Source organism: Podarcis filfolensis, assembly GCF_964270895.1.
Source record: "Podarcis filfolensis genome assembly, chromosome: W".
NCBI classification, from domain to species: Eukaryota; Metazoa; Chordata; class Lepidosauria; order Squamata; family Lacertidae; genus Podarcis; species Podarcis filfolensis.
In genome coordinates, this window is record NC_139619.1 from 24,591,937 (window position 1) to 24,736,115 (window position 144,179).

General features: G+C 46.0%; 1 protein-coding gene, 1 long non-coding RNA gene and 1 pseudogene across 3 annotated transcripts; 2 read left to right on the forward strand and 1 right to left on the reverse strand.

Annotated features, from left to right (window-relative positions):
• Positions 1–11,557: 11,557 nt before the first annotated feature.
• LOC310753874 lies at positions 11,558–66,468 on the reverse strand. The gene is made up of 3 exons (XR_014543478.1): positions 66,225–66,468; positions 12,479–12,626; positions 11,558–11,640 (listed from the first exon to the last, which is right to left on the reverse strand). It is a non-coding gene; the product is annotated as an uncharacterized lncRNA (long non-coding RNA).
• A 36-nt stretch (positions 66,469–66,504) lies between these two features.
• Positions 66,505–72,047, forward strand: LOC310753866 (surfeit locus protein 6-like; annotated as a pseudogene). Its single transcript, XR_014552319.1, has 5 exons — positions 66,505–66,599; positions 67,387–67,716; positions 68,244–68,515; positions 68,704–68,792; positions 71,316–72,047. The product of XR_014552319.1 is annotated as a surfeit locus protein 6-like (transcript).
• A 15,266-nt stretch (positions 72,048–87,313) lies between these two features.
• LOC310753770 (coiled-coil domain-containing protein 180-like) lies at positions 87,314–131,624 on the forward strand (the record flags this gene model as incomplete). The annotated part of the gene is made up of 13 exons (XM_083595112.1): positions 87,314–87,470; positions 88,142–88,268; positions 97,734–97,927; positions 98,138–98,226; positions 99,732–99,841; positions 112,323–112,486; positions 112,819–112,975; positions 113,450–113,548; positions 114,172–114,267; positions 115,018–115,172; positions 119,174–119,278; positions 121,308–121,388; positions 131,570–131,624. The coding sequence occupies exons 2-13, from the start codon at positions 88,200–88,202 to the stop codon at positions 131,622–131,624; spliced, it is 1,374 nt and encodes a 457-aa protein (XP_083451238.1). The 5' UTR covers positions 87,314–87,470; positions 88,142–88,199.
• Between the last annotated feature and the right edge of the window lie 12,555 nt (positions 131,625–144,179).

Sequence of the window (144,179 nt, forward strand, 5' to 3'; positions counted from 1 at the left end):
AACGGGCCCTGCAAGCGCCGCCGCATGGGGAGGGAGCATGAATGCATCCCCCCCAACTTGATGTTAGACTAAAGGCTACCTTGCCAAGGCCTAAAACCGCCACTCGAGGCCCCAAGGGGCCCCGCCGCCAAGTCCCACAACCGAGGACCAATTAAACCCCGCAATCTATCCGGTCCCCAAGGGCTTGTCGCAAGTCGTGGAGCCAGAAGTCATTGCCCAGTGGGGTCAGGTGCACCCCGTCCCCCCGGAATAGGTCAACTCCATCTGATGTGATGGTGGGATGTGGGATAGAGAACCCACCAATTTGGCGCATGGTGTTGCGCATGGCCCTGTTAATTTTACTCACCGCGTAATTGAGGCGAGAGGGATTGGAAGCCCCCCTCCAGTGAAGACGGGGTAGGAGATTGGACCAGCCGATGGTCATTGATGGGTACGAGGCATGCAGGCTTTTTAGATCTGCCCTTGCAGCAAGGATAAGGGCAATGCCTTTTTGCTCTAATAGATCGTTCTCCCCCGCATGTATAATCAAGACCCTTGGAGGGCCATTGGTCGCTGCGGCACTACGCAGCATGGGCATCAAGCTCTGCCAACGCATGCCCCGCTGGGCCAACCAATAAAAGCATACCTTGGGTGGATGTTAAGGTTATGGCCACAATTTTGAGACCGTGCATAATCCGCTGCCCAATGGACAATGCTGTGGCCTATCATCCAGGTCTTCATGGTGGGCAAACCTGTAAGACAATTAAATTGCAAGTGATAAGGAGGAGGAGCCGGGACGAATGTAACTTTTGTAGGCTGTCGAGTGCCAGCGCCCCAGTGTCTTGATGTGTGCGGGGTCCCAACCCTGTATCGCCGCTGAAGTAGCAGCCCCGATACAGAACGAGTGCCCGGAATATTCCTGGGGACTAACACCGCAAGCAGATAAGGCTTTGCGTAAAACCGCTGTGAATTGTGATCGCGTCAACGGGCGTGTGTTTGAGTGAATGAAGAAAGGGCCCTTGCACTGGGGCCAGACCCTGAAGAAGCGGCGTGCGTCGCGATATGGGCAGGGGCCCGCCTGTTCCGTTGGGGACAGCGCGAGCGTGACCCCTTTTCGCAACTGGTCAGTTTTTGATGACCGAATCTTAACATTCAACGTATGCCCAGAGAACTTGATGTCGTTGTCTGCCAACCCTGATTTGCAGGGGCCCAGCCAAACACTCCCCAATGCACATGGCACCAAAAAAGGCTAGGGAAAATGCTGCCCGAAAGAGACGCGTTTCGAAATTTGACCAGCAGATCTCTGGTAGTTTTTTCCAAATTAGATAAAGTATGTCTATGGCGATAGGCTTCCTGCCATCCTGACGTGGGGGAATGACACGCCGCCACCCAGCCAGTAACTTCTTGACATGGAAGCTGTCACAGGGGTCTGGCCAGTGACGGAATTTACAAAAGAAAGAAATAGCTGCCCTGTAAAGCATTAAAGTTTTTATGGCAAGGCCCTTGCGCTTTAGGAGCACAAAGAACTGAAGCACCTCCTCCTCGGATGCGCGCCGTGTTGCAGAGCCACGAAAGCGCCCAAAGGCATCCCAGGCCCTGGAATAAGAACGTCTAGTGGAGGGTGCTATTGCTGCCAATACTCCCTGGTTTACTTCTCGCTTCCAATCTCCCACAGATCGTCTGGGAAGGCGTCTGGGGACTGGGCTGCTCCTGGTGCCAGCTCGCAGAAACGCTCCATCTGGAAACGAGACAGGGCACCAGCGATGTTATTGTTAAGGCCAGGTATGAAGCGGGCAATGAAAGAAATATTGTGCTGCAGGCACTCCAGCACAAACAGGCGCAGGACCCTTATGACCCTCAGGGACTTTGCTGACTGCCTAGATATAACTCTTACCACCACTTGATTGTCAGACCAGAAACAGACCCTGGAATTCGAAAAGAGGGTTCCCCAGATGCAAATGGCGACTAGAATAGGAAAGAACTCCAGAAAGGTTAAATCCTGAGTAATGACTGCTGCGTGCCAAGAAGATGGCCACGGCTGGGCGCACCAATGTCCCCTGAAGAAGATGCCGAAGCCAAAGCGGCCAGAAGCATCAGAATGAACCTGGAACTCCACCCCGGGGTTAAGGCACTTCTGCCAAAAGAAACCCCATTATAATCCTGCAGGAATGCAAGCCAAACCCTCAGATCGTCCTTTATCTGCTTTGTCACCCTGATGTGATGGTGGGGGGCTACCCCCCCCGGCCGTGAGCCGTGCCAGACGGGCACAAAAGGCACGGCCTGGCGCCACTACTCTACATGCAAAATTAAGATGACCCAATAGGGATTGCACCTGGCGAAGGGTGGTCTTCAGGATGAACTGGGAGCAGCCGAAAGGCTGACTCGATGTCGCATTTTGCCAATAAGGCCCCAGTGCCCAATTCCCTAATCATTTTAATGGCCACATCCAAGGATACATACTTAACTGAACAAAGCTCCCGTGGTATGGCGTCGTTTACAGACCCACCCCTAGGATAAGAAAGGTTATGTATCATGCGGAACTCACCAGGAAGTTTTTTGGGAACTATGCCAAGAGGGGAAACTATAAACTTTTTGAAAGGGGGAGCCGGGAAAGGGCTGCTCCTGGTGCCAGCTCGCGGAAATGCTCCATCTGGAAACGAGACAGGGCATCAGCGATGTTATTGTTAAGGCCAGGTATGAAGCGGGCAGTGAAAGAAATATTGTGCTGCAGGCACTCCAGCACAAACAGGCCTAAACACCGCTCTTTTTCAATTTTGTTAAAAGCAACAAGGGGCATTTCCATTACCGACTTTTGATTAGGAGGGGTTCTGGATACCGGTGTATTGGAGACAGGGATGCGGAAGCCAAAACGAAACCCTGCCTCCAAGTAGTTGGCTGCAGTCCTGTTGGGATAAGCCTGTAACAAAGGTAACATCGCGGAGAGGCGGACAGGGGTTGGGTCTAGGGTGGAAAACCTCATTTTCGGGAGGCAGCCTTGACTTGCTGGGCTCCAGAGGTAGAGGCTCCTGAGTCTCCCTTGGCGTCCTTGGCTCCACTCCCCGATCCTGTTTTTCGAAAGCTGCGAAAAGGGGGCTTAGCCCGAAAACACTTAGTTCGTGAGTGAGGACCACCACAACGCTCACAAGCATGGTCAAAGCGGCATCGGTCCCTGCTGCACAACCCATTATTAAACTCCCAACATGTTGATATAGCAACCCTATGCACTTTGGAGGGGGGTTTACCTGACTTCTCCCCAAAAGCCCTTTCTTGGAAGTTTGGGGCCACTACTTTGGACCAAAGATCACTGTCTTTGATGTCCCAACGGGCCGTGGGTTCTTCAGCAGCCCTCTCACAGAACAGCTCATCGTAAGCCAAAGCCGCTGAGTCCCCTGCCATTTTTTTTTTGCTTTTAAGATAATGCCCAGATAGTTAGCCAAGTGCCACGCCCTATCGGGGTAAGCAGCGGCCACCAATCCCATGTAAGAGGCGAAAGCAGTTAGCCAATTGTCAAAAGTTCTATCAATATCCACTGCCTTGTCCTTCTTGCGACACGACTCAGGCTTAAACTTGGAACTACAAGAATAAGCCGGGGAGAGCAGGGCAAACAAGTCACAAATTCCCCATTTAGAATGCGATTGCGTATGTTCTTTTTAAGCCGGATGCCAGGAGGCTGATCCATGGTCTTGAAGTTAGACACCCGCACCTTCCCTTTCGCATCAAGCCCATCCTCCCCACATGGCTCCTTGGCTCCAAAGGCACGGCGATGGCGCCGGGTGCGACGTTCCCAAATCCAACTAGGCAGGCCAGGGGCCTTGAGGGTAGTAATCCAGTACCCTTTGCACCGTTCTTCCGACTCGCCACTGGAGGAATCACACGTACCTGAAAGATCTGAAGAATCTGAAGAGTCCCTCTTGCACTTACGCCCATGCTTCCTCGATCTGCAAGACGTGTTCTGCGCGAATCAGGGCTGGAGGAGCTGTCTGATGAACTCGAAACAGGTGACCTATGCCTATGCCTACCCTCGCGAGAGCGTCGACGAGGGGACTTAAGACTTATCTAAGCGCTCCTTAGCCCTAGCCAGACGACGCTGCAGGCTGCGGTTCTGACGCAGCAATTCCTGCACATCGTCGTCACTGGACTGAGAAGAATCGCTCTCAGCAGTGAACTCCTCTGTGTATGCCCTGTAGGGCCTGGCATCAGAGGTGGAGGGGCCATCATCCCTCACTTTTTTCTTAGAGATAATTAACTTCATAGGTGGGACCTTCCGGCTAGAAGACAAGGCCCTTTTTAAAATCCTGTTGGCTGCCTTTACGGCGTTGCTAGGGGTACCCCTCGATGCGGCTCTTGGGGTGTCCACCCCTACGGCACCAAGAGAGTGCGAGGGGGAGCCTTCTCTTTGATCAGCAGCCACGGCTAGAGACATAATGCACCTTGAAGCAAGTCACCACTACTAAGACCTGCAAATACCTATGTATGATGGCAGTTTGTTGTATTTGTTTGTTTTTGTTATATTAATTATATTTATTAGATTTATTTATATTTGCAATCGGAATGTTTTGGTGAAAGACAGAACCAGCCAACCTAACTGCGCACAAACGCTAAGACTGCAAAAATAGAAACAGTTAGCACACATCCTGAACACCAACTTGGGGGAACAGGGGGGTGCAAGCATGACCACCATGCGGCCTGACTTAGCTCCCCCCCCATATAAGGAAAAACTGAAGTGGGTTGCCCTGCAGCCCAGCAAGGCACCCCTCCCCAGTGTGATTCAGTGCAAAAAGGTCGCCTTGTGGCCCCCTTGTGCGGGTGGCAAAACAAGCAGGCCGGCCTAACAGCCCAGCTGAGGCCCGCGCCACCCATTTTGGCCAGCAACACCAGTGGCTGGCTGCAATGCCACCCCCCCCCCCAGCTGCAAAAACAAGCAGGCAGTGTCTGCTGCCTAGCTGGGGCCTGTGCATCCCGCTCAGGTCGGCAGCAGCAGCTTCAACCAAGCACAACAATAAGCCTCAACAGACAAATTAAATCTTAAATCTCAACAGAGCCTCCCGGGTCAGCAGGCACCTCCTGCGGGGGCAATGCCCCCCCCCCCCCGCCACTGAGAAAAGGGACTAGGCCGCGTTTTGAGGCCTAGTCAGGCCTGTGGCGCCCTTCTGGGCTGGCAGGCAGCGGCGGGGGGCAATGCCGCCCCCCCCCCCCGCCACTGAGAAAAGGGACTAGGCCGCGTTTTGAGGCCTAGTCAGGCCTGTGGCGCCCTTCTGGGCTGGCAGGCAGCGGCGGGGGGCAATGCCGCCCCCCCCCGCCACTGAGAAAAGGGACTAGGCCGCGTTCTGAGGCCTAGTCAGGCCTGTGGCGCCCTCCCAGTGCCCCCCCCCCCCGCCGTAAAAGCAAGCAGGCCCAGCCGCGGCCTTGCTGGAGCCCCACGCTGCCCGCCTGGGTCGGAAGGGGCACCGGGCAGGCGGTGGTGGGGAGCGATGCCCCCCCACCGCCCAAATGCAGGCAAAAGTAAAGAAGGCCGGTTACCTACCTCAGTCTGGCCGCCTGGATACACTCCTGATCCTGATCTTGATCCCAGAAGGAAGAGCAGCAAAAGAGGCTTGAGCCCAGGAGTCAGCCTCTTTTCCTTTGGCCTTAGGCCCACCCCCGGCCGGCTGTCCATTGTCCTCCTTGGCCGAGGGCGGGTCAAAGGCCAGCTCAGGCAGGTGGGTGGTACCCGCCCAGGTGAGCCTCGCTTGGTGCCGCAAACCCAGCCCACCTGTGGGGAAGGGAGGGCGGATATTATCACCTTCCTGTGAAACTATTTCCTGGCCCTAAGATCAACATCCTGAGATTAACATATTGGAAAGGCTACTTCAAAGAAGCTTGCCCACTATCTTTATGGCCCAGGACGCCTGCCTGTCGAAGCAACTGGCAGTGTACGTGACTGGTCAAGAAAGAGAAATGAAACAGGGATGCAGAGGTGTGGATTGATCAAGAATCATATCAAAATAGTTTAAACCCAGTCAACGCAATGCTTTCATTGCTGATACAGATGGTTTACTCTATATTTGTTATAATTCCTCATATCAATCCCACCTGATCACTACAAAGAGGGCCGGGGGGGGGGCAGGAAAATGTTGTCTTGATGCAACCACCGGAATGTTCAACTGTCAAAATGCAACAAAGCTGGGGAGAATTGCAGGCTCCCTTTTCAGGCCTGCTCCGCCGGGCCTGCTCCATGCCCGTTGATGTGAGGGTGAGAAGGAGTGGACCCCTGAGGGGCCGGAATGTTCTCTATCATGGCAGCCGCCAGAGGCATGGCTAGGCCTTCTCCAATATGCTTCACACAGCGGGAGGTCGTTGGTGTCACACAGACTGTAGCTTTCCCCGAATGAGATGCCCGTTAAGGAGAAAAGGACAGTGAAAAGCCACAAGAGGGAAAGATAGAGAGAGATACAGGAGGGAGAGAAAAGGAGAAAAGCAAGACAGAGGCAACAGTGTTAAGAAAACAGCAAAAAAGTGAAAAAAGCAACAACTAAGGTTAAGAACGCAAGAGCCCTCCAAGATCAGGCCAAAGGCTCATTTAGTCCAGCATCCAGTTCTCACAGTGGCCAACCAGATGCTAGTTATGGGAAGCCCCAAAGCAGGAAGCAAGTGCAACAGCACTCACCTTACTGGTAACAACAGCTAGTAATCAGGTTATACCGCATCCCCTCCAAGGTTTTGGGGAAAGGGAGTCTTTCCCAGCCCACACTGGAAATACAAGTGATTGAACCCAGAACCATCCTCATACAAAGGATGTGCTCTGCCACTGAGCTATTGTTCTTCACCTAAAAGTAAAGCAACACTTCAGTCCTCATGATACTGAAAGGCAACATAGGAAGCTACCTCATCCCAAGTCACAACACTGGTTCATTGATCCCAGTATTGTGTACTCTTACTTCCAGCATTTTAGATAGGGAGTCTCTGATAGCCCTGCCTAGAGATGTCGGGGACTGAACCTGGGGCCTTCTGCATGCAAAGAAGATGCTCCGCCACTGAGCCATACTCCCCCCCTTAAAAAAAAAAATGCTGCAAGTGTGTAACCATTTATCTTGGTCCTTCTTGCTTGTGGAAATCCTGCTCTGAAGCAAACAAGAGGTGCAAAAGAAAATAAAGCAGTGGAAGACTTTTGGAAGGAGAGGAACAAGCTTTGTGTAAGATAAGCGGTGGGAAGGTTTTCAAAAACAAGCTGTGGGTTTGCTTAAAAAAATAATGTAGTTATCAGCTGAAATGACAATTATATTTCCCCATACACACTGCTGTTTTATTTACAATAAAGCTTGCAGCAAATATTTTTAATGGGATATATGTGTGTGTATAATAATATAATAATAATAATACTATAATATAATATAATGGCATAACAAAAGACTCCTTAAAATATTGCTTTGTTTTGATGCATCTTAACGTTCCGAAACTGGAAACTCATGGTCCAGTCATTACAGACAGAAGAAAAAATGCTTATTATGTCCAATCCTATGTATCTTTACTCAGAAGCAAGCTGTCAGGTGTGCGTGCAGGAGCCAGGCCCTGTGACCAATAGGTCTCTGCAGGACTGGGGCCTTCCTAAGTTTGTTCTGAAGAGGCAAGGCATGGCCAGACAGGTGAGGCCAATTGGTAACTCACAGCACTCACAGCAATCATGCTGCAGCATTCTGCACTAACCGCAGCTTCTGGAATGAGCACAAGGGAAGCCCATATACAGCACATTTCAGTAATCCAATCTTGACATACAGCCCCAAATTACCCTGAATGTATAACAACAACAACAATTTATTGCCCACCCTTCACCAGCAGGTTCCGGGGCATATTAAAACATTCAGTTGTGTGGTTTTTGTTAAGTTTTTATTAGTTTTATCAGTTTTTTTCCAGCTTTTATCAGCCTCAGTGTTTTATCTACAACATTTGGCAGCTTTTCCTTAACTAATATATTCACAAAGCTTGAGTTAAAAGCTCAAGTTAAAAGTCTTCGAGAAAGTCTAGGAAAGTCTTGGAGAAAGCCTTAATTAGCTACAGCTCGACTCAGTCTACCAACTACTTATCAGCAGAAGTGGAGATTAATTGCTCTGTTTTGGGAGGACGCCAAGCTTTTTGATTTACAGCAGAAATTACCGAATTTTTTGCTCTATAAGACTCACTTTTCCCCTCCTAAAAAGTAGGGGGAAATGTGTGTGCGTCTTATGGAGCGAATGCAGGCTGCACAGCTATCCCAGAAGCCAGAACAGCAAGAGGGATTGCTGCTTTCACTCTGCAGCGATCCCTCTTGCTGTTCTGGCTTCTGAGATTTAGAATATTTTTTTTTCTTGTTTTCCTCCTCCAAAAACTAGGTGCGTCTTATGGTCTGGTGCGTCTTATAGAGCGAAAAATGTAGTAGCCCTGCATCTCCAGGAAAATGACTAGGTAGGAAAAAGAAGTGACCGGTCTCATCTCCACAAGTGAGCCCACAGCAGAAGTGCAAGCAGAGTAAACTGGATGATTTCATAAGAGCACAGAATTCAGAACCTACCACATCCAACAGAGCACATTCCCAGGTAGGTGGGGACGTTTTAATGGGTGGAGATCACCTAGGGGAGAATGCTGAGATGAGCGCCCATGAACTTGTTAGGATATTTCCGTTCCACCTTAAGAAGGGAGCAGGTTGTTGTGTCACAGCCTGCGTATTTCCTGTTCACAGGAAGTTTCTGTTTTGTCTATAGCTGTTGTTTTTTTCTCTCTCCGCGCCTGGACATCGAAGCAGGCAGTCATGTTTTCTTTGTTCTGACCAACGCTGAATAAAGTTGTAAATAATGCTCTCCTGAGTGCATCTTTCGTTGTGCGAACTCTGCTGAAAGAGCGTGCACAAGCCCTGGAATGTGGCAAGTTATTTCTGAGGCTCATGTCGCTAATTGACTGATACTGTATCTACGGGAGATCGATGGATCGTCCGGAGGCGACATGGAGTCATGATGGCCTTAGTCTCCCTGGCAGTATCCCAACAGAACTATCCCATGAACTACTATCAGAGGGGGCACCGCTCTATGCAGAAATACTCACGGACCACTCTGTCTGCTGACTGCAAGAACAGTGGAGGAAATTAACAGCAAATTAGAAAAGGTAACGTCTCTTTTGACTAAGTTGGTGCTTCTGGCGACCAGAAATAGCTCCCTCAATTCTAAAGAGGCTGGCCACAGCGTTGCCCTCCCCCATGACCATTGCGTACAGGGGTGTAACTGGTCTGGACTTGATAACTGAGTGACTACAAATAGTAAAAATAACAATAGTGAAAGTAGGGACCTAATCCTACAATGCACTGAAGTAGCTCTCGATATATATCCTTTCAACGGTAAGCTGCCTTACTGGAAATCAATTGACAGCGTGAAGAGAAACTTTAAGCTTTTACTAAACATCCAGTGCGACAATTTGATCATGATAAACTTGCTTTGCACGGACCCCCAGCACACTAGACTCATGCTGACATTTTCCGACTCGGCTACTCCTAAAAAGCTCCTGAAATATAGGGCCCTCTTACAGGACTATAATATTGATTTGAGGCACGTTTTTAAAGACACAGAACGAAAACAACTACTGCCAAATTTGCCGTATAGCCGGACCAACCCCAAGAAACCAACACCCTCTCTGCCAAAGGGCTTTTGTCATAGGTCTGCGATGCATTCGGAAGGGCCGTCAAAGATGGATACATGCGGTGAACCCAACCGTAATACTCCCTTGGAGAGGAAAACCTCAGAGCAAATAGGCCAAACACATAAAGAACGCCAGCCCAATGTAGAGAAGTCAAAGATAGAACAATCCATCAGACCTCTGGCAGATCCTGAATTTCACCATTCTTTACCCCGGCTGGAATCTATTCAGCCAACGACAAATGACGTTTCTTTACTAAAACAGGTGGATGTCCACAGCCCAAAACTCAACGCATCAAGCATTCCCATCCTTCTATACACAGATTATATGATTTTGCTTTCATGGACAAGAATTGGCGTAAAACGTTTGTTAAATTCCTGTATTGACTATCTGTCCAGAATGAAATTGTGCATGAACTTTAATAAAAGCAAAATAATGGTTTTTGGGAATTCACGCAAAAGCTATAGCTGGGTATTAGGTGGAAAACCCATCCAGCAGGTATTCAAATTCAACTATCTGGGAATCACATTCCATCATAGGCTTCTACGGTCCTCGCACCGTGCAACAGTGGTGAATGCCAGTAAGATGTCTATGCAGGCCATAATGTGTTTCTTTATAACAAGAGGTAATTTGCATATCCCCTTTGCCCTCAAGGTCTTCAAAGCCAAAGTTATAGTTCAATTGCTCTATGGTATTCCAGTCTGGCTGCCAGGTTTTACCCAGCTGGTAGAATGAGTGCAGGCAGCTTTTCTCTTCAAGATTTTTGCTGTCCCACGTTGTGTGCCCTATGCAGCCTTGTGTCTAGAGGGAGGTCAACACAAGGTAGAGACCATAGCCTGGGTGAGATTTCTTACATGCTGGTTGAACATCTGCCTCACAACAGATAAAGATCCTCTCCTTAGTGAAGTTTTGCTAGATCCCTTTCTTTCCTCAGGGCTACAACGGTTTAACATAAAGGTACAGCAACTTGGGCTGTCAGTGGAATTTTTGCAATTGATGTCCCCACCATCTGCCAAGGCTATAATAAAAAACTAGACTGCGGGACATTGAACGCCAGGAACTAACAGCAGCAGCAGAGAAAACATGTTCCCCTCTTAACTTTCAGCTTTCTTGGGCATATGAAATTAACCACAATTATCTTGAATTTTTGCTTAATCCTCAAGAAAGAAGGGCATTTTCGCTGGCCAGGTTTAATTCAAATCCTTCAAACCTCCTATGGGGAAGGTTCTCGAGAATGGTGGAAGGAGAAAGAATTTGCCCATGTGAAGACCATCAGGTGGAAACTCTTACACATATGATTCTTAAATGTAAACTATATGTTGATCTCCGCCAGCAGTTCCTAGATCAACTCTGTATCCCCAAATGGAAACCAGAGTTAGAGGTCATACATTTTCTATTATTGGAGAATAATCAGGAGCTCACCAAGTTAGTGGCTAAATATCTTTATCTGTTTTTTTGTCGTCGAAACACAGTGCAGACGTCTGATCTCCCTGGAGACCTAGAGATGTAATGTTAGACTGCTTTAACTCTTTCATTTGACAAATGTTTTGTGTCACTGGGAAGGCAGGAATTCTGTATTGATTTGCTATGCATGTTTGTATGTGATGCCAATAAAAGGTTTGATGATGATGATATTAAAACATTTTTTATATACTGAACAGTTAAAACAAATCACATTCAAAGGAATTGGGTGGATCCTAAAACACACACATCTCAACACTCTTCTGTGAGGGGGAATTCCATAATCGAAGAGCTGCCCCAGGGAATGAGCTGTCCTAAGCTATCAGCACCCAGAACTTCTGAGGGTGGCAGATCAACCAAAAAAGCCCCTCTGCTCTTCTCAACACCTGAGAGGGTCTGTAGGGAAGAAGGCAGCCTCTCAGGTATCTGAACATACCCTAGAACCCACTCAACATATGCTCCAATTGGATGGTTTTTACTCACAATATTTGCAGCTCTGACTTGCATCTCGTAGTTGTCCTGCTTGCCTTGGGTTGCCCAAGAAACTTGGGTTTCTTCCTCAATCTACAGCAAATGTTAGAAACAAAGATTTTACACTGGGTTCAACATTTTTCTTCCACTGTTCTGCAAAGAAGAACAGCCCTCTCACTATCATCCATGAGATTTTATTGCATTCCCTCTGCCAGAGGTTCCAAACACTTCAGGCAAAAGCAGGCATGGGGAACATGTGACCCTTTAGATGCTGCTGGACTACAACTCCCATCATCCCTGACTGCTGACCATGCTGGCTGGGGCTGATGGGAGATGGAGTCCAAAATCATCAGGAGGAGCCACTGGTTCCCCAACTCCGCCAAAGAAGAAGCAATAGAACACCCCCAACTAGTAAAATGGAGGTTTCTCATTCAATCCCTGTTATAGGAACATTTATTCATTTAGGCCTCCCTTCTATTCTATAAATTTGAAGCAGTATTATACCACTTTACACAGTCATGGCTTCCCCCAAAGGGTTTTGGGAATTGTAGTTTCTTAAGGGCACTGACAGCTTTTAGGAGACCCCCTATTCACCTCACTGAGCAACAATTCTCAGAGTGGTTCAACAATCAACCCCTCTTTACAGGGAGCTCTGGGAGGGGACTAAATATCTCCTAACAACTTTTGACACCCTTAACAAACTAAAGCTCCCAGAATTCTTTGGAGGAAGCTATGACTGTTTAAAGTCATATCATAGTGCTTTAAATTGAATGTGAGAATGTGGCTGCAGATTCCCCCCAGCTTTGACTTAAAGCAACAATGAGGTAATATTTTTATGTTCCAATTAGGTGAGCAAAAACTTGGAGTTTGGATGGAAGAAAGAATACCCATGACATGAGGTCCCACCACCCACCCACAAATAATCTCATACCTTTGCAGTTTTGACTATTTCTGTGAAGTTATCCATGATAGACTTGATGTCATCTTTCAGCCTCTTGTTGTAAGACTGAAGGAGGGTTTCCTTGCTCTGGGGGAGCACGCACTGCTGCGGCATTGTGGTGGCAAGAAGAGAATCTTAGCTGCTCACCAAGAAAGCTCAGAAAGAGTTACAACTAAACAACAATTGAGAGTCAAAGCTTTATTACATATATTTCAAGACAACAGTCTTGAATGAATAAGCCATTCATTACAAGCAGTGAGTTGCAACATAACCAGACACTGGAAAGAGCTTTCTAGCATAGTAGACAATTGGTACAAAACAGTTTGGGAATCAGCCCTCCTTGACAGAGTAATAAACTACGGTTGACATAATAATAATCTATTTTTTATTTGGATGCCACTCGTCTGACTGGGTTGCCCCAGCCACTCTAGGAGCCTCCCAACAGAATAGTAAAAACTTCCCTAAGCAGGACTGCCTTTAGATGTCTTCTAAAAGTCTGATAGTTGTTTATTTCCTCGACATCTGACAGGAGGGCATTCCACAAGGTGGGCACCACTGTTGAGAAGGCTCTCTGCCTGGTTCCCTGTAACTTCACTTCTCACAGTGAGGGAACCACCAAAAGGCCCTCAGTGCTTGATCTCAGTGTCTGGACTGAAAGATGGTAGTGCAGACACTCCTTCAGGTATACAGGGCCAAAGCTGTTTAGGGCTTTAAAGGTCAGCATCGACAATTTAAATTGTGCTTTGAAATGTACTGGGAGCCAATGTAGATTCTTTAAGACTGGTGTTATATGGTCCCGATGGCTGCTCCCAGTCACCTGTCTAGCAGCCACATTCTGGATTTGTTATAGTTTCCGAGTCATCGTCAAAGGTAGTCCCACGTAGAGAGCATTGCAGTTGTCCATGCGGGAAATAACCAGGGCATGCACCACTCTAGTGCATAGCTGTCAACATTTCCCTTTTTTTAAGGGAAATTCCCTTATTCCGAATAGGATTCCTCGCAAGCAAAGGGAAAAGTTGACAGCTATGCTCTAGTGAAACAATCTGCAAACAGGTAGGCTCTCAGCCGGCATACCAGATGGCAGTAGAAAAAAGACAGTCACAGAACCGAGAACTTACACAAAACAAATGAAATACCGTGAAAATCCCTGAAACGAGAAGTAATCGACTAGAAATATTATCTTATAGAATTTAACTACATAACAAAAATCAAAAAGTTTAAGGAAAAAATTAGAAAAACCTAGAAGTGAACAAAGCCTCAACGGGATGCCGGCTACAAACCTCGTTTCACTGAACTATTAAGTTTCCTCAGAAGGAAATAGAGAAATCATAAACCTTAAATGATTTTAAACAAACTCAAGAACAGGGCTGAAATGCTCCCCTGAGTTTACAAAAAAGGTTTGAAAACCTATATGGCAAGTTTTAGACACCGCCCTATTTAAAGAAAGCCAAGCAGTAGTAATAAGGAGTTGAGGACTCGGCTGTGAAAACTCTAGTATTGCCTTTACGAAAAGGTTTAAAAAACCTACATAGCACAAATTCAAAGAAAGGAATACAAGATAAGCTGTTTTAGATTTTAAACAAACTCAAGAATAGGGCTGAAACACTCCCATGGTCTAGATGTTACTGCTGATGTTAAAGACTGATACAGGGTGTTTCAAATCACAGGTTTATATACTATAGGGTGAAAAAAAAATTTAAGGGGCAGGCCATCTAGTTCAAACAATGGGCGGGATTGTTAAGGTTTGTAAAAAATAACGAGAATAATATTGAATAGAGTTGTAAAAAATTATTATAAGAATGAACTAAAGTCAATATAAGAATTGAGACCTGACGGAATTAAGGAACCAAATCTCTCCTCAGGAATTACAGTTGGTAAATGCTTCCAGTTTAATAATGTTGTTGGTTCCAGGTGGCAGCTAAACATAAGGCAACGGATTTCAGATGGTTTATCATTTATAAACATCAAACTCCTGAGATAAATATGGATATCTTAAGAAAGAAATTACTACAGAAAGAAATGTATTGGATTTTTAGATTTGGTTTGAACTAGATGGCCTGTTTATCAGTTTTAATATCCAGATATTCTAACACATTAATCACACATCTAATATTGGATTGCATAAATCGTCCGGGAAGAAATCCAGTTTGATCTTTATGAATTATCTCTTTCAGCACCATTTTTAATCTATTTGCAAGAATGTCTGCAAATATCTTGTAATCGTTATTTAGCAGTGCAATGGGTCTGTAATTGGCCATGTTTGAGGCATCTGTTGTTAGGATATTTCCGTTCCACCTTAAAAAGGGGACAGGCTGTTGTGAGTCACAGCCTACGTATTTCCTGCACACAGGAAGTTTCTGTTTTGTCAGACTTCCGGGTCAGCGCCATCGATTAATGGCGGATTCCCTCTGAGTCTCGGAGGGACTAGCTCCGTGGGATCGGGTCCTACCGCTGCGGCAAAGCGGGGACCCTTTAAAAATCACAGGCGGGGGAAGCCTGTGAACGTGGGGACTCGGCGGGCACCATTTGCGCCCCCCCAATCTGCAAAGGGACCCTTTTTTAAGGGCTCCGGAGCGGGACGGGGTGAGCAGCGCGGTGCTGAGAGTCGACTGCTTCTTCCACGGAGTGAAGCCGCACAGCTGTTATTGGAGAGCACTGACTTTTTCCTGGGACAATTGGACTTGAAAGTAACTACCCGTGAGTAGGATTAAATTGGATTTAAAAGAACAAGTTAATCTGATACCGAAGCGGGAAGGTATAAACAGGAAGTCTGCCTTCCCTTATTGTAAACAGATCAAAGCAAAGAGACTGTAAAGCGGAAACTTGAAAGGACGCTTGGAAAAAGACTTAAATCTTAACATCAGGAAAGTGGTCTCCCCTCCAGTTTGCAGGAGAGGAGGGGGGAAAGTTTGAGGTGTATTTACCTGCAAAAATAAGAGGAAAAGGAAGCTAAAATCTGCTGCCTAAAACCTGGGAACGGACTGCCCCTAGAAAAGGAAAGCCGCTCGGTGGAAAGCCTATCGGTAAGCAAAGGACTTTTGACTTGCTCTGCAAAAAAGAGATACAGTGTTTCTGGACTTCTCCTGGTTTTAAAGTAACTGTTTAAGTGGCCTGAAACTGTTGTTTTTCAGTGAATTGGGGGACTCATAAGGACTATATTCGTCTTTAAAAGTTGCAAGCTTTGGTTGTTACTGAGTCCCCCTAGAGGAGATTTGACATTGCTACAATAACAACTGGACTATAGGAAAATTCCTTTTCAAAACAATCTCTATTTTTTTTAAAAAAATTTTTATTGGTTTTTTAACACTTAATAATAGACAATACAAAACAATACAAAAACAAACAAACATATAAACACGTATAATTTCTTCACATTTTTTTTTCCTAAACCTTCTTTCATCGACTTCCTCATACCTCCCCTTTCTGCATCCCTGTTTTGAAGTTTTCCAGCAAGCCCCAATGTCAATTTATAACACTTTTTTCCCCCTTTGAATCCTTTTTCTCATATCCATTTATTTTTCCCCGCAATTCTGTTTTACCTGACCCAAAACATTTTAGCACTCATTAATTTTGCAACAGTTCTTGAGATAAACTTTAAATTTCTTCCAATCTTCTTCCACCGTCTCTCTCCCTTGGTCACGGATTCTGCCAGTCATCTCCGCCAATCCCATGTAGTCAATCACCTTGGTCTGCCATTCTTCCAGTGTGGGTAGTTCTTGTGTCTTCCAGTACTTTGCTAGAAGTACTCTTGCTGCTGTTGTAGCATACATAAAAAACATCCTATCTTTCCTTGATACCAATTGGCCCACCATGCCCAGGAGAAAGGCTTCTGGTTTCTTCACAAATGTGCATTTAAGCACCTTCTTCATTTCATTATAAATCATTTCCCAGAAGACCTTAATCCTTGGGCACGTCCACCAAGGGTGGTAAAAGGTGCCTTCAGTTTCCTTACATTTCCAACATTTATTATTGGGCGTGTGATAAATTTTTGCAAGCTTGACTGGGGTCATGTACCACCTATAGATCATTTTCATAATGTTTTCTCTTAAGGCATTACATGCCGTAAACTTTATACCGGTGGTCCATAACTGTTCCCAGTCAGCAAACATAATGTCATGACCGATATCTTGTGCCCATTTAATCATAGCTGATTTAACCGTCTCATCCTGTGTATTCCATTTCAACAGCAAGTTATACATTCTTGACAAATTTTTAGTACTGGATTCCAAAAGCTCTGTTTCTAATTTTGACCTCTCCACCTGGAAGCCAATTTTCCTGTCCTGTTTAAAAACTTCATTTATCTGATAGTAATGTAGCCAATCTCTTACTTTTGACTTCAATTTCTCATAACTCTGCAATTTCACTTTTCCCCCCTCATGTTCTATAATTTCCCAATATTTTGGCCATTTTGATTCCATATTAAGTTTTTTTACTTCCTTGGCTTCCATTGGTGACAACCACCTAGGGGTTTTGTTTTCTAACAAATCTTTATACCGGGTCCACACATTATATAATGCTTTCCTAACAATGTGGTTTTTAAAACCTTGATGAACTTTAACCTTGTCATACCATATATACGCATGCCAGCCGAATCTATTATTGAACCCTTCCAGATCTAAAATGTCTGTATTTTCAAGAAGCAGCCAGTTTTTCAGCCAGCAAAAAGCCGCTGATTCATAATAAAGCTTTAAGTCCGACAGGGCAAACCCCCCTCTTTCTTTTGCATCTGTTAGTATCTTAAATTTTATTCTGGGCTTTTTGCCCTGCCAGACAAATTTAGATATATCTTTCTGCCACCTCTTGAAACATTCCATTTTGTCCAAAATCTGCAATGTTTGAAACAAAAACAGCATTCTCGGCAAGACATTCATCTTGATAACTGCAATTCTGCCCAACAAGGAAAGTCTCAAATTTGACCATGTTTCTAGATCTTTCTTAACTTCTGACCAACATTTCTCATAATTGTCTTTAACTAAGTTCACATTCTTAGATGTCAAATTAATCCCTAGGTATTTCACCTTCTTTGCTACTGTCAGACCAGTTTCACTCTGAAACTTCTCCCTTTCAACAGCTGTTAAATTTTTATCCAGTACTTTCGTTTTCTGTTTGTTCAGCTTAAAACCTGCTACTTGACCAAATATTTGTATTAATTCTAAGACTCTTTTCGTACTAGTGTCTGGCTCTTGCAAGGTTAAAACTAGGTCATCTGCAAATGCTCTCAGTTTATACTGTTTAGCTCCGACCTGAATCCCTTTAACCAGCTGATCCTCTCTAATCATGTTTAATAAGACCTCCAGGACCGATATAAAAAGTAGTGGGGATATTGGGCATCCCTGTCGTGTCCCTTTCTCAATAGCAAGCTCTTCTGTAACCACATTATTTACAATCAATTTTGCTTTTTGTTCAGAATAAATTGCACTTATACCATTTTCAAAACCTTGGCCTACCCCCATCCCTTGAAGATTCTTTCTCATAAAATTCCAAGAAATGTTGTCAAAGGCCTTCTCCGCGTCCACAAATATTAAAACTACCTTAGTGTTAATATTAACTTCCAATAACTCCATAATGTCTATTATGTTTCTCACATTGTCTGACAAATGTCTTCCTGGAAGAAAGCCCGCTTGGTCCTTATGAATCTCCCCCACCAAAACTCTTTTCAGTCTTTTTGCCAAAATGTCTGCAAAAATTTTGTAATCCACATTAAGTAGTGATATAGGGCGGTAGTTCTTAACCTGGTTTTTTTCAGTCTCTGTCTTTGGTATAAGTGTAATGTAAGCTTCTTTCCACGATTCAGGTGCCTTCTTCCCCTCTAAAATTTCGTTGCAGACCTCCTTCAACGGTTGCATAAGCCATTCTTTCAAAGCTTTGTAGTATCTGGAGGTCAGTCCATCAGGTCCTGGAGATTTTCCCAATTGCATATTTTGAATGGCTCCCTCAATTTCTTGGTCAGTTATCTTCTGGTTCAAAATCACTCTACTTTGTTCAGAAATTTTTTGTAATCCATATTTTTTAAGAAATTCTTCTATTTCTTTTTCATTCACCGGCCCTTGTGCATAAAGTCTCTTGAAATAACTCTGAAAACAGTTTCTAATCTCATTTGGTTTATAAATGTTCTTTCCCTCCACTTCTAAATTGGTAACCGTATTCTGTTTTTGTCTCTTCTTCAATTGCCATGCCAGAAATTTCCCACATTTATCTGCCGATTCAAATGTCCTTTGTCTCATTTGTTTTATTTTCCATTCTATCTCTTGGTTCATCAATTCCATATATTGTCTCTGGTAAAACTTAATTTCTCTCAAAATTTCATGTGACTTTGGTTTAGATCTCAGTCTTTTTTCTCCTTCTTTTATCTTTTCCAAAATCTTATCCTTTTGCTCATTCTGTCTCTTCCTTTTTATGGCATTCTGTTGTATTAAAAAACCTCGCATGACGGCTTTACTTGCGTCCCAAATTACTCTTTTTTCCACTTCTGTTCTCAGGTTTATCTCAAAGTAATCCTTTATTGCTTTCTGGGCCTTTTTGTACACCTCTTCATCTCTAAACAGGGAGTCATTCATCCTCCATCTAAAGGAACCAGCTGTTGTTGGGTTCATCTCCATCTTTACGGCATTATGGTCGGAACAAGTCTTTGGGCAGATTTCCACTTTTTTAATCTTTGGTGCCATCCCACTAGATATCCATATTTGGTCGATTCTAGTCCAAGTCATTTTTGCCTCAGAGAAAAAAGTTCCCTCTCTCTCAAGAGGGTTTCTTGTTCTCCAAATGTCAATCAGGTTCATGTTGTCAGTCATTTCAAAAAAGGTCTTAGGTAGTCTCCCATCCTTGGAGACCACCTGTCTTTGTGCTTTATCCATATTTGTAGAGACCACTCCATTCATGTCTCCCATTAAAATTACATTATAGTCTAGATAGTCCATTAGTGTCTCGTGCAATTTCTTAAAGAATTCTGACTTCCCTTCATTCGGTGCATAAACTCCTATTACCAATAATTTTTCTCCTTGAACTTGAATTTCAATTGCCAAATATCTTCCTTGTTCATCTTTAAATTTTAGTTTAGGTGCCAACCTTTCCTTTGCATAAATTACCACTCCTCTTTTCTTCACTTTGTCAGATGAAATAAATTCTTGTCCTAATCTTTTATTAATAAGTAATTTTCGATGTATTCTGGTCACATGAGTTTCTTGTAAGCAAATCAAGTCCAATTGTTCTTTTTTCAAAATATGAAACACCTCCCTCCTTTTTCTAGGAAGGTTCAGTCCATTACAATTCCAGCTTAAAATTTGCAGAGACATCTTGTTTTTTTTTTACTTAGAAGCTCCTCCAACTGCTCCAAGTAAACCTTCTTCTGTTAATGTTTTAGCTCCAAAAGATAAGTTTGAAATATCCGGTATTTTTGCTGAGTCTGTAGTTTCCACCGTTTCCTTCTGAAGGTCCTCCTCGTTCCTTGCCAAAAATTGTTCTTTATCTAGCACTGTTTTTATCTTAATTTTCTTTCCTTTGTAATTGAAGGACAGGCCTTGCGGGAACTCCCATCTGAATGGTATGTTGTTCTTTCTCAGTAAAGTGACCAAATCCTTGTAGTAGGTCCTGACTTCCAAGATGTATTTAGGAATATCTTTAAAGATCTGAACACGAAAATCTCCAATCTCAAGAGCTCTTTGAAAATGTAAATTTAGTATCTTGTCCCTCTCCTCCTGAGATCTCAAAGTTATTAAACAATCTCTAGGGCTCTTTCTGTTTTGTTTCCTGCCCAGTCTGAAAGCAGTTGTTATCTTAAATTCCTCTTCTTTCAAGCTGTCCTGCCAAAATTCCAGAAATTCTTTTGTAAGATATTCTGTCAGATTGTCCTTTTCATTTTCTGGAATCAATCTTAATCTTAGATTTCTGTTTTTCCTCTGTAATTCCAGTAAGGACAGGGCAGCATCATGTTCTTCTAGCTTTTTACAGTCTGGCACCAACTTTTCCTGTGTATTTTCTGCAGAAACTTTCGCTTCTTCTGCAGAGGTTTTCGCTTCCTCTGCAATCTTTCTGGTTGCCTCACTTTCTTGAACTAATTTATTTATTGTCTCTGTATTTTTATCTATTTTTGTTGACAGTTCATTCAGCTGTTTAGAATTTTCAGTGCTCTGCTTCGTAAGCGCTTCCAGAGATTCGTTTATTCTAACTAATGCATTGGCCACAGCTGCAGCATCCATGGGAGAAGTCATAACAGGTGTAACTGGATTTGTTACTGAGGCCCTTCTCTTTTGTTCCACTTTTCCTTTAGCTCTCGTTACTCTTGCTTCTATTGGGCCACTCATGTCCCAAGGTCATTCCCACGGGAATAGCTTTCAAATGGGAAATTCCACAGGCCTGTTTCTCACAATAAAAATTGCAACAATTGTAACAATTTTTCTGCGGCCTCTAGAGGGAGCCGCTCAAAGTTCCAAGTGCCAAAAACAAAAAGTTCCCTTCAAAAGAAAAACAATAGTAACAGACTATTCCAATATTCTCCAAATATACTCAGATGTATCTTTCCAGAGTGCCCATTTGTATCCAATAAAGTGTTTACTTGTTGCAAAAGGTGTAAAAAGCCAACTTTGTTACCAGTCTCTAAATGACAGCTCTCCGTCCCGGTGACTCACTTTCCAGGCAGTCCTCCCCAAGGGTTCAGAACGGCAGAAATCTCCCCTTCTATGCTTCTTCCGTGCAGGTATAACAGTTCACAATTTCCCCCCCCCCTGCCCCTGCCTGCTGCGGGGGGGAATTAAGTCCAATGTCTGAGTCCGTTAAGTTTAAAGCTGCTTCCTGTCAAATTGCAGCTTCCTATTTCATTGCTTTGTTTACATGCAGTCCGAGGAAGGCAGACTTCCTTATTTTTTGCCTTCTCCGTTTTCAGCCAAATTCTTGAAATTTCTTTTAATATTATCTTTCCGTCTTACTCATGGGTAATCCAATTCAGTCCAAATGTCAGGAAGGAATCGGCGCTCTCCGCTAATGGCGACGCGGCTTCGCTCCACGGGCTGGGTAGCGACTCTCAGCTCCGCGCTCACCCGATGCCGCTCCGGAGCCTTTAAAAAGGCTCCTTTGCGGTAAAGGGGGGCGCTTAAGGTGCCCACCGAGTCTCCGTGTTCCCAGGCTTTTGCGCCTGTGATTTTAGGGGTCCCCGCTTCGCCGTAGCGGTCAGACCCGAACTCGTGGAGCAGTCTCCCTGAGCGGAGCTCAGCGGGAGACCGCCATTAAGCGCTGGCGCCAACCAGAAGTCCTCAAAACAATCTCTAACCGTGGGATCGACCTTGGATTTTCATGAGAGTGTTATGGCAGATGGGAGAGATAGATTAAAATTGCAGAGTTTTGAGAAACTAAAAAACAAAGTGCGAGATTGCCTTCATTATTATCAGATAATGGAGGCATATAATTTGGACAAGAAAATTGGCTTCCAGGTGGAAAAATCAAAATTAGAAACAGAACTGTTAGAACCCAAAACTAAGATTTTGTCAAGGATGTATAACTTGCTGTTGAAATGGAATACACAGGATGAAACGGTGAAATCTGCTATGATTAAATGGGCACAAGATGTTGGACATAACATTATGTTTGCTGACTGGGAACAGTTGTGGACCACAGGTATGAAATTTACGGCATGTAATGCCTTAAGAGAGAATATTATGAAAATGATATACAGGTGGTACATGACCCCAGTCAAGCTTGCAAAAATCTATCATTTGCCCGATAATAAATGTTGGAAATGTAAAGAAACTGAAGGTACATTCTTTCACCTTTGGTGGACGTGCCCAAGAATCAAGGCTTTTTGGGAGATGATATATAATGAATTGAAAAAGGTATTTAAATATACCTTCCTGAAGAAACCAGAGGCCTTCCTTCTGGGCATTGTTGGCCAATTGGTGCCAAAGAAGGATAGAACTTTTTTTATGTACGCTACAACAGCAGCAAGAATACTTATTGCAAAGTATTGGAAGACACAAGATTTACCCACCCTGGAATAATGGCAGATGAAGGTGATGGACTATATGGGATTAGCAGAAATGACTGGCAGAATCCGAGACCAGGGAGAAGAGTCGGTGGAAGAGGATTGGAAGAAATTTAAAGACTATCTACAGAAATACTGTAAAATTAATGAATGTTAGAATGATGTTGGATAGAAATTAAGTGGTTTCCAGCTGTAATGCTCTAAGAATATGGAAAAAGGGTATAAATAGGTAAAAACATAATTAAAATGATGTTGGATTGGAAATAAGTGGTATTAGCAACAAAGTTAATAAGAATATGCAAAAATGAATTGATAATGGATGAAAATACTGAGTTATAAAATGTTAAGTTATAGAGATAAGATAAATGAAAGAGGGTAAGGATTTGCTGATTTGATTATTTAAATGGGAATACAAGAAGGGGAGGTGTGAGGAAGTCAAAGAAACAAGCAAATGAGTTTTAAGTCATGAAAAAGAATTGTTTTTAATTCTTCTTATTTTTTCTGTGTGTTTATTCTTATTTTTTGTTTTTTTTATTATGTGTTTTTGTATATTTGTTCTTGTAAAATTTTAATAAATATTTCTCAAAAAAAAAAGAGGAAGTTTCTGTTTTGTCTATTGCTTTCGTTTCTCTCTCTGTGCCTGAGACATCGAAGCAGGCAGCCATGTCTTTACTTTGTTGTGACCAACGCTGAATAAAGTTATAAATAATGCTCTCCTGAGTGCGTCTTTCGCTGTACGAACTCTGCGATAGAGCGTGCACGAGCTCTGGAATGTGGAAAGCTATTTCCGAGGCCTCGTGTCACTAACTGACTGATACTGTATCTACAGGAGATCGATGGACGTCCGGAGTCGACGTGGAGGCAGTGATGGCCTTTGTCTCCCTGGCAGTATCCCAACAACAGGTTTCGGGCCCAGATTCACGGCACTTACAGGAGAGTAAGACTGCGACAGACTGCTGTGAGGTATGTGGACAAATTGTCGCGGCAGAGTGACTTTGATGTCCGGCTGGCTTAATTAGCCTGGGAGCCGTGCCAGAGGCTTCATGATTAATGAGCTGCCGAGATAAGAAGTTTTGGAAGGCATAAAGGCTCACGGCTCAAGTAAAAGCCCAAGCCAGGGAAGAACAAGGCTTTGTTTGCTGGCACTGCTTCTCCAAAAGCCGATGGCAAGTTTGATGGCCAGGAGCAGGGGGGCAAGCAGCAAAAGCCCACGCCGGTGGAAAACAAGGTTTTGCTTGCTGGAAAAGCTGCTCCAAAGGCCAAGGCCAGATTTGTTATTGATTCGGGATGCACCCGCCATCTGGCAAAAGATAAGCATCTGTTTATCTCCTTCACACCTCAAGACAGAGAGATCCACCTGGCTAATGGAAAGACGTTGCGAATCGCAGGAGAAGGGACTGTAAAACTGGCAAGTCTGCACACAACCATCAAAGATGTACTTTATGTTCCAGGTGCTGCAGAGAATTTGCTTCCTGCTGATCTGTTGTCTAAGGTTGTTAACAGAGAACAACTTAAGGTTTATGCACAGAGGTTGCAATTGGGTTGAACCACAGGTACTACAGGTTACACAGAAAGGGGGAGGATGTTAGGATATTTCCGTTCCACCTTAAAAAGGGGACAGGCTGTTGTGAGTCACAGCCTACGTATTTCCTGCACACAGGAAGTTTCTGTTTGTTCTATTGTTTTCGTTTCTCTCTCTGTGCCTGAGACATCGAAGCAGGCAGCCATGTCTTTTCTTTGTTCTGACCAACGCTGAATAAAGTTATAAATAATGCTCTCCTGAGTGCGTCTTTCGCTGTACGAACTCTGTGATAGAGCGTGCACGAGCTCTGGAATGTGGAAAGCTATTTCCGAGGCCTCGTGTCACTAATAGACTGATACTGTATCTACGGGAGATCGATGGACGTCCAGAGTCGACGTGGAGGCAGTGATGGCCTTTGTCTCCCTGGCAGTATCCCAACATCTGTTCCCTGTTTGTGGATAAGAGTACCGTAATAAAGCTGTCCTTCCAGGTTTTCGGTAACTTTCCATTTGTCAGAATATTATTCTTTAGGTCTTTCATGGGAAGAAATAATGATTGTTCTAACTTTTTATAGTAATTAGCTGGGAGGCCATCTGGGCTCGGTGTCTTTCTTAATTTTGATCTTTGTATAGCTTGTTGCACCTCCATAGCTGTTATTGGTGAGTTCAAAATTTCAGTTTTTTCCTTGGGTATTATTGTTAATTTATTTTTGCCCAAATAATCAATTATTTTTTCTAGATTCTCTGGACCTTCTTTATATAGATTTCTGAAAAAAACTAGTAAAGTTTTTACTAATTTCCTTTCGTTCTTGAATCCATTTGTCTTCAATTTTAATTTTATTGATAATTCTATCTTCCTTTTTCTTCTTTAATTGCCAGGCCAGATGTTTGCCTGGCTTATTTGCAAACTCAAAATTTCTATGTCTCAGCCATTTTATCTTCCATTCTATCTCTTAGTTTATTATCATGGAGTATTGCATCTGTAAAATTTTAATACTTTGCTTAATTAGTTCAACATCTGGTTTTTGGAAAAGGATCCTTTCCTTTTTTCTAATTTTTTCCCAGATCTCCATTTTCTTCTTCTCCTTTATTTTCCTTTGGAATGCGTTTTGTTGGATAAAGAAACCTTTTATAATGGCTTTACTCGCGTCCCAAACCATCTCTAGATCTACTCCTTGATTTAAATTAAACTTAAAATATTCTTCTAAGATTTGCTTGGACTTCTGTACAATTTTTTCATCATTTAGCATACTCTCATCGGCTGTGGTGAGGACTGCAGGGCCTGCTCCCTTCCAGGACCTTTTCCAACTAGCCCAGGGGGCGTGGCCCAGGCCCTCACTCTCCGAGCTACAAAGGGACTCCTGTGGCAGTGAGACCTTGGACCATCGGCTGTGGTGAGGACTGCAGGGCCTGCTCCCTCCCAGGGCCCTTTCCAACTGGCCCAGGGGGCGTGGCCCAGGCACTCATTTGGAACAAACTTGTGGGGAAGTGCGGGAAGTTGTTCTGCTATTGCTTCCCTGTTCCAAGTGGTTAATGTGTTTTAAAATGTCCTCAAGCTGTCGGTGGCATTTTAATTTTTGCTTTGTTGGGGGGGGGGATGGATATTTGGTTGGGATTAATTTTAGTATAATTGTTCTGTTTTTGTTTTTTGTTGTTTTATTGGTTGTATTGTTTGCTTTTTGTTTTTAAGAGGCGGGATCAGGGCTGCCTGGGAGTGGGGCCCCAGCGAACACAATGGCTGGGGCAAGTTCCACAGGGGGGGAAGCACTGGGACATCCAATCTCGGTGATTATGGGCAGGAGGAGGAGTTACGCTAAGACCAGACCATGTCATTACCGAGGAGGCAGGTTTAGTCGTTGTTTGAAGACTATCCCTGCCTCCGGGTCTGGTCTTGACCGGATGGATACTGGAATCAACAAGGGAAACCCACATGACCTGAAGGTGTTGCTGTGTAATGCCAGGTCAATGATGAATAAAACCACTGCCACCCATGACTTGATCGTGGATGGAGGACTTGACCTGGCATGTGTAACAGAGACTTGGTGGGGTGAAGCAGATGGGCCTGTCTTAGCTGCTGCTTGTCCACCAGGTTTCTCTTACGCACAGCAACCCAGGCCTTGTGGGTGGGGAGGGGGGGTTGCAGTGATTTTTAGGAAATCATTAGTTTGCACCAGGCGTCCTATTGAGAAGACCCAGTTCTCTGAGTGCATGTTCTGGAAGTTGGGCAATAGGGGCAATACAGGATTCCTTTTGGTGTACCAACCTCCCCGCTGCACCAAGGATTCCCTGCCCAAGCTGCTTCAGGTCGTGGTGGATGTTCTCCTGGAGACACCTAGTTTGGTTGTCCTAGGGGATATTAACATCCATGCCGACACGACCTTACAAGGGGCCGCTCTGGACTTCGTGGAAAGCATGGCCTCCATGGGGCTGTCCCTGAATAAGTTTGGCCCAACTCATAGTCATGGACATGCCTTAGACCTGGTGTTCACCTCTAGCGACGTGGGTGATCTGACACTAAGTAAAAGTGAAACAAAAGAAGTGCCATGGTCAGATCACTTCCTGGTGCAACTGGACTTCTCCGCGACCCTTCCCCTCTGCAGGGAGGTGGGACCAATTCAGATGGTCCGCCCCCGCCACTTAATGGATCCAAATGGTTTCCAGAGAGTGGTACGGGATGCTTTATCCCATGTTGACGGCCTTTCAGCTGATTCCCTGGTGGCCCGCTGGAATGCGGAGTTAACCAGGGCTATCGACTGTCTGGCTCCGAAGCGCCCTCTCCAATTGCATGGAGCCCAGACAGCCCCATGGTTTTCTTCGGACCTGAGGGCGATGAAACAATCGCTGAGATGGCTAGAGCATTGGTGGCAGAAAACTCATTCCGAATCTGACCGGACACGGGTTAGAGCTCAACGTCGAGCCTACCAAGTGGCGATAGCGATGGCGAAGAAGACTTTCTTCACCATCTCTATTGCATCTGCAGAAAATAGTAGCAGGAGACTCTTTCAGGTGGTCCGCAATTTAATGGAACCACCTTTACCACCGGGGCCTTGTAAAGACCCCAAGATCTCCCGCAACGATTTTGCAAAGTTTTTTGTAGATAAAGTCACTCATATTCGGAAGGAGGTAGACACCACCGTGGGAGCAGGGCTGGGGCGGGAGACTGCTAGAGCCCTGTCTGGTCAAGTTGCATGGAATCAATTTCAATCCGTTACCCCCCGAGGATGTGGACAGGCTGCTTGGATGCATGAAACCAACCACCTGTCTGCTTGATCCTTGCCCATCCTGGCTAATAAAAGCAAGCCGGGAAGGGCTGGGTGATGGGCTCTGTGGGGTGGTGAATGCTTCCCTCTGTGAGGGAACATTCCCAGATCCGCTGAAAGAGGCGGTCATTAAACCGCTTCTTAAAAAAACATCTTTAGACCCGGCCAGTATGGCCAACTATTGCCCAGTCTCAAATCTTCCATTCTTGGGCAAGGTGATTGAGTGGGTGGTTGCTGAACAACTCCAGGCACGCCTGGAGGATGCGGACCATTTGGATCCCTTCCAATCGGGATTCAGGCCTTATCATGGGACTGAAACTGCCTTGGTCGCACTGGTTGATGATCTCCGGCGGGCTAGGGACAAAGGTGAGAGCTGCTTCCTAGTTCTGCTGGATCTCTCAGCGGCCTTTGATACAATCGACCATAACATCTTTCTGGACCGTCTAGAGGGGCTGGGAGCTGGGGGCACTGTTATACAGTGGTTCCACTCCTTCCTCCTGGGCCGTGTTCAGAAAGTGGTGGTGGGGGATGAGTGTTCAGACCCCTGGGCCCTCACTTGTGGGGTGCCTCAGGGTTCTGTACTCTTCCCCATTCTTTTTAACATCTATATGAAGCCGCTGGGAGAGATCATCAGGGGGTTTGGACTGGGTGTCCATCAATATGCAGATGATACCCAGCTCTACCTCTCTTTCAAATCAGAACCAGTGAGGGCGGTGAAGGTCCTGTGTGAGTGCCTGGAGGCGGTTGGAGGATGGATGGCGGCTAATGGATTGAGGTTGAATCTTGACAAGACAGAAGTACTGTTTTTGGGGGACAGGGGGAGGGCTGGTGTGGAGGACTCCCTGGTCCTGAATGGGGTAACTGTGCCCCTGAAGGACCAGGTGAGCAGCCTGGGAGTCATTTTGGACTCACAGCTGTCCATGGAGGCGCAGGTCAATTCTGTGTCCGGGCAGCTGTCTACCAGCTCCATCTGGTACACAGGCTGAGACCCTACCTGCCCGCGGACTGTCTCGCCAGAGTGGTGCATGCTCTAGTTATCTCCCGCTTGGACTACTGCAATGCGCTCTACGTGGGGCTACCTTTGAAGGTGACACGGAAACTACAACTAATCCAGAATGCGGCAGCTAGACTGGTGACTCAGGGCGGCTGCCGAGACCACATTGTCTCCCAGCACAATTCAAAGTGTTGGTGTTGACCTTTAAAGCCCTAAACGGCCTCAGTCCAGTATACCTGAAGGAGCGTCTCCACCCCCATCATTCTGCCCGGACGCTGAGGTCCAGCGCCGAGGGCCTTCTGGCGGTTCCCTCATTGCGAGAAGCAAAGCTACAGGGAACCAGGCCTTCTCGGTAGTGGCGCCCGCCCTGTGGAACGCCCTCCCATCAGATGTAAAAGAGATAAACAACTACCTGACATTCAGAAGACATCTTAAGGCAGCCCTGTTCAGGGAAGTTTTTAATGTATGACATATTAGTGTATTTTTGGTCTTTGTGGAAGCCGCCCAGAGTGGCTAGGGAAACCCAGCCAGATGGGCGGGGTACAAATAATAAATTATTATTATTATTATTATTATTATTATTATTATTATTATTATTATTATCTCATTAAGTTGCCACCTTTTAACCTTTTCTTCTTTTCCTTTAAGGTTAACCCAGACCGCACTGTGATCTGAAATTGTCCTTGGATGGATTTCTGCTTTCGTAATATTATTTAATAAATCCTTTGTTGTCCAGATTGCATTGATTCGTCCCGCTGAGTTATGTGGGTCTGAATAATGTGTAAATTATTTCTCTGTTGGATTCTCCCCCCCCCCAATAATATTTATTATTTTCAGTAGATAAACATAGTAAAAAAAAAATTAACAATAATAAAAACAAAGAATAAAAGAAAAAGAGAAAAAAGATACATACAGCATATTACCACTTAATTAAAATTAAGTACCATCCATCTTCATAAACATAGTATTTGACTTCCTCGAATCTCTTCCATCCGAATTTCTTAGTAATTATATGTAGCGGTTTCCAATATCAGTGTTTCAAAAGACCATATCACAGTCCTAATCATATTACATAACTTTCCTTATTGTACATTTTCTTATTTATAAATTTAATTCCAGTTTAATCCTAGGCCTAATTGTTTCTTTCAAGTGGTTGCATATCTTTAATATTACAATATTTATTCGAATAGTCTTTAAATTTCTTCCAGTCTTCTTGATGTTCCTCTTCTTTCTGGTCGCGGATTCTCCCGGTGAGATCAGCCAGCTCCATAAACTCCATCATCTTCATCTGCCATTCTTCTACCGTTGGTAGTTCTTGTGTTTTCCATTTTTTGGCTAATAAAATCCGTGCAGCAGTTGTGGCATACAAAAATACTTTTACATCTTTTTTGGGCGGTTCAGAACCTGTTATTCCAAGGAGAAAGGCTTCTGGTTTCTTCATAAATGTATATTTCATCATTTTTTAAAATTCATTATAAATTTTTCCGCAGAAGTCTTTTACCTTGGAGCAAGTCCACCACATATGATAGAAAGTACCTTCCTTTTCTTTACATTTCCAGCATAAATTATCACAATTGTGGTAGATCTTCGCCAGTTTAACAGGGGTTAAGTACCATCTATACATCATTTTCATAATATTTTCCTTTAACATTGTACATGCAGTAAACTTAACCCCTTTCTTCCAAAGTCTCTCGCAATCCTCCATCATTATATTATGTCCCACATCTTGTGCCCAATCAATCATAACCGATTTTACTTGCTCATCTTTTGTATGCCACTCCAATAACAAACTATACATTTTAGACAAATTTTTAACATTAGTATCTAACAACTCCGTTTCCAGCTTGGTTTTCTCAATTGCAAAACTTTTTTTCTTATCAATCTTAAATAATTCATTCATTTGGTAATATTGAAGCCAATTTACTTTATCTTTGATTTGTTCAAATGATTTTAACTTAAATCCCTCCCCATCTTCAACCAATAAATCTGAGTATCTCAACCACTTATTTTCCATATTAAGCTTTTTTTTTTGTGCCTGCGCTTCCATTGGTGAAATCCATTTGGGTGTTTTTCTTACCAAAAGATCCTGATATCTAGACCAAACATTAAAAAGTGCCTTCCTAATTATATGATTCTTAAAGCCACTGTGGGCCTTTATTTTGTCATACCAAATATATGCATGCCAGCCAAACCTATTGTCCAATCCTTCTAGGTCCAAAATGTCCTCATTTTCTAAATTGATCCAATCTTTAATCCAGCAGAAGGCCGCAGCCTCAAAATATATCTTTAAATCAGGTAGGGAAAAGCCTCCTCTTTCTTTTGAATCTGTAAGTAATTTATACTTAATTCTCGTTTTTTTTCCTTGCCAGATAAATTTGGACAGGGCCTTCTGCCATTCTTTAAAACATTTGACATTATCAATAATAGGTAAAGTTTGAAATAAAAACAGCATTTTCGGCAATACTTTCATCTTAACTACCGATATTCGTCCCATAAGTGAAAATTTTAAGTTTGACCAAATCTCTAAATCTCTTTTTATTTCATTCCATACTTTCTCATAATTATCTTTATACAAATTCAAATTCTTGGCTGTTAAATTCACACCCAAGTATTTAACCTTCTTCGTAAATGCTAGGCCTGTTTTTTCTATAAGGGTTTTTCTTTCATCTTTATCTAAGGTTTTTATTGATTACTTTGGTTTTGCTCTTGTTTAATTTAAAACCAGCCAGCTGCCCGTACTCCTGTATCATCTCCAGTGCTTTTACTGCACTGGTCTCTGGATCCTGTAAAGTTAGAACCAAATCATCAGCAAAGGCTTTTAGTTTATATTATTTCGAACCCACTACAATGCCCTTGACTTTCTCTTCTTTTCTCAAACTGTTCAGCAAGACCTCCAGGACCACAATAAATAATAGAGGGAAGACCGGACAAATGTTAGAACATTAGCAGTGGCAAAGTTTTTATCGGTGGTTGCAAGATCAAATGAGCCCTATATTCTAAACAAAATGCTTGTTTAACCTGGAGGTAGGCTGTATGAATTGTGTATTGTTTTGTAATGATTTGTTGGGTCTCTGGACTGTAATAAAGATTGATGATGATAATAGAGGGGAAAGTGGGCACCCTTGCCTGGTTCATTTCTCAATTTTAATTTCTTCCGATACCACATTATTAATAATAATTTTAGCTTTTTGTTCAGAATAGATCGCTTTGATACTATTTAGAAATTGTTGACCAACTTCAATACTTTCCAATTTTTTTCCCATAAAAAACCAAGAGATATTGTCAAAGGCTTTCTCCGCATCAATAAACATTAATAATGCTTTGGTGTTTCTTTTAGCCTCTAATCTTTCCAGAATATCCACTATATTTCTAATATTATCTTTCATATGTCTTCCAGGCAGAAAACCTGCTTGGTCTTTATGTATATATTCTGATAAAACTTTTTTCAGTCTATTAGCCAGGATATTTGCAAATATTTTATAGTCTACGTTCAGTAGTGAGACTGGTCTGTAATTCTTTACATCTGACCTATCTTGCTCAGATTTCGGTATCAGAGTTATAAATGCCTCTCTCCAGGTTTCAGGTGGTCTCCCTCCTTTCAGTATCTCATTACAAACCTCTGCCAAAGGTTGAATTAACCAATCTTTAAAAGTTTTATAGTATTTGGCAGATAATCCATCCGGTCCTGGGGCCTTGCCCAGTTGCATCTGGTTTATTGCCATCTCAACCTCCTGTCTAGTAATCTTGTCATTGAGTAGTGGCTTTTTATCTGCGGGAATTTTCTGCAATTCATTTGTCCTAAGAAATTGCTCACTTTTATCTGTATCCTCTTTACCTTTTTTATACAGATGTTTACAATATTTCTGAAAGCATTTTCTAATATCTGTTTTCTACAGATTTTCCCTCCGATACAATATTTGTAATTGTGTTTTGTTTCTGTCTCTTTTTAATTGCCAAGCCAACAGTTTTCCACATTTGTTTGGAGATTCAAAATTCCTGTTTTATTAGTTTTATTTTCCATTCTATTTCTTGGTTTATAATTTGAGAAAATTGAGTCTGCAACACTTTAATTTCTTTTTGTATCTGTTGGCTTTTCGGCTTTGAACTTAAACTCTTTTCTTTCTCTTTAATTTGAGATAGAATTGTTTCCTTTTTTGATTTTGTATCTTTTTCTTTATAGCATTGTGTTTTATGAGGAATCCTCTCATCACCGCTTTACTAGCATCCCAAATGACTCTTGTTTCTACCTCTGTGTTTATATTGAGCTCAAAATAGTCTTTCAGAGTCTTTTGGGCCTTTCCCACCACCTGATCATTCCTGAACAACCCATCATTCATCCTCCATCTGAAGGAACCCTGCAGATACAATTTCATTTCCAATAACACTGCATTGTGGTCAGAGCAAGTTCTAGGACATATTTGGATTTTTATTACCCTTGGAGTTAAATCCCTGGTAATCCATTGGTAATCGATTCGTGAAAATGTCTGGAACGAATTTGAGAAAAAAGTATAGTCTTTGTATGATTTTGTGGTCTCCATATATCTGACAGATCATATTTGTCTACCATGTCAAAGAACAATTTTGGAAGTTTGCCTGCATTTTGCACTTTCTGCTCTTGTGATTTATCCATAAATGTGGAGACTACTCCATTCAAATCTCCCATTAATATTACACTGGTCAACAACAAATTTGTTGTCTGTGTTTTTTCAGCTGATTTAGGATGAATCTGATGCGCTGAATCCAAAAATCACATTGGTTTTGCTCAATCAGGTCAAGTTTTTGAGCTATGGCCACATGTCTTTTTTTACGTTTTTGTTCACATGTACGCTTGTGTGGAGCATTTTAGAAGAAGTTGGTGGGGGTAAAATGCCTTGTCAAATAATTGTTTTGATTGGAAAGGATTATTTTAATGACAAGAAGTATTTAGGTCCGATAGTTCTGGGTGATTATGTCAAAAAGGGATCAGTTTGAAGTCATAAAACCTCGAAATCTTCCATAAATTGGTCCAGCAAAGCATAAAGTTGGAGGATCAAAACTAAGTTAATGGGGCAGCGGTCCCACGAAGTATCCTGATCTTCAATCAGCACGTCGTCCTGTAGCTCATTGTGATGAAATTCCAGTGCCTATCTTCGGAGAACTTCCTGACATTAGTGACGAAGATGCCTCCAGTGTTGAAGGACATGAAGAAGAAGAAGTGGTTCTTGAAGATGATGCTCCACATCCATTTTCCCAAAAGGAGTTGAATGATCTAGTTTGCGACCTCAGCTTGTCAAAGGACTCTGCTGAACTGTTGGCATCCAGATTGAAGGAAAAAAACCTCCTCTCTGACAGTGCTCGCATCAGCTTCTTGCGCAACAGGCATCAAGAGTACCTCCGTTTTTTCTCGGAAGAGAAGGACTTGGTGTACTTTGCAGATATTGCGCAGCTTCTGCTCAAGCTTGGAGTGCCACAGTACGAACCCAAAGATTGGAGACTGTTCATTGACAGCAGCAAGCGATCACTGAAATGTGTTCTGCTACACAACGGCAACCAGTTTGCCTCTATACCCCTGGCTCACTTGAGTACACTGAAGGAAGTGGTGAAGTATGTGCTGGAGAAAATTGGTTATGATCAGCATAAGTGGTTTATTTGTGTTGACCTGAAGATGGTGAACTTTTTGTTGGGACAACAGTCTGGCTTCACCAAGTACCCATGTTTTCTGTGCATGTGGGATAGTAGGGACCGTGCTCAGCATTACACGAAGAAGGACTGGCCTGTGCGGGAGGAATTGGTGCCTTGCAAAGAAAGGAACATCATCAACGACCCTCTGGTGGACGGAGACAGAATACTCTTCCCACCGCTGCACATCAAGCTCGGCTTAATCAAGCAGTTCACCAAGGCTCTGGACAAGGATGGTGACTGCTTCATTTACTTGTGCCAGGCTTTTCCAGGATTGACCATGGAGAAGTTGAAAGCTGGCATCTTTGACGTTCCTCAGATCCGTCAGCTCATCAGAGATCCAGAGTTCGGAAACTCAATGAACGAAGTGGAACTGGAAGCGTGGAAGGCATTTGTTCTGGTAGTGAAGAACTTTCTGGGAAACAATAAGGCCAGAAACTACGCAGAACTTGTCAACAACATGCTGACTGCTTTCAGAAACCTGGGCTGCAACATGAGCGTCAAGATGCACTACCTATTTTCACATATGGACCGGTTTCCTGAGAACCTGGGTTCAATGAGTGACGAGCAGGGGGAGAGATTCCATCAGGACATGAAAGAGATGGATTTGGCGAAATTGACTGGCAGCTTCGCTTGCCCCTGGAGCCCACACGCTTCCCTGCGTGTCTCTGCTCCCTCTCTGGGCAGCCTCCTGCTGCAGTGTAGCAGAGTGAAGTACACAGCGGTGGAAGCAATGCGATGAATGCCTTGTGTGCAGTAAATCAGTCAGACGCTCGGTGTCTTTCCTTATCTTACAAAGAGCTTTAATCTCGTAGAAAAACAACAAATCATAATTCTCCCGGTGACACGCAACTCATTTTCCCGGTGCGTTCCAAACCGGAGCTGAGCTCACACTCTGTCTCTCTCTGAGACACAGTAAAACACTCCCCTTTCTCAGTGTTCTATGCCCGCCTCCAAGAATGTGAGACGTCACTCAGAACTTCTTAACCCTGTAAGTTCTGACTCTCTCCATACCCCCTCTCGTATCACATTCTGAGAGGACTTGTGAACACACCTTTACAGACCCCTGTGTGTTCCACACCATCCCACCTGCCCGTTGAGTCTCCTCACAAATCTCAGGTTCGTACTGTGCGAGACCAACCCACGCATTTGTGACTCGAAACCTTTCAGGTGGAATTCCCTTTGTTGCCCGAGATGACCGCCTGGGCACAAACTGGGGTGCTTCTTCTGACCCGCTGGGGCCAACAAGTGCGTCTTTCTCATCAGACGACTCCCCCTCTGACTTGACTCGTCTGTGAGCTTTCTCCTTTACTCTAATAGGAGATGAGGGCTCACTCTTGGACACTCCTTTAACAACCTGTGGAGACGCCTCCCCCTGGTGCTGAACCTGATCATCGATCAGATCACCATTATCCGGCTCTCCCTCCTCTTCAGATTCAGACAGACAATCTGAGACAATGTCATGGCTGACTTTGCGCCTTGCCCTACTTTCCTGCTGCTCATAGAACTCAGCATGTTTACTGATCAGAAGCTTGGTCTGATCACCTTCTGGGTATGCAAATCTCCACCCCTTTGTCGTAGGCTCATACCCACAGAAGATCATTTCCTGGTACCTTGGACCACCCTCTTGCTGCAGACACTTTGGTACAGGCACCAAGGCTCTGCAACCAAACGAACGGAAGAAATGCACCTGCGGCTTCTGTCCGTTGAGCAAGAAATACGGGGTGTCACCTACCACTGAATTGTAGCACCTGTTCATCGTGAAATTGGCCGTTTTTACTGCCTCCCCCCAGAAACTGTGAGGCAACCCAGAGTCACACAGTAGGATCTCTGTCGCTTGAACCAGAGCTTTACTCCTCAGCTCTGCCACGCCACTCTCCTGAGGCGTAGTCACCTTGTGACGTATCCCCCTCTTGCGAAAGAAACTCTTTAGAGCAGACCCAGTGACCTCTGAACCATGGTCACACTTGAATCCCTGCACCTTGGTGGAGAACCTCAGTTCCACCTCCGCAACCCAATCCTTGATTAGTTGCGTTGCTTCCTCCTGCGTTTTCAGCGAAAAAGCCCAAAAGTTCTGGGTGAAATCATCTGCCAATGTCAGCAGAAACCTGGCTTTGCCCAGACTTGGCTGAGGCATAGGCCCAAACAGGTCTGCGTGCACAAGCTCAAAAGGCTTTGTGGTTACACTCTCCACCCTGGGATAACTGTATCCCTTGGTCTTGGCTTTCCTGCAAGCCCTGCAATTTAGGGTTTCACCACACTCTCTTACCTTGCACCTTTGGTGCATTCTGATAACATCTGAATGTTTTCACAAGACCCATGTGCAATTCTCTTGTGCCACACGCACGCACATGAAACATGAGTGTGAATGTTAGCTTTCCCAGCATTCCCCACTCCCTCCAGAGGTGTTTCTAGAACAAAGAGGTTGTTCTGACGTTTCTCAACACGTACCAGTTGCTTCCCCCCTCTGGCAATTGTACAGACATTGTTCTCAAAACAAACCATATACCCCTCCTGTAAAAGACGCGGTACAGATAAAAGACAATGTTTCATTCCCGGCGCCACGTAGACTTCCAGCTGCGCCTGCAAAAGAGAAACAAAAACATTCCCAGCTTTTGTTACAAGCCTCTGTGACCCATCAGCAAAACACACTGATTTCCCAGCTGAAACAGCTCTGCAGTTCTTTATCTGGACACCAGGTGTCTCAGGCACGAAATGTCTATTAGCAGCAGAGTCAATTATCCAACGTAGCACTCTGTCCTTAGTTGCCTTAGCAACAGAGTTCCTTCTGCCCCCGCTGCTCTCCAAAACAGCCATTGAAGCAGACAGCTGATAAGCACCTCCTTCCCCTTCTGGCCGACCCTGCGCCTTCCCACGCTGGCCTCTTCTGCCGGGCTGGCTGCCATGGAAACCTGGCTGGTTCCCATGGGAAATGTCCTTGGCAGCATCCGGCCCTTTCTCTCTCTGTGGACAGAAGCGGCGCAGGTGATCAGGGGAATTACAAACATAACAGCGACGAGTGGAAAACTTTACAAAGTGGCCTTTGGACTTCTGTGCCCCCCCACTCTTGCCAGCAGCACTCCTTGAGGCTTTTCTGCACTTGGGGATGCGGCTTTTGGCTTCCAGCTTGGTGGTTTCTCTGCAAACCTTCTCCAGCTCCTGCCAAACAGCACTCTCAAGACCCTTGGACTGGCCCAACTGGCCTGCACCACCACTCCTGGGTGCATAGCTTCCAGAGGAACGGACTGCTCCTGCCTTCCTCTTCCCAGCTCTCAGCCGCTTTCCAGCACATGGCCCATCGCTCTGGCGTGTTGAAGCTTTGCATCGGCTTCCAAACACTGCTCCAGCCCCCACTGGGCTCTCAGGGCGTTCCACAGCTTCTGTGCAGCTTTTGGCCCCCTCTGGGCGTCCCTCAGGCCGGCTCCTAGCCCCCTCTGGTCTGGCTCCCACTATCTTCAGTGCCTGCCACACGACCCAGGGCTCCTTCCCGTCCGCCTCTTCAAAAGGGACTGCACACGACTCATGGCTGTCTGCCATCTTCTCCCCCGGGGCCCAGCTTACTTACGAACAGTAGTAGCTTCTCCGGCACCCGGTCCAGGCACAGCTGCTCCCAGCTAGCTCCTTGCCTCACGATCAAAGGCACAGCTCCCCAGCTGGCTCCAGCTTCTCAGCGTCTTGGCTTTCAGCACACACCGGCACGGACTTGGCTTGCTTCACAGCGTCAGCCGACCTCCCATAACCTTTGGCGAAATTGACTGGCAGCTTCGCTTGCCCCTGGAGCCCACACGCTTCCCTGCGTGTCTCTGCTCCCTCTCTGGGCAGCCTCCTGCTGCAGTGTAGCAGAGTGAAGTACACAGCGGTGGAAGCAATGCGATGAATGCCTTGTGTGCAGTAAATCAGTCAGACGCTCGGTGTCTTTCCTTATCTTACAAAGAGCTTTAATCTCGTAGAAAAACAACAAATCATAATTCTCCCGGTGACACGCAACTCATTTTCCCGGTGCGTTCCAAACCGGAGCTGAGCTCACACTCTGTCTCTCTCTGAGACACAGTAAAACACTCCCCTTTCTCAGTGTTCTATGCCCGCCTCCAAGAATGTGAGACGTCACTCAGAACTTCTTAACCCTGTAAGTTCTGACTCTCTCCATAATGGAGACCAGGTATTAGGGTTGCTGGGACGCAGTCATGATGGCTGACTACTGTTGGACTCTGAAGAGAGACCTCCGTGCTGCTGAGCATTCCAGGAGTTCCAAGAAACAGAAGTTCAAGCTCTGAAGTTTGAAAAATGGTGAAGCAACATGCAATTTACGTGTACTTACCTTTATCAATGCCCACCATTCAGTTTACAGAAAACCTGACCTGATGGAGAGAAACGGATGCCATTTCCTGATTCAGCAGTGCAAAAATACCCTAAATCAGTTGTAGAAATCTAGACAACATTCAAAAAGTAAAAAATTGTTGCCCAGTGTTATTTTATATTCCAGGTAGTCATTGAGTTTAGAATCCAAATTTCTGAAAAATTCTACTTTTCCATCATTTAAATGGACCTTTAAAGCCCTAAACGGCCTCGGCCCAGTATACCTGAAGGAGCGTCTCCACCCCCATCATTCTGCCCGGATGCTGAGGTCCAGCGCCGAGGGCCTTCTGGCGGTTCCCTCATTGTGAGATGCAAAGCTACAGGGAACCAGGAAGAGGGCCTTCTCGGTAGTGGCGCCTGCCCTGTGGAACGCCCTCCCATCAGATGTCAAAGCGATAAATAACTACCTGACATTCAGAAGACATCTTAAGGCAGCCCTGTTCAGGGAAGTTTTTAATCTGTGATATTTTAGTGTATTTTTGGTTTCTATGGAAGCCGCCCAGAGTGGCTGGGGAAACCCAGCCAGATGGGCGGGGTACAAATAATAAATTATTATTATTATTATTATTATTTGGTGCATAAATTCCCAATAAAAGACATTTATCGCCTTGTGCTGTAATTTCCATGGCAATGTATCTTCCTCATTCTTAAACAACAACTTGGGGTTCCATTTTTCTTTGACATAAAAAACCACTCCCCTTTTTTTAACTTTGTCTGATGAAATAAAGTCCTGACCCAGATTTTTATTCTGTAAAATTTTTCTATGCAATCTTGTAACATGTGTTTCTTGCAAACAAATTATATCCAAATTATATCTCGCCAAAGTATGAAAGACTTGACCTCTTTTTTTCTGAGAGTTTAAACCATTCACATTCCAGGAGTAAATTCTTAAAGACATCTTAATTTTTTAGGGCCCTTCGGCCCCAACACCCAAAGGAGGGGAACTTTCCAAACCAAATTCTCTTGCGTTTTTCTCCAGAAATCTCTCCTTCACTCCAACAGTTCTGATTTTTTGTTTCCTCTCTTGGAATTTGAAGGAGAGACCCTCTGGGAATTCCCACCTAAAGAAGATATTTTTCTTCCTTAGAGCAGTTGCCAGATCTGTATAATTATTTCTCAAAGATAAAAAATGTTGTGGGACCTCCTTGAACAGAATCACAGCTTTCCCATCTATCTTTAGACTTTTTTTATAGTGGTGTCCCCATATCGTGTCTCTTTGTTCTTTTGTTTTAAAAATCACTATACAATCATGTGTGATTTTAGAATCCTTTTTAGGGCCAAATCTATATGCTTTATCAATCCACGAATTTAATTCTTCTTTTGAGATCTCCCAATAAGTTGAAAATTCTTCAATGAGCCAACCCTTCAAGTTGTCCTGTTCCTTCTGGACTACCCCTCTCAATCTCAAATGGGCCTCCTTCTCCTTCAATTGAAGAAACGCAATCGAATTTAACGCCTCCTGCTGGACAGTCTCTAAGTCCCGGACCTTTACCGTTTCCAGTTGCGAAATTCTTTCCTCATGTGAAGTAATGTCAGACTTCACTGTCTTCAGGTTCTCTTTCAATTCAACAAAGTCATTCCTCAAGTCTTGAATAATTTTTTGGTTCCCTCTTGTTGTTGTTGTTGTTTAGTCGTTTAGTCGTGTCCAACTCTTCGTGACCCCATGGACCAGAGCACGCCAGGCACTCCTGTCTTCCACTGCCTCCCGCAGTTTGGTCAGACTCATGTTTGTAGCTTCAAGAACTCTGTCCAACCATCTCGTCCTCTGTCGTCCCCTTCTCCTTGTGCCCTCCATCTTTCCCAACATCAGGGTCTTTTCCAGGGAGTCTTCTCTTCTCATGGTGTGGCCAAAGTATTGGAGCCTCAGCTTCACTATCTGTCCTTCCAGTGAGCACTCAGGGCTGATTTCCTTAAGAATGGATATGTTTGATCTTCTTGCAGTCCATGGGGCTCTCAAGAGTCTCCTCCAGCACCATAATTCAAAAGCATCAATTCTTCGGTGATCAGCCTTCTTTATGGTCCAGCTCTCACTTCCATACATCACTACTGGGAAAACCACGGCTTTAACTATACAGACCTTTGTTGGCAAGGTGATGTCTCTGCTTTTTGAGATGCTGTCTAGGTTTGCCATCACCTTTCTCTCAAGGAGCAGGAGTCTTTTAATTTCGTGACTGCTGTCACCATCTGCAGTGATCATGGAGCCCAAGAAAGTAAAATCTCTCACTGCCTCCATTTCTTCCCCTTCTATTTGCCAGGAGGTGATGGGCCCAGTGGCCATGATCTTCGTTTTTTTGATGTTGAGCTTCAGGCCATATTTTGCGTTCCCTCTTACTTCTGTTTTAATTTCCTGAAGAAGTTGCATTACTGATTCTTCAAATGTTGGTGTTCTAGAGTCTCTTCTTGGTTTAATTTTTGCTCTCTCTGATCTCTCTGACTTTTCTGTCTTGTCTCCTTTGTCACCCCCATCCATAGGTTTTTTTCCCCCCAAGGTCAGCTACAGTCACAAGGGGGAGATAGTGAGATAAACAGACTGTTTCCCAGCTGCAGTAGTACCCACTCCAAAGTAAAAGTCTTTCCTCCCCACAGTCTTTCAATCTGACAAATACAAGTCTTTAGAAATCATTATATTTACTCCTTTAATCAAATCCCCAAAAGTTTGTTTCAAGCCTTTAACTTAGTAGCAGAAGGTAAAGATACAGTTCCAGATATTTTTTGAGCTCTGGCAGCTGTAGTTATTTTGTATTTTTCAAAGTGGGAAACGAAAGTTGAAAGTATCCAATCCCTTTGTTACATCACAATGGAGTCTAGCCTTCCCTCACCCGGGAGGTCTGCTTCCACAAAGAAGATATGACAGTTCAAACAAATCCCCAATTCTTCTGCAGGGAAATTTACTTTTTGTCTCCCCCCCCTTCCCCCTGCTAGAAAGGGGGTACAGGAAACACTTGAAAGTTTCTAAAAAGATGAAGTTAAAGTTGCGGCTTTTGGTAACGTTAGCTGCTTTCACTTTTGCTTCAGTGAAAGGGATCGACCTCCGTTTTTAAATCCCTTTCCTTCCCAATTTGTAGTTCCAAATTAGATCGCTTTACTCACAATTTTCAGAAGAGTTAAGTCCACATTTCTTATTTTTTTTCCTTGGAGGAATTGGCCGCTTACAATCGCCAGACTCAGAGCTTCGCGCTTTGAAGGAAGCGAGTTGATTCCCTTGTGCCACCGACTCCAACCCTGCTCGCACTCAGCACTCTTTTTCAGAGCTTACTGGGGAGCAGGGGAGTCGTTCCCGGCACTTGCAGGAACTCCAGGTCCTCAGAACGCTTGATCTGAGGGTTTTTCGGGGTGCCTCTGCGCTCTAGCGGCTCTCCCCTGTCTTCAAAGCGCCGGTGCCCTTTCTGCGAAAGAACTCCTGTCCGCCATAATCGGGTGAGCCAATCGGAAGTCTCTCTGTTGGATTCTTAAACCTTCAAGCATCAAACAAATTCAGGAGTTCTATTAATTGGAAAAATGTAGTTGGGAGTTTGTTCTGCCTCTTTTCTTTCTTCTTTATTGTTCTGTCCATGTTTGGATTGACTACTCCATTAAAATCTCCTAATAATATATTTTTCCCCTAAATATTCTATGACTTTTTCTTCCAAGAATTGATAGAATTCAGACTTTCTTTCATTTGGTGCAAAAACTCCAATAACTATCACTTTTTCAATATTGATCTTGACTTCTATAATCACCATTTGACCTTCTTCGTCATTGTAAAGCAGTGTTGGCTCCATCTGAGGTTTTACATAGATTACCACCCCTCTCTTTTTTCTTTACTTGATGTAATAAACGCAAGCCCCAATCTTTTATTTATTAATACTCCTTTATGTTTTTCCACTACATGGGTTTCTTGCAGACAGATTAGATCATATTTTTGCTTAACCAGAATATGTTCCACCTTGTTCCTTTTTGATTTTTCATTTAAACCATTTACGTTCCAAGTAATAAATTTATAATCCATACTTTATTTCTTCTGATAAGTCAACAGGTTAAAAAAATAAAAAAATAAATTACACATTCAAGGTCTCAATATACTTTTAATAAATTCCCTTCTTAGATCTGTCTCCTAACTCTCAACTGTTTGTTCAATTTCCTCTGATTCTCCCAACAATTGTCTTTTTCCTCCAAGCTCTTTCCGGTACTTTCTCCAGAACTTGTCCGCATCTAATGCCGACAAGCACTTTCTACGTTTCCCTTTAAAGAAAAAGGAGATGCCTTCAGGGTACTCCCATCTATAGTCCACTGCCTTTGCCTTTAGTGCCTCGGCCAGAGGTTTGTAAGCGTCTCTCTTTTTTATCAATCGATTTGGGATAATCTTGTGGACGATAATATCATTTCCTTCCGACTGGAATTTCTTCTTGTTACTACCTTGTAAAATTCTGTTTCTCAAATCCAAAGAGTTAAAAGAGACTAAACAGACAGCTGGCCAGTTATTTGCTTTTGCTACATTAGATTTGACTCTGAATGCTTTTTCTATTTTTTGTGCTACTTCTCCTTCTTCTAGGTCTAACCAAGCTGCTAGCTCTTTTGAGATCCGTCCCCCAGTTGTTTCCTCTGCTAGTCCTCTGAATCTTAGGGTATTCTCCCTTCTCTGCATTTGCAACATCGCAATAGAATCCAGAGTTGAATCCTGCTGTGCTTTCAGATCTGCTGTTTCTTTCCTTATCTTATCGCATTCCCTTTTCAACTCTCTATTTTCATTTTGTAATTTTTTCTGAGCTTCCTCTAGATTTTGTGTTTTACCTTTAAGGTCTAGCACTATTTTCGTCAGTTCTGAATTTTTTCTACTAAATTGTTGGCCTGAGTTGGTAACTCAGCTGTTATTTTCACATTTTCATCTATTTTAACTCCCATTGAAATAAGTTTTTCTTCTGTTGCTTTTGCCTTTTCATTTACATTATTTTTTAAATCTTGGATATCTTTCTTCTAACTTAAAATTAATTCTCTCATATCTAGCGGTTGATCCATGTCAGTTACAGAAGTTCTCCTGATTTGTGAGGCTGAAACTGCCGCAGAACCTGACACAGTTGTTTTTTTACCAGACATCACTATGAAATTCAATTAGCTCACAATGTAATTTGTTCTCTTTCTTTCTGTCTTACAGACTGGATAACAATTAAATTCAATCTTTCTTAATACAATCATGACAATATTTCCAATGTGATAATTAATGAATGTCAATTAAATTCAATCTGTTGGAATCTCAAGCCTCATAGTCAGAGGAATTGGCCACTCTCCAGGTGCCCGGCTTGGATTCCTTGTTGATCTCCCCCGTCTCGGCTCCCGGCAAGACAAGGCCAGATCTCTATCGGCCGATCCTTCTCACGAACGTGAGAAGAACACAACCACTCCTCCCCTCTTCCCTGCCATCCCCAGGGAGGGGAAAGAGACAGACAGAAATGTCTTTACATGCCTTTATTTCTGTCTTTCCAACAGTGCAGAGAAATCATGTCTGCACTCTCTTTACAGCAATAGCAGAGAGAGAAAAACTCCACCCATGTACTTCTGGTACAGGGTCATGTGACACTCTGAGCTAACATCCGGTGCTCAGTGCACAGAATAGATTGTCCCTTGTTCCCACGGTACAGTCCCATAACATCAACATCCTGTTTGGCTTTCCAGCCACCTGGAGAACTCAGCAGCATTGCTCCTTTTTCGTAACAACCTCCCCCAAAAGAATCAATGCGTGTTGCGGCAAGCAAAGCGTGATCCAGAGAAGAAAACAAACAGTTGTTATACACATAACACTCCCCTGTTGTTTCAGTTCCACCCTTGGAACTACCCGCCACTGGTTTCCCCAGTGTACCTCTCTGGTTGTCTGGCTTCCAAGGAATGAGTGCATCTGCATTACCTTGGCTAGCAACTCTCTGTTGTGTCTTTGTCTCTGACTTAGACACAGCTCCAACCTGTCCTCGGTTGTTTACAACAGCAACACATGCAACAGCTAAGTTAGCAAACTCTTCTGAGTACCTTTTGGGTGGTTCACCCTTTGTGACTCTTTCAGACCTGCGTAAGAGGTGCTGATCCTCTCTGCTCACTGGTTCAGTCTCAGGACTCTTAGGAGAACCAGTTCCAATAGCAAACAGTGGTTCATCCTTCACTTGTGAAGGTCTATCCATTGTGTGAGATTTCCTCTCAATGACTGTGACAATAGAGCTCTCTGAGCTATCACTGTCGCTCTCAGTACCACTGTACTCTGTGAAATCTTCATCATCATCTGAATTGTCCTCTGTGGGAAATGTGTGTACTACCACTCTCTCCTGTTCAGGAGCACTCTCTAGAAATTTTGTGAGAATCACTTGACCAGATTCAGACAAAATTACTCTGTAGAGACCCTTTTCATATCCCACAAAAATGCCTCTGGCATTCTTTACTCCACCTGGAGCTTCTGTCCTCACATGAGACCCAAAAACCTTGAAATGGACAACAGAAGGTTTTCTCTGGAACAGTTTCTCAAAAGGAGAACTTCCCAACTCTTTTGAAACCTTTCTCACCCACGCATAACAAAACGACATGAGTGACTCCGCCCAGAACTCATGTGGCAGATGTGAACTAAGCAATTGCGCATTCATCCCCTTTTGCAATTCTTTGTTCACCCGTACACAGACACCCCTGTTCCACGCTTCCGCTGAAACAGCAACCTTGTGTCTTATCCCTTTCTTCTGCAGGAACCTCTGGAAATCCTGTAAAAGAAAAATCTGCTTCTCATCTGTGAAAAGACAATCAATGTTAGCATCATGCATATCTTTAACCTTGTCACAAAACTCCTGAAACCTTTCCAAGGCTTCCTGTGGCCTCTTTAACACATAAACCCAGACAAAGTTAGAGAAATGATCCACACACACAAGATAAAATCTTGCGTTGCCTCTAGATGGTTCTAGAGGACCTATCACATCAGCATACACCCGCTGAAACGCTCTGTCGACCCTGGCCACCTTCTTGGCGCTCGTTTTGGTCACACCTGCAAGAGAAATCAAGTTAGACTCAGAATTACATTCCATGTAATCACTTTGGTCAAAAGTCAACAAATACAGTCCATCTTTCTCTCTGGCAGAAAGATACAACTCTCCATCTTTGAAGATCTTGCAGCTCTCAGCATCATAGGACAGTTTCAGTCCTTTCTTTGCAATCTGCGAAACACTCAGCAGATTGAACTTCAATTCAGGAACCAAGTAAACATTGTGTATAGTCAGGTTCAGACTCTTAAGATACACAGTTCCAATCCCGGTCGCTTCCAGCTCCTGACCGTTGGCTTGTGTCACAGCGAAGCTTTGCTTCTTAAACGTCGAAAAGAGCCCTCTGTGTGGGGACATATGAAAATTACAGCCCGTATCTATTATAAAAGAGTGTCCAACATCTGGCGTGGTTCCTTTCGCCATCAGGGCCTTTGCAGGTTTCACCGAAGACTTGGTATGACCTTTGCCTGCTGCCTCAGGCTTTGCTGAGCGGCCCTTCGCTCCTTTCGGCTGGCGTGGCTTCTTGCAGTTCCACTGAAGATGCCCAGCCTGTCCACAATTGTAACATCGGACAACGTTCAAAGCTACAGCATCCTCTCCAGTAGCAACATCAGTGGGGGAATTAGAACTCCGTTCTTCCCTCCCCCTGTCCTTCACCTCCAGTGCAGCAAGCCTGTCGTGTTCATTCAAAACAACGGCAGACACCCTCTCCGCGGTTAAATCTTGCGCCGGAAGGGAACCAAGCTGACTGGCAACCGTTTTGTAAGTCCGATTTAAGCTGTTAATCATCATGAAGCAAAACACTTCCTCCTGCAGACGGAAATTGCGTTCCACCATCTGTTGGCGCAGATATTTCATTTCCGTCAGGTGCGCTTGAACATCTCCATCAGGCGCAAGCCTCAGATTGGTCAGCTTCTCAAAATACAGCAACGCTGAAGAACCAGCGTCCCTCTGGTGTGTTCTACGCAGCGTTTCCCAAATCTCTTGCGCGTATTCCAAATCCTGAATATGCACAAGTTGATCATCCGAGACACACAGAATTATAGCCGTCCTGGCCTTCACATTCTGTGATTCCCAACCTCGCGTTGGTGCTTGAGGGATGGGGTTCTCAATCACCCCAAAAATCCTCTGATTCTGCAGCAGGGCCTTCATCTTTACAGACCAAGATGAATAATTGTCATTTGTCAGTGGAGGTGGGTAAGGCAAGCCTCCCCCCTGCTTGGCATCCATTTTGAATCCAAGTCTCAGCTCTGACTTTCGAGCCAGTAAAATCCAAAAGTCTCTTTTGAGCTGTTTACAGCCTCTCTCAGGCAGGCAAACTGTTTCAAAGTCCTTGCAAAGAAGCGAAGACAAAACAACTCTTGCTCTCACTGAGCCAGCCCCATGTGTCAGTAACCTTCCACTGTACTGACTGTCGTTGCTTAGCAACTGTGCATACCTCTTCTTCTTATCTAGCCACAAGAATTTCTGGTATGCAAGCCTTTGCTCTCAGAGCTGTTTTTCCAAACGCAGCTCCTGTGAACCACTTCTGCGTTCACACTTTCAGCCCGATATCTCAGCATACCTTTTTGGGGCTCCGATGCTTGGAAAACACCCCCTCTTGGTGTCCAGCCGTCTGTTCAGCTTCTGGCTGCAATGCAGACGTTATTTCCTTTCCTTGGTGCAGAGGATGGCACACGATCCATCAACCTCTCACCTCTCATGCTGATTCCCATGGATCAGATAACCAGCGGTGTTTGCTACCATATGTTGAAATCTCAAGCCTCATAGTCAGAGGAATTGGCCACTCTCCAGGTGCCCGGCTTGGATTCCTTGTTGATCTCCCCCGTCTCGGCTCCCGGCAAGACAAGGCCAGATCTCTATCGGCCGATCCTTCTCACGAACGTGAGAAGAACACAACCACTCCTCCCCTCTTCCCTGCCATCCCCAGGGAGGGGAAAGAGACAGACAGAAATGTCTTTACATGCCTTTATTTCTGTCTTTCCAGCAGTGCAGAGAAATCATGTCTGCACTCTCTTTACAGCAATAGCAGAGAGAGAAAAACTCCACCCATGTACTTCTGGTACAGGGTCATGTGACACTCTGAGCTAACATCCGGTGCTCAGTGCACAGAATAGACTGTCCCTTGTTCCCACGGTACAGTCCCATAACATCAACATCCTGTTTGGCTTTCCAGCCACCTGGAGAACTCAGCAGCATTGCTCCTTTTTCGTAACACAATCTTCCTTAATACAATCATGACAATTTTACCAATCTGATAATAATCTCTGGCCTATGGATTCACTAATACTTTATATTCACCAGTTTCACTAAATATATTAAAAATTGATTATGAACAATTATCTAATTAGTTACAGCCTATCATCAATACAGCAATATCACAAATTCATCAGATCAAATAAATATAATAAATGATTGCAATCCTTGTGTTCACTTGCTCATTCAGGGTGATACATCATATATATAAATCTTTAAACAGGTTAGTGGCTCAATTAATCAGCACCTTGCAACAAAACTAATGACATCTGATGCTAATATCTGTGATTGGAAACACCCTGTATCAGTCTTTAACATCAGCAGTAACATCTAGACCATGGGAGTGTTTCAGCCCTATTCTTGAGTTTGTTTAAAATCTAAAACAGCTTATCTTGTATTCCTTTCTTTGAATTTGTGCTATGTAGGTTTTTTAAACCTTTTCGTAAAGGCAATACTAGAGTTTTCACAGCCGAGTCCTCAACTCCTTATTACTACTGCTTGGCTTTCTTTAAATAGGGCGGTGTCTAAAACTTGCCATATAGGTTTTCAAACCTTTTTTGTAAACTCAGGGGAGCATTTCAGCCCTGTTCTTGAGTTTGTTTAAAATCATTTAAGGTTTATGATTTCTCTATTTCCTTCTGAGGAAACTTAATAGTTCAGTGAAACGAGGTTTGTAGCCGGCATCCCGTTGAGGCTTTGTTCACTTCTAGGTTTTTCTAATTTTTTCCTTAAACTTTTTGATTTTTGTTATGTAGTTAAATTCTATAAGATAATATTTCTAGTCGATTACTTCTCGTTTCAGGGATTTTCACGGTATTTCATTTGTTTTGTGTAGGCATAACAGATGGAGCTGGTATACAGCTGCCCTGGACACAGAATTGACCTGTGCCTCCATAGACAGCTGTGAGTCCAAAATGACTCCCAGGCTGCGCACCTGGTCCTTCAGGGGCAGAGTTACCCCATTCAAGGGGTCCCCCTACACCCACCTGTCCCCTGTCCCCCCAAGAACAGTACTTCTGTCTTGTCAGGATTCAACCGCAATCCATTAACCACCATCCACCCTCCAACCACCTCCAGACACTCACACAGTGTCACTGCCTTCACTGGTTCTGATTTAAAGAAGAGGTAGAGCTGGGTATCATCTGCATACTGGTGAACACCCAGCCAAAACCTCCTGATGATCTCTCCCAGCTATTTCATATAGATGTAGAAAAGCATGGGGGAGAGGACAGAGCCCTCAGGTACACCACAAGTGAGAGCCCAGGGGTCTGAACATTCATATCCCCACTGTTATGTACTGAAGTTCTCACCCTGGGGCAGCAGGGGGATACTGTAGATAGTTATGCAAATGAAGGATCGAAAGTGACATTCAGTGATTGGATAGTTTGTATGCAAATGAAGGATCAAAAGTGACGTTCAGTGATTGGATAGTTTTAGAAAGTTGCAACAGTTACATTGTTCTGGAGCTCTATATAAGCAGGCTGACTGAGCTCTTCAGGCCAGTTCTGTTCTGCCTCTGAATAAACAAGAGCTGTTTGAAGAATCACTGTGTCGTCTAATATGTTCACCCACAACTTAACACTGGCGACGAAGGTGGGATCGATGGACATCAGAGCACAGCCAGATGCGACCACCCTCTGAACTGAGCTGAATCACTGAGCTGAATCACTGAGCAAAATCACTGAGCAAAATCACTGAACAGAACCAATTCAGAGCTGACTGTTCTGGCTAGAGCACTGTGTTCCATCCATCACCCTTCACGCCGGCATCGGACTCCTACCTCGCTCGTTTCAACTGCTACCTCCAAGCCAACGAGCTGACAGCAGTATCAAAGGAACGGAAGCGGGGCCTATTCCTCAGCCTCTGTGGGCCTGAGGTGTTTGAGACGGCCCGAGCATTGGTTGCACCTGAAGCAGTCCAGGCAACACCATGGGACACGATTCAAGAGAAGCTCCGCAACCACTACACGCCAAAGCCGTCCAAGATTGCTGCCCGCCATGCATTCTACCACCGGAACCAGGCAGAGGGGGAGTCAATTAACAACTACACTGCCGCCCTCCAACAAGCTGCAATGCACTGCAAGTTCCGAGACTTAGACGATGCCCTGATGGATCGAATTGTCTGAGGGGTCCGGGACATCCGTCTGCAACGGCGTCTCCTCGCCAAGCCAGACCTCACGCTGCAGAAAGCCATTGAGGAGGCTGTGGCCTCGGAAGCTGCTGAACGCTCCGCCCAGGAGATCCGCAAGGCCAGAAGCCCGCGTCTTGCTAGGAAGCCAGTTCCAGTGCATCATGAAGAGGCCAGCAGTGATGAGGCATCCTCCAGTGAAGACGATGACGTGCACCAGACAAAGCGGGAGTGCAGGAAGTTCCAAAAGAAGTCCAAGGGCCAATTGGAATGTGCCGGCTGCGGAAGCAACCATTCCCGTGCCAAGTGTCGATTCAGAGATGCCATCTGTCGGAAGTGTTCCAGAAGGGGCCACATCGCTAAGGTCTGCCGATCGGCTCCGGCTGACACCCCCCCCTTCACCGACTCGCAAGTCCAAGTCTTCACTCCAGTCCGCCAAGGAAAGCTGTTTCGCTCTCACCAACTGCCGCTGCCCATCTGGAACCACGATTGGCCAAACCAACTCGCCTATGCAACGCAAGCTGAACGTCACAGTGCTCATTGAAGGAGCTCCGTGTGACATGGAGATCGACACCGGCTCTGCCCTGTCCATCGTGTCTTGGAGCACCATCAAAAGACTGGTAGCCAGAGTGTCCAAAAGGCAACTCGACTCTCACCGCGTACACCTGAGAAACTACCAGGGAAACAACATTCCTGTGGTAGGCGTTGGCTGGTTCCGGATCGCCTTCAAGGATTTTTCGGGCCTGCTCCGACTGGTAGTGGTTGAAGGTCAGTGGCCAAGCCTCCTAGGGCTAGACTGGTTTGATGCCCTCGGCCTGGAAGTCACCGGCATCAACTGCATCTCAAACGCAGAGACTGAGGGTCTGGTCAAAGACTTTGCCGAGGTTTTTGACGGCGCTTTGGGGCAATATACAGGTACACCCATCTCCTTTAGCCTTCATCCACAAGTCGCCCCCATCAAGCTAAAGCCACGCCGGGTTCCCTTTGCTCTCAAGGCTAAGGTGGACGAACAACTGGACAAGCTGATCGCCCAAGGAGTTTTGGAGCCGGTTGACCATGCCAAGTGGGAAACCCCCATTGTCACGCCTGTCAAGCCAGACGGGTCGGTGAGAATCTGCGCTGACTACAAGTGCACGATCAACAAGGCACTTCAGCAGCACGCTTATCCGGTTCCTGTTGTCCAACACCTGCTGCATTCCCTGAGTGAGGGTAAGGTCTTTGCTAAGCTGGACCTTGCCCAAGCCTATCAACAACTGCCCGTCGGTGATGCCACTGCTGAAGCCCAGACGATCGTCACCCACCGAGGGGCATTCCGTTGCCGCCAGTTGCAGTTCGGGGTGAGTGTGGTTCCTGGCATCTTCCAAAGCCTTATGGAGCGTCTCCTGCAAGGGCTTCCGGGCGTGGTACCATATTTTGATGACGTCTTGGTGTCCGCAGACTCACACCAGCAGCTGTTCGAACGCCTCCGTACCGTGCTGACCAGGTTCCAGGAGGCCGGGCTCAAGGTAAAGAGGGAGAAGTGCCAGATCGCCGTTCCACAGGTGGAGTTCCTGGGCTATCTTATTGATGCCTCCGGCCTTCACCCGACCACATCCAAGATCCGCGCTATCCAGCAGGCCCCCATCCCAAAGAACAAGATGGAGTTGCAGGTGTTCCTGGGACTGCTGAACTTTTATAACATGTTCCTGCCCCACAAAGCCACAGTGGCTGAGCCTCTTCACCGACTCCTCAGCACAAAGACACCTTGGTCCTGGGGTCATCGGGAGACGGCGGCCTTCAACGTGGTCAAGGCTCTCCTTTCATCGGACAGTGTGCTGGTACAGTACAGTGAAGCCAGGCCGCTGGTCCTTGCCTGCGACGCCTCACCTTTTAGCATCAGCGCTGTCCTTAGTCACCGTTTTCCAGACAGAAGAGAAGCACTGCTCGCCTACTTTTCCAGGACGCTATATCTGACTGAACGGAATTACAGCCAGCTCGACAAGGAGGCACTGGCACTTGTGGCTGGAGTGAAGAGGTTCCATGAATACCTCCACGGCAGGACTTTTGACCTCATCACTGACCACAAGCCACTCCTGGGCCTCCTCGCCGGTGATCGTCGAACTCCACCGGTCCTCTCGCCTCGCATGCTGCGATGGACTGTTTTCCTGGCTGCCTACCACTACCGGCTCATCCATCGCCTGGGGAAATCGATGGGCCATGCCGACGCCCTCAGCCGTTGCCCTCTTCCAGCATTTGTGGAAGACCCGGCTCCTGCTTCATTGCTCCTCCTGATTGAGGATCTTCCAGCAGCGCCTGTATCGGCTGCCACTGTGGCCTCTGCATCTGCCCAGGATTGCACCATCAGCCGTGTGCTCAACTGGGTGTGGAGGGGGTGGCCACAAGGGCCTTTTGCATCGGAATTCCAGCCATTCGCAACGAGACAACATGAACTCTTGGCTCATCGCGGCTGTCTGCTGTGGGGAGACCGCATCGTGATTCCCCAAAGACTCTGTCAACGTGTCCTGGAGGCTCTGCACGTTGGCCACCCGGGAATCGTCAAAATGAAGGCGTTGGCTCGGTGTTACGTCTGGTGGCCTAACATGGATGATGCCATCACTGCCTGGGTTTCCGCCTGTCAAGCGTGCCAAGAATCAAGGCCTGCACCACCGGCAGCTAAGGGACACACCTGGGAAACGCCCAAGACACCCCGGTCGAGGGTGCATATCGATCTGGCCGGCCCCTGTCGCGGCCGGACCTTTATGGTAGTGGTGGATGTGAGATTTTGACCAGCTTCGGCCCATCTGAAGCTGATACAGGCTCGTCTTATCTTGAGCCCAAGCAGAGTAGTCAACACAGCAGAAGGATAAGCAGTATGTGCCACATTCTTAACTTTATTTCCACTCTATGCTGAGAGAATACAAACATGCATCTTGCCTCTGTGAGAGCAGAGAAACAACTGCCTCTCTAACAAAGAAACCGAGAGAACACTGAAAAACAGGAAACCAGTGAACGTCACATCCAGTCTCCCATTCCCGTGGGAACCCAACAGTAACGCTGACTGTGGAATGTAAACAACTGTCTTGTGACAAGCATTTTGCTGCACAGTGAAGGAAGCAGAAACCAACATGCTCCCCCTTTCTGTGAACATCACTGGGCAGCGTGTTCGTACAATATCAGTACAAACCCAACTTCTGCACATAGGTACAGTGTTGATCCCTTGATACAATCTTGGACAATACATCAGCAGGAATTTCATTACCTGGCATATAGGACACTGTTACGAGTCCCTTCTGAACACATTCCCTAGCACGTTGCAGTTTCAATTGCAAGTGCTTTGTGCTTTGCTTACAAACTTCAGAATTCAGCAAAGCCAAACATGCTTTGTTGTCCTGGTAAACCTGGATTGGACATTTGATAGGAATTTTCATGTCTTTGCACAATTGTAACAACCATTCACAATCCTTAAGTGAATAAGATAGTGCATTCGGTTCAGCTTCACAAGTATTTAAGCTAACTGTTGTTTGCTTCTTGCATGACCAATCAAATAGACCCTGATTGTACATGTAGCAAACTCCAGACGTGCTTTTCCTGTCTGTAGTGTCACTACCAAAACTTGCATCTGCAAATATCTCAAGACCACCAGACTTCTGATTGTTAAATCTCAGTCTGTAATGCATAGTGCCTTTCAGATAGCGAGCTATGCGTTTCAGAGCTTTCCAATCCTTAACAGTAGGATTGTTGACTTTTCTGCTTAGCAAATTACAGCTAACAGCAATGTCAGGTCTTGAACATCTGGCAATGAAGTTTAGTTTGCCTAGCAAACTTCTGTACAGTGTAGTGTCAGAAAATGCTTCTTCAGTGTCATCTACCTGATAATCTGTTGTCATCGGTGTGTCTACAGGGTTAGCATCCATCAGGTTTAGTTTGCTTAACACATCAGCAATTTTCAGTGACTGGTGCACTAGAATGTTACCATCTTGATCTCTCTCTATTTCCAGAGATAGGTAGTTGTTTACCTCACCAAGATCTTTCATGTCAAAGTGCTCTTTCAGTTGAGCTAGGGCGTTATTGTACATTGTGACATCTTTCCAAAAGAACAAAATATCATCAACATAAAACAAGCAATACAGCTTCTTTTGCCCTTCCTCTTTGACAAATACACATGGATCAGCTTTCCCTTGCTGAAAACCTAGAGAAAACAATACTTCAGTGAGTTTTGTGTGCCAACACCGTGCACTTTGTTTGAGACCATAAAGGGACTTCTTCAGAGAACAAACAAATCCCTGTTTTACCTGTACGCCATCAGGTGGAAGCATATAAAGAGATTCACCTAGAGATCCGTACAAAAAAGCTGTATTTACGTCGTGGCGAGAAACGTGAAGATTCTCTTCTGCAGCAAGCTTGAGCATAAGCCTAATGCTCTCATACCTCACGGTGGGTGAGTAGGTCTCGTGATAGTCTTCTCCTGGTACCTGTGAAAAACCTCTGGCTACCAATCTGGCTTGGTGTCTGACTATCTTGCCATTCTGATCTGTCTTTGCTTTGAAGACCCATTTGCTTCTAAGTAGTTTCATTCCTGGAACTACTGGAACTAGCTCCCATGTTTTGTTCCTCTCTAAGGAATCAAGCTCAGCCTTCATGGCATTTAACCATGGCTCAGCATCCTTTGAATCCAAATCCTGGATTTCTTGGAAACTTAAAGGCTCAAATACCTTCTTGGAGCTTTTAACAGCTGCTACTGCTGTCTTAGCAAACTCATCAGCAAATCTGTTTGGAGGTCTACCCTTTGTGGCTCTCTGAGACCTGCGAATTAGCCTTAAGTCTTCAACACTCTCCTCTTCTTTCTTAGGAGAAAAGTGACCTATTGTGAACAATGGTTCCTCCAATTCTTGATCAGAGCTTTCAGAGGGTCGCATAGAGGCTTTCGCACTCTTGAAATCCTCTGAATCACCCGATTCAGTCTCAGACTCAGAATCAGGACCTTCATCAGTGGGTGTGGGTTGTTGTGGCAGCTGTGGCTGTTGCTGCTGCTGTTGCTGTGGCTGTTGCCTATCATCACTGTCATCATATTCTTATTAACCTTGTTGCTAAGGCCGCTTCATTTCAATCCGACATCATTTTAACATTCCTTAATTTTACAATGTTTCTGTAAATAAACTTTAAATTTCTTCCAATCTTCTTCCACTGACTCGTCTCCCTGGTCTCGGATTCTGCCAGTCATTTCCGCCAGTTCCATATAATCCATCACCTTCATCTGCCATTCTTCCAGGGTGGGTAGATCTTGTGTCTTCCAATACTTTGCAATGAGTATTCTTGCTGCTGTTGTAGCATACATAAAGAAAGTTCTATCCTTCTTTGGCACCAATTGGCCGACCATGCCCAGGAGAAAGGCTTCTGGTTTCTTCAAGAAGGTATATTTAAATACCTTTTTCATTTCATTATAGATCATCTCCCAGAAAGCCTTAATCTTTGGGCACGTCCACCAAAGGTGAAAGAATGTACCTTCATTTTCTTTACATTTCCAACATTTATTATCGGGCAAATGATAGATTTTTGCAAGCTTGACTGGTGTCATGTACCACCTGTAGATCATTTTCATAATATTCTCTCTTAAGGCATTACATGCCGTAAATTTCATACCTGTGGTCCATAACTGTTCCCAGTCAGCCAACATAATGTTGTGTCCGACATCTTGTGCCCATTTTATCATAGCAGATTTCACCGTTTCATCCTGAGTATTCCATTTCAACAGCAAGTTATACATTCTTGATAATATCTTAGTTTGGGGATCTAACAGTTCTGTTTCCAATTTTGATTTTTCCACCTGGAAACCAATTTTCTTGTCCAAATTGTAAGCCTCCCTTATTTGATAATAATGAAGCCAATCTCGCACTTTGTCTTTTAGTTTCTCAAAGCTCTGCAATTTCAATTTATCTCCTTCTTGTTCCAAGATCTCCCAATATTTCGGCCATTTGGCCTCCATATTGAGCTTTTTCTGAGCCTTCGCTTCCATCGGTGATAACCACCTTAGGGTTTTATTTTCGAGTAAGTCTTTATATCTTATCCAGACATTGAACAATGCTTTCCTGACAATATGATTTTGAAATGCTTTATGTGCTTTGACCTTATCATACCACAAATATGCATGCCACCCAAATACATTATTGAAGCCTTCTAAATCCAAAATGTCTGTGTTCTCAAGAAGCAGCCATTCTTTCGGCCAGCAAAATGCAGCTGATTCATAATAAAGTTTAAGGTCTGGCAGGGCAAATCCACCTCTTTCCTTTGCGTCAGTTAGTATTTTAAATTTTATTCTGGGCTTCTTGCCCTGCCAGACAAATCTAGAAATATCTCTCTGCCACTTCTTGAAACAATCCATTTTATCCAAAATTTGCAATGATTGAAACAAACACAACATTCTTGGCAATACATTCATTTTTATAGCAGCAATGCGGCCTAGCAGGGAAAGCTTCAAATTTGACCATATTTCTAAATCCTTTTTCACTTCTGACCAACATTTTTCATAGTTATCTTTAAATAAGTTCAGGTTCTTAGCAGTCATATTAACCCCCAGGTATTTTACTTTCTTAACCAGTGTTAAACCTGTCTCCTTCTGAAACCTCTCTTTCTCAATCGGTGTTAGATTTTTCTCTAGAACCTTAGTTTTTAACTTGTTCAACTTGAATCCTGCAACCTGACCAAATTCTTGAATCAATTCCAATACTCTTTTAGTACTAGATTCTGGCTCCTGTAATGTCAGTACTAAATCATCTGCAAATGCTTTCGATTTGTACTTTTTGGCTCCGACTTGTATACCTTTAACCAATTGGTCCCTTCTAATCATATTTAAGAGAACCTCCAGGACCGAAATAAAGAGCAATGGGGAAATTGGGCAGCCTTGTCGTGTCCCTTTCTCTATCTTAAATTCCTCCGTCACCACATTATTGACAATTAGTTTGGCCTTTTGTTCTGAATAAATTGCACCTATACCATTTCCAAAACCTTGACCAACCCCCATCCCCTGAAGATTCTTCTTCATAAAACTCCAAGAAATGTTGTCAAAAGCTTTCTCCGCGTCTACAAATATCAAAACTGCTTTAGTATTGATGTTCACTTGTAATTTTTCTAATATATTAATTATATTTCTCGTGTTGTCAGACAGATGTCTGCCCGGAAGAAAGCCTACTTGATCTTTATGTATCTCTTCCACTAGTACTTTTTTTAATCTTTTAGCCAGAATGTCTGCAAACATTTTGTAATCCACATTAAGCAGAGATATGGGGCAGTAATTCTTAAGTTGTGTCTTTTCAGACTCGATTTTCGGTATAAGTGTAATGTAAGCTTCCTTCCACGACTCTGGTGCTTTTTTCCCTTCCAAAATTCCATTACAAACTTCCTTTAATGGTTGTATTATCCAGTCTTTCAAAGATCTATAATATCTTGAAGTTAAACCGTCTGGTCCTGGAGATTTACCCAATTGCATATTCTGGATGGCACCTTCTACCTCCTGTTCAGTTATTTTGTAGTTCAACATTAACTTATTTTCTTGAGAGATTTTTTGTAGTCCATTTATTTTCAAAAATTGATCTATATCAATTTCTTTCTGTGGCCCTTGTGTATATAATTGTTTAAAATACCTCTGGAAACATTTTCTAATCTCCACTGGATTGTGCTGAATTCCTTTCTCAGTCAGAAAAGCTTCCAACTGCTGAGAAGTGAATTCCCCCCCGCGATCAGTGAAAAGAGTTTTTATCTTCTTACCATGCACATTTTCCAACCAAGTACAGAATTCTTTGAACCTTGGAAAAGCCTCTGATTTCTGCTCGAGATTGTACACATAAATATACCTGGAAAATGCATCAATGAGAACCATGAAGTACCTGTTTCCACCCAAAGAGGGCGATAGTGGACCAACCAAATCAGCATGCACTACCTGGTATGGTTCTGTAGCTTGTCTACTAGACACCTTACCTTTCACAGCCATTTTCACCTTGTTTGCTGCGCATGCCTTACACTTCATGTGGTACCTGCAGGGTTTAATAGTCACACCTTCAACCAAGGCAGGCATTTTAGATACTGCCTCAAAATGTAAATGACCAAATTTCCTGTGAAAATCATGAATACATCCTGCATGCAAACTTTTGTTAGAACCTGCAATGCCACAAGTTTCATCCTGCACATCATCATCAAAATACAAAACAAACAAATGATCAACATATTCAGCATGCAATACATAATCGTTTTTCTTTGTGATGGTGCACTTCTTGTTCTTGAAGGAAACGTCAATTTTTCGTTCATTCAGCTGCGCAACACTGAGTAGATTGTGTGCAGCATTTGGAACGTAGAGAACATCTTGTATCGATAAGTCCAAACTGTGAAGAACAACAGTTCCGTAGCCTTGACTGGGGATCGTGTGGTCATCCGCCTGGTGAATCGCACCTTCCTGCGGTGTAAAAGACACGAACAGTCGCTTGTCGTTGCATAAGTGGCGCGTTGCGCCCGAATCCACCACGAAGAAAGATCTAGACATCTTCTGGACCTTTGCAACCTTTGGAGTGAAGCGTGAGACCATTGCCTTGTGCTGCGTTGTCCTGGACACTGGACCTTTGCCTTTGTCTTTGCCTTTACCACGCGATGAGCCTTCGCTGCGTTGCTCTGTCTTGGCCCTGGGAAATCTGCATTCCCTCTTCATATGGCCTAGACATCCACATGAGTAGCATTTCACTGCCTTCAAAGCTTTGGCGCCATCTGGTGGTTCCACTGCATTCTGGGATGACGTCTGTGAAGACTCCCCCTTACCCATGCAGCTAGCACCTCGCCTGTCCGCTTCATTCAGAATCACGGCAGTAACATGTGCTACTGTGATCTGAGCAGTTGGCTGAACAGCAATCTGAGTCGCAACGGACTCCCAACTTGAACCCAAAGAATGTAGTATCATGAAGGAATACACAGCCTCTGGAAAGGTGAGTCCTCTCTGTTGCAGCTCATGTCTCAGATTCTGCATCTCCATCAGATGTGTACGCACATCTGCACCTTCAGCAAGTGCCATATCATGCAGCTTGGCATAGTAGAACAAAGAAGCACCAGCTTCTGTTCTTAAATGAGCATCTCTTAAAGTGTCCCAAATCTCTCTGGCTGAGGTCTTATCACGCAACAGACAGAGCTCTTCTGAGGAGACTATCAATGTAAGAGTTCCCCTTGCTTTGGAATCCTTAGCTCTCCATTCATCCGTCATCGGAGCTGGGGGGGTGTCTGTAATAACGTCAAATAGACCCTCTTTTCGCATAAGAGCCTTTGCGTACAGTACCCAGGTCGCGTAATTCTTTTTATCGAGCTTTGGAATCCCAAAAGCATCAGCCAGCCTTGCATTACCCATCTCTGCTGCATTAATCAAGCTGCGTCTGTGTTTACAGCAGCTTCCAGCTTCCAAAAGCACTTCCGTTTCAAGCCTCTGCCGAGCCTCTGAGCCTCTGCCGCGGCAAACGGCTTTAAAAGTTCAAAGTCCAGCCATAAAGCCATTAATTAGGAGCTGGCAGGCTGCCCGTTGCAAGAGCACATACCTCTCATCAATCATCTTGACGCGCAGAGCAGATAACAGCGTTCCGTCTCTCTGTTCCTCTGCCGGCATTCCGATTCCGTTTATCTGGGCCCGGAACCAAAAATGTGAGATTTTGACCAGCTTCGGCCCATCTGAAGCTGATACAGGCTCGTCTTATCTTGAGCCCAAGCAGAGTAGTCCACACAGCAGAAGGATAAGCAGTATGTGCCACATTCTTAACTTTATTTCCACTCTATGCTGAGAGAATACAAACATGCATCTTGCCTCTGTGAGAGCAGAGAAACAACTGTCTCTCTAACAAAGAAACCGAGAGAACACTGAAAAACAGGAAACCAGTGAACGTCACATCCAGTCTCCCATTCCCGTGGGAACCCAACAGTAACGCTGACTGTGGAATGTAAACAACTGTCTTGTGACAAGCATTTTGCTGCACAGTGAATGCCTATTCCAAATGGCTGGAGGTGGCCCTGATGCCCTCCACCACTACCGAGGCCGTCATCCGGGTGCTGCGAGGCCTCTTTGCGCCGCATGGGTGTCCTGATGTCCTTGTCTCCGACAATGGACCACAGTTCACATCAGGCACTTTTGAGCGGTACCTTTTGGGACTGGGCATCCTCCATGCCCTAACGGCACCATTTCATCCATCCAGCAATGGGCAAGCAGAGAGAATGGTGCGCTCGGCAAAAGAGGCACTGGCGCGCCTGGACCGGGGAGACTGGCACGAGTAGGTAGCCGAATACTTGTTCGTACAACACATCACCCCTCACGCGGCCACAGGGCGGAGTCCTGCCGAACTGCTTATGGGCCGGCGCCTCAGGTCCCCGCTCGACCGGCTGCACCCGGACTTTGCCGTGGCCGAACCCGCAGGCTGTGCCAACACGCCACGGTCATTTGTTTCAGGAAACCAGGTCTTTGCCCGGAACTTTGTGGGGGACATTCCTTGGGTGCCAGCCACAGTTGTGGGAGTCACTGGACCTCGCTTGTACCAGGTGGCACTCGAAGACGGACGCTTGTGGCGCCGGCACATAGACCAGCTTAGGTGCAGGGTTGGAGACTTGGACACTACCGTGGTGCCCCCAAGTGCGCTCGTGGCTCCGGAACAGACACTTACAGATGGTGAAGCTCCACCTACACCTCTCTCGCAAACTGCCGGCGTGGAGCCGAACCAAGCCACTTCAGAGGGTCTGCCAGACTTACCACAGACTCAGACCACTGCCGTGCCTGACATTCCACCAACTCCACTTGCGGAGGTTCCACCCACAGCAGCGGATCCAGGGAACTTGGTTTTAACGCCACCTAGGGTCGCACCACAGCCTCAGCAAGAATTGGGTGGCCCCCCCGGACTTGGCTACCAGTCCCCAGCGGTCTGGCAGAGTTTCCCAACTTATTTAAAGGACTATGTTGTTGGACATGTATCACTGTTGGTCTAAGTATGTGAAATGTAACCGATATGCTTTTGTGCCTAATTGAACCATTACGTGTAGTGCTGTATATAAGGAAACAATTACAATTGTAACTAACGCCTTATCTCGGTGGGGAGGGGTGTTATGTACTGAAGTTCTCACCCTGGGCCAGCAGGGGGATACTGTAGATAGTTATGCAAATGAAGGATCGAAAGTGACGTTCAGTGACTGGATAGTTTTAGAAAGTTGCAACAGTTACATTGTTCTGGAGCTCTATATAAGCAGGCTGACTGAGCTCTTCAGGCCAGTTCTGTTCTGCCTCTGAATAAACAAGAGCTGTTTGAAGAATCGCTGTGTCGTCTGATATGTTCGCCCACAACTTAACACCCACACCATTTTCTGGACACAGCCCAGAAGGATGTAATTGCTTCTGGAAAAAAAACCTCAATTTGCAACAGATCCCAACAGTTTCTCCATCAACTGCACATCTCCATGACCCACCTCAAAATGCATGCATTACAAAATACATACCCACAGGTCACATTCCAGCCTATTTTGCTTCATTAGCCATTAGTGACTACAACTCACATCAGTCCCAACTCTGTGATAGACTTCCTCAGCATAAGGCAGCTTCCTATTTATTTAGAGCCACAAATACTGGACTGCTACATTATTTTGTAGAAGAAAGGACTATAGCTCACCCAACCTGGGAGAGCTGTTGTTAGTCAGCGCAGATAGTACAGTGGTACCTCGGGTGTCAGGGAACTGCCATCGGAGCCAGAGGGAGAGGGAGGGCTCCAGAGGAATTCCGGAGAGCGTCCCGGGAGGGAGAGAAGCAGCCCATCTTCTGGGGAAGGAAATCAGCGTAGCACCAGTGGAGAAGGGGGGCAGATGGGGGAATCGGCGAGGTGGCTCCATGACTCCTCGCCGGAGACCAGCGGGGAGAGCACGGGTCCTCCGCTGCCCACACCCTCCCTGCGCAGAAGGCTTCCGCGCAGGGAGAGTAGGCGGCGACTAGGCGTCAAAGAGCTTCTTTGCTGGAAGAAGTTCAAGAAACGCCCACTGACGGATTCTGCCAGCGATTGAGACAGCCACGGGCGAGTGGCTGTCCGGACAGAAAGGGTTCATTCAGGCAACCCAGCCAGGTGTGGCGCCGATTTACGCACGAGCAACCCCTAGAACCATTACAGCAATCCGTCAGTCACTGACGTTGCTTGTGCGCAGCCCCGGAGAGGCAGCACGATGAGCCAAACAGGGACAGCTGGAGAGACGGAGCAACCAGCTGCAGTGCGCAGTCTGGTCGAGAGGAACCGAGACTTGGAGCAGCATGTAGCTATCCTGACGGCGCGGCTGGACGAAAGACGGACTCAGGATGCACACGTCAGACCCACCCCCATCGCAAGGAAGGTACCGGGGCTGGTACACAAGTTTGGTGGGAAGCCCCAAGACTACAATGCTTTCCGAACGGAGGTGCAGTACGCTTTGGAACTGCAGAAAGATGACTTTGCTGATGATGGGGAGAGGGTGGCTTACATTGTGGGGCATCTGCAGGATGGGGCACACGAATGGATCAGGCCCCTAATGGCGACGCAAAATGATGCCTTGAAGGACCTTAAGAAATTCTTCCAGGCAATGGATGCGATGTACTCCAGTGAGGTGGAGCAAAGTGTGACTCGGCGGGAACTGATGGGGTGCAAGCAGGGGAGCCAGTCCGTCCGAGACTACTGGTCGTGTTTTGCAATGTTAGTCCACCGGCTCGGGTGGGATCTGGACTCTGAACCGATACAAATGTTGTTTGAGGAGGGTCTGTCCCCCACAGTGAAAGACGAGTTATCCCGCGCGCCCCGACCACGGTCGCTGGGTGAGCTCACAAAGGCTGTGCTTGCGATTGGCGTACGCCAGGAAGCGCGGGCTCAGGAGAAGCGGGAAATGAGAGGGGAACGTTTCCATGACTACCGCATTCCTGAGATACCGAGACAGCCTTCCCAGGCGGCGGAGCCAATGGAAATAATGGCGCGCGCGCACACACGCGAGGTTTCAAACTCCAGTGAAGGTCGTAAAAGGGAGGGAAAGGAGTGGAAAACTACCAAGAAGTGTTTCCTCTGTCAACGATCAGGACATTTTGCTAAGGTCTGCCCTCAAAGAAAAGCCTGGCAAGGGATGGTGGGGGCTGCTGGCTGCGACGAGAAGAGGGAGGGAGGGCAGGCGCAGGGAAACGACAACGCCTGGCTGCCAACCAGCAGGGGCAGCAGCCAGGCCAGCAACCAATAGAAGTGCCCCAGTCTGACCCTCCCAAGGCAGCTATAGCCATAGAAGTGGTGCTAGAACTCCTGAATGGGCACCCCGTCAAAGTTAAGGGACTGCTGGATTTGGGCAGCTCGTGTAATTTCTTCAGCAGAGACTTCACTCTGGAGCACCAACTCCACCTGTTGCCTCTGGATTTTCCCTTGCAAGTGACCACCATCGATGGCAGGGAACTCCTGGGGGGGGGAGTGACACACCAGACCCCGCCAATGCGAATGAGGGTTTCCAGGCACACGGAGACCATTGCCTTCCACGTGGCCACACTGGCAGGACCCTCAATAATACTGGGGATGAGCTGGCTGGCACTGCATGACCCAGTAGTGTCATGGCATCAGCGGTCAGTCACCTTTGGGTCAGCTTACTGCTTAGGACACTGTCTGGGAGGGGAGAACCCAAGAATGACGGTGGCCAGGGTGGCTGGGCTGGCCGTGGAACAAAAAGGGGAGGTGCCACCACAATATGCTGACCTGAAGGAAGTCTTCAGCGAGAAGGAGGCAGATGGACTACCCCCCCCCATAGGCCCTTTGACTGCCAAATCAACTTACTCCCAGGGGCTCAGTTGCCGGTGGGTAAGCTGTATGCCATGTCCGACCGGGAGATGCAGGAGTTGCGGCAGTTTATTGACAAGAACCTGAAGAGGGGGTTCATAAGGGAATCAAAGGCGGTGGGGGGCAGTCCGGTGTTCTTTGTGGACAAAAAGGATACTAATAAGCCCAGGCTCGTTTTGGACTACCGGGGCGTCAACCTGGTGTCAGAACCCGTGACCTTCCCAATGGCCAGGATTGACGACATTTTAACACGGGTGAGGCAGGGGAAATTTTTTACCAAGCTGGACCTCAGGGGAGCATACAATTTGATCAGGATGAGGGAGGGGGACGAATGGAAAACTACCATGTTCACCCCCCTGGGAGCCTTTGAGTACTTAGTTATGCCCTTTGGATTACAGTCGGGCTCCGCCTGCTTTCAAGCTTTCATGCACCACGTGTTGGGGTCCCTGCTGTACAAAAACTGCGTAGCCTTCTTGGACGACGTCTTAATCTATTCTGACAATGAGAAGCAACATGTCAGAGACGTCAGGGAAGTGCTAAAGAGACTGCAGAAGCACCAGTTGTGGGTCAAGCTGGAAAAATGCCAATTTCACGCAAGGGAGGTCGAGTTTCTGGGGTACAAGTTGTCAGACAAGGGCCTAGCTATGGACCCCAACAAGGTGCAGGCGGTACTGGAATGGAAGGCCCCCAAGACCCGGAAGGACGTGCAGAGGTTTCTAGGGTTCAGCAACTTCTACAGGAAGTTCATCAAGAACTTCGCCCATTTAACAGCACCCATCACAGATTGTCTCAGTAGCAAAAAGAAGTTCGTCTGGACGGAAGGGGCCCAGCAATCCTTTGAAAGCCTGAAGAAAGCGTTCGCGTCGGAAGAGCAGCTCCTGCACGTGGATCCGGAGAACTGCTAGCTATCTATGCAGCGTTTCGCCGATGGAGACATCTGTTGATAGGGGCGCGGCACAAGATCCAGGTTTGTACTGACCACAAGAACTTGGAATACTGGCGGACCGCGCGAGTGCTCAACCAGAGACAAATTCAATGGGCTCAGGAGTTCTCCAAGTTTTCCTTCGAGATCCGATACGTGCCGGGAGAGGGTGCAAGAAGTTGCAGCCGAGGTGGCTGGGACCTTTTGAGGTAACACAGCAGGTGAACCCCGTGGCATTCAGGCTCAAGTTGCCTGACAGCATGAAGATACATCCAGTGTTCCATAGGTCCCTACTTTCACCGTACAGGGAGGGGCGGGAATTTCCGGGGCGGGAGGAAGGAGTCACCACCCACCCGCTGGTAGAGGAGAGGGAACACCGCAACCAAGCCACGGAAATACTCGATTCAAGGTGGCGAGGTCGCCAGGTGGAGTACTTGGTAGCTTGGGAGGGAGAACCCAGGTCAGAAAACACGTGGGTCCCCGCTGAATCAATCAATGACGGCTATCTGGTGGGAGAATTCCACAGTTTGTTCCCGGATAAGCCAAAACCACTAGCGAGATTCTGGGAGGAAGAATTCGGAACCACAGACGACGAAGGGGACTTTGTGGGTTTTCCTGCCTCCGAAGAGGAGGGAGGGGAGGTGTCAGAGAGAGAAGAATCAGACTGGGAGGTCCACCCTGCGGGAAGAGATCGGAGCGGGTGGGAAGCTGGTTTTGAATCCTCAGAGGATGGTGACAGCTCCTTCAGGGGATTCCCCGCATCGTCGGCCGAGGAAAGAGACGAGGTTGAATCGGAAAATCGCGCCGGGGGTGGAGGGGGTCCTGGGGAGGAGGTGGATGTCAGGGAACTGCCATCGGAGCCAGAGGGAGAGGGAGGGCTCCAGAGGGATTCCGGAGAGCGTCCCGGGAGGGAGAGAAGCAGCCCATCTTCTGGGGAAGGAAATCAGCGTAGCACCAGTGGAGAAGGGGGGCAGATGGGGGAATCGGCGAGGTGGCTCCATGACTCCTCGCCGGAGACCAGCGGGGAGAGCTCGGGTCCTCCGCTGCCCACACCCTCCCTGCGCAGAAGGCTTCCGCGCAGGGAGAGTAGGCGGCGACTAGGCGTCAAAGAGCTTCTTTGCTGGAAGAAGTTCAAGAAACGCCTACTGACGGATTCTGCCAGCGATTGAGACAGCCACGGGTGAGTGGCTGTCCGGACAGAAGAGTTCACCAAGGTAACACAGCCAGGTGTGGCGCCGATTTACACACGAGCAACCCCTAGAACCATTACATCGGGTTAAGAACTTAATTTGTTCTGGAGGTCCGTTCTTAACCTGAAACTGTTCTTAACCTGAAGCACCACTTTAGCTAATGGGGCCTCCCGCTGCCACCGCACAATTTCTGTTCTCATCCTGAAGCAAAGATCTCAACCCGAGGTACTATTTCTGGGTTAGCTTAGTCTGTAACCTGAAGCGTCTGTAACCTGAAGCGTTTGTAACCCGAGGTACCACTGTACTGAGCTAGATGGAGTAATGGTCCGACTCAGTACATGACAGTATCTTACTCAAACCATCCCTTTTAGATCTGGAACCTTATTTCTGAAGATGGTCCTCATCATTTCATGGAGAGCTGGGAGAGTGAAACCCTGGAGAGCCACTGCCAGTCAGTGCGGGTCACACTAAGCTAGATGGACCAATGGACCAGCTTTCTGACTTGCTATGATGGGAATCATAAAGCCCAAAACCTTAGAAGCCAACAAGATTGAGAAAGGCTGATCTGAACTCGCCCAGAACTCAACATACGGGACTAAGGGGTGCATTACCCCCTGTTTAGAAGCCTTCCACCCGCATTCGTGCTGCATTACTCCGCGCGCCAATTCAGAAAAGTTTCAGCCTTTCTCCCGCCGTAGTAAACACACCAGTCACTGAAAGCACAAGCATGCATTTGAAAACTGAGAGAAGCCAGGTGCATCGCTCTCCTACTCTGTAGTCACAAAAGAAGTCTAAATAAATAGATCGATTATCTAACAAATAAATGTTTTATCTCAATATCTTTCTCAATACATGTAATCCTCTTGCAGACAGGCGGCCATTTTTCCTTTTTCTCTTGCGAACGGTTCCTCCTTCATTGGCTACATCCAACCCATGGGGCGGGAAAAACGTTTCCTCCTCCTTCTACCGAAGCTCCTCCAACGTCCCATAATCCTTCGCTGCCTCCTCATAGGGTCTACCAATAGAGCGCCGAGCTGGTGACAAAGGGCCATGGGCTAGTTCCGCCTTCCTCTCCAGCCCAGGTAAGTGACCAGTTCACGGCGCGAGAGAGCCACACATAGTGCGCTTTTGCGATTCCTGCAAGAGAAGCGCACGCGGTGAGGTGAGCCACACGGGTTGCAGCGCCTTCTTTGCACGCGTGCCAACCCCTAAAAAGCCTTAAGGGGGTGGATCTCCGCTAACTGCTCACTGGCCTGCCCAACACAGGATGGGAGATCTCAAATGGAGTCGTTTGCCTTGCGCCTATACATGAGATGATCTTCCCGTGAGCGGCCAGCATGTGTTAGTTCGCACATGGCGTTCGACGAGTGTACAACCTCTGTACATAAGTTGTTTAGCTGCACGCTCCTACAGCTATTCATATTTTCAGTTTGTGAAACTGTTTACACATTAGTTGATCAGTACAACCTTTCACGCAAACCCTTGTGCGTGCGTAGAAGCAGCTCTCTTTAATGTGTAACCCTGCACACGTGTTGGCTGGAAAGTAAAATTTAGCTGGCTGATGTGATGTGTGGGGGCTGTTGACCTGTTCTGTTAAACAGATGTACAATTTGGGGTACCCATGTGTACAAATTAGTTAGTTCTGCTCTTGAACAACCATTCACATGTGATATTAAGGAGTGTACAATCTGTACCTGTGTACACAATAGCTTTACAAGCCAACAGATGTCCACTTTCCCCCTCAAATGCCTGTACATGTATTGAGATGGCTTTCTGTGGATTTTTATTTTCTTTACTTGTAAATATCAAGCCATCAGTCTCCTTCAGTTTATCCATGTCATTGATTAATTTTTCTCTCTCTTTAAGCAGAATGAAAAGCGAGTATGCAAACGTGGCCCCATGAGTTTTGTCCACTTTGGGTTGACTTAGCAGAAGCAGCCTCACACAGCATTCTGGGTAGAAGTTTTAAATGGAGGATGGTCAGAATGAACAAGACGTCTTTGACTTAGAGGCAACATTCCCCCTGCGAGACCATCCTACGATTTTATTTTAATTTTTGGTTTATTTACTTTTATTTTTTACCTTCACGAGACCTTGATCCCACAATGGCCACTTTAGTCAACAAAGGCTCTTACCTGCAAAACTTGGCCAAGAAAATTTGCACCCAGGAAGCCCCTGAGCCACAAATAAGGAAATTTGGTACAATTATCTGATGCTGTCATTTACCGTACTTCTTTAGATCAGGGTTTTTTGTAGTAGTGCAGCCTCCTTGGTTATTGTAATTATTTTCATTTCTTTATTTCACAGGATTTATATACTGCTTGCGATGAAACCTCAAAGTGGTGGTACTTAATGTTTTCCCTTATTTTAACCACAGCTCATTTTAGATTATAATCTGCTCAGGAAAGGGTCCTGATGCCACAATGGAATGGCAGTAGTGTGTTTTGAAAATGCAACTTCGAAAAATTCAGTTGTCTTGTCTTGGTGCTTCCTGCAGACCTCCAGAAGTTGCTGGACTACAACTCCCATCATACCTGATCAGCCATACTGGCTAAGGTTGATGGGAGTTGGAGTCCAGCAACATCTGGAGGGCCTTCTAACATGTATGTTCTTAGGCATTTATTCCTTGCAGAAATGTTTGCACAGCATCTAGTCAACCAGATTGCAAAATATTTTCCTCTCTTTGTTTAATGAAGTCTTGTGTCTCTGCCTTCAAACATTCCCAGGAACTGGACTGGGAGACAGCCGAAGAAGAAGAAGAAGAAGAAGAAGAAGAAGAAGAAGAAGAAGAAGAAACAGAAGAAGCTGAAGATGCAAGGCAAGATAGTGGGCACCCCTCTGGGCAAGCAGACAGCACCTGGGGGCAACCAAGCACCACCAGCCAAGCCAACAAATGCCAGTATTCAGAAATCTAGCCTAGTTATCCATCCTGCACCCAGTTCCAGTGGATCTCAGACTACTGGGGGGAAAGGGGACAGAAGCCAAAACGATGTTGCAGGTGAGAGTGTTTCTACAGCCAGTCAGTTAAGCTACTGGGCTGGGTCCTCACATAACTCTAAGCAATGGTTTAGTAACCCATATTTTAGCATTATGTGTGAACCAGGCCACTGAGTTTAGCTGAGTTGAGTTTAGCAGCAATTTGGGATGGGACACAGGTCACATGCTTTCTCTTGTTTTCCTTTACAGGTGGTGACAAGAGCACAGCCGGCTCATTTTCAGCCATGAATCTCTTGCAGCAGAGACTGCATGAGAAGATCCAAGAAATCTCTGGCCAGGTAAGAGCAGCACCCCCCCTTTAAAAAACAGTTGTCAAGATGTGGAGAAAGCCTGGAGAATCCAACGCCAATTTTTGGTTGTAGGCATATGCCAACTTAATTTGGGAGCAAGCCTTGTTTAGGGTAATGGAACTTGCTCCTGATTAAACACCCACAGAATTGCACTGTTAGATGTGTGGTGGAAATATTCCTATGCCTCTAGTATTCTGGTTCCAGTTGATATCATACTGGCTTCTGCTCTACCTTGATTTGAACTAAAACAGTTCACCCATTTTTGGAGGCCAGATTTTGGAGGATGTGATGGAGGGTGGTTGATGTATAATAGGGGTGGGAAACCTATGGCTCTCTGGATGTTGAACAGCCAGCTCCCATCAGCCCCAGCCAGTGTTGCCAGTGGTTAGGGATGGTTAGAAACATCTGAAGGGCTACAGGTTCCCCATCCTAAGTGCATAAATATAACACACTCTTCGGTCAAGCCTGTTTGTACTTTGAGATTCTGTTCAAACATAGCATGGGTGAGAAATATTTGGATGAAAAACATCAGCTTTTTAATAATCTTAGCTTTAATGTTTTCACTCTAAAAAGAAAGTTTCTAGAACACATGGCTAAAAATCTAAACTTATAATACTAAGCAAAACAAAAAAAAATTTTTCCAGTAGCACCTTAAAGACCAACTAAGTTAGTTCTTGGTATGAGCTTTCGTGTGCATGCACACTTCTTCAGTGTGCATGCACACGAAAGCTCATACCAAGAACTAACTTAGTTGGTCTTTAAGGTGCTACTGGAAAAAAATTTTTTTGTTTTGACTATGGCAGACCAACACGGCTACCTATCTGTAACTAATACTAAGCAATGCATTCTAAGCTCCCAGTGTCCTATGCACCTTACCCCTCCCTACGAGAAAGATAGGCAGTGATCCTAAGGATAAGCATGAGCCTAAGTATGCAAATGAAGAACCTTTCTGTTGGTTCAAGAAGAGAGAGAAAAAGGTATACAAAAATGAGAATTCCTGGGTACCATGATCCAAGTTTGGGGCAAGTACTCTTTGGCAAGAGAACACCAGCAGAGGTTTGAAATAGCAAAATACACAACAAAGTAAAGTATGGAAATAAAGGTATTTAGACTTTTAAAATATGCCACTTAAAGTGAGTTCCTAAGTTTCCCTCTTTCAGTAGCTTAGGAAAAGAACACATTTGGCAAATTAAAAAGTTTACTTACAAGCTCCCCAAATGTCAGATTCATGTGCTTTTCCACATAGCATTCAGAAAAAGCTGCACAGGCAGTAAAATGTGGCTTAATTACAGTGGTGCAAGTTCCTAAATCATTGGTATAGGAACTGAAGAGTGACTTGTGAAAGCTGAGCAACCACCACATCCTCTTACACCTGAGCTGCTCAGGTAAACTGGGGGAGAAAAAAGCCTTGATTATCCAGTCTCTCCCAAAGTGAGCTAAGCACATTGATTATATGAGGCTAGTTATCCCACAGTTCCAATAAACATGTGTAATATATAGATACTCTCTCTCTCTCTCTCTCTCTCTCTCGCTCTCTCTCTCTCTCTCTCTGTGTGTGTGTGTTTTGAAACTGAGATAGATCCCAACACTGTTTAGTTAATAAATAGTGACAATTCTAAGAGTACTCGCCAAGTGAGGATTCCCAGGTAAGTTCCTCCCTCTATTGTGTGGGCAGGTAATCCCTCCCCTACCTGGCCTGGTCTCCTTGGCTACGCTTCCCCCAGGTGGGATTGGACAACTGACTGAGGTAGGCGGAGACCTCCAGGTATCCCACCTGAGGGAAGGCAAAGCCAAGCCTATGCTGTTGGAGCCGCTCCAGATCTAGGGGCTGCACGCGTCCATGCAAAGGGCGCCCCCCGTTTTAAGCGGGGAGCGGTCATTCTAAGAGTACTTGGGATGGAAAATTTTTAAGAGATGTGACATATACAAATTATTCCTTTAAAAATTACTACTACTACTACTATTATTATTAGCTACATAGAAATTAGCAGAGCAGTTCTATAATACTGTTTTCAGAGTATGTCCCACTGAGTTCAATGAGGCCTACTCTTGGGTAAGTAGGTTAGGAATTGCAACCTAAGTTTTGTTTTCTGGATTAAGTCGACAGGGTACCAGGGTCTTGAGTCTGTGTATCCTCCTGCTATTAAGATGGATTTTATGGTTGTTCTGTAGGAATACGCTGGACAGGTTGAAGCAGTCTCCATTTGGGGGGTCACTAGTGATTTCTAAATCATGCATAAAAGTCTTTTGTCCCCCCCCCCCAATATTCTGATTGTGGCATCCAGTAATGTATAATTACATTGTTAGTCTTCCAGCTGAAATTCTCTTGAAGGAAATAATCCTTGCCGGCTTTCCTGCTTTTAAATGTAATGGTAAAGATAATACAGTGACCAGATTTACAATAATATATATGTTAGTGGCCTATTCTAGGTACTGTCTTTTTAGCTTAAAAAGTTTGCTTTGCTCTTTTGAACGATTCCTCTTTCTTTTCAACTTGCTGTTTCTTAACAGGGAAACAGCAAAGAGTTGACCCCAGCAGTGTTGGAGAAGAGGCAACGAAGGAAATATGAGGAGAGAAAGAAACGCCGGAGAAAAGAGTTGAGGATGAAAGAAAAAACGGAGAAGAAGGAGGCAGAGGAGGCTTCCGCAGCCATTTCAGAGCCCCAGGCCCCAGAGAATGACACCAAGGCCAAGACTGTCTTCAAAAAGGTCAAAGTCCATGAGGAAGGGCTTAGCAAAGTGGAAAAGAGGAAGGCACTGAAAGGCAACATTACTCCACTGACAGGGAAGAATTACAAGCAACTCCTGAGCAGATTGGAATCTCAGAAGAGTAAGCTGAAAAATCTGAAAGACAAGGATGAGGCGAAAGCCAAGGAGCTGGAAGTAAAGATGAAGTGGACAAATGTCCTCTACAAGGCAGAAGGGGTCAAAATCTGCGATGACGAGGACTGGCCTGAAGCGGAAGGAGAAGCACAAAGCCCAGCGCCAGAGGCAGTGGGAGAAGTGGACTGAAAACGTAGTGAACAAAAGGCAGCAGCGGCAAGACAAGCGCCGCAAGAACCTCCAGAATAAAAAGATGGCCAAGGTGGAGAGGAAGAAAGCCAAGGCTCGCAAAAAGGGTCGCATCCTGCCCGAGGACCTGGACAAAGCCAAATTTAAATGAATCAGGCTAGTGGACCATTGGAACCCACTCCAAGGCAGGTGCTCACAGGGCTCATTAATAAAAACTATTTTATAGTGGAACCTCTATAATTTTTTATATCTAAATCTCCTTGGTTGTGAGATGACTTGGAGTCATCAGGCTGTGCAACTAGACCAAGAAGAGGAAGCTCCTGCACTTGAGATGCAAAAGAGAGATATTTCCACAAGACTGTTTCTGTGGTCATACAACCCTTAGCTATGCCAGTTGATCGGACTTCCGGGTTAGCGCCTTTGGTAATGGCGGAATTCCTCTGATCGGGAGGAGTTTGCCTCGTGGAAATCGGGTCTGGCCGCCACGGCGAAGGCGGAGACCCTTCAAAAATCACAGGCGGGTGAAGCCTGTGAACGTGGGATTCGGCGGGCACCTTTTGCGCCTTCCCTACTCGCGGGGAAACCCGGTTTCGGGGATCCGGAGCGAAGTGGGGTGAGCGGCGCGGTGCTTTGAATCGACTGCTTCTTCCACGGAGCGAAGCCGCTTAGCCGTTGCCGGAGAGCGCTGACTTTTTCCTGTCGACAATTTGATCTTAAAGCAACTACCCGTGAGTAGAGTGAATTGGATTTTTTTAAAAGACTTAATTTGGCACTGAAACGGGGAGGCTCAAAACAGGAAGTCCGCCTTCCCCTTTTGTAAATAGACTGAAGCAAAGAGGCTGCAAGCTAAAGTCTTGGAAAGCCTACTGTAAAGGACTAAATTTCCAGCAGTAAAAAATATTAAACCCCCCTTGGAAGCAGGAGAAGAGGGGGGAAGTTCTGGATCGTATATGCCTGCAAGAGAGAGGGAAGGATGTTAAAATACCACCGCTCAGAACCTGGAAATGGGCTGCCAATAAGACTGACGTACTTTGGAATGTTCATTGACTGTGAATAGAACGTTCGCTGACAGCTAGCTAAATAAGAGAGATACATTGTTTTAACTGTCCCCGTCTGATCTCAAAAAGGAGTAAAAGTAGCTGAAAACTGAAACTAACTTTATTGTTTGAACTGTGTCTTAAAAGGCGACATTACGGATTAATACAAATACAAATACAAATAGCAACTGTTTCCCCCTAGAGGAAGCTTCTGAAACTGTTACAAGAGCTGGATTAGGGGAATTTCCAGCTGCAAGATAAAAACTGTGTGACTGTGGGACTGACCTTGAATTTCTTAAGTGTTATGGCAGATTGGAAAGAAAAAATAGATCCGTCAATTCCAGATAAAACAACAAGGTCTGGGAAGTCCTGGCAGCAACCTAGAAGAGCTTCAACATCTGCCCCCCCTGCTTCATCTGCGGCTGTACCAACACATTCCAAACCAAGAGGAATGTTAACAGAAGAGGCTTTAGCGCTTGCACTGAGTAAGATAAATGACTCATTGGAACAGCTTAATAAGAAAGCAGACGCGACAAATGCGAAAGTGGATGCTGCAACTACCAAAATTGATTTAAATACAGAAAGTTTAAATAATTTGGGACAAAAGGTGAATACTAACACAGAAACCATTGAGAAATTGATACAGGAATCTACTTCGATACGGCAGACCGCAGAGGAAGCTAGGGAAAAAGTTGCTGCTGTGGAAGGTAAGGTAACACAACTGGAAACAGAGAGAGTCCCAGCCTTACAGAGGCAACTCGAGGATCACAAGTTGATGCTTTCTATGATTGAGCTCAAGGAAAAACAGACAAATTTGAGGATCAGAGCTTTACCTGAACTGGAGAAGGATAGTTTGATAGACTTTCTCACGCAGGAATTTGCAGATTTTTGGGATTTGGACTTGGATCAAGAGGAATTTAGAATTGTGAGGGCCTTCAGACTTGGAAGAGGAGGGAAGAAAGAGAAGAACAGAATAAGAGACTGTTTGATTGCCCTCCGAACTAAAGAAGAGAGAGATAGAATTTTGGGTTGGCATTACCAGAAGACTTTGGTAGTACAACAGTCAAGAGTGGAAATATTTAAAGACATCCCGAAACATCTTTTGGACCTTAGGTCTAACTATGGAGATTTGGTTGCCCTGCTGAGAAGGAAAAGAATTTCCCCAAGGTCTATCCTTCAGTTTCAAAGGAAGGAAAATAAAAATAAGATCAGTAGAAGATAAAGTAAAGTTTTTGAATAACTACGAAGAAGACCTGCAGAAGGAACTTGGAAAAGAGCCAAGAGCATCGGACAGAAGTTCACCAGACAGAGGACTAGAGCAAAGAGCATTGGACAGAAGATCAGTAAATAGAGGAATAGTGGATATAGCAGCATTATCCTTTGGACTGGACTGCACAGTGAATGTGACACCAACACCACCAACTGAAGAAGAGCAAGCATTGGGTGCAGTTGGAGGAAAAGCAGAGTAACTACACCATGGCATTGCAAGTATTAAGTTGGAATGTGAATGGACTGAACTCCCCGGAAAAAAGGCGGAGAGTCTTTCATTTATTGAAAAAAGAACAACTGGACTTGATTTGTCTACAAGAAACACATGTGATAAGGCTACACAGGAAGATATTGAGTAATAAAAGATTGGGCCATGAATTTATCTCATCAGATAAAGTTAAAAAAAGAGGAGTAGTCCTTTATGCAAAGGAGAGCCTATCACCGAAATTTATATTTAAAGATGACCAAGGAAGATTTGTTGCAATTGAAATTCAATCACAAGGAGAGAAATTTTTGATAGTAGGCATCTATGCACCAAATGAAGGAAAATCGGAATTTTTAAAGAAGCTACATGAGACTTTGATGGACTACATGGATTACAATATGATTTTGATGGGAGATATGAATGGAGTGGTGTCTGCAAACATGGACAAGGCACAGAGACAGGTAGTGACCAAAGATGGTAGACTACAAAAAACCTTCTTTGACATGACTGAAAATATGGATTTAGTTGACATATGGAGAATGAAGAACCCTCTGGGAAGAGAGGGAACTTTCTTCTCTGAGGCCAAAATGACATGGACAAGAATCGACCAAATTTGGGTAACTAGAGGACTGGTTCCGAAGACCAGTAAAGTGGAAATTTGTCCCAAAACTTGTTCTGACCATAATGCTGTGAAGATGGAAATGAAATTGACGCCAATTGGTTCCTTTAGATGGAGGATGAATGATACCTTGTTTAGGAACGAAGAAGTGACCAAGAAGGCCCAAAAAACTTTGAGAGACTATTTTGAGATAAATATGAATACCACAGTGGAAAAAAGAGTAATCTGGGACGCAAGTAAAGCGGTTATGAGAGGATTTCTGATACAACAGAATGCAATTAAGAAGAGAACTCAAAATGAAAAAAAAGATAAAATTCTGGAGAAAATAAAGGAAGGAGAGAAGAAATTGAGAGCAAAACCAAAGTCGCAGGAGATCCTGAAAGAGATAAAGTTATATCAAGTACAATATATGAAAATGATGAATCAGGAAATAGAATGGAAGATTAAACAGATGAGACAAAAGACATTTGAATCAGCAAATAAGTGCGGAAAATTGTTGGCTTGGCAAATGAAAAAAAGACAAAAACTTAATACTATTACGAATTTGGAAGTGGAAGGAAAGAATATACAGAACCCAGTGGAGATCAGAAAGTGCTTCCAGAGGTACTTTAAACAACTATATACACAGGAGAAGCAGAAAGAAATGGACATTGATCGATTTTTTAAAATAAATGGACTACAGAAAATCTCTCAGGAAAATAAGTTAATGTTGAATTATAAAATAACGGACCAGGAGGTGGAAGGGGCCATACAGAACATGCAATTAGGTAAATCTCCAGGACCAGATGGTTTGACTTCAAGATACTACAGATCTCTGAAAGAATGGTTAATACAACCATTAAAGGAAATCTGTAATGAAATACTGGAAGGGAAAAGGGCACCAGAGTCGTGGAAGGAAGCTTATATTACACTTATACCGAAAACAGAGGCTGAAAAGACACAGCTTAAGAACTACCGCCCCATATCGCTGCTTAATGTGGATTATAAAATTTTTGCAGATATTTTGGCTAAAAGATTAAAAAAGGTGTTAGTAGAAGAAATCCATAAAGACCAAGCAGGCTTTCTCCCGGGCAGACATTTGTCTGATAATACAAGGAAAATAATTAATATCTTAGAAAAACTACAAGTGAATATTAATACTAAAGCAGTTCTGATATTTGTGGACGCGGAGAAAGCCTTTGACAATATTTCTTGGAGTTTTATGAAGAAGAATTTACAGGGGATGGGGGTAGGTCAAGGTTTTGGAAATGGTATAGGTGCAATTTACTCAGAACAAAAGGCTAAATTAATTGTGAACAATGTAGTGACAGAAGAATTTAAGATTGAGAAAGGAACACGACAAGGTTGCCCAATCTCTCCATTGCTTTTTATATCGGTCCTGGAGGTTCTGCTAAATATGATTAGAAGGGACCAATTGGTTAAAGGTATACAAGTGGGAGCTAAACAGTACAAACTGAAAGCATTTGCTGATGATTTGGTATTGACTTTACAGGAGCCAGAATCTAGTACTAAAAGGGTACTGGAATTGATTCAAGAATTTGGTCAGGTAGCAGGTTTTAAGTTGAACAAGATGAAAACTAAGGTTTTAGAGAAAAACCTAACTGTGATTGAGAGAGATAAGTTTCAGAAGGAGACAGGATTAACACTGGTTAAGAAAGTGAAATATTTAGGGGTTAACATGACTGCTAAGAATGTGAATCTATTTAAGGATAACTATGAAAAATGTTGGATTGAAGTGAAAAAGGACTTAGAAATATGGTCAAATCTGAAGTTATCACTGTTAGGCCGAATTGCTGTGATAAAAATGAATGTATTGCCAAGGATGCTGTTTTTGTTTCAAACATTGCAAATCTTGGACAAAATGGACTGTTTCAAGAAGTGGCAGAGAGATATCTCCAGATTTGTCTGGCAGGGCAAGAAGCCTCGAATAAAATTTAAGATATTAACTGATGCTAAAGAAAGAGGTGGATTTGCCCTGCCAGACCTTAAACTTTATTATGAATCAGCCGCTTTTTGCTGGCTGAGAGAATGGCTGTTCCTTGAAAATACTGATGTGTTGGACTTAGAAGGTTTCAACAATGTATTTGGTTGGTGTGATGGGATGTTGAGCTGCTTGTGCGTAAAGTTCCTAGTCCCTCAGTGTTTGGCTAAGTCCGCAAACCACTGTCTGTAACGGAGCTCCATAAGCATGGCTCCGTCAGTCGCTGACAGAATCCGACAGTGGGCATTTATGGAATTTCTTCCAGCATAACAGCTCCTTAACGGAAACACGTCTTCTGGACTCTCTACGTGACAGTTTCCGGCAAGGAGTGGGTGTCCCTATAGGAGGTCCTGAAACCTCCTCGCTGTTCTCGCTGGAATTGTCTCTGAGCCATTCTTCCGACTCGCTTTCCCTTGGAGCTCTTTCTCTCCCCCTGCTGGTTCCCTCCTCCGCTGATAAGTCTCTCTCAACCTCTGGGAGCCCTTGCACCACCGGTTCTTCCGATGACAGTTCCCTGACATCCACCTCTCCTCCAGGGCCCCCTCCCCTCCCTTCCTCTGCTGGAGGCGAGGGAGCAAAACCCCTGAAAGAACTTCCCTCATCTTCCGAAGTCTCGAACATTTTCCTCCACCGGTTGCTGTTTCGGGTTTCTAAGTACTCATCCTCCTCGGAATCTATTCCTTCTTCCAACTCAGACCCCGTGAATCCTTCCAATTCCTCCTCCTCGTCGGTGGTGCCAAAGTACTCCCTCCGGAACCTCGCTACTGACTGAGGTTTCCTGGGGAACCTTTGATGGAACGCTTCGATCAAGACCTCGTCATTGACTTCCTCTGCCGTTACCCAGGTGTTTTCTGACTCCGGTTCCCCTTCCCACGCTACCAAATACTCTACCTGATTACCCTTCCACCTGGAGTCGAGGATTTCCGCCACATGGTTGCTGCTTTCCCTCTCTTCTAAGACTGGTCCCTGTGGGGAAACCCCTTCTTCCCCCCCCATACGGTGACAGTAATGACCTGTGGAATACTGGGTGCAGTTTCATGTGGTTCGGTAACCGGAGTCTGAAAGCTATGGGGTTAACCTGTTGAATGACCTCAAATGGTCCCAATCTTTTGGGTCTCAATTTCTTGCAACCCCCCTTGAACGGCAATCCTTGGGTGGACAGCCACACCTGATCCCCCACCCTTATGGTTTCACCTTCCCTTCTGTTCTTGTCTGCCTGCTTCTTATATTGTTCTTTGGCTCTTTCTAAGTTGAGTTGGAGTTGACGATGGATCGCTTCCATTTCTTCTACAAAAAGTTCTGCGGCTGGGACGCTCCATCTCTCCCCTCCTCCCCCTGGAAATGCCCTGGGGTGGCACCCATAATTAGCCAAAAAGGGGCTCATCCCGGTGGACACATTCTCCGCATTATTGTAGGCAAATTCCGCCAGTGCCAACTTTTCCACCCAATCGTTCTCTCTGTCATTGACATAACACCTCAGGTATTGTTGGAGGATACCGTTTGCTCTTTCCGCCTGCCCGTTGGTTTCTGGGTGCCGGGCAGTCGAAAAATTGACCTCCACGTGCAGTAAGCTCATGAGCTTCCTCCAGAACCTGGACGTGAATTGTTTGCCCCGGTCTGAGACCACCCTCAAGGGGGCGCCATGCAGTCTAAAAATATGTTCTACAAACTATTTAGCTGTCTCTTCCGCCGTGACTGCATGTGAGCAAGCTACAAAGTGGCCCATCTTAGTTAACAGGTCTACTACTACCAGTATGGCGGTTTTCCCCTTGGATTTCGGCAGATCAGTCATAAAATCTATCGATACCGCCTCCCATGGCCTCTCTGGTGTGGGCAACGGTTCTAACAACCCCGCCGGCGCCCGCCTTTCTCCCTTGGCTCGCTGGCATTGGTCACACCCTCTTACATACTCCCTTACATCTTCCCTCACCCTGGGCCACCAAAATTCCCTGGTAACCAACCACATGGTTTTGTGTTGCCCAAAATGCCCTGCTGTAGGGCTGTCGTGCATCTGTTTGAGTACTCTCCCTCTCAATTCCCCTTCGGGTATATATAGTGCCCCTTTGTAATACAATGCCCCGTTTCTTTCTTCAAAACCTCCGGAGTTTTCTCCCTCCCTCCTTAGACCTTGGAGCTTATTCTGGGCGTATTCATCATTCTGCGTCTCCTCTACCAGTTCCCTTTGCCCCACCAACGCCGCCCCACACACCCAGCGGTCCTCTGGGATGATATGTCTCTCTTCGGGTGCTCCCTCCCCCTCCAAATACTCTGGTTTGCGTGAGAGAGCGTCCGCCCTGACGTTTTCTGGGCCTGGCACATAGCAAATTTCAAAATAAAATTTGGAGAACTCCTGTGCCCATCTCACTTGCCGTTGGTTGAGCACTCGTGCCGTTCTCCAGTACTCTAAATTCTTGTGGTCCGTGCATACTTGCACCTTGTGTTGTGCACCAATGAGTAAGTGTCTCCATTTCCGGAACGCTTCGTGAATGGCGAGTAGTTCTCGGTCATATACCGTGTAGTTCCTCTCGGATTTGTTTAACTTCCGCGAGAAGAAGGCACACGGTCTCCACTCCGACTTATCCTTCCCCGGCTGAAGAAGCACCGCCCCCACCGCCCGGTCTGATGCGTCAGTTTCCACTCTCATGGGTTTTTGTAAATCCACGTGCAGGAGCTGTTCTTCCGAAGCGAAGGCCTTTTTCAATTCTTCGAATGCTTGCTCCGCTTCTGCCGTCCAAACAAATTTCTTCTTGCTGCTGAGACAGTCCGTGATGGGAGCCGTTAAATGGGCAAAGTTCTTGATGAACTTCCGATAAAAGTTCCCAAACCCTAAGAATCTTTGCACCTCTTTTTTCGTTTTCGGTGTCTTCCATTCCAGTACCGCCTGGACCTTGCCTGGATCCATGGCTAATCCCTTGTCTGACAAGCGGTACCCCAGGAATTCCACCTCCTTGGTGTGAAACTGACACTTCTCTAATTTCACCCACAGTTGGTTTGCTTGCAGTCGGCTCAACACTTCTCTGACGTCCTTTACATGCTGCTCCTCATTCTCTGAATAGACTAATACGTCATCTAGGAAGGCCACACAATTCTTGTAGAGCAGAGGTCCCAGGACGTGGTTCATGAACGATTGAAAACATGCTGAGCCTGCTTGTAATCCAAAGGGCATAACGAGATATTCGAAAGCCCCTAGAGGGGTGAACATTGTTGTCTTCCATTCATCCCCCTTCCTTATCCGTATCAGGTTGTATGCCCCCCTTAGGTCCAGTTTAGTGAAAATTTTTCCCTTCCTCACCCGGGTCAAAATGTCATCAATCCTGGGCATGGGGAAAGCCACTGGTTCCGACACTGCATTTATGCTCCGGAAGTCCACTACAAGTCTAGGTTTATCCGTGTTTTTTTTGTCCACAAAAAACACTGGGCTGCCCCCCACCGCTCTGGACTCTCTGATGAAACCTCTCTTCAGGTTTTTGTCAATAAACTCCCTCAACTCCTGCATTTCCCTGTCTGACATGGCATACAGCTTGCCCACAGGGAGCTGGGCTCCAGGGACTAGATTGATCTGGCAGTCAAAGGGTCTATGCGGTGGTAGTTTGTCTGCTTCCCTTTCGCTGAAGACATTGCTCAGGTCAGCGTATTGTTTGGGCACCTTTCCTTTGTCCGTTACTTCTGTTCCTGCTAGAAAGGCCTTTGCCCCTTCCGGAGCCTTGCCCTCTTTGCAATGTTCTAGGCAATGTGCTGACCCAAAGGAGACCACTCTCTGATGCCAGCCCACTAGCGGATCATGCAACGCTAGCCAGCTCATCCCCAAAATAATGGGAGCCCCTCCCAAGGTGGCCACATTGAACGCTATTCTTTCGGTGTGCCTGGCTACCCTCATTACCATTGGGACGGTCTGTAAGCTGACTTCTCCTCCCAACAGCTCTCTCCCATCGATCGTGGTCACCTGCAAGGGGTTGCTTAAAGGGATTGTCTGTATCTGGTGTTCTGCTGCAAACTCCTTGCTCATAAAATTACAGGAGCTGCCTGAGTCCAACAGCGCCCTTATCTTTAAGGGATGTCCGTTTGGCAGCTCTAGCAACACCTCTATCACTAGGGCTGGTCTCGGAGGTTCCGGCGTGGGCACTTTTACCGCTCCTTGGCCTGACTGCTGTGCCCTGATGGTGGCAGTCAGGCACTGGCCTTTACTTGGTCCTGGACTTCCTCCTCCTTCCCCCCAACAGCTCCTGCCATCCCTTGCCATTCCTTTCTTTGTGGACAGACTCTGGCAAAATGACCTGGCTGCTGGCAGAGATAACATTTCTTGGGGCTCTTCCCCTCCTTCTTCCGCCCTTCACTGGGATTTGAAACTGCCCGCGCGCGCGCTGTTCCAACTTCCATCGGCTCTGCGGGCGGGAAAGTTGGCTCCGGAATCTCTGGAATGCGGAAATCCCTCCAACGCTCCCCTTTCCCTTCCCGCTTCTCCAAGGCTCTAGCCTCCTGGCGTGCTCCAATGGTCAGCGCTGATTTGGTCAGCTGGTCCATAGACTCCGCCCTGGGCGCCCGGGAAAGTTCGTCTTTCACAGCCGAAGAAAGTCCCTCTTCGAAAAGCATTTGAATGGGTTCCGCTGACAGATCCCACCCCAATTTGTGTATCAACATAGTAAACTCAGTCCAGTACTCACGGACAGATCGGCTCCCCTGTTTACAAGCCATCAACTGTCTGCGCACCACTCCCTGTTCAATGTCGCTGGAAAACATCAGGTCCATGGCGCGAAAAAACTTCCGTGCGTCTTTCAAGACTTCATTATGCCCTGCCATCAGGGGTCTAACCCAGTCTCTCGCCCCCCCTTCGAGATGGCTAACCACAAACGCCACTCGCGATTCCTCGTCGGGAAAGTCATCAAACTGCAGATTAAGAGCATACTGCATCTCTGTCCTAAAGGCTTGATAGTTCCTGGGATCCCCCCCAAACTTCTGCACCAATCCTGGCATCTTTCTTGCTTGTGGGGGGGCCTTTGCCTTTTCTGCATCCTGAGCCCTCCTCTCATCGAGCCTTGCCGTTTGCAGCGCTAGCTGGACCTCCAACACCCGGTACCTTTCTTCCAGGCTTGGACCGGCTCCAGCTCCTCCTGCTTCTCCGGTTCCGGCTGGGTTGCTCATGATGCCTCTCTGCACAAGCTGCTTTCAGGGACTGTCGGATTGCTGTGATGGGATGTTGAGCTGCTTGTGCGTAAAGTTCCTAGTCCCTCAGTGTTTGGCTAAGTCCACAAACCACTGTCTGTAACGGAGCTCCATAAGCATGGCTCCGTCAGTCGCTGGCAGAATCCGACAGTGGGCGTTTACGGAATTTCTTCCAGCATAACAGCTCCTTAACGGAAACACGTCTTCTGGACTCTCTACGTGACAGTTTCCGGCAAGGAGTGGGTGTCCCTATAGGAGGTCCTGAAACCTCCTCGCTGTTCTCGCTGGAATTGTCTCTGAGCCATTCTTCTGACTCGCTTTCCCTTGGAGCTCTTTCTCGCCCCCTGCTGGTACCCTCCTCCGCTGATAAGTCTCTCTCAACCTCTGGGAGCCCTTGCACCACCGGTTCTTCCGATGACAGTTCCCTGACAGTTGGCATGTATATTTGTGGTACGACAAGGTTAAAGCACATAAAGCGTTTAAAAACCATATTGTCAGAAAAGCACTGTTTAATGTCTGGATAAGATATAAGGACTTGTTAGAAAATAAAACCCCAAGATGGTTGTCACCAATGGAAGCGAAGGCTCAGAAAAAACTCAATATGGAGGCCAAATGGCCGAAATATTGGGAAATTCTGGAACGAGAGGGAGACAGAATAAAACTGCAGAGCTTTGAAAAATTAAAAAATAGAGTGCGAGACTGGCTCCATTACTACCAAATAATGGAGGCATATAATTTGGACAAAAAACTTGGCTTCCAGGTGGAAAAATCAAAATTGGAAACAGAATTGTTAGATCCCAAAATTAAGAATTTGTCAAGAATGTATAACTTGCTGTTGAAATGGAACACTCAGGATGAAACGGTGAAATCTGCTATGATTAAATGGGCACAAGATGTTGGACACAACATTATGATGGCTGACTGGGAACAGTTATGGACCACAGGTATGAAGTTTACGGCATGTAATGCCTTAAGAGAGAGTTTAATGAAAATGATTTACAGGTGGTACATGACATCAGTCAAGCTCGCAAAAATTTATAACATACCTGACAATAAATGTTGGAAATGTAATGAGACTGAAGGTACATTCTTTCACCTTTGGTGGACGTGCCCAAGGATTAAGACATTCTGGGAGATGATTTATAACGAAATGAAAAAGGTATTTAAATATACCTTCCTGAAGAAACCAGACGCCTTTCTCCTGGGCATGGTCGGCCAATTGGTGCCAAAGAAGGATAGAACTTTCTTTATGTATGCTACAACAGCAGCAAGAATACTCATTGCAAAGTATTGGAAGACACAAGATTTACCCACCCGGGAAGAATGGCAGATGAAGTTGATGGACTACATGGAACTGGCGGAAATGACTGGCAGAATCCGAGACCAGGGAGAAGAGTCGGTAGAAGAAGATTGGAAAAAATTTAAAGACTATTTACAGAAACACTGTAAAATTAATGAATGTTAGAAGGATGCTGGAATGAAGTTATATGGCTTTAGCAGAAATGTTATAAAGAATTAAGTAAAAATATGGACTAAAGGGAAATGGACTAAAGGGAAAAATAAGGTTAGATTGTGTTAAGATAAATTACAGGACAAAAACTGAGGAAGATGGAAAGGATTTGCTGAAATAGCTAACTGAACTGGAATACAAAAAAGGGAGGTGCGAGGAGGTCGCTGAAACAAGTAAATGAAAGATAAGATATGGAAATATTGGATGTGTTTTTAATTGTTTCTGTTTTTGTTTTGTTAAGATAAGTAGTGTTTTTGTTTTTCTTGTATTGTATTGTATTGTTCTGTTTTGTTTAACTCTTTTCTTTTTCTTTTTGTAATCTTTAAACTCTTAATAAATATTATTATTATTATTTTTAAAAAAGCTATGCCAGTTGATCAAGTGGATCTTTTCACCCCTCTCCCTGAGTCAAGATAAGAGAACCTTCAGTCTGGGTGCTAAATGTGGCCTTCAAAACCTACCTATTTTTGCTTTTGCCCTGTCCATCAACTGGCATGCAGCCCCTTGAAAATTTCCCAGAAGGGAACACAGCCCTAAGGCTGACCAATGTATTTTTTGTGAAGAAATTTCACAAAATCTCATCAACAGGAGCTCGGGAAGGAAGCAAATGAATTTAATATCATAACAATAATGGGATAAATTAAAAGAAAAATGGGAGTATTTTTAATTACTTTATATTAGCACAACATAAAAATACATAAAAATACTATGTATTAGTTCTCGAAGCTACAAACATGAGTCTGACCAAACTGCGGGAGGCAGTGGAAGACAGGAGTGCCTGGCGTGCTCTGGTCCATGGGGTCACGAAGAGTTGGACACGACTAAATGACTAAACAACAACAACATGTTTACATATAATTTCCAGAAGATAAAGAACAAATATTTACAGCTTTTTGCAGAGATGCACAAAAGTTGAATGTTATCATGAAAATACTAATTCCAGAAGTTAATAAACAATATCACTTTTCCATAAACCAGTCAATTTGAGATTTATAATAGCTTTTTGTGAAATAAGTTTGTGCAGTCCTTTTTGTGGTGGTTCCAGAGTTTTCAGGTATGAGGCAATACACATAACTTCAGTTAGTAAGTTTAATACTGTTTGCAAGTCCTGTGTTTTTTATTTCATTTTCATTTCAACTTTTCAGTAATGTATAAGATTTATTTTTTCATCTGTAGTTAGATGTTAATCTGTTAAATAACCAAAATACTGCTCCAAAAATGGCTTATATTAGAACAGACCCCAAAAGTGGGCATAAGATCAACTTGGGAGGTGTGGTATCTCCAACATATATCTGATGACTTTATAGTATTTAGCCTATGTAGTGTAGGAGATAACTATTTTTTATTTAAATAGGTATATATTTGAAATTTGCATTAATCCAAATTAGGTGGAAATGCATTATGAAAGGAAAACATAAAGCTGAATGAGTGTCTTTTATTTGCAATTGACAAACAATGATTTAAGTGACTATTACTTAAAGGTTGGGGTAAACCCTTTTGTAAATTAAAATCCCCCTTTTATAGAGGAGTTTGGATTTGAGGAGGAATTTGGATTTGATATCCCGCTTTATCACTACCCGAAGGAGTCTCAAAGCGGCTAAAATTCTCCTTTCCCTTCCTCCCCCCACAACAAACACTCTGTGAGGTGAGTGGGGCTGAGAGACTTCAAAGAAGTGTGACTAGCCCAAGGTCACCCAGCAGCTGCATGTGGAGGAGCGAGGAATCGAACCCAGTTCACCAGATTACGAGTCCACCACTCTTAACCACTACACCACACTGGCTCTCCTATAGGGGATGGAGCAGCTCCCCTATGAGGAAAGGTTGCAGTGTTTGGAACTTCTTAGTCAAGAGAAAAAGTGAGTAAGAGGAGACGTTACTGAAGTACATAAAATTGTGCATGGAGGTAAAAAAGTGGGCAGAGAATATTTCTCAATCCCGTAACACTAGAAGTCATGGACATGAAGCTTAATGCTGGTGTTACAGGAAAAAACTGCTCCAAGCGCCCGTATAGAGTCCTTAAGTGGGTTCCCTATCTGTAGGAGAAAATAACAGGCCAACCAGAGAATATTGAGAAGCAAAGCAGCTAGTAAGCCTGATCTTTATTAAACTGTTGCAACAGGTTCAGGTAGGTAGCCGTGTTGGTCTGACGCAGTCAGGGCTGAAAAATTGTCCAGTAGCACCTTAGAGACCAACTAAGTTTGTTCTGGATATAAGCTTTCATGTACATGCACACTTCTTCAGATATCTGAAGACATCCTTCAAATATCCTGTCTTAAGGGCACATTTAAGATATAAATAGGGTGTGAGCCTGTGACCTGTATTCAGGAATTCAGTAGTTATCATAACGAAAGAGTGGCCAGGATGCCCAGGTAATCCAATCAGGTAACCTGGCAGACAGGAAGAAACAACACACCCAGATTTCCACCCCTTCTCTGGTGTATTAAGGGGTGGTCTTGGGCTACACACCTTCTGTGATGTATGTATGATGTTTCTGGGGGTGGTCTTGGACAATTTAAAATGTCTATATAAGGGCTTGCGCACATGGCTCGGGGTCCCTCCTCCCCCCCCCCGTGTGTGGGGGAGCACCCTGTTGCAACAGCTTTAATAAAGATCAGGCTTACTAGCTGCTTTGCTTCTCAATATTCTCTGGTTGGTCTCTGTTATTTTCTCCTACCGATAGAGAACCTACAAAAGGACTCTATGTGGGCTCTTGGGTTCCCCATAAGGGAAAAGGAGCAGCTTTTTCTCATAACAGTTTCCCTTGTACATTTATGAACATTTATTTTATATTTGGGACCTTAAAATGCTTATAACACTGGAGAATTCAGGGCTGGTAAAAGAAAATACTTATTGAAATAGTGCAGACTGGAATTAACTCCCAGATGAGGTAGTGAAGACCACCACCTTGAATGGTTTTGAAAGGATCGAGAAATTCATGGAGGATAAGGCTATCAGTGACTCTTAGCCACCATGGCTATGTTCTGGCTCCAGTTATTGGCCCCCTTTGGTCTCATCCAGCAAGGCTTCCATTCTTATCAAAATCCCCCTTGATCAGACAAGAAGCTTTTCTTATCTGCATCTGTAAGTTCACAATCAAGGCATTAAAGAAGTACCCATCTCCTGTTGCTTGTCCTCAGTTCCTGGTGTGGATAGACTGCCTCTGAAAATGGAGTTTTGATTTTGCCACCAGCCGGGGCCTGTGATCTCATTTTATAAGGGAATGCAAAACAATTTCTCCCCAGTTACCCAAGCAAATCCCCTCCATAAACTCTGGATGCACACCTGTGTCCTGACAAAAACACATGTATACTAATGAAATCAGCCAGACAGCTCCGTGGCTGGTGCGTGGTGATTTTTGCTACTTCCCAACTTTTTAAAAACAACACGTTTTTACAATCTCTCCCCACCCCCCCAAAACATGGAAAGGTGGTAACCTTCAATGCAGGGAATCTTGCATTGAAAAGCAGGATTCAAAATGCGGAAGCATCTTGACGTTATTCTAAGTTTAAAAAGGATTCAAGTCGGAAAGACTCGGTACATGCTCGGACTCTTATTTACCGCGCAATATTCTGGTGGGGGGAATTATGGAGGAAAACAACTATAAGTGACCAGGACACAATGATGAACTCGTAAGACAAAAACAAGCCCCTGCCGCCCGTAAATTTAAAAAGCCACTTTCCGCGTCTCTATGGCAGTCGTCGCCGGAGCGCGGCCATGTTGAATCCCATCGAGTCCCACAAGAGAATAACACGCACTTTCTCCATTCCTTCCTCTTCCCTGCTCTTGATAGTCACCATGGCAACCCAAAGACACCGTTCTTGGCCTAGCTGACTTGAGGCGGCTTTTAGGACTGGCTTTCCAAGGGTTCCTCAGGTAAGGTTTGCTGTCGGGTGAGAGAGGGGCAACTGCGGAAGGCGAGAAGAGATGTTGAAGAGGAGAGGGCCCCCCCATACGTTGCAATGAGTCGCGCTTCTTTCCTCTGCCCTAAGGGGGAAAGCAGCCACATGCATTCTGGGAGAGCAGTACATGGTACAAATCCATCCCTCCCATCACATTTAGTTTGGATCTCAAATGTATCCCTCATGGCAGGACCTGATGCGAGCCACAAAAGCCATTTTTCTCTTCTCCCCGACTATCAGCACAGGACTTGGGGAGGGGGAGGGGACCCCACTCTTGGTTATTGCCTAATTGCATTTGATGATTTGCATAAATAAGTGCTGTAAATAAATTTGCACAATTAAATGCAATCGTATAAATAAATGACAATTTTATTTAAAATTGCTCAGGGCACTGGCACCCAGATAGGTAAATGGCAGATAATGGGGAGGGAGTCCACAGTTGCAAATAAGACTGCAGCTATAATATCACAAAACCCCACTGAAATACACTGGCATTTACTGCTGATATATGAGTCAGTTCGAGGTGCCATGCAATTACAAAAAAGTCTTGTTCACAGCAGTTTCTTCCCCACTCACCATTCCCAACATCACTCAAGGAATGACACCAAACCAATTATTTCTTTCTTTCCATTTCCTTTTTCTCAGCCAACCCAAGAAAAAGTTCAGCTGCAAACCATTCGAGCACCTAGGAAAACTCTGCAACATGACCCTAGTGAAGGTGTCCCGTGTCGTCCCCAGTGGGAAAGTCTACAGACAGATATTTGATGATGAGGTACAGCAATGACAGAAGCTAGAAGACCTGGTTTTTTTTGGGGGGATAGCATCACTTGAAGCAGGGATGGGGAACCTCAGGCACAGAACTCTCTCCGGGCTACACCTCCTCTCCCTAGGCCATGCCCCTATCCAGCTTCGGTTAGTAGATCTGCAGATTAGTAGATCTGCAGGTTCTAGTAAAACACACACACACACACACACACACACACAGAGAGAGAGAGAGAGAGAGAGAGAGAGAGAGAGAGAGTGAGTAGGTCCTGCAAGCCTTCGGTCTGCTCACCACTAGACTTAAACTCCGGCAGAGGCAGTTGCAAAGTTGGGTTAGAGCAGTCTTTGCAAACCTAGTGCTCTCCAGGTGTTTTGGACTAAAATTCTTGTCAGATATTTGTGATGATTGCTTGTGAGTAACCAGGCAGGACTCTGACCTGTCTTTTACAGGTTTTATTGGTGCAAACTATTTACAGTGCAGAAACACACAGTTCTTGTCCATCTTAGTCACTTGCAGAATCTGGGAGTGGCGCCTTCCGGCATCTCCCCCAACATAAGAACTTAGACACCCCAAATCTCCGCCTCCCCTCCTTGCGTTTTGTTGTAAATAAAAATTGCCCTTTTCCCTTATGGGGTATCCAAGAGCCCATATAGAGTCCTTACATAGGTTCCCTATTGATAGGAGAGAATAATAGAGGCCGACCAGAGAATATTGAGAAGCAAAGCAGCTAGTAAGCCTGATCTTTATTGATCTGTTGCAACAGGGTGCTCCCCTCACATGCAGGAGAGAGGAGGAACACAGAAAAATGGCATGCAAGGCCTTATAAAGACTTTTGAAATTCCCATCCTGTAGATCAGGACCACCCCCAGAAACATCATACATACATCACAGAAGGGGTGTAACCTAAGACCACCCCTCAGATACATCATACCTACATCACAAAAAAGGTGGTCTAAAACAGAAAATTTGAATGTTGTTTTTCTCCTGTCCTTGTTTATCTCCTGTCTGGCAGGTTACTTGATTGGATTGCCTGGGTAGCCTGGCCAGTCCTTTGTAATGATAAATACTTAGTTCCTGGGCCAGGTCACAGGCTCACACCCTATTCATATCTTAAATGTGCCCTTAAGACAGGATTTGTGAGGAAAGAGACAATGGGAGGTTTCCCACTTTGACCTTGCAGAGAAAACATTGGCTCAGTTTAGGAATCAAAATGGTTCCAGGTTGGTCTTCCTGTGCTGATATATGTACGAGCTTGGTTGGTACACTTATGATCATTACCATATATCTAAGACCATAAAATTCCTATCACAGTTTCACCCCCTGCGCAAACTGGGCGACGGAAGTGGCGTGTCTGCCTCCTGGCCAGCCTGGCTAGGTGAGGCGCTTGGGCTTTCTGCAGCATCTTCGAGCCCTCTCCTCGCTTGGCTGGCCCCTTCCCTCTCTGCTCCACTGGAGGCATGGCTTTCCTCACTGCTGGACGAGGAGCTGCTCCTCAGAAGTGTCGGAGGCTCTCTGTATTCCCCTGCCTCCCTCCCCTGTTCCAATGGCAGTCCCCTGACAGTTCTCATCAGTCCTAGCCAGCACAGGGAGAAGGCTGCGTGAGATTGTGTCCTAATTCTTTGTGGGATATCTTGCACAGGATCACTAGGGGAGTATCTTGTTCATTATGGTCTGTATCAACCATTTTCAGATAATACCCTCAGACCTGTGTGAAAACATCTGGAGAGACTTCAAGTCCATAAACGTGTTGTAAGTAATGGTTCTAAGTAATGGTTCTAAGTAACGGTTAGGGGACACGGGTGGCGCTGTGGGTTAAACCACAGAGCCTAGGACTTGCCGATCAGAAGGTTGGCGGTTCGAATCCCTGCAACGGGGTGAGCTCCCGTTGCTTGGTCCCTGCTCCTGCCAACCTAGCAGTTTGAAAACACGTCAAAGTGCAAGTAGATAAATAGGTACCGCTCCGGCGGGAAGGTAAACGGCGTTTCCGTGCGCTCCTCTGGTTCGCCAGAAGCGGCTTAGTCATGCTGGTCACATGACCCGGAAGCTGTACGCCGGCTCCCTCGGCCAATAAAGCGAGATGAGCGCCGCAACCCCAGAGTCGGTCACGACTGGACCTAAGGGTCAGGGGTCCCTTTACCTTTACCTTTAAGTAATGGTTCTAATTTTATGCTGCTATTAGACTTTTTCCAAGAAATGACAGGTTACCTGCTATTGTTGTAGTTCATTGTATTTTAAATTACATGTAAAAGCAATAACACATATTCTAAAAGAAGACGACTTAACACGTTTAAGCTTTTTAGAGTGTGAAACAGGGCTGTGTTCTCACCCAAACTCTCTTTGGCATATTCTTCTCCCTGCTGATCTCATATGCCTTCAGCTTGACTGAAGACAGTGTATACTTTCATTCGAGGAGTGACAGGGTTTTGTTCAACCTGACACATCTCTGTACCAAGGCAAAAATGTGGCGAGTCCTTATCTGAGAGATGTTTGTAGATGACGCAGCCTTGACAGTGCACTCCCAGGAAGCTTCACAAAGACACAAGCCTGCATGGAATTTGGCAATACCACCAGTCTGATGAAGACCAACATCATGGGTGGGAATGCCGGCAGCACTCCACGCATCAGCACTGGTGACCACAGACTTGAGGTGGTAGGTGATTTTGTCTACCTGGGTTCCACCATAACCAGCAACCTTTCCATTAATGCTGAGCTGGACAAGCATATTGGTAAGGCAGCTTTGGCAATGGCTTGCCTCTCCAAAGGGTATGGGAGAATGTGATGCTAACATCTACAGTGGTACCTCTGGATATGAACGGGATCTGTTCCAGAGCCCCGTTCGCATCCTGAAGTGAACGCAACCCGCGTCCGTGCATGCGCGGGTCGTGATTTGTTCAGTTTCTGTTAATTGATTCTCATGAAAACTTACAGATTCTGGCTTCACACAATTAACTCAAGGCAATGTCAATTTACTCTTGGCAGAAAGCCAAGGTCTGCTTGACCTAGAAACTACTTACTCTGATTGGTTAACGACCAGCACTCAACTCTGTTATCTAGGAGTGCTAGCACAGTTTGGGTTAGGTGTGTTAGGAGTAGAAGTGCTGTGTATGGTTAAGAGAGAGAGAGAAAGAAAGGATTTATTTTGCTTTGTTTTGTATGCAGAAACTCTGCTGGTTTTATTTTTCCTTTTAATAAATCCTGTAAATAGTTATTCTGAGTCTAGCTGACTAGTCATTTCCACCTCAACTAGCTTCTTCGCTGTGCAGGAAAACTCTGCTACGTTTGGGCTAAAGCCATTAGAGCTATGCCTGACACTTCAAAGTTCCATGAGGTTATGGGTATTGTGCTGCCAGCCTGAGTTGTGGTGGTGTCAGCATCAACGGTGTTGGTTCCAGTAGTTCCAGAAGTTGTTGTTCCCGTTGGTGCAGCAGATGGACACTGGCTGGTTCCTGACTGTTGTGAGCTGGTGACGCAGTGGACACAAGGACAACAGCTGCAGCGTGTGAGTGCTGGGTGCTGTGGTTCCTGTTTTCTCTCTCGGTGGTCGTGAGTAGCTGGTTCCGGGTTCCAGGGACATCGCTCTCAAGATGGCCTCACAACCAGTTCAGATGGCTTTTGAGCGTCTGAATGACTCCAATTACTTGCTGTGGTCGGAACGCATGCAGGCAGTGCTGCAGAGGGATCGTCTCTGGCAAGTGGTGAGTAAGTTTCCTGCGAAGCCTGATGATGAAGACCTCGATAAAGACCAAAGAGCAAGGGCCACAATTGTCTTGGGGCTGGAAGATTCCCAGTTGCCGTATGTGAGGGGAATCAAGACAGCTAGAGGTGTGTGGCAAGCACTTAAAGAACTCCATGTGCGTGAGACAGCGGTTTCCAAGCTGTTCATTCGCAAGTCATTGTACAAGGCAATGTTACAGCCTGGGGTTACAATGCAGGAACACCTACACAGTTTACAGTTAAAGTTTGCTGCGCTACAGGAAAGAGACTGTGCATTAGACCAGCAGGAGAAGGTGGCTATTATTTTGAGTTCTCTCCCGGAAAGCTGGGATAATTTAGTTTTGTCTCTAGAAGGCATACAGGAGCGTGATTTATCAGTCAGTTACGTTACTGGGCGTTTGATTGAAGAATGGCAGAAGAGGCAAGAAAGGTCGTTTGCTGCAGAGGCTTCTGCAGGCGGGCTGTTTGGAAGGAGTTCTCATGCCGTGCCAGAGGTGAAGCAAAAGCAGCGTACCGATGAGGAGTCAGCGTTTGCTGTTAGGCGTTGTTTCCGATGTGGGTCTTCAGCGCATCTAAAACGACAATGTCCGGAGTTGGTCAAGTCTCAGTGGCCGGTGCAGGAGCAGAGACGAGATCAGCAGCAGCAGCAGCAGCGTAAAAGGAAATTCTTCAAACGAAAACAGTCGGCTCAGCTGGTGACCGCTGAGGTCAAGATTGCTGATGAGAAACAAGCTGTCTGGGTGGTCGATTCGGGAGCTTCTCGGCACATCGTAAATTCAGATGAATTGTTTGTTTCCAAGAACTCAGCACAGCGCAGCCAGGTGGCTCTAGCAGACGGAAGTACTTCCGAAGTGATTTCGGGGGGTGCAGTTTTTGTTCCTTGTCTTCGTGAATGCCTGCAAAATGTACTTTGTGTGCCTTCATTAAGGAGCAATCTGATGTCTGTAGATTGTTTGCTAAAAGCTGGGTTTAAAGTGTATTTTGAAGGAGACAGTTGCATTATTAAGAAGGCTGGTGAGACTTTAGGCACTGCTAAGTCAGAGGGAGGCTTGTTTTGGCTTAAAGCGGGATCTCAAGTTGCAGCAGTAGTCAGTAAATCTCAGCCTGCAGTGAATAACAAAGCTATACATGACAACTGTGTGCACTTATTGCATAGGAAAATGGGGCATGCTGGCTGGAAAAGTGTACTAAAAATGTCTGAATTGGCCGATGGGGGTGATTTAAAGAGTTGTAACAAGTACCTTGATTGTAATGTTTGTAAAAAGGTTAAAACCCACAGAGTCTTTTACCCCAGAAGTGACAGAGTTAGTGAGTCACCGCTACAGCTGGTTCACATGGACGTAATTGGTCCATTTGCTGTAAGCAGGGGTGGATCGCGTTTTTCATTAACAATTGTGGATGACGCCACGCGTTACTCTTGGGTTTTTCCCATGAAGAATAAGGGTGACGTGTTCACTAAGTTTAAAGGCTGGGTGGCATCTGTGGAAAGTTTTCTGTCCATTAAACTCAGAAGGATTCAGATGGACAGAGGTGGTGAATTTATGTCAAATGCTTTTAGAGATTGGTTACAAAAGCGTGGCATTGGGCATAGAAAAACGAACGCCTTTTCCCCAGAGGAGAATGGCGTTGCAGAGCGAAAACACAGATCTTTACAAAATATGATGTTTGCCATGCTTGATGATGCTGATTTGCCCATGTCTTATTGGGGGGAGAGCATGCTCACCGCGTGTTATCTCCAAAATAGGCTCTTTCATCAAACAATAGGTACAACTCCGTACTTTAAATTGTTTCAGAAAAAACCCAAAATTGACCATTTGCATGTGTTTGGATCAAAAGCCTGGGTATTAATTCCAAAACAAATGAGAAAGAAGGGAGATCCTAAGACCAAACAGTTAGTGTTTGTAGGTTACCAGGAGCTGGGAAAAGGTTTCCGCTTTGCTGAAGGGACAAATGGCATTGTGATCTCCAGGAATGCCAATTTTTGTGAACATAGTGGCTGGGAGAGACTACATGCCAATACTGAGGTTTGGTTTGAACCTTCCCAGGAGCTTCATGACTCTGAAGGTAAACATAGAGAATCAGAGTCTGAGGGGGAGGAAAGTTCAGATAAGAGCTCTCAAGAAAGTGGAATTAGCCAGAGACCAGTTGCTAAGCAACAAAAGAGAGGTCGTAGTTCTGAGGAGGAAAGTGGGTCAGAAGAAAAATTTTCTCCCAGAAGATCTAAAAGACAAAACAAAGGAGTGCCTCCGGTGCGTTTTTCTCCAGATACTGCAAATGTGTTTAGTGTAATTGCAGAGCCCAAGAGTTTTCAGGAGGTGTTAAAGTTACCAAAAGAGGAGGCAGAGCTCTGGAAACAGGCAATGGAGGAAGAGATGTCCTCTCTGAATGAGCACAAGGTCTTTACACCAGTAGCAGCGCCTGAGGGGGCAAAGATTGTAGGCTGCAGGTGGGTGTACAAACTTAAACCTCTGGTGACAGGAAAGTACAAATACAAAGCTCGTTTAGTGGCTCAAGGATACTCTCAGAGGCCTGGAAAAGATTATGACGAGATTTTTTCCCCTACTGCTAAGGGGGACAGTGTAAGGCTGATTCTAACGCTTGGAGCAAAGAGAAAACTCCTGTTAAACCATTTTGATATCCAGACTGCATATTTACATGCATCAATATCAGAAGACCTGTATCTAGCCGAACCGCCTGGTTATGAGACAGGTTCCAATAGAGTGTTGAAATTAAACAAAGCTCTATATGGTCTCAAATAGGCTGCAAGATCTTGGAACAAATGTTTCCATGAGGCTTTAGTGTCATTTGGTTTCAAGCAGAGTACAGCTGACAATTGTGTTTATGTACGTGGTACAGGCAGTGATCAAGAGTTTTGTCTGATTTATGTAGATGATGTATTGTATGCTTGCAAAACAGATAAACAAACTAAAAGGTTTGCCAAGCAATTGTCCAGTAAGTTCAAAATGAAGGACTTAGGCCCGGTTAGGACATATTTAGGGTTGGAAGTGTGCTGGGCCCAAGATGGCAGCTGCCTAATTAGTCAGCAGAACAAAGTTAAACAACTACTGACTACATACGGGATGCAGGATTGCAAAGGGACAGTGGTGCCTATGGATCCAGGTTTCATAAAAACACTTCATATAGATGAGAGTCCTGAATTTGAACATCCTGATGTATATTATTCTGTAATTGGAAGTTTATTGTATCTAGCACAGTGGTCCAGACCTGATATTAGTTACGCAGTAGGCATATTAAGTAGATTGGTCTCAAAACCCACACTAAATGCCTGGAAAGGGGTAAAACAAGTTCTGAGATACCTCAAACAGACAATTGGCTATATGTTACAATTAAATTCTTCAGAGGATGAAATGTTGAGTTGCTACTGCGATAGTGACTGGGGAAATTTGCCAGATAGAAAATCTGTCACAGGACTAGTCATAATGGTCGGTGGAGCTTTAATCAGCTGGCGGTCACGCAAGCAAGACGTTGTAAGTGTGTCATCAACGGAATCTGAGTACGCCGCATTGAGTGAATTGTGCAACGAGGTGATTTATTTCAAGCATTTGTTAGCAGATTTAAATGTAAATTGTGGAGAACCAGTACGAGTTTACATTGATAATCAGGCTTGTATAACCTTAAGTAAAACAGAGGGTTTCAAATCACGTTCCAAACATATCTCTGTAAAATACCAAAATGTACGTTGCTCTGTACAAGACAATATAATCACATGTACTTATGTATCAAGTGAAGAAAATGTAGCAGATGTATTAACTAAACCATTGGCAAAGATAAAGAACAAGCAAATGTGCAAGGGTTTAGGTTTGCTGGAAAAATAATCTCCTACATAGGTGTTATTTGATGTTAATTGTCCAGCAGAATCTGTGAGGGGGTGTTCAGTTTCTGTTAATTGATTCTCATGAAAACTTACAGATTCTGGCTTCACACAATTAACTCAAGGCAGTGTCAATTTACTCTTGGCAGAAAGCCAAGGTCTGCTTGACCTAGAAACTATACTTACTCTGATTGGTTAACGACCAGCACTCAACTCTGTTATCTAGGAGTGCTAGCACAGTTTGGGTTAGGTGTGTTAGGAGTAGGAGTGCTGTGTATGGTTAAGAGAGAGAGAGAAAGAAAGGATTTATTTTGCTTTGTTTTGTATGCAGAAACTCTGCTGGTTTTATTTTTCCTTTTAATAAATCCTGTAAATAGTTATTCTGAGTCTAGCTGACTAGTCATTTCCACCTCAACTAGCTTCTTCGCTGTGCAGGAAAACTCTGCTACGTTTGGGCTAAAGCCATTAGAGCTATGCCTGACACTTCAAAGTTCCATGATGATTTGCCGCTTCCGCACATGTGCGTGATGTCATTTTGACTGTCTGCGCATGCATGAGCGGTGAAACCCGGAAGTAACACGTTCCATTACTTACAGGTCGCCGCGGAGTGCAACCCAAAAGCGCTCAACCTGAAGCAACTTCAACCCGAGGTATGACTGTAATACCAATATGAAGGTCTACCAGGTTTGCGTGTTGAGCACGCTGCTATTGCACACTGTGTGTTGACTTGTGGGCAACTTACAATTACCAGGAGCAGTGCCTCAACGCCTCTCACATCAGGAAGATTCTGGGCATCACATGGCAAGACAGAGTTTCAAACAAAGATGTGCTCTCCCAGGCCCGCAATCCCAGCATGTTCACATTCCTGTCTCAGCAACATCTACAATGGCTTGGTCATGTCCACAGAATGGAAGATGGAAGAATCCCCAAGGACAGTGGTGTCCAAACTATTTTCAAAGAGGGCCAGATTTGATGAAGTGAAGGGCCGTGAGGGCCAACCAAAGGACCAACCAAAGTTGTTGACCTTTTTTAAGGATTGAAATTGTTGAGCTTGTTGAAAATTTTTAAGGATTTTACCCCAGGAAATAAACTGCCACAGGGGCCAAATTAACTGACTGGATTAGGCCCCCGAAACGGACTTTTGACATACCTGCCCAAGGATGGGCTCTGCAGGGAGCTGGTTTCATGAACCAGGCTTGTTGGCAGACCAACTCTGTGTTACAAGGATGTCTGCAAATGTGACAAGAAGGCTGGCAACATCAACCCTGTTGTGTGGGAATTTCTTGCAGATGACTGCAGTGCCTTGAGACAGTCAGTCTGGTCATGGGAGGAATGACCACTGGAAGGAGCGCAGAGGGAAGAAACACCATAGTGCTTCTACAGTGGCACAACCAGGCACCTTCATCTGCCCCAGCTGCAACAAAACCTGTCTCTCCCGTATCGGTCTCCGCAGTCATAGCAGGCACTGTAACCTTCCAAAAGTTTGACTTCACCCACAAAGGCACACTCCTCTATTGCCTCCTAAGACAGATGAACGCCAGCACAAGCTTTTGAGGACTCATGCTCACTTCATCACATAGGTGAATTGAAATCTTAGTATACATGTTTGTAAGGGAGAAAATTGTAATTTGGGAGTTGTATGGCAAAATCTTTCCCCTTATTTTTTGCCTCTCATTGCCATTCAAACCCTGCCTTACAATTTTCTCCTTTATTCATTTGCCAACTTTCACTTCATTAACCTTGAACAAGATACTTTTATTCTAGCTATTAAAAAATGACAACAAAATATTACGAAGAATTAAATCAGGGTGGGACCCATAAGTACATAACTTTGCTTGGCAAGTGCCCTCTGTTTCTGGTGAGTATAAGCATGCCCTCTTTCACCTTAAAGGAAGATGTCTAATTATTTTTATTTTGGCTTTGGCTAGATAAACCTTGTGCTCACTCTGGGAGAGGCAAGAAGCAAGATAGCCCAGCACAAGCTCCCGCAGATCCCAGGAACAATTCCGGCGGTGAGGGATGTGGAAACCCTTTCAGGCAATGGGTTTTTATCACATCGTCAGCAGATGTGGGTTGAGGGAATGCCCAATGATGACATCACTGAAAATCCAGTGCAATACAAGTAAGGAAGTAAGAGTTGTGATGTTATTCTGTGCTGTCAGGCCTGTTGGCCAAATGTGGCCTCTCTACTTGACCCTTGGAACTTTTTCCAGGCCACACCCCTCACTCACCCTTACTTCAAATCCTAAGTGTTTTGACCAGACTGGAATGTGTTCTTGAACTCTAATAATGTCTCTTGCTTCAAGTTTCTCCCACTCTGTTTCTATTCCAGAGAGGATGCAACACTGGCATTTTTAAAGGCTCAAGAAAGTGAAAATGTTATTGCTGCCCGGGAAGTCCGAGGCCTTGCTGAAGTCATAAGTAAATGTTTACCAATTTACTTCTGGCACTGTAATTGTTAGTTTCTGTTTCCTCACTGAGCAGCTGCTTGCAGTCCCAGGACTGTTTACATTCCACAGTCCAGATACTGTTGGATTCTCACGGGAAAGGGAGACGGGATGTGACGTTCCTGGTTTCCTGTTTCCTTTGTTCTTTCGTTTTCCTTTGTTCAGTTGCTCTTTGCTTCTCACAGAGAGGAGATATATATTTCTTTGCTCTCTGCATAGCTTAGCAATAAAGCATAGCAATGTAGCACCATACCTGCCTCATCCTTCCGTTGTGGACTTTGTTGTTTTAATGCTCTGCTGGGCTCAAAGGAAGATGAGCCATATCAGCTCAGACGACCGGAGCTGAAATTCTAATAGTAATCAGTGTTTTTAGCAAATGTGGTATCTTTCATTTATGCAGACTACCAGCTATACTATTGCAAAGTGCTCTGCTTGGGGCTCCCTTTGAAGATAGCTCAGTAATTGCAGCCAGTGCAGAACACCACTGCTCAGTTTTTGGCCAATACCTTGCCAGTTGCACTGGTGGCCACTGCATTCTCACACTCAGTTCAACCTGATGGTGATAGTCTTTAAAACCCAAAATTGTTTTGCCGATAGTAACACCTTGAATGTAGGCTGTTACCAAACAGGCCACCAGTGCAGATCTCTGAGCAGACGTGTTATATGCTGACAGGGCCTCCTGTCAACAACCATGCTGCAGCATTCTGCACTAACTTTAGTTTCAAACCCACACAGAGTTGATTGCAGTAATCCAATCTTGAAGTCACCAATGCCTGAACTATTGTGGTCAAGCCCTCCCTTTTTATTGTCTGTAAGGCACTTCTATGTTTTATTACAGTTAGTTAAATAAAAGAATGAGTAACTATGAACTTGTGCATAAAACTGAAGATGGAACTAAAATGTGGCAGGCTTCTTTAGCAGCATTTTTAGGATTTTTATCTCTCCAGCTGCTCAGGAAACAGCACAATGGTTGTTTACATCATGTGAGTGTCTGAGAGCGTGAGACAGGAAGCCTCAGCACAGTCTCAGTACTGTAGAAAAGTTATTTTGCTTCCGTGTGAAGTGTGCTCTTTTGTACTGCTGCTCAGAGAGAGCAGACACGCTGATGGATTCTCTGTATATAGACAATGAATAAAGTAGTTTAGAGCTACTGATTGTCTCTTTCTTCTGCAATGAGATGCCAGAAGACACGTGTGCTCCTCTCAGGAGGGAGGGGTCGCTTATTACCGGTCTCTCTGGACTGAGGAAGATTTACAGCCAGAGGGTGACCACCAGAGAGACGCCTCGGTGTCTTGGGAAGGTGGTGGCCTTCCCGGGCATTTTTCCAACAGGGAATGTCAGCTAACCCAGTGGTTTTGTAAAAACAACAACACATTACTATTTTTTAATGTAGAAGCGATTGTAATCTCTCTCTCTATGCTAGCCTGGCATGAGTTCTATAGCTGTGCATACAGTCTAATCTCCCTCCCTCCCTCCCAGTTCCTGAGAAGAAAAACAGTGACATTGTGGAACGTATCTCAGAGAGCAGGAGGTGCCGTTACGAAGAGATGGTGGTGACGCTACGGCAGGAATTGGCACGCGTTGGGAAGGTAGGCAGCCCTCTTCACTACTTTAGTGCATCACTATTGATAGTACTAGAGATGGGATAATCTGTCCATTTGCAATGTGAAGCCAATGTGGTGTAGTGGCTTGAGTGCTGGCCTAGGACCTGGAAGACTAGGGTTCAAATTTATCCACTTGGCCATGGAGGTCTCTGGGTGACCCTGGGCCAGCCACTCACTCTCAGCGTAACGTAACTCACAGGGTTGTTGCAGTGAAGATAAAATGTGGAGAAGGAGAACCATGTACACCACATTGAGCTTCTTGGAGGAAAGGTGGGATATAAATGTAATAAAGAAATAAAACTCAGTTCTCTCTGTTTCTCATTTATTCTTATCTTAAATTCAGTTTTTCACTTTTTGCGTGGCGAGTTCCCCCACCAGGGAGAAATAAAGACACAGGACACCAGAATTAAGGTTAAATGGGCGAATTAGGCCACAACTTTATTGATTTCAGGAATGAGAGGCATTGGCTTAGGCATTGGTCCTATCGACTAGCCGGCTCCAGCCCGTTTGCTGAAGACTGGGAAGGGTTAACACCATAAAGGGGGAGTCCTGCTGAGGCAAGTCAACTAGGAGCTCCCCTGGGTCAACGCTCGGGAGCATGCCTTAGGCCCACAGCTCCATAGGCTTCAGACAGGGCCACGCCCCCCGGAGTCCTTTATCGGACTACCCTTCGCTTTTGGGGGGAGGTGATGGCGTTTCCTCCCCCCCCACATCCTCTTAAACCCTCCTTACCAATGCCTAACCGCCACTCGAGCAACCGCTCACCGCCAATACCCTCATGCCTGAAACCAATCCCTGATCCCCTTTGCTATATCAGTCAGCCAAATGTCATCTCCCGCATCTGAAAGATGCACGCCATCAAACCGGTAGAGGGCCTCGCAGTTGAAACGTATGCCAGGGTGGTCAATGACCCGCCCACCCAGGGCTGCCACTCTACGCACAACAGCCCGATCCAAAGCTTTCCTAGCCCTATTTATGGCTATCGGGCACCGGCCATCTCTCCAAACCCGACTCTCCATCAACGAGGCCCACAGAATGGTGATGTCTGGGTAAGAAGCCTTCAGTTCCTCAAAGTCGCTAAAAATATGCCACATCAAATCAACTGCCTTTCGGTAAGCTAGATCGTTTTCGCCTAATTGAATTACTAAAGCATCTGGGAGGCCCTCCGTTGCCGCTCTAGCCCTAATCATGGGCAACATTTCAGCCCAGCGCATTCCCCTCCTGGAGATCCAAGATATATTGATGTCTGAAGGTAAGTTGAGGTGCGGCCCGAGACCGGAATTGATGGTGCGGACCCTGGCCCAATGCACAATGCTGTGCCCGATTATCCAGATGTGTGCCCTCATATTTCCTGTAAGAAAATTGAAACAACAGGCCAAGGTCAGGTAACCCCCAGGTAAGCAGTCACAGTTTTTTTCTAACATAACTCTTATAAGCATCTGATTTCCAGCGGCCTAGGTCCTTAATCCTCTCAGCAGTCAGGCCCAGGTGCATTGCCGTAGTGGCCGCTCCTATCCGAAAAGAGTGCGCTGCGAAATCCGCGGGAGGTAAGCTGCATGCTGCAATTGTCAAACGCATGACACGAGTGAACTGGTGCCGCATCAGGGGTGAGCCGTCTGCATGAATCAGGAGTGGCCTGCCAAATTAATTCTCATAAACAAGAAGCGCCTAGTGTCCTTAACCGGGCATGGGCCCAGTTTTCCGGCTGCCAAGAGCCGAACTAAAGCCCCCCTCCCGTGCTGGTCTGTTTTGGGACTGCGTATCCACAAGGCTAGATCCTCCCGTGATAGCGTGACATCGCTCAACAGCAAACCCCGGGAAGAACCTCGTTGACCCCCTTCGTATACCACCTCCCCAACGCGAAGTGCGCCGAAAAAGGCGATGGAATATGCCGCTGAGAATAAGCGGGCCTCGTACTTAGTCCAGCAAACAGTTCTCAACTTTTTATGGATCTGGTAAAGGATGTCAAACGATATTGGCCTTCTCTTATCACAGCTGGGGGGCTGCAGCCTACGCCAGCCCTCCAAGGCCTTCTGCACAACAAAGTCGGCGCATGGGTCAGAGGAATAAACTGCCTTGCAAAAGAATGATATTGCCGCCACCTGTAAGTTAAGGGTTTTAGGGGCGCGGCCCAAGCATCTCAGGTGTACTAAGTAGGAAAGAACCTCAGACTTGACGGGAGGGGAATTGATTCTAGCGGCATAGGAGTTACTGCGGAATCTTAAGAAATCTGACCAAGCTTTCTTATAAGATCTTAAAGTGGAAGGCGCCACTGAGGCTAATACTCCCTGCATCACTTCTAGTTCCCAAGGCTCCATAGGTGCTCCGGGAATGGCTGTGGCAGCTGGTGCGCGTCCGGTGCTAACGAGCGGAAGCGGTCCATCTGAAAACGAGATAGGGCACCCGCAATGTCATTGTTAACACCAGGCACAAATTTGGCGGAAAAGTGGATATTGAGCTCTAAGCACAAGAGGATGAAGGAACGTAGAAGGACCCCCACCCTTGGTGACCGGGTGACCTGCTTGGAAACGACTGATACTACTGCCTGGTTGTCGGTGTGAAAGCATACCCTATGGTTACTAAATTCCTTAGCCCACAAGTGCACCGCCACCACGATCTGGAAGAATTCCAGGAAGGTTAAATCTCTGGTTATGGGGCCCCCCTGCCAGGCTGCGGGCCAGCGCTGGGCACACCATTGCCCCCTGAAATAAACACCGAACCCAAGAGAGCCTGAAGCGTCTGAGTGCACCTGAAAGTCAACTTGCAGCGACATGTTATCCTGCCACAAGGAAATTCCGTTATAACTTTCCAAAAACCTCAACCAGACTTCCAGATCGGATTTTACCTCTTTTGATAGGCGAACTCTGTGATGAGGGGATCGCAGACCTGCTGACAGCCTCGCGAGGCGGCTGCAGAATGGGCGGCCAGGGGAAACCACTTGGCAAGCAAAGTTTAAATGGCCTAACAGTGACTGAATCTGCCTGAGGGTAACTTTTCTTAGGGGGAGAAGTTGCCGAATAAGGTCCCTGAGCGCAATTAATTTTTCTCTGGGCAGTTTAGAGGTTTGGGCGACAGTGTCCAATTCAATACCCAAGTAAACCATGGTTGTAGCTGGGCCCTCCGTTTTGTCTGCAGCTAGAGGTACACCCAACTCCCCCGCTAAAGATGTGAAGGCTTCAAGAAGTTCCGAGCACTTATGTCTACTATCAGCTAGGAGGATAAAGTCGTCCAACTATTGCGACACACCCTCAGAGCCTGTTCTAAAGCGAAGCGCCCAGTCCAGGAAGGTACTAAATGCCTCAAAGGCTGCACAGGCCACTGAGCAACCCATGGGCATTGCCTTGTCCACGAAATAAGCCCCCTCAAATTTGAAACCCAGCCACCGGAAGTCTTCCGGGTGTACTGGCAGGAGTCTGAAGGCAGACTCAATGTCACATTTAGCCAGCAGAGCACCGTTTCCGAATTTGAGAATCAGTTTAACCGCTTGATCAAAGGAGGCATACCTCACAGAGCAAAGTTCCTGGGGTATCGCTGTCGGAATTCAAGCCCATATCATGAGAAACTGGCAACAATCCCAGGCACCCGGCTTGATTCCCTGTTGACCTCCCTGGCTGCATTCCCCAGCGAGCGCAGGCAAGGTCTCAATAGGCGATTCTTCTCAAACGTGAGAAGAACACACCCCCTCTTTCCTGCCCCCCCCGGCAGGGAAAAGAGATAGACAGAAATGTATTTACATGCCTTTATTTCTGTCTTTGCAGCGTTACAAAAAACATGACTGCTCTCTTCAAACTCCAGCAGTGTTGAGACAAACACTTCCTGTACTTCCTGGACAGGAACAAACGGAAGAGCTCATATTACACTCTGAGCTAATTCCGGTGCTTCGCACTGTGAATTGACTGTCCCTCTGTTTCCCACGGGCAGTCCCAACATTCCCATCATGTTTACTTTTCAAGCTAGGACTTTGCAGCAGCATTGCTTCAATATCGTAACATACTCCCCCATATGAATCAATGTGTGCTGCGAACATAGCTTGATCCAGAGAAGAAAACAAACAGTTGTTATACATATAACACTCCCCTGTTGTTTTAGTTCCACCCTTGGAACTACCCGCCACTGGTTTCCCCAGTGTACCTCTCTGGTTGTCTGACTTCCAAGGAATGAGTGCATCTGCATTACCTTGGCTAGGGAATGTAGTGTTACACTTAGCAACTCCCTGTTGTGTCTTTGTCTCTGACTTAGACACAGCTTCAACCTGTCTTGAGTTGTCAACAATAGTAACACATGCAACAGCTGAGTTAGCAAACTCTTTTGAATACCTCTTGGGTGGTACACCCTTTGTAACTCTCTCGGACCTGCGTATGAGGTGCTGATCCTCTCTGTTCACTGGTTCTGTCTCAGGACTCTTTGGAGAACCAGTTCCAATAGTAAACAGTGGTTCATCCTCCACCTGTGAAGGTCTAGCCATTGTGTGAGATTTCCTCTCAATGACTGTGTCAACTGAGCTCTTTGAGCTATCACTGTCACTCTCAGTACCACTGTAATCAGTAAAATCATCATCATCATCATCTGAATTGTCCTCAGTGGGAAATGTGTGAACAATTACTCTCTCCTGTTCAGGAGCACTCTCTAGAAATTTTGTGAGAATCACCTGACCAGATTCAGACAAAATTACTTTGTAGAGACCCTTTTCATAACCCACAAAAATGCCTCTGGCATTTTTTACTCCACCTGGAGCTTCAGTCATGACTTGAGACCCAAAAACCTTAATATGGGCTACAGAAGGTTTTCTGTGAAATAGCTTTTCAAAAGGAGAACATCCTAAACCTTTTGAAACCTTTCTCAACCATGAGTAACAAAAACACAGTAACAATTCCGCCCAATACTCATGTGGCAAATGTGAACTCAGCAATTGCGCCTTCATCCCATTTTGCAATTCTTTGTTCACTTGCACACAGACACTTTTGTTCCATGCTCCTGCAGAAACAGCAGTCTTGTGCCTTATCCCTTTCTTATCCAGGAAATCCTGAAAATCCTGTAAAAGAAAAACTGGCTTTTCATCTGTGAAAAGACAATCAATGTTAGCATCATGAACATTCTTAACCTTGTCACAAAACTCTTTAAACCTCTCTAAGGCTTCTTGTGGTTTCTGCAATATGTATATCCACACATAATGAGTGAAATAATCCACACACACAAGATAATATCTTGCATTGCCTCTAGATGGTGCTAGAGGACCAATCACATCAGCATACACTCGCTGAAATGCACTGTTAACTTTGGTCGCCTTCTGGACGTCCTTCGGCATACCTGCAAGAGAAATCATGTTAGATTCAGATGCATTACAATTTATGCAATCACTTTGATCAAAAGTCAACAAATACAGTCCATCTTTCTCTCTGGCAGAAAGATACAGCTCTCCATCTTTGAAGATTTTGCAGCTTTCTCTATCATAGGACAAAGTCAGTCCTTTCTTTGTGATCTGCGAAACACTCAGCAGGTTGAACTTTAAATCAGGAACCAAATACACATTGTTAATAGTCAAGTTCAGACTTTCAAGATACACAGTTCCAAACCCGGTCGCTTCCAGCTCCTGGCCATTGGCCTGTTTCACAGCGAAGCTTTGCTTCTTAAACGTAGAAAACAGTCCTCGACGCGACGTCATGTGTTGCGTGCAACCCGTGTCAAGAACAAAAGCTTTCTCCATTGAAAATGTGGCTTTTGTTGACAGCAATGCCTTTGCAGGTTTCATCTGGGACTTGGTACGACTTTTGCCTGACGCCTCAGGCTTTGCAGAGCTCCCCTTGGCTCCTTTCTGTTGACGTGGCTTCTTACAATTCCGCTGAAGGTGCCCAGTCTGTCCACAATTGAAACAACGGACAACGTTCAAAGCAACAGCCTGCTCTTCACTTGCAGTAGCAGTGGGGGTGTCAGAACTCCGAGCTTCTCTCCCCCTGTCTTTGACATCTATTGCAGCAAGGCGGTCTCTCTCATTGAGAATCACGGCACAAATTCTCTCCGCTGTAAGATCTCTGGCAGGTAGAGAACCCAGCTGACTTGCAACCGTTTTATAAGTCCGATTAAGGCTGTTAATAATCATGAAACAGAATATCTCTTCCTGTAGAGGAAAATTGCGTTGCGCCATCTGCTGGCGTAAGAATTTCATCTCTGTCAGATGCTCTTGCACATCTCCATCAGGCGCTAGCCTAAGATTGGTCAGCTTTTCAAAATGCAGCAACGCTGAAGAACCAGCATCTCTTTGGTGTATTCTACGCAGCGTTTGCCAAATCTCACGCGCGTATTCCAAATCCTGAATATGCACGAGTTGATCATCTGAGACACACAGAATTATGGCCGTCCTGGCTCTCACATTCTGTGAATTCCAACTTGGTGTTGGTGCAGGAGGGATGGGGTTATCAATCACCCCAAAAATCCTCTGATTCTGAAGCAGGGCTTTCATCTTTACAGACCATGAGGCATAATTGTCATTAGTCACTGGAGGTGGGTAAGGTAAGCCTCCCCCTTCTTGGTATCCATTTTGAATCCAAGTCTGAGCTCTCACTCTCGAGCCTCTAAAATCCAATAGCTGGCTGTTTACTCTTTGCACCTGGCAGCTAAACGCAGGCTGCTTTGGAAGTCCTTCCAAGAGCAGTGAGATAGCAGACAAACAAATGCTGTTTTTCTAGCCTCTAACACTGTCAGCCGTGTTGGCTAGTAACTTTCCACTTTTTTTTCAAGCTAACTATCTCCGAAGTAGCTGAAAAGACTGAAGTCTCGTTGCTTAGCAACTGGACATTCCAGGTTTGAGCAGCAAACCGTTATCAGTCCCAGGAATGCGAAGAATGTGGCTGTCTCTCAGTGCTGTTTTTCTATCCAAAAAAACAGCTTTTGTGAACCAGAGAAGAATCAATCTGCGTTCACTCTTTTAGCCCATAAATCAGCATACCTTGGGGGTTCTGTTGCTCCTGGCTTATCAGCAAAAACGTCTGCTTCGGTGTTCAGCCGTTCGTTGTAGCCTCCATCCGCACGCTACCACAAACTCCTTTATCTCCTTGCAGAGGATGAATACGATCCATCAACCTCATTTGCTGCTTTCATGGATCGATGCCATCGGCTCCGTGCTACCAGATGTCGGAATTCAAGCCCATATCATGAGAAACTGGCAACAATCCCAGGCACCCGGCTTGATTCCCTGTTGACCTCCCTGGCTGCATTCCCCAGCAAGCGCAGGCAAGGTCTCGATAGGCGATTCTTCTCAAACGTGAGAAGAACACCCCCCCTCTTTCCTGCCCCCCCCTGGCAGGGAAAAGAGATAGACAGAAATGTATTTACATGCCTTTATTTCTGTCTTTGCAGCGTTACAAAAAACATGACTGCTCTCTTCAAACTCCAGCAGTGTTGAGACAAACACTTCCTGTACTTCCTGGACAGGAACAAACGGAAGAGCTCATATTACACTCTGAGCTAATTCCGGTGCTTCGCACTGTGAATTGACTGTCCCTCTGTTTCCCACGGGCAGTCCCAACATTCCCATCATGTTTACTTTTCAAGCTAGGACTTTGCAGCAGCATTGCTTCAATATCGTAACATATCGCTGTTGGAATCTGAGCCTTAATCAGTCAGAGGAATTTGGCCACTCTCCAGGTGCCCGGCTTGGATTCCTTGTTGATCTCCCCCGTCAGCGACTCCCGGCAAGACAAGGCGAGATCTCTATCGGCCGATCCTTCCCAACGTGAGAAGAACACAACCATCCCTCCTCCCTCATTCCCCAGGGAGGGGAGAGAGACAGACAGAAATGTATTTACATGCCTTTATTTCTGTCTTTCCAGCAGTGCAGAGAAAACATGTCTGCACTCTCTCACATCAGCAGCAGAGAGAGGGAATAACTCCACCCATGTACTTCTGGTACAGGGTCATGTGACACTCTGAGCTAACATCCGGTGCTCAGTGCACATAATAGACTGTCCCTGGTTCCCACGGTACAGTCCCATAACATCAACATCCTGTTTGGCTTTCCAGCCATCTGGAGCACTCAGCAGCATTGCTCCTTTTTCGTAACAATCGCATCATTGACAGACCCTCTTTTTGGGTAGGATAGGTTGTGAATCATGCGAAACTCACCAGGCGCTTTTTTGGGGACGATGCCTAATGGGGATATATGGAGACCCTCTATGGGAGGGACGGAAAAGGAGCCAGCTACCCTTCCTGCTTTAATTTCCTTACAAATTTTCTTTTGCACAACCTCAGGCATCTCCCTTACCGATTTTTGATTTGGTGGGTCACCTGAATTGGGGGGGAAAGCTACCGGAATCCTAAAACCAGCACTAAATCCTTCCCACAGATACAAAGCAGCTGTTCTGTTGGGATAAAGATCCAAAAGGGTTTTTAATGGGGTCAGCTTGATAGGAGAAAATGCCAGGCCGAGATCAAAATTACTGTCGGTTTCCCTGAGGTCCAAATGGAGCTCCATGGCCTCCCCTGGCACCCTGGTTGGTGAAGCCTCTCCTGCCCTGGAAGGGCTGCCTCCCTTTGATGCAGGCAGTGGCTGGGTGGTTTCCGAGGCATTTCTTGCACTCGTGGCTATACTTACAGATAGGCCTCACACAAACCCCTTTGTTGAATTCCCAGCACAGCCGTCTCTGTTTCGCGTTGGTCTTCCCGAATTTAGACGATTCCTGGGACTTCTTTTCTACATAGGGACCAACGTGCTCCATCCAATAGTTTTGATCCCTCAGGTCCCAACGTGTAGAAGATAACAGAGAAGCGTTTCTGTGGAAATCTTCATCATAATTTAGTACCGCGGTCTCCCCCGCCAAGTCTCGCGCCCTCCTAACATGGGCCAGGTAAGCAATTAAATGCATTGCACGTTTGGAATAAGCCGCGCTGACCACGCCCATGAACACCTGGAACCCGTCCAGCCAATTTTCAAAATTACGTTCGGCTCTGGGTGTTCTGTACCTTCGCTTCCCATAGCTACGCTTCTTTTCCTCTTTACCGGTCATCTTAGCTGGTGGTAACAAAGTGAATATGTCAATAAAGTCACCGTTAAGTATCTTAGTTCTCTTTCTTTGAGATAAGTGATTCCCAAGAATAAAATCGGTAGACAGGTTTGTGGATGTTTTTACGTCCGGAACTAATGCACCGTCCTTCCACTCCAAGGAGCCATTAAAGGACTTGCGGTATGAGTTAGCTCTCCTTTCGTGCACCCACAAAGGGACAACTGAACTATCCTCCCCGTGGCCCCAGTACTCTTCCATAGGAGTATCGCTGTCTGAGTCAGATGAAGAGGTACCTGATTCATCCTCCGATTCAGACCGCTTACTCTTCTTGCTCTTCTTTGATGTATGCTTCCTCTTTTCTTTCCTCTTCCCTGATTGGCCATGCAGCGGAGCTTGTGGCGGAACGTTGGGCACCTGTGCGTCTTGCTGCTCCTGCGCTTCCTCATCCGAAGAAGAACCTGAGGCGCCCTCAGCTGGTGCCGCTTGCGGTGGTGGGTTTTGAAAAACAGTAGGGAGACCTACGTCCTTTTGTGGGTTAGTGGTATTAGAGCCCTGAGTACTTGCCTTGCCCTTCTTGCCACCCTTCTGACCCCCTTTTGACTTGCCTGAGCTGGAGGACTGTGATCACGTATTGGGCCGGTCTGTTGAGTCATTGCTTGCCCTCAGCGCTGCCGCGCTGGCCGCAGAGGTGCTGGGGCGTTCCGAATCGCAAGAGGGTGTATCCGGCATGCAGTCTTGCGAGGGCGCCACCGCCACCTGGCCTGCAGGCTTGCATTGCCTATAAAACGCCTCAAAAGCAGTGAAGAACTGGGCAAATGCCTGCGGGTTACATAGCATTACCAAGGCCTGAGACCCTTCCTGGTTCCCTTGTGCCCCCCCAGAAACAGCGGAGTTCTGTTGGTTTTCTTGAGCAGACATAGTTGGAGTTCGGTACCCTTAATAACCTAGTTCAGTAAAATGAACGCCAACTGGTTTAGATTTCTATGCGCAAGATGGAAGATTGCAGCCTAGTTCAGTAATGTCTGCACTGGAAATTTTAAAAGAAAACCAAAGATGCCTACCCAAACCTCAATCAATTTTAATTAGGTACCAGAATGCTCAGAGTAATGTTAATCCCTGCTGGAGGCCAAAGCTATGAGCTGACACTAAAGTAAAAGGAAAAAACAAAGAAGCCTGCCCGGTCCTCACCAATGTATTTTGATAGAACTATAAGGTAGAAATATAAATTAGATCCCCGAGATGCAGCAGTGAGGAGGTGCTCTGATAACAAGGTCAAGAAGGGTAGCGATTAAATTAGACTAGTGAAATATTAAGCAAAATTTAATTGAAATTAAACTAATGAATTGTCAACCAAAGATGAGAAACCCCCTGGGGCCCTTGTGCACTTTAAACAGAGTACCCAAATGAATTATTAGGTAAATGAGAAGCTCCCTTGCGCCCTTATGCACTTTATTGAAGATGAAAAGAGTGAATTATTTAGTACAATGAATTATTTAGTCCAATGAGAACCCCCAATTATAAATGTTGAGGCAGTGAATTAAACTAAATAGCTATTGAATAACTAATGCAAAGAATAATATAACAAAGGATCCTGCAGCCTTTATGCAGCTTTAATCAATTCCTCACAAAGAATTTCCTCAGATGCAGCTGTATAAATTCTTAAATGATGCCAGTAGAAAAGCAGCCAACCCCCAGAAAGAGGCTATTGCCTGAAGCCGACCGTACGCTGAGCTAAACACCTAAATTCCCAGTAGTAATTTCAACCTGCACCTCTCACTACCAGAAAGGCAGACGCAATTTAAAGCCGGTAGCCCTTTTCCTCATCTACCGCGAGGGACAGCTTAATATTCTTTGAGGTGGGTGGCGGGGCGGCTTAATTAATTCCTCCCAAAAACTTCTGATTCTATTCCTTAATTAGCTACTGCTGTGTCAAAATTAGAATTGTAGTAAAACTGCAAAGCAAACGACACCGGGAAGGAGTAGACGCTATTCGAAGAAGCCAGCCCTTTGTTTGATGTAAGGCTCCTGGGGGGGGGGGGGATAGTGCAGCTGCCAAGCAGCCCGCTTTTAAAAAGCAGGACGACAGAAACCAAGGGGCGGCCGCTGCCTGCGTTAATATCTCGCAGAATGCTATCCAAAGGAAACGGTAACTGTTATCCTAGCTGTGTCCGATTAAGCTTAAAAGGGGCTTGCGGATAAATAATTCCCACGTGGAATTGCCTATAGTAAAATGGCGGCCGTCTGAAGCCCTGTGATCGGACCACGTGGTCGTTTAAAATGGCGGCCGGGACAGGCTGGTAACCAAGCAACCGAGCAGCCTTTTTAAACCTAAATTTCAGAGAAAATTAAAGCTGGCAGAAAGCAAGCGTTGGCCCGTGGTAAGCCCGCACACCCCCCAGAAGGGTAATGCCGCTGAAGCGACGAAAGCTAACAGCGACCAACGCCGACAAAACAAGCCCCGTGAGCGCAAAACCAGCAGCGATCTATGCCGACAACACTAGCCCCCGATACCGCCTCAAACTTCCTTCTTTTTTGCCGTCAAGCCCCCCCACGAGCTCCCAGCAAGGCCCACACAAATATAACAAATCCCTGCTACTGCGGCTGAAATAATAAAACCAAACGACCTGATCTCCGGAGCAATGAATCCTTCCCAGGAAGATGAATGCGGAGATGAGCTCCCAGAAGGTGCAGGGGGCGCTTGCCCCGACAAAGTTCCTTAGCGGCAAAACGACTCGGAGAGTAAGCAAACAATTCCCCAGCGGTGGAGGCTTCTGCGGCGCTGTTTCCGCCCTGCTAACTGGCGACGGCTGCCGTAGCCGCTGCCTGAAGCGCGAGCCGGCTTGAAGCCAGCAAGAAAGAAGGACCAGGATCGCCGGAGAGTTGGTCAAACCCCGGGGAAGCACGATCCGCACGGTGAAGGAGATGAGCGCCCACGCTGCCTCGCGACCCTGTAAAGAAAAATCTAAACAAGATGATCAATAAGCTAAGCTACCCGATACAAACCTCTAAAAACATGATGGCTGGCGCGGCGAAAAGAGGGCGACCCCCGGCCGCGTCGGCCCTAAATAGGGCAGGCCACGCCCCCCCGATTGGCTGGCTGGGCGGACGACACGGCCAGGATTCCCTCGTTCTCGCGGGAGCTGCAACCCAGCCCCCACGCACGTGGGGTGGGCGTGAAGCCCACAACCCCACCTCCTTGCCAGGTCCCGGAAGTGGCTTTGCAACAATTTGTGAATTTTTGCTTTAAATCCTCATGAAAATACGTTACTGCTTTAGTATGGATCTCTCCAAATGTTTTGTGTTCAGTTTTGACTGCATAGTTTTATGAAAGAAATTCCCCCTTATGTGCATTTTCATTTTATTTTTCACTTATGTGACACATTTTTCTAATACATACATATTGATGCACATTGGCAAGTGTTACCCATCAGATGGCAAGTGTTACCCATCAGATCATCTTCTCTGTTCAGGAAATGGAGGTGTGTTTCTTGGAGCCTGGGAAGCTATTTCTGACCAAGCTGTCAGAATCCGATCGTACCATTGAGTCCCTTTTCCAAGTTTCCGCTGAGAACCTCCACTTGGAGACTTACACCATGAAGATGAGGGAATGCCTCACAACTCAAACTCAAACAGGGTTTGAAGGCTGCCTGCCACCTTTTCTTGCCCCTCTGGCTGATACTTCTGGTGACCCTAGATCCTCACTGCTTAGCAACAGGGATGAAGGGCCTGGCAGTCACTGTGGGTAGCAGAATAAGGCATGCTGGAGATAGCAACATAGGAAGCTGACATACTGCGTCATCCCATTGACTCATTTAGCTCAGTATTGTCTACACTGGCTGGCAGCGGCTTTCCACGGTTTCAAGTTGGAAGTCTCTCCCAAACTTACCTGGAGATCCCAGGGCTTGAACCTAGGAACATGGGGAACTTCCTTATACTGAATCAGAACTATGTGTCTTTCTACCTCAGTATTGTCTACACTGACTGGCAGCAGCTCTCCAGAAAGTCAGGCAAGGGATATTCCCAGCCGTACCTGGAGATGCCAGGGATCAAACCTGGGGCCTTCCGCATGCAAAACAGAAGGGCTGCCGCTCAGCTACAGCGCTTTCCAGGAACACAGAAAGCTGTCTTATACAGAGTCAGACCATTGGTCCATTTAGCTCAGTATTGTCTACACTGACTGACAGCAGCTTTCCAAGGTTTCAAGCAGGGGCATTACCAGCCCTACCTGGAGATGCCAGCAATTGACCCTGGGACCTCCTGCATGCAAAGTAGATGCTCTACTAAGCTACAGCCCTTCCCTCCAAAGGCTGTGACACATGGGCGTAGCCAGGGTGGGCAGAGGGGCAGCTGGCACCCTAAATCAATACAAATCAGTACAAATATGAGGTTCTTCCCCCCCAACAAAAGCCTGCCTCCCCAACAAAAATCCTGGCTACGCCCATGGCAGTGAACAGAACAGTGGGATGGGTTGAAAGGATCTGGCATGCCAACAAAGATCATGGAACAGACTTCATCTTTTCCTTGATAACTTTTAAACAACATAGGGTTCCACCTCAGCTCCCCTATGTGGAATTCACATCCCATTTCTACCTTGCAGGACTTTGAGAGAATGTGGAACCTTGTCTCCAAGGAGACCTTAAAAAGAAGGCAGCTGGACAAAGCCTTACTCAAGGCAGAGGTAGATCGAACTGAACGGGTAAGTACAAGAAGATGCTAACAGAGAGTACATGAATGATTGTGGGGGGTGCTGCTGTATGCTTGTTGCCCAGAAGGAAATGCAGCCTTTGGAGCTGGAAAAAGTTCCCCATCCCTGCTATGGCTCCTTGAAATGGTCAGAAATAGTTGTTTCTTGCTGGCACATGTGTCTTTTTAGGAATTGGCCTCTTCAGTGAGATGGTGGAGGTTGGTCTCTTTAGGTGAATGGGGCATTGCCTCACCACTCTCATTTTGTCTTCAGCCAATTTGCACCTGCCTTCCTCCTTACTTACAACGAGTCTAGGGGGTTGCCCCAGCTGTTAGCTTCCTCCTGCATAGACTCAAAGTGCCCCTTGTGGAACTCATCGGGGAGAATGATGAGAATAAAAGCTAGAATTGGTTGGCTCTGCCTGTCATTGACTCTGGTTCTACTTATCATTGGCTATGGGTCTGCATATCTACAGCTTGCATCCCTGCATTCCACCTCACCCTTGGCCACCGGTTACCACTGGCTGAGTAGCCCAGTGGGGTGGTCCCCCAGCATGTCCCTAGCAATCTCAGCAGACAGGTGTCCTCACCATCCTGAACACTTTTCTTACCCCCTTCCTCTGCTTTGGTTTACAGATCAAACTTTTGTTGAACAAAAATAATAAGATCCTGGATGACATTTCCTATTTCCTACCCTCTGATGTCCACAGGTTCATTCACAAGGAAGCCATGGTAAAACCAGTAAGATAACCACAGGTTTTGCTTGATCCCACCCCCACCCCTGTAATTTGGGAATGATTGAAAGTGGGCATATTTGCAAACCTAATTTGGGTAGCAGAATTGGGCATTTTAAAATAAAATTGTGGTGTGTGTGTGTGTGTGTGTGAGAGAGAGAGAGAGAGAGAGAGAGAGAAAGAAAGAAAGAGAGAGAGAGAGAGAGAGAGAGAGAGAGAGAGAGAGAGAGGATATGTGCAAGATTAGCACAGCAACCAGGAAAGAGGGATGGGATCCCTGAGACATTGTACGTGAAAGGAGCAGAGAGACAAGACAAGGACAGGTTTGCCCTGGTGTCCCCAGCACAGCACCAAGGGTGCACGGGTGCCTGTGATACCTCAAAACCCTCTGCACTCTTCCTCTCCACTTCTTTTATTTATCAGAAACTATCTTTTCCCCCTCTTTGGAAGTGAGAAAGGAGTGAAGACAGCAGACTGACCAAGAGGGGAGGAGGAACCTACTCTGGGCATCTCTGCTTTCTGCCACATGAAATCCCAGTGGGTTACCAACCACCATTGTAATGGCACCAGAGAACAATTAACGGATGTGTTTAGCTAAGATTTATTCAGAGTAGACTCCTTTAGATTACTGTACCTAAATTTGTCTTGCCCATCATGTCCTCTGGGTTGAACTAACTAATCTGAAGTCTTCATCTCCCTGAAAAAGAGAGATTCCCTTGCTACTCTCATCTACATCTTCCAATTCCAGATGATCAACCAAGCCCTGCTGGCCAATCGGAGAGCAATAGCCAAGCTCTTTGTCAACGTGATGGAGGCAGACCTGAAAGGAGACATCTTCTATCATCGCAAACTGGAGGAGAGAATAAAGAGCTGGAGAGCCAAATGGAAGCAGAAAATAATTTAGTTTCAGGTCTGAAATTTCATTTATTTATTTATTTAGAGTATTTGTACTTTGCTCTTTATGCAAAAGTGGTTCCCAGGTTTGCATACAATTGGTTAAAACAAGACAGTCCCTGTCCTCAGGCTTCACAACACACAAGGAGAAAGGGAGAGGGTGGGAAGAGGGTGGAAATCAAGCTCGGGAACCAGTTCTTAAACAGTTGTTTTTATAATGGCCAGCTATCATAGTTCACAGATAGAAGGTGCTTAACAGAGCTGGTCTTTTGGTGAACTCTGCTTCTCATCTCTCCCACTGAGGCAGACTGATTGACTGGTTGCTCCCAGATGGCAGTTCGGGGGAAAGGAGGCATGAAGGAGCAGGAGATTTGGGCAGTATAAGATGGGTGTGGCTTTTCAATTACACAGTATCCCTTGCAAAAAAGAAAGCCCACATTTAATCTAATGTTTTCTTGTCATGTCCTATATAGACAGTTTGGAGAAATTGATTGGCAGCTTCGCTTGCCCACGGAGCCCACACGCTTCCGCTGCGCGTGTCTCTGCTCCGGGCCCCCAGCTGCAGTTAGCAGAGCTTAGCACAGCGACAGAAGCAGAGCGATGATGGCCTTGTGTGCTCAATAAATCAGTCAGACGCTCGGTGTCTTTCCTTATCTTACAAAGAGCTTTAATCTCGTACAAAAACAACAAATCATATCTTTCCCAGAGACACGGCTCCCATCTTGATCCTCTCCCGGATCTGGCTAGACTCACACTGTGTGTCAGCGTAGACAGACACTCCCAGTGTTCCATGCCCGCCTCTGAATGTGAGACGTCATACAGAACTTCTTAACCCTGTAAGTTCTGACTCTCTCCATACCCCCTCTCGTATCACATTCTGAGAGGACTTGTGAACACACCTTTACAGACCTCTGTGTGTCCCACACCTTCCCACCTGCCTGTTGAGTCTTCTCACAAATCTCTGGTTCGCACTGTGCGAGACCAACCCACGCATTTGTGACTCGAAACCTCTCAGGTGGAATTCCCTTTGTTGCCCGTGAAGACCGCCTGGGCACACACTGGGGTTCTTCTGCTGACCCACTGGGGCCAGCAAGTGCGTCTTCTTCATCAGACGACTCCCCCTCTGACTTGACCTGTCTGTGAGCTTTCTCCGTTACTCTAACAGGAGATGAGGGCTCACTCTTGGACACTCCTTTCACAACCTGTGGAGACGCCTCCCCCTGGTGCTGATCCTGATCATCGACCAGATCACCATTACCTGGCTCTCCCTCCTCCTCAGATTCGGACAGACAATCTGAGACAACGTCATGGCTCACTTTGCGCCTTGACCTACTTCCCTGCTGCTCATTGAACTCAGCATGTTTACTGACCAGAAGCTTGGTCTGATCACCTTCTGGGTATGCAAATCTCCACCCCTTTGTCGCGGGCTCATACCCACAGAAGATCATTTCCTGGTATCTTGGACCACCCTCTTGCTGCAAACACTTTGGTACAGGCACCATGGCTCTGCAACCAAATGAACGGAAGAAATGCACCTGTGGCTTCTGTCCGTTGAGCAAGAAATACGGGGTGTCACCTACCACTGCATTGTAGCACCTGTTCATCGTGAAATTGGCCGTTTTTACTGCCTCTCCCCAGAAACTGTGAGGCAACCCAGAGTCACACAGTAGGACCTCTGTCGCTTGAACCAGAGCTTTACTCCTCAGCTCTGCCACGCCACTCTCCTGAGGCGAAGTCACCTTGTGACGTATCCCCCTCTGGCAAAAGAAACGCTTTAGAGCAGACCCAGTGACCTCTGAACCACGGTCACACTTGAATCCCTGCACCTTGGTGGAGAACCTCTGTTCCACCTCCGCAACCCAATCCCTGATCAGTTGCGTTGCTTCTTCCTGCGTTTTCAGCGAGAAAGCCCAGGAGTTCTGACTGAAATCATCTGCCAAAATCAGCAGAAACCTGGCTCCGCCCAGACTTGGCTGAGGCATTGGCCCAAACAGGTCTGCGTGCACAAGCTCAAAAGGCTTTGTGGTTACTCTCTCCACCCTGGGATAACTGTATCCCTTATTCTTGGCTTTCCTGCAAGCCCTGCAATTTAGGGTTTCACCACATTCTCTTACCTTGCACTCTTTGGTGCATTCTGATAACATCTGCAAGTCATCACAAGACCCATGTGCAATCCTCTTGTGCCACACGCATGCACATGAAACATGAGTGTGAATGTTAGCTTTCCCAGCTTTCCCAGCATTCCCCACTCCCTTTTCCTCCAGTGGAGTTTCTAGAACAAAGAGGTTGTTCTGACTTTTCTCAACACGTACCAGTTGCTTCCCCCCTCTGGAAATTGTACAGACATTGTTCTCAAAACAAACCATATACCCCTCCTGTAAAAGACATGGTACAGACAAAAGACAATGTTTCAGTCCCGGCGCCACGTAGACTTCCAGCTGTGCCTGCAAGAAAGAAACATAAACATTCCCAGCTTTTGTTACAAGCCTCTGTGACCCATCAGCAAAACACACTGATTTCCCAGCTGAAACAGCTCTGCAGTTCTTTATCTGGACACCAGGTGTCTCAGGCACGAGATGTCTGTTAGCAGCAGAGTCAATGACCCAACGCAGCACACTGTCCTTCGTTGCCTTAGCAACAGAGTTCCTTCTGCCCCCCTCCTTGGGGCCTTTGCAGGTGTCTTTCAAAACAGCCATGGAAGCAGACAGCTGATAAGCACCTCCTTCCCCTTCCGGCCGTCCCTGCGTCTTCCCACGCTGGCCTCTTCTGCCGGGCTGATTCCCATGGGAAATGTCCTTGGGACTTTCCGGCCCTTTCTATCTCTGTGGACAGCAGCGGCGCAGGTGTTCAGGGGAACCGCAAACAAAACAGCGACGAGTGGAAAACTTTACAAACAGGCCTTTGGACTTCTGTGCCCCCCCACTCTTGCCAGCAGCACTCCTTGAGGCTTTTCTTTGAGGCTTGGGGACGTGGCCTTTGGCTTCCAGCTTGGTGGTTTCTCTGCAAACCTTCTCCAGCTCCTGCCAAACAGCCTTGGCACTTTCAAGACCCTTGGACTGGCCCATCTGGCCTGCACCACCATTCCTGGGTGCATAGCTTCCAGAGGAACGGACTGCTCCTGCCTTCCTCTTCCCAGCCTTTAGCTGCTTTCCAGCACACGGCCCATCTCTCTGGCGTGTCGAAGCATTGCAGCAGCTTCCTGGGCACTCTGGGCATTCCTCAGCCCCTCCTGGACTTGCAGCTTCTGTGCAGCGTTTGGCCCCCTCTGGTGTGGCTCCCACTGCAACCTTCAGTGCCTGCCACGCGACCCAGGGCTCCTTCCCGTCCACCTCTTCAAAAGGGACTGCACACGATTCATGGCTGTCTGCCATCTTCTCCCCCGGGGCCCAGCTTACTTACGAACAGTAGTAGCTTCTCCAGCACCCGGTACAGCACAGCTCCTCCAGCGAGCTCCTTGCCTCACGATCAAAGGCACAGCTCCCACAGCTCCAGCTGGCTTCAGCTTTTCTCAGTGTCTCGGCTTTCAGCTTTTCTCCACTGCCCTCTCTGGCAGGAGATCCAGCACACACACACCGGCACGGACTTGGCTTGCTTCACAGCGTCAGCTGACCCCCATAACCTTTGGAGAAATTGATTGGCAGCTTCGCTTGCCCACGGAGCCCACACGCTTCCGCTGCGCGTGTCTCTGCTCCGGGCCCCCAGCTGCAGTTAGCAGAGCTTAGCACAGCGACAGAAGCAGAGCGATGATGGCCTTGTGTGCTCAATAAATCAGTCAGACGCTCGGTGTCTTTCCTTATCTTACAAAGAGCTTTAATCTCGTACAAAAACAACAAATCATATCTTTCCCAGAGACACGGCTCCCATCTTGATCCTCTCCCGGATCTGGCTAGACTCACACTGTGTGTCAGCGTAGACAGACACTCCCAGTGTTCTATGCCCGCCTCTGAATGTGAGACGTCATACAGAACTTCTTAACCCTGTAAGTTCTGACTCTCTCTCTTCATGGAAAGTGAAACAATACGGCACCCAAGTGCTGTGAATGTGGAGCTGGAGAACATGCTACAAGATCAAGAATCACTCACTGAGAAAAGAACAGCACTGTTATATTCTCTGGGGTAGGTGAACAGGAGAGTAAAATGCAACTTCTAATTCCTAAGAATGTAAGAATAGCCTCACTGCTGGATCAGGCCAAAGATGCTTTCATTCCAGTATCCTGTTGTAATAGGAGCCAACCAGATGCACCGCGGGAAGCTCACAAGCAGGACCTGAGCATAACAGCAACGGGACTGAATGGGGGGGGGGAACCTTTTTTACTTTCCTTCTATGTGATTTACAAGAACCCCTCCTCATTAGAACCGTCGGTTGAACTGACCCAAGCAGGATGATTAAGGTCTGTGTGGAGATAAACTTTAACCAAAAGTATGCTTTATGAAGATTGAGAAGCAATAAGAGCTTTTGGGAATGGCACAGCAATTAATTCGGAGTCGCCATCTTGCCAAAGGATTTATAGCCGGGAGGAAGAACGGACTTGTTTTCAGACTGCATTCCTAGTGAATCTCCTCAGAGGTTTTGAGAAAGGAGGCAGATTGGTGAAGATTAATGATGCTAAGACTGTTTTGATGTATGGAAGTGATGTTATATGGAAAACGTCTGGATATGGCTACTGGATAAAAAATAATATCCACGCAGGATTACAAACTGTTCTAACCAGCTTGTGGAGACTATCAGAGGTCACAAAGAGAAAGGAAAAATATATGAAAATAACAACAAGAGATGTGGAAAAACAATAAGAAAGGACTGGATAGTACTGTGAACATCATAAGGTTAGATTTGTGGACATTAAAACAGCAGTAAGAAGCAAGAAGTTGATTGGATCCCCTTCAGAACTTGAAATATGGGTACCCCCAACAAAAATTTAAAATTCGGCTGTGTAATTTGGAATTTATGTAATTTGGTTTGATTTGATGTGATTGGTCGATTAATAAAAAATTATTCTTAAAAAAAAAAGAGCATAACAGCAACTCTCCCCTTATGATTACCAGCAATTGGTATTCAGAGGCATATTACCTCCCACAGTGGAGACAGAACAAAGCCACCCTGGCTTGTTCTAGGGATGTTTTGATGGTGTCAAATTATGGGTGGTTGGCAGATGTGGGTGTAGGCCAGAGACTTTAACATTTTACTTCCCCCTATGGTCCCAAACCATATTGTTCCCACCTCCCATGCCAGCAATTAGCACAGGACTTTTTCCTTATGCAACCTGCATGGGGGGGACTCCAAATTGGGGCCGTGGGGGCAGAGGCAGTGCCGGAACTTCATGCTCCAGCACCGGGGGGGGGGGGCGGAGAGCAGGCGGGGGTGAGGCTGGCACACATCCCAGGGGCGTGGCACACCGCCTGTGGGGGCGTGGTGCCCAGCACAGGCGGGGGTGCAGCCGCGATGGCACCCTACCGGGATCACGCTGCCGGGGGCGGTGCACTCCACCCGCACTCCTCTTCCTCCACCACTGGGCGGAGGGCATCCAGTGTTGTCAGTTTGTGTAAAAGAAACAACCACCTGCACATATAAAGGCAAATATACATCTCTTATCAACCTGGGCTGTATCCAGTGTTAGCCATAATCAAAGTAAGCCCACTGAAGTTAATAGACATGACAGATTTAGACCCATTAGTTTCCGTGGGCCTACCCAGTGAGTATAGAATCATAGAATTGTAGAGTTAAAAGCACCCTCAAGGGTCATCTAGTCCAACCCCCTGCAATGCAGGAATCACAGCCTTCTAGGACAAACATGGGATACAACCTGTTGTTCAGTTTTTCCAGTTGGCTCCTGTATCACCCAACTCCAGGGTTAGCAGTAGGAGTGCTGTCAGCCAAACTATGTGAAAAGAAGGGGAAATCTGCTACCTCCACTTGTCTCACTGAGCCCCCAGTCCCCACCCACAAACTTCCAGATTTTCTCCTACACCTAAACAGCACACTCCCCCCATCAGCTTTCCCTGGAAAAGTTCTTTGGGGAACTTTCAGCTCAGCTATATAACTAATATGTGACCAGTGAAAACTGGGACACAAATGATTTTTAAGATTTGTCATGCAGACCTCAAGAGCTTTATGTACTAAGTGTTTCTCTGCCTCTTGTCTTTTTAGCAATATGCTGCCTTTGATGCAATCCAAGGCTGAATTCAACGAGTGGTATGAATCTGTGGTGGCTTTAAATAAGCGGATAGGGTAAGGAACAAAGGTTTTGCTATGGTTATTTAGAGCAGCAATTTATATATTTACCAGATTTCCTAACTATAACCCTTCACTTTAAGGTCTCAGGGCAGGCTACAAGAATATAATATACCATTATAGAAATAAGATGAAATCTTTATAATGATAAAAACAAGTAAAGCTGTTCAGATGGAATAGAACAGTGCTCCACATGCCCACAAACAGAAAGATGTGAATATTTCATATTCAATCCTGTAACCACCATATCCAATCTTGTGTTAATTTTAATTTTTGTCTCAAGATAACCACAATGTCCAATACTTAATGAAAATCCGCCTCCAGTATGAGAAAGTTTGCCAGGAGTGTTTGTCAAAGATGCAGGAGTGTAAGGTTAGTGGGCCAATCAATTTTGTTGAAAATATGTGGATTCTGTTTTTCAGCCTGACTGCAGCTGAGAATAGGAGAAAATCTATTATTAATATTATAATTAATATTAATTACCCACCCTTCACTCTAAGGTCCCAGGGCAAATTAAAACAATCAAAACACAATATTAAAAGCATTTTAAAACAACTTACCATCACAGTAATAAGATAGGCCCTAATATATACTTCTCAAGTGTCAGGAGCCAGTTTAAAGAGGTGTGCCTTCAGCATATAGATGCCAATATAGATATTTTTGAAGACTGTAGTGACTAATGATCTGGAAGGGATGATGATGTAAGATGTAAACTCCCCACTGCCAGATCTTAGATCAGGGTAGCCATTGTAGTGTACCTTCAAGTGTTGTCGGACTACAACTCCTATTAGCCCCAGCCATCATGGCCAGTGGTCAGGGATGAAGGGAGTTGGAGTCCAACCATATCTGATTTGACAGGTGAGCAGGGTTGCCTACCTGTCAGTCACCTACATTGTTATAACACCAGCCTCAAAGAGGGTTGCTGTCAGCAAACTTACCCCCCCCCTGCAGACCAGAAAAGCTCAAAGCCTATTGACATCAGGCAGTGTCAGGGCAGGTGTCAGGAGCAAGCAAAAACTCACATGATGTCAGGAAAGTTAACTCTCTTTATTCAAAGAAGCAAAACAGTTCAGGAGGCCAGGCCTAGTGAGCACAGCAACTTTTCCCAGTAGTTGTGAGGACTGAAGGTCCCTGTCTTCTGACAGCTCCCTAAATTTCCTCCTCCCCATGGTCCTTCTTAAGCAATCTGAGCCTTGTCTGTCTATGCTCCACCATCTTCATCCCTCTTCTGGTTCTGGGAGACCGAGGGGGGGGGGGAGCTGGTCACAGCAGGAGGTGGAGAACCCCAGGCTTCTTCAGCAGCCTGTCTCAGTGCTGCCTCTTGGCCCCCCTCCTCTCCAGCCTCCTGCAACTGTGCTCCTTCAAAATGCAGCTGTCAGATTTGACTTGCAGGGCAGGGATGTTGTATGTTTGAATGTACCTGCCTTATTTGAGGAGAATACTAGGCTAAGGCAGAGTGTTGTGAAGCATTCAATCATACAATCTCCTGCCTACGTTCTCCCTCCTGCATCAGATGACATACTCCTTATAAGACTGTAGTGCATCTTTTCTGAGCTTGTTCTGGCATCCATAAGGCTCAGGGAGTTTATCTAAAGCTTGCAACCAATCCAAAAGGACTCTGCTTCTTAAGGGCCCTCGTCAGTTTTCAGCCTGGCATTCTAATTGGACAAAACCTTCAATCACACGCATTATTTGCTGTTACTTTATTGTACTTGTTCCAAACTTTCCTTCGCCAACTCTGGAAGCATCCTCAGTTGCATCTGCACCTTGATGTAAAAGTGTAGGGCAGAACACCCCCAGAGCACAGAGAGCTACATCATCTGCATAAAGCCTGCCTCCTTCCCCACAGACCCTCTCAGATATTAAGATCAGCCTCTAGGGAGGAGGAATATCATCCAGTTCAGGAGGTGAACCCCTGAAGGAACGTGTCACGAAAAAGCAGGACTGCCAGGAGCCAATCTGTGTCTCTGGGGCTGCAAAAATGATTCCATGCCCTCTCCTTAGACTCTGATTCTGGACTAGAGGAGCAAGGAAAGCAGCTGCAAATCCCAGAACACACCAAGGTGGCTGTGGAAGGTACAGTGTACAGAACAATTCCTCCCCAGAGAAGGAAGAGGTGTATGGTGATGGCAGGTGACTCCCTAGTAAAAGGGACAGAGGCAGTGGTGCGGAGAAAAAACTCATAGTTCCAGTTGTCTCTATACAAATATGCGTTAGTGCACAGAGTATACTAATGCACAGGAAACTAGCAAGAATAATTTGATATCCTAATACAGGTTGACAAATATGACCTAATAGGCATGACTGAAACTTGGTGGGATGAGACTCATGACTGGTATTTAGAAACTGAGGGGCATAACCTATGCAAAAGGAATAGATCAAACAGGAAGAGAGGAGCAGCAGCATTATATGTAAAGGATGTGTACACTTGTGAAGAAATCCATGACCTGGAGCGTGGAAAGCAAATAGATAGTATATGGGTAAAAATTGTAGGGGAGGGAAATAACAGTGACCTTACTGTGGCTGTCTGCTAAAGACCTCCAAGCCAGACTGAAGACTTGAATGATGCCTTTCTAGAGCAAATTGTCAAACATTCAAAAAGGAGAGAGATAGTAGTCATGGGAGACTTCAAGTACTCCAATATCTGTTGGAATGCAAACTCTGCCAACAAATCCCTCAATCACCTCACTGACAATTTCCTTTCCCAGAAGATGATAGAAACAACAAGAGGGCCATTTGCCTTAGACCTGGTCCTCACTAACAGGGAGGAACTGATAAATGAAGTGAAAGTACTGGGAACCTTGGGAGGAAGTGATCGTGTCATCTTGGGTTTCATTATACAAAGGAAAGAGAACACTAAGTGTAGTCGGATATTAACTCTGCTGATTTCAAAAAGCTTTGGGAACTACTGGGAGAGGTCCCACTGTCAGAAATACTCAAAAAGAATTGAGTTCAAGATGGATGGGAGTTTCTTAAAGGTGAGATACTGAAGGCACAAATGCAGACAATTCCAACAAGAAAGAAAAGCAGGAGGCATCTAAAGAAACCAGTGTGGCTGCATAAGGAGCTTACAGCTGAGCTGAGATGTAAAAAGGGCACAGAGTGCTCACTAATGGTTCCTTATCATCCTGGGGCAGGGGGAAAGTGACAGGTGGGATGCTGCAGGATTCTTTCCGTGGCCCATTGTTGTTCAATGTCTTTATAAATGACTTAGATGAAGGAATTGAGCAATGACACCAAACTGGGAGGGGTAGGCACCTGGATTACCAGTAGTACCAGTGAAAAGAATAAACAGGTCTTAGTGGACCATAAGCTTAACAAGTAGCAGCAAAAAGAGTCAATGCTCTTCTAAGCTGCATTAACAGTAATATAATGTCCAGGTCAAAGGAAGTAATAGTACCACTCCATTTTGCTTTGGTCAGACTACACCTGGAATCCTGTGTCCACTTCTGGGTGCCACAACTTAAGGAGGATATTGACAAGCTAGAATGTGTGCAGACAAAGGCGACCAGCATGATAAAGGACCTGGAAACCAAGCCTTATGAGGAATGGTTGAGAGAGTTGGGTATGTTTAACCTTGTAAAGATGAGACTGAGAGGAGATATGATAGCTATCTTTAAATATCTAAAGGGCTGTCACATGGAAGATGGAGAAAGTTAGTTTTCTCCTGCTCCAGAGGCTAGGACCTGAACCAATGGATTCAAGGTACAAGAAAGAGATTCCAACTAAACATCAGGAACAACTTTCTGTCACTATTCAACAGTGAAACAGTCTCCCTCAGGAGGAGGTGGACTCTTCTTCGTTGGAGGTTCTTAAGCCACCTGCCATGGATGCTTTGGTTGAGATTCCTGCATTGCAGCGGCTGGACTAAATGACCCTCAGGGTCCCTCCCAATGCTACAATTCTGTGATTCTTTCATTCTATGAGAGCCCTCTTAGTAGTTCCATCAACATCAGAAGCTGGTGTGGTGTGACCCAGAAGAGGATATTCATTTTATTTTTTTAAAATATATTTTTTATTAACAGGCCAATCACATCACATTAATTCCAAATCACATTAGTTCCAAATTATACAGCCAGATTTTTAAAATTTTTGTTGGGGGTACCCATACTTCAAGCTCCGAAAGGGATCCAAACTTCACTCTTGCTGCTGCTGCTTTGATTAAACAGTTCTATCCAGTTCTGTCCAGATAGTCTCTTTGTTATTTTCCTCATCTTCTTGTTGTTATCATATATTCCTTTCTTTGTGATCTCTGATAATCTTCACAAGCGGTTTGCAAACAAACATATTCTGTGTGGGTTTTACACTCTCCAAGAGTCATATCACATAAAGGACAGGCGCCATTTCCACACCTCCGTAAAGAACATTCCCACAGTCTGTCCGTTGATTTCCACAGGCTTGCCAATCTATATCTCAGGGGGACCTGCCAGGTCAAGATCACATTCCGATAACCATACATTCACATTCCGATGACCCTGGTCCTCCTCCCCCTCGTCCTCCTATGGGCAAGCCTGTCTTAACAAAAGTCAATTTGTAACTGCGTCATAAAACTTTCTTTCCATTCCCTGATGTTTCCACCAGTCCTCTCTTTGATCAGTAATTCATTTCCACACAGTTCTTAACTCCTGCTTGTGATTAGTAATTATGGTGAGAGTCAGAACTTACAGGGTTAAGAAGTTCTGAGTGACATCTCACATTCTTTGAGGCATGGCAAAAGAACACTGACTGAAGTGGGAGTGTCTGACTACGCTGACACACAGTGTGAGTTGAGTCGCTCACGGAACGCACCGAGAAAATGAGTTGCGTGTCACCGGGATTTACGATCTGTTGATTTGTACGAGATTAAAGCTCTTTGTAAGATAAGGAAGACACCGAGCGTCTGCCTGATTTATTGAGCACACAAGGCTATCATTGGCTCTTACTTCTGTCGCTGTGCTTAAGCTCTGCTAACTGCAGCTGGAAGTCCGGAGCAGCAGACACACGCAGGGAAGCGTGTGGGCTCCACGGAGGGCAAGCGAAGCTGCCAATAAAGTTCTCCAAAGGTTATGGAGTCAGCTGATGCTGTGAAGCAAGCCAAGTCCGTGCCGGTGTGTGCTGAAAGAAGAGACGCTGAGAAAAGCTGAAGCCAGCTGGAGCTGGGAGCTGTGCCTAGATCGTGAGGCAAGGAGCTCGCTGGAGGAGCTGTGCTGTACCGGGTGCATGAGAAGCTACTACTGTCTGTAAGTAAGCTGGGCCCCGGGGGAGAAGATGGCAGAGAGCCATGAATCGTGTGCAGTCCCTGTTGTAGAGGTGGACGGGAAGGAGCCCTGGGTCGCGTGGCAGGCACTGAAGGTTGCAGTGGGAGCCACACCAGAGGGGGCCAGATGCTGCACAGACGCTGCAAGTTCAGCAGGGGCTGGGGATCGCCCAGAGAGTCCAGGAGGGGCTGAGCAACGCCCAGGGAGCCCAATGGGGAATGGAGCCGTGTTCGGAAGCTGTTGCAAAGCTTCAACACGCCAGAGAGATGGGCCGTGTGCTGGAAAGCAGCTGAAAGCTGGGAAGAGGAAAGCAGTGGGGAGCTGTTCCTCTGGAAGCTATGCACCCAAGTTTGGGGGTGCAGGCCAGAAAGGCCAGTCCAAGGGTCTTAAGAGTGCTAAGGCTGTTTGGCAGGAGCTGGAGAAGGTTTGCAGAGAAACCACCGAGCTGGAAGCCAAAGGCCACGTCCCCAAGCCTCAATGCAAAGCCTCAAGGAGTGCTGCTGGCAAGAGTGGGGGGGGCACAGAAGTCCAAAGGCCACTTTGTAAAGTTTTCCACTCGTCACTGTTTTGTTTGCGGTTCCCCTGAACACCTGCGCCGCTGCTGTCCACAGAGAGAGAAAGGGCAGGAAAGTCCCAAGGACATTTCCCATGGGAACCAGCCCGGCAGAAGAGGCCAGCGTGGGAAGTCGCAGGGACGGCCGGAAGGGGAAGGAGGTGCTTATCAGCTGTTTGTGTCAATGGCTGTTTTGAAAGACACCTGTAAAGGCCCCAAGGAGGGGGGCAGAAGGAACTCTGTTGCTAAGGCAACGAAGGACAGTGTGTTACGTTGGGTCATTGACTCTGCTGCAAATAGACATCTCGTGCCTGAGACACCTGGTGTCCAGATAAAGAACTGCAGAGCTGTGTCAGCTGGGAAATCAGTGTGTTTTGCTGATGGGTCACAGAGGCTTGTAACAAAAGCCGGCAATGTTTATCTTTCTTTTTTGCAGGCGCAGCTGGAAGTCTACGTGGCGCCGGGACTGAAACATTGTCTTTTGTCTGTACCATGTCTTTTACAGGAGGGGTATATGGTTTGTTTTGAGAACAATGTCTGTACAATTTCCAGAGGGGGGAAGCAACTGGGACGTGTTGAGAAAAGTCAGAACAACCTCTTTGTTCTGGAAACAACTCCACTGGAGGAAAAGGGAGTGGGGAATGCTGGGAAAGCAAACATTCACACTCATGTTTCATGTGCATGCGTGTGGCACAAGAGGATTGCACATGGGTCTTGTGATGACTTGCAGATGTTATCAGAATGCACCAAAGGGTGCAAGGTAAGAGAATGTGGTGAAACCCTAAATTGCAGGGCTTGCAGGAAAGCCAAGAACAAGGGATACAGTTATCCCAGGGTGGAGAGAGTAACCACAAAGCCTTTTGAGCTTGTGCACGCAGACCTGTTTGGGCCTATGCCTCAGCCAAGTCTGGGCGGAGCCAGGTTTCTGCTGATTTTGATCGATGATTTTACTCAGAACTCCTGGGCTTTTTCGCTGAAATCGCAGGAGGAAGCAACGCAACTGATCAGGGATTGGGTTGCTGAGGTGGAACAGAGGTTCTCCACCAAGGTGCAGGGATTGAAGTGTGACCGTGGTTCAGAGGTCACTGGGTCTGCTCTAAAGAGTTTCTTTCGCCAGAGGGGGATACGTCACAAGGTGACTTCGCCTCAGGAGAGTGGCGTGGCAGAGCTGAGGAGTAAAGCTCTGGTCCAAGCGACAGAGGTCCTACTGTGTGACTCTGGGTTGCCTCACAGTTTCTGGGGAGAGGCAGTAAAAACGGCCAATTTCACGATGAACAGGTGCTACAATGCAGTGGTAGGTGACACCCCGTATTTCTTGCTCAACGGACAGAAGCCGCAGGTGCATTTCTTCCGTTCGTTTGGTTGCAGAGCCTTGGTGCCTGTACCAAAGTGTCTGCAGCAAGAGGGTGGTCCAAGGTACCAGGAAATGATCTTCTGTGGGTATGAGCCCGCGACAAAGGGGTGGAGATTTGCATACCCAGAAGGTGATCAGACCAAGCTTCTGGTTAGTAAGCATGCTGAGTTCAAAGAGCAGCAGGAAAGTAGGTCAAGGCGCAAAGTCAGCCATGACGTTGTCTCAGATTGTCTGTCCGAATCTGAGGAGGAGGGAGAGCCAGGTAATGGTGATCTGTTCGATGATCAGGATCAGCACCAGGGGGAGGCGTCTCCACAAGTTGTGAAAGGAGTGTCCAAGAGTGAGCCCTCATCTCCTGTTAGAGTAATGGAGAAAGCTCACAGACGGGTCAAGTCAGAGGGGGAGTCTGATGAAGAAGACGCACTTGCTGGCCCCAGTGGGTCAGAAGAAGAACCCCAGTTTGTGCCCAGGCGGTCTTCACGGGCAACAAAGGGAATTCCACCTGAGAGGTTTCGAGTCACAAATGCGTGGGTCGGTCTCGCACAGTGCGAACCAGAGATTTGTGAGGAGACTCAACAGGCAGGTGGGAAGGTGTGGGACACACAGGGGTCTGTAAAGGTGTGTTCACAAGTCCTCTCAGAATGTGATACGAGAGGGGGTATGGTGAGAGTCAGAACTTACAGGGTTAAGAAGTTCTGAGTGACGTCTCACATTCTTTGAGGCGTGGCAAAAGAACACTGACTGAAGTGGGAGTGTCTGACTACGCTGACACACAGTGTGAGTTGAGTCGCTCACGGAACGCACCGAGAAAATGAGTTGCGTGTCACCGGGATTTACGATCTGTTGATTTGTACGAGATTAAAGCTCTTTGTAAGATAAGGAAGACACCGAGCGTCTGCCTGATTTATTGAGCACACAAGGCTATCATTGGCTCTTACTTCTGTCGCTGTGCTTAAGCTCTGCTAACTGCAGCTGGAAGTCCGGAGCAGCAGACACACGCAGGGAAGCGTGTGGGCTCCACGGAGGGCAAGCGAAGCTGCCAATAAAGTTCTCCAAAGTAATTAGCAATGATTCTTCTCTCTGGAGGGGAGGGTTATTCGTACTCACATAAGACAACATAAGAAAGGTTTTTTCCTCCCCCCCTTTCCGTTTCACTCCAACATACCAGTCTTTTAATGATGATTCTTCACTTGATTTATTTGTCCAGCCCGTCGCTCCGCTCGCAGAGATCCCATTAATCAGCAGTCTTTACTCCCGATCTTCACTTGATGTATGTGCATTAGCTTCTTTCCAATTATATATTTCCAATTATATATTTCGAGCTAATGCGAACCAGTGCGCGATTAGAGACAGTGTCAGGGAGAGCCGACCTCACCCGAGGGCTTCGTGCCAAGTGTCCTCACCCCCTTCTTTCGAATCCGGGGGTGAATTATGGACACAGCTGGCAAGGCAGTCCCCCCCATTCCCTTGGGGGGGCAAGGGAGGCTGCATACTCCCATCACAGCCTCTTAATTACCTCGTGTGGGTCGGAGAGATGTTATTGTCAGCCATCTTCCAATGCGCCCCCTGGTGGCCCCCGGATATGTCAGTGTTTGTAAAAAGCAAAAAAAAGAAGGAAAGGGTTCTGACCTCCCTTTGTCTCTTCAGCCTGGTCCTCGGACCCTTGTCTGCATAAAAGAGTCCACGAGAATATCCTTGCAGAGTTTTATTCTTAAAAGTCTTTGTGCAAAACACGACTGAACAACTATACACACCAGCACTAACCAACCAACCAACCCAAACACCAGCCTCAGCACAAACTAACATTTCTCACTTTATATATACAACCTGCTGCAGGCCGCTGAGTCATGCTGACCCAGCTTTATTCGCATTAAAGAAACAGCGGCCATTTTAGCCGTGACAGGATATTCATTGTGGCAGCCTGTAAATTGTAGAATTCCTTCCTCACAGGGGTGTGTCTGGCACCTTCATTATGCAGCTTCCACTGTAAGAGGAATATGCACTTTTGACAGTTGAGCTACATCTATTTTAGAACCCACTTTAGTTGTGATTTCACTTTGTTCTGAACTGTCTTTAATGCCATAATTTACATTGTTGTGACCCGTGCCAAGTGACTCTGTGGTGAAAATCAGGTAATAAATCTAAAAATAGTACTACTAGTAGTATAGATGTAGATACAGCACAGCAGTGACAGACTTTGTTAGTTCGTTTTTACGAGAAACCCAAATTTCAATGCTATCCAGAGCGAGCTGCAAAACAAGTTGCTTTAAGACAATCTTTATTGAGCACTCATCCTGATCTGTTTGCAGGGAGGATGGATGAAATTGCACCAATCAGGCCACTGATAACGTCCCCTTGGATCTGCTCCTCCTCTCTACAGAGGTGCTTGGTTCACCTGCCTCTTGTTTTGACCCACAGGCAATAAGCAAGCAAATTACAGCGGTGGCGAGAAAGAGGAGCAGCAGCTGCCACTGTCTTCTTGCTCTCTGAAAAGGGTATTCAGACATTAACACTGAACACCATGCAAAAGCATTCAGTTGAAGATTTACACAGCTCATCTGCTGGGAACACACACTGTGTTGAAAGCTGTGTGAACGTTTATTCTGTCTGGTAGCAATGATGGAGCACAGGTGGTGAAGTGTAGCAACAATGACAGGGAAGAGGTAAACTCACTGAGGTAGTGGTGCCCATTGAGGATGCCAACAAAACCTGGACCCATCTGCACCATACATTTAAAGCAGTATCATAAACAGGAGTGACTTCCTGCAAAGAATATTGGGAGCTGTACGTAAGAGCCTGCTGAATCAAGCCAATGGCTCATTGAGTCCAGCAGCACCCTGTTCTCACAGTGGCCAGCCAGATGCCTGTGGAAAACGTGCAGGATTCAAGTGCAAGAGCACTCTCTCCTCCGGTGGTTTCCAGCAATTTTTGCTCAGAAGCATTGCTGCCTCTAGCAATGGAGGCAGAGCCTAGCCATCACAGCTAGCAGCCATTGATAGTCTTCTCCTTCTAATATTCTTTTACAACCATCTAGGTTGGTGGCCATCATTGCTTCCTGTGGGAAGCAGCTCTCCATAGTTGGACCATGACTCCCCCGAACCATGGACACGTTGTACTTCATCTCAAAGCAACAGCAGAGATTTGATGGATCACAACCATCCTCTGCTACCATTTGTTGGAAAAACACCCGGTAAGGCCACCACCTTCCCAAGACCCCGGGGCGTCTCTCCAGTGGTCACCCTTTGGCTGTAAATCTTCGTCAGTCCAGAGAGACCGGTGATAAGCGACCCCTCCCTCCTGAGAGGAGCACGCTCGTCTTCTGGCATCTCATTGCAGAAGAAAGAGACAATCGTAGCTCTAAAGCTACTTTATTTACTGTCTTATATATAGAGAATCCATCAGCGTGTCTGTGCTCTCTCAGTACCAGTACAGAACAACATCTCAAACAGAAATGAAAGTAACTTCTCCAGCAGTACTCCAACAGTACTGAGACTTCCTGTCTCACGCTCTCAGACACTCACATGATATAAACAACCATAGTGCTACTTGCTGAGCAGCATGGTGAGATAAAAATCCTAACAGAAAGGTCCCAGCGCTTGTGAGCAAGTTTGGGGGGGGAAGCCTCAAGACTACAACACTTTTAGAACTGAGATACAATATGCGTTGGACTTGCAAGAAGGGTAGTTTGCTAGTGACAAGGAGAAAGTTGCTTTTATAATTGGACACCTGGAGGGGGGTGCTCAGGAATGGGTGAGACCCTTCATGGCAGCGGGGAACGATGCCCTGAAGGACCTAGCAAAGTTTTATCGGGCCATGGATGCGATGTTTTCCAGCGAAGGGGAGGGAAATATGACGCAACAGGAATTGCTGAGTCTCAGACAGGGATCTCTGACAGTCCGGAGTTATTGGTTGCGCTTTGCGATGCTAGTGCACAAGTTAAACTGGGATTTAGACTCTGAACCCCTGCAAGGCTGTTTGAGGCAGGCTTGAATCCAGAGGTGAAAGATGAATTATCGAGAGGTCCTCGTCCGCGTTCCACGGATGAGTTAATGAAAGCAGCGTTAGTCATTGGGGTTCGACAAGAGGCGCACACACAGGAGAGGTGGGAGGCCAGAGGGGAGCATTTCCATGGGAACCGCATTCCTGAGATGCCAGCGGGGGCTTCCCACAGGCTGCCGCCAGCAGAACCTATGGAAATCGATGGAGCCTGAGCGCGGGAGTTTTCAAACGCTGACGCTCTCAAGAAGAAAGAGGGAAGGGACTGGAAGTCAGCCAAAAAGTGCTTCATCTGTCAGCGTCCCGGGCATTTCGCCAAGGCCTGTCCACAGAGGAAGGCCTGGAAAGGCATGGTGGGGGCAGCAGGCAAAGAGGAGGAGGGAGACAAGCCTCAGGTGCAGGGAAACGAAAGAGCCTGGCTGCACACCAACAGTGGCAGCAGCCAGGCGGGCGACCAGTAGAAAAGCCCCAACCAGACCCTCCCAAGGCAGGCATAGTAGTTCAGGCGGTGCTAGAGGTCCCTAATGGGCACCCAATAGAAGTCCAGACCTTATTGGATTCTGGTGCCTCCACCAACTTTTTCAACAGAGACTTCGCGTTGGAACACCAGCTACACCTGCTGCCACTATATTTCCCCTTGCAAGTGACCACCATTGATAGGAGAGAGCTACTGGGAGGGGAAGTCACGTACCAGACACCCCCGATGAGGATGAGAGTTTCCAGGCATGCGGAAACCATTGCCTTTCATGTGGCGACCTTGACGGGACCTTCCATTATTCTGGGAATGAGTTGGTTGACACTCCATGACCCGGTGGTGTCGTGGCATCCACAATCCCTTACCTTTGGGTTGGCACACAGTGTGGAACACTGTTTGGGGGGGAGGAGCCACGGGTGGCTATGGCCAAGGTCGCTGGAGCGAATCTGGAGGAGAAAAGAGCGTTCCACGACAATATGCGGATTTGAAGGAGGTGTTCAGTGAGAGGGAGGCTAACAAGCTGCCCCCCCACAGACGTTATGACTGCCAGATCAATCTGGTCCCAGGGGCCAAGCTGCCGGTGGGTAAGTTGTATTCTATGTCCGACCAAAAGATACAAGAGTTGAGGCAGTTTATTGACAAAAATTTTAAAAGGGGTTTCATAAGGGAATCCAAGGCGGTAGGGGGTCAGTCTAGTGTTCTTTGTGGGCAAGCGAGGGACAAACGAACACCGTCTGGTAGTGGACTTCAGGGTCTTGAACAGTTTGATGGAACCCATAGCCTTCTCCATGCCCAGAATTGATGGTGTTTTGGCATGAGTGAGGCAGGGGAAATTTTTTACCAAGCTGGATCTCAGGGGAGCCTACAACCTGATTAGGGTGCGGGAGGGAGACGAATGGAAGATGACCATGTTCACCCCCCTTGGGGCATTTGAATATCTCGTCATGCCGTTTGGATTAAAAACGGGCTCTGGCTGCTTCCAAGCCTTTATGCACCACGTGTTGGGCCCCCTGCTGTACAAGAATTGTGTTGCCTTCTTGGATGACGTCTTAATCTTTTCGGAGGATGAGGCGCAGCACGTGCGCGACGTCAGGCAAGTGTTGGAGAGATTGAAGGAGCATCAGTTGTGGGTCAAGCGGGAGAAATGCCAATTCCATGCTCGGGAGGTCGAGTTCCTGGGGTACCGACTGTCGGACAAGTTGCTGGCCATGGATCTGGAGAAGGTGAAGGCAGTGCTGGACTGGAAGAGCCCCAAGACAAAAAAAGATGTGCAGCAGTTCCTGGGCTTCAGCAACTTCTACAGAAAGTTTATCAAGAACTTTGCACACTAGACAGCACCAAAAACTGATTGTCTCAGTGGCAACAAGAAGTTTTCGTGGACAAGCGAAGTGCAGCAAGCCTTTGAAAGTTTAAAAAAGGCCTTCGCATCAGAGGAGCAGCTACTGCACGTTGATCCTGGGAAGCCTTTGAGGGTGGAGACAGACGCTTCAGACCAAGCCATTGGAGCAGTGCTGTTGCAGCAAGGTCCAGGGGAGGAGTGGAGGCCTTGTGCCTTTTTTCTCCAGGAAGCTGAGCAAATCGGAGCAAAATTACACTATTTATGACAAAGAATTGCTAGCCATTTATGCGGCTTTTAAGCAGTGAAGGCAATTTTTGATCGGGGCGAAGCACCAGATCCAGGTATGAACGGACCACAAGAACCTGGAATACTGCCGCACAGCGTGAGTGCTCAACCAGAGACAGATCAGATGGGCGGAGAATTTTTCTCAGTATAGCTTTAAGATACAATACGTCCCTGGGGGACAAAACGTGAGGGCAGATGCACTTTCCAGGAAGCCAGAGTACATGGAAGAGGAAGGGCCACTCGTGGCCAGGCAAATGTTCCAAGAGGACAAATGGTCATGTGGGGGAGCACTGACAGGGGAGGAGGAACTGGTTGGGCTCACCAGACACGATGTATTTGCTCAAACTAAAATTAGGGAACTTAGAGATGGTCAGGGAGCAAATGGGGGTTTTGAGGAGAAAGGAGGGCTCTTGTTCTACAAAGGGGCACTGTATGTACCGGGAGAGCCATTGAGGGCCAAAATCCTCAGACAGCTCCATGACATCCCCACAGCTGGGCATTTTGGGCAACATAAGACCATGCTATTAGTCACCAAGCAGTTCTGGTGGCCCAAGGTACGGGAGGGTGTACGGGAATATGTCCGAGGGTGTGACAGGTGTCAGAGGGCCAAAGGGGAAAGAACAGCACCGGCGGGGTTACTGGAACCCTTACCAACACCAGGGAGACCCTGGGAGGTGGTGTCCATAGATTTCATGATGGATCTGCCCAGGTCATGAGGTAAGACAGCGGTCATGGTGGTGGTCGATCTGCTGACCAAAATGTGTCACTTTGTGGCATGTTCCCATGCGGTGACAGCCGAGGAAACTGCCAAGCTGTTCGTGGACCACGTCTTTTGACTGCATGGGATACCATCGAGGGTAATCTCCGACCGCGGAAGACAGTTCACCTCACGGTTCTGGCGTAAACTCATGAGCCTGTTGCAGGTAGAGGTGAGCTTCTCGACAGCAAGACACCTAGAAACCAACGGGCAGGCCGAGAGAGCTAACGCCATATTGCAGCAGTACTTACGCTGCTACGTCAGCCAGAGGCAGAATGACTGGGCGGAGAAATTGGCACTAGCTGAGTTTGCATATAACAATGCTGAACATGTGTCCACGGGGGTGAGCCCCTTTATGGCCAACTACGAGTGTCACCCCAGGGCCTTCCCAGGACGGGGGGAGAAGGAATGGAGTGTTCCAGCTGCAGAGCGGTTTGCAGAAGAGATGGAGGCTTTGCACCAGCAACTCCAATTGAACCTAGAGAGGGCCAAAGAGGTGTATAAAAAGGAGGCAGACAAGCCTCGCAGGCCAGGGGAAGTCATACAGGTGGGAGACAAAGTGTGGTTGTCATCCCAGGGGTTGCCTTTAAGAGGGGGGGTGCAAGAAACTGCAGCCCAGGAGACTGGGGCCCTTTGAGGTGATCCATCAGATCAACCCAGTGGCATTCAGGCTGAAGTTGCCGGACAGCATGAGAATTCATCCGGTGTTTCATAGATCCTTGCTTTCACCTTACAGGGAGGGACACAGCTTCCCGGGAAGGGAGGAAGGGGTGTCCGCCCATCCCAGTGTAGAGGAAAGGGAACTCTGTAATGAAGTGACGGAAATACTTGACTCCAGGTGGAAAGGGCATCAGCTAGAGTACTTGGTGGCCTGGGAGGGGGAGCCCAGTTCAGAAAATGTGTGGGTTCCCGCAGAATCTGTCACGGAGGAGTATCTTGTGGAGGAGTTCCATGCTCTTTTCCCACACAAGCCAAAACCCCAGGAGAGGTTCTTTGGGGAAGTGTTTGGACCCATGGAGGATAAGGAGGACTTTGTAGGATTTACGTCCTCAGGGGAGGAGGAGGGACTCTGCGATGAAGTCGCTGAGCTGTCTGATGGGGGGGAACCTGACTGGGACTTCCCGCTGGAGAGGGAGAACACGGGAGAATGGGAAGCAGTGCTTGAATCCATGGAGGAAGACGACTGTTCTTTCCAATGTCCCCCCCCTCCTACCAATGCCCAGGAGGGGGATGCTGTTAGAGACCCCACCAGTGGGGAGGGGGGTCTTGAGGGGGGGTGGATGTCAGGGAACTTCCATCAGCTCAGAGGCGAGAGGTAGAAGGGCAGTTGTGTTATAGGGAACCTCCGAAGATCTTGCGAAGCAGTTCCTCCTCTGGCGAGCAGGCAAGCCCCACCTCCAGTGTGGATGAGGTGCAGGGACCATGAGATGCTAGGGAGAGCCTCAACACAGAGCCTGAGCAAACTGGAGAGGAGGGAAGCACCCCTTTGCCAGTGCCCACTCTGCACAGTAGGTTTCGGTGCAGAGAGGGGAGGAGAAGGATGGGGGTCACACGGCTGTTATGCTGGGGGAGGTACAAGGACCAGCCACTCCCAGATTCTGCTAGCGACTGAGCCAGACATGAACTTGCGACGCTCTTCACTGTAAATAGTTTGCACTAAGAATAAAGTTTTGAAAAGACAGGTCGGAGTCTTGCCTGTTTGCTCTCAAGCAACCACACCACCACCTGACATTAACAAAGGGAAAATCCCAGACTCATGGAAGGAAGCATATGAAACATTAATATCCAAATCAGGAGGAGATCCGGAGTTAATATCCAATTATAGGCCAATATTGTTGTTGAATTGCGAATACAAACTTTTTGCCAACATACTGGCAAATAGACTTCAAGAAGCCATTAATGAAGTAATACATCCTAATCAGTCAGGATTTCTCCTGGGAAGACAAATTTCGGCCAATATTGTGGACATCATGGAATATCTAGAAGTTAAAAATGATAAAAAGCTGCTCTTTTATTACTTGATGGATGCAGAAAAAGCATTTGACAATGTTTCGTGGTATTATATGAATAAACAAATAGAGGTAATGGGTCTAGGAACAAAATTTAGGAAAGGAATAGAATCAATATATGAACATCAAAAAAGCAAGGTTGCTAATACAGTGGTGCCTCGCAAGACGAAAAGAATCCGTTCCGCGAGTCTCTTCGTCTTGCGGTTTTTTCGTCTTGCGAAGTAAGCCCATTAGCGGATTAGCGGATTAGCGCTATTAGCGGCTTAGCGGGCTTAGCGGATCAGCTGATAAGCGGCTTAGCGGATCAGCTGATAAGCGGCTTAGCGGCTTAGCGGATCAGCTGATAAGCGGCTTAGCGGCTTGGGAAAAAGGGGGGTGAAGGAAAAAAACCCCGCAGGACCTCGCAAGACATTTTCGTCTTGCGAAGCAAGCCCATAGGAAATTCGTTTTGCGAAGCACCTCCAAAATGGAAAACCCTTTTGTCTAGCGGGTTTTCCGTTTTGCGAGGCATTCGTCTTGCGGGGCACCACTGTAAATGGAAATCTAACAGATAATATTCCTATAAATAAAGGAACTAGACAGGGGTGTCCTTTCTCACCCCTCTTATTTATACTAGCTTTGGAACCGCTTAGGAAAGAAGAAAATATAAAAGGAATTAGAATTGGAGAGAAATCATACAAAATCAGAGCTTTTACAGATGATATAATAATAACAACGCAAGTTCCAAATCAAAGTATTCCAGCAGCCATGGATTTAATTAAAAAATATGGAAAGCTAATGGTCCTGAAGATAAATTATCAGAAAATGAAATTGCTGACTAAAAACCTTACGCAGGAAGAGAAAATTGAATTGCAGGAAAAAACAGGATTGCAAATTTAAAATAAGGTAAAATACCTTGGACTGTGGATCGCAAATAAAAACATAAGTAGAGTCTACCTCTACGAAGACAACTATATCAAAACGTGGAAGAATATAAAAAAAGATATGGAAAGCTGGTCTAAACTATCGTATTTTTCGCCCTATAGGACGCACTTTTCCCCCTCCAAAAACGAAGGGGAAATGTGTGTGCGTCCTATGGGGCGAATGCAGGCTTTCGGTGAAGCCTGGAGAGTGAGAGGGGTCGGTGCACACCGACCCCTCTTGCTCTCCAGGCTTCGCGGACCTCTCTGCAAGCAGCGGGAGTGCTCCCGCTGCTTGCGGAGAGTTGCCTGCATGCTGAAGCCTGCGCGCGCTGAGCTTAGCGCGTCCAGGCTTCGCAGACCTCTCCGCAAGCAGCGGGAGTGCTCCCGCTGCTTGCGGAGAGTTGCCTGCATGCTGAAGCCTGCGCGCGCTGACCTCAGCACGTCCAGGCTTCGCGGACCTCTCCGCAAGCAGCGGGAGCGCTCCCGCTGCTTGCGGAGAGTTGCCTGCATGCTGAAGCCTGCGCGTGCTGAGCTCAGCGCGTCCAGGCTTCGCAGACCTCTCAGCAAGCAGCGGGACCCAGCGCTGGGCTCCCACGGCTTGCAGAGAGCTTCCTGTTTGGGGGCTGGGGTTGGGGGAAGCTCGGGCGGGCCTCCCCCGCCCCAGCCCCGTGCCTGGGGGGGGGAAATAATTTTTTCCCTTTATTTCCCCCCAAAAAAACTAGGTGCGCCTTATGGGACGGTGCGTCCTATAGGGCGAAAAATACGGTACATCTCTCCCTTCTGGGAAGAATCTCGGCAATAAAAATGAATATCTTTCCCAAAATGATCTTTTTGTTTCAAACTCTTCTGATTCTGGGAGGGATGAAATGCTTTCAAGAGTGGAAAAAGGAACTAGCCAGATTTGTCTGGAATTGCAACAAGCCGAGAATTAAACACCAGGTATTAATAGACAAAAGGGTGTAGCCTTATTGGAGTTCACTGATTGGGTCTGCGTTGCTCCGGGACAGGAGGAAGGAAGTCAAATGACACCGAGGTTGATTCCAAGAAAGAGTTTATTCTGCTCTCTGGATAGCAGAAGGCACTTGCGTGGTGAGTCCACAGCAAGTCCAAAGAAATGAGAAGTTTCATGCAGTATATATATCCTCCAGGCACCCTCTCCCTCCTCCCCTAGGAACCCAACCACGTCGGCCTATGTACGTAGGTTGACATCACATATGTTCCTGCTCTGGTATTCTCAAGCATAAAAGGGTCTTCCTTCCTGTACTCCTGACCATAAAAGGATCTTCCTTCCTACTCTTATCTGGGAGGAAAGAGGTCATCATCTCCGGGAACACGCTTCTGGCGTTTTCCCCGGACATCGCATAGGTCTGTGCGTCTTTTGTGGTCAGCACATAAGATAAGGTACTGACGTGTTTTCTCTGTTCCCCTAGAGAGCCAGGGTCATCCCTTGCCGTGACTGATAAAGGAGAGAGCTTGTTTATGCAGCTGTGTCCTTGTTATGCTTTTTGCTCAACAGCTCAAGTTTTACACATTTTAGAGTGCTCTCTTTTGAAAGAACAAAAGGGGGGGGGGGTTTGAGTCAGTTTTAAACTTACTGCACAGAAACCCATTCCTTCAAGGGAGAGAGGTGGTTTTGGTCTACTGGATCTGGAACTATACCATGATGCAGTGGGATTAGTATGGTTGAAAGAATGGATTACACTAAAAGACACTGATGTATTAGATCTCGAGGGGCACGACAACCGGTTTGGGTGGCATGTCTATCTAATATATGAAAAGGTGAAAGTCCACAAAGGTTTTCTGGGCCATGTAGTGAGAAGATCACTTTACAAAATTTGGAGTAAATATAAAAGAATTATGGAACCCAGAATACCTTTGTGGACATCACCAGCAGAAGCAATAGCAATCAAAAGAAAAAATATGAATAATGTCCACTTACCGGACATTATTAGAACCAGATAAAGATGTGCCAACCATAAAAAATATGAGGAAATAAAACACCACCTGTCTGATTGGCTGCAGTATTTCCAACTAAATCAAAAACTGAGTACAGATAAGAGAGAAGGGCTTGCTAAAGAAACTTCTGCCTTCGAAAGAGATTTAATATATAATAAGGGAAAACATATATCAAGAATGTATGAATATCTTTTGGAGTGGGAAGTGAAAGAGGAGCAGGTAAAAACATCAATGATAAAATGAGCACAGGACTTTGGTTCTAACATCAATATGGAATAGTGGGAAAGGTTATGGCCGCAAGATATCAAATTTACATCATGTTTGAGGGAAAATACCATGAAGATGCTCTACCGATGGCATCATACCCCGACTAAAATGTATAAAGCAAGCTCACCAATATGTTGGCGTTGCAAAAAGGAGACAGGATCTTATTACCATATGTAGACTTGTATAGTTCTAAACGAGTTTGGGAATAACATATATGATGAATTTAAAGAGATATTTAAACTTAACATCAAAAAAAGACGGGGATTTTCCTTCTAGGAATATTACCAACAGAAATAAAGCAAAACACAAGACCACTGTTTATGTACTCAATTACGGCTGCAAGAATACTCATAGCCAGAAGTTGGAAACGTGAAACAATACCAACAATAATAGACTGGCAAACACTCATGGTAGAGTATTTTCACTTAGCAAAGCTGACTGGAAAAGTTAGGGGAGCCCTAAATCAAAAAGTATATAGAGAATGGATATTATTCAAGTATATAAGATCACACTGTAAAAATGAAACTATCCTGGCAGAACTGAATGATACTTGTGTATAATAAATAATTGGGAAAATATCTTAGAAGAATATGCAGAAAAAGCTATAAAATAAACTGTGCTATAAAATCAAGATATTAGAAAAAGTACAACGAGAATGATTGGAAGTTTTTGTTCTAGAAGACTTTATTGGTCAAGATATGATAATACAACCACTATTCTTTTATTTTAATGTTAATTCTTCTTTGCTTTTAATTTTTATTCTTGTTATTCCTTTTTCATTTTCATGTGAAATTCTGTTGTAACTATTTGTAATGTATTTGTATGATAGTATTTTAAATCAATAAAGAGATAGATAGATAGATAGATAGATAGATAGATAGATAGATAAAGAAAGCACAGAGCAGGTGAGCCCTGCACCTGTAGCTGACTCAGATTGGAACCTGCCCTAACAGTAGTGCCCTATTTAAGGGGAGAAGAGGCAAGCCCAAGTGTCACCACAACTCTCCAGGGTAGGCATGAAGAGGAATATTGTGAAGACCAAGGGGGTGATGTAGGATGTTGGAGCACAGAGGAGGATGGAGTGACTCATGCTGGATGAAGGTGCTGCAGAGACGGCAAGAACAAGATGTGATGAGGGACCATTGCACACTAAGAGGAAGCAAGGGCAAAGAGGAGCGAAGTACCACCCAGAGGTGCCAGATCCAGGATAGGTGCCATGGGGAGGGGGTTAGACTTGACGCTGGACCACCTCCCATCTCAACCTAACACCAAACACAACACTAGGAAACCTTAAAATAGGACAGGTACTTAATATATCATGTGATGGAAATGTGAGGAGGGATTGGGAACTTTTCTACCGCCTGTGGTGGATGTGTCCAGCAGCAAAGAACTATTGGACAGATATTGAATGTGGAGGCTGAATGCAGCTCTCTGGACCTGTGGAACATTTTTATTGACTCTTATGGGTGTGCGTGCAAATAGTAAATCCTGAGAAGTATTAAAGGTATGTGGTAAGATGCAAAGATCCTTTACGCTAAATCCTAGAGAGTAGGAGGGATGCCAACAGCAGAATAAGGAGAAAATAAAAGGCATAATGGTGCTATTAAGTTAATTGCCTTATTATATACAGTGGACTATTTACAGGAACAGAACACGGATCTTTAGTTAGCTCTCTCATACACAACTCACAACTCCTACACTGACGCTCTGAACCACTGAACTACAGTTAGTAGGCCATTAATTAGGTAATTAGGTAATTAATTAGGTAATTAGGTAATTAATAATAAACACCTAACTACAAGTTCCTGGTTCCTGCTTCGTCTATCCTGTCTGCAGCCAAGTCGCCAAATGCTTCCGTGGATTCTGCGTGTACTCTGCTAGGTCTGGCTAAGGTCCTGCAACTAGTCAGAAAGTTGCGAAACACCAATAGGTTTTGCCAATAACTTCAAGGTGGTGTCGCCATAGGGGAGGATGCGTAAGCCTTTGACAAATAAGCAGCCAGCCAGGGCAGAGAATGTTTCAATGGGCAACTTGATTTTCTGATCATTTAACAGTTGGAGGGCACTGGTGGGGTGGCCAGGGTTGAAGACCCATCACTGTTTGTGCAGCAGAGTCCCTGTCTCCAGCATCCTGGAGCCACCTAGTCATCAGGAAAGGGGAGCTTTTCAGCCCCGAGAAGAAGACAGCTCACCCTTTGTGCAGATTGCAACCCATCAAGGGGAAAGGAGGTGAGTTGGCCATGAGGGATGGGCTTTGAGGGTCACTCTGGAGAAGGGGCATGGGAAGAACACTGAGGAGCAGTTTCCTCCATATGCTTCACAACTAAGGATTTTTCAGGACACTGAAAAGAGAAGGGGCTTCAGTTTCCAGAGAAAGGTGTACAAGTTCCGTTACGAACCCTGGAAGTTCAAGGAAAACCCAACTGAAGTCACTGCGAAAGAAGACATTGGAGCGAGCAAAATCATTTGCCTATGCACACACACACAGAGGAAGCAGTTGGTCCAGCTCAAAGCTAACACATGGAGATCTGCATTGGATCATCTCAATGCATCCCTAATCAGTATTATTGAATAGTTACAAAATTATAGGATCATCTTGGAAGGTTGTATATCTTCTGCCCACCTCTGGGGCAGATAGTGCGTTCCACATGCAGGCTCATTCCCTGGCAGCATCTGCACTGAGATAGATCCGGGTGTTGGGGAAGGGAAGGAACCTCATCCCAGAACCGGGAGGGCAGCCTCTATCCAAAAGCAGATCATTCTGGTCTGGATGCACAAATAGCACCATCTGGAATAAGGCAGCAGCTTTATGAGCAGGCTGTGTGCACCACAACAAATGTGTTGGTCTTTGGGGTGCTGTGGGGCGCTGTGTGGGTTCTGCTGCAACAGGGAAGCTCAGCTACTTTTTCTGTAGTTGACTTCATCATGTGAAAGGCTGGGCTGGATGAATCCCAAGCCAGAATCATGTTACGAAAAAGGAGCAATGCAGCTAAGTGCTCCAGATGGCTGGAAAGCCAAACAGGATGTTGATGTTTTGGGACTGTACCGGGGGAACAAGGGACAGTCTATTATGTGCACTGAGCACCGGATGTTAGCTCAGAGTGTCACATGACCCTGTACTGGAAGTACATGGGAGGAGTTATTCTCTCTCTGCTGTTGGTGTTAAGAGAGTGCAGACACGTTTTCTCTGTACTGCTGGAAAGACAGAAATAAAGGCATGTAAATGTTGATATCAAGCCTTGTCATTCAGAGGCATTTGGCACTCTCCAGGTGCCCGGCTTGATTCCTTGTTGGCCTCCCCCGTCAGCGACTCCCGGCAAGACAAGGCGAGGTCTTTATCGGCCGATCCTTCTTCAAACGTGAGAAGAACACAGCCACTCCTCCTCCCTCACTCCCTGCCATCCCCAGGGAGGGGAAAGAGACAGACAGAAATGTATTTACATGCCTTTATTTCTGTCTTTCCTCAGTGCAGAGAACAACATGTCTGCACCCTCTTTACAGCCACAGCAGAGAGAGAAAAAACTCCACCCATGCACTTCCAGTACAGGGTCATGTGACACTCTGAGCTAACATCCGGTGCTCAGAGCACATAATAGACTGTTCCTTGTTCCCACGGTACAGTCCCAAAACATCAACATCCTGTTTGGCTTTCCAGCCAT